This window comes from Thamnophis elegans, chromosome Z, assembly GCF_009769535.1.
Source record: "Thamnophis elegans isolate rThaEle1 chromosome Z, rThaEle1.pri, whole genome shotgun sequence".
Taxonomy (NCBI): Eukaryota; Metazoa; Chordata; class Lepidosauria; order Squamata; family Colubridae; genus Thamnophis; species Thamnophis elegans.
In genome coordinates, this window is record NC_045558.1 from 22,082,453 (window position 1) to 22,226,631 (window position 144,179).

At 40.2% G+C, this 144,179-nt stretch overlaps 1 protein-coding gene across 1 annotated transcript; it reads left to right on the plus strand.

The window, feature by feature from the left end:
* The first annotated feature begins 4,767 nt into the window (after nucleotides 1–4,767).
* Nucleotides 4,768–59,123, plus strand: MKX (mohawk homeobox). The gene is made up of 6 exons (XM_032234506.1): nucleotides 4,768–4,952; nucleotides 12,411–12,570; nucleotides 21,502–21,655; nucleotides 22,918–23,241; nucleotides 57,067–57,100; nucleotides 58,934–59,123. Exons 1-6 carry the CDS (start codon nucleotides 4,768–4,770, stop codon nucleotides 59,121–59,123), a joined length of 1,047 nt encoding a protein of 348 aa, XP_032090397.1.
* The last annotated feature ends 85,056 nt before the right edge of the window (nucleotides 59,124–144,179 follow it).

Genomic DNA, 144,179 nt, shown 5'->3' on the forward strand with positions numbered 1-144,179 from the left:
AGGCGAGTTTGGGACGCGCAGATCCCCAGGAGAGTCACCCGAAGCGCAGCATCCTCTGTTCTCCAGAGTTGCGCATCCGCATTTCTGCGAAAGTTGACGGGGCCTGGGCGAAGAAGCGGTTTGCGAGCAGCGGGTTGATGGTATTCGCGGCAACCTTTTGCGGAAACGGGGTCTCGCTGAGGGAAACGGCGGCCGCCTTCTCCTGCGTGCTATTCTCTCACTACTTTGCCAATGGTCCGTGCCTTTTAAGTGCCGCTCTGTATTGTGCCTTAAACAAGGAACTTGAGAGGTCTAGATGCGGTCTAGAAGCGACCCTCGCAAGCTAAATGTTCTCTGGATATTTGAAATTCATGTGCTGTAAATTTTGAAATAGGCGTGTTTCGACTTAATTAATTATTCGAAACTATTTATATTTCGGCAGTGGCTTTGGGTCCCTGGTTACAAATTGCAATCGGATTATTATGGCCCCTTTCTCCCTCCCAAGGGATGGGCTTGTTTCTTACTTCTTCTGATTCTGCCGGAAGGGGACCTCTCTGGTTAACCTGGAGAGCGCATGGGAACGCCTTTGTCGGGAAGAGTCCGGCGAACGTGAGCCAGACCGAGGCCTTCGAGTGGTGGCGGCTTCAGAGGAGGAAAGGAAGGTTCTTGGGGAGCCCCGAGAGGGTTGCAACCCAAGATGCTACCCTTTAACTTTAGGGAAAGTACCGCCGGTTCAGCTGAGGCCGTCTTGATGGGGTAATTTGATGGTGCCCGGAGGCTTTTCTTCCTTTTATCTTTTTGTAAAAAGTCGCATCCTTGAGGCGTCCCCATCAGCGGAAGTCCTGTGTGATGCTTAAATGCGGCGATGTCTTTGCGGTGTCAGATTCGATCTTGGGAAAAGTCCTGAGGACTGGGCTGCAGGTACCTGGGCTAGGGCTGGGGACCGGAGGGGACTGTGGGACGCACGAGAGTTGTTTTCTGGGCCCAGGTACGCCAGGCAGGTTCCTGTCCTCTTTTGGTCCAGTAGCGCTTGCCGCCTTGCCTTGGAGGCTCCAGACCCGCGCAGACCCGCAGAGCGGTCTGCCAGGCTGACGCGCGTCCACGGCGTGTTTTTTCCCCCCTGCGGACTAGTCCGAAAGAAGTCTGAACAACATCCTCGCAAATATTGACAATGGCTATTCCAAACGTTTTTGGAGCGGGGAGAAGGGGACGCGATTCTTGGCTTAGTTTGGGATGAGAAAGTTTGGGATGGAGAAGCTGGATGGCACCGGGATGAGTGGGTGGGGGTGCTGTTGGCGCGGATCTCTTGAGTGACTTTGGTCAGCAGAGAGGCCAAAGGGACCTCCGGCCGGGAAAAGCTGCCTGAGTACGTCCTGACGAAGCGAAGGCGAGCGAAGGTAGCAAAACCTGCCAGATTAAAGGTTGGGCTGTAGTTATGGGGTGGGGGCGCAGCACAGGAGAAGGCGAGATGAATCAGAACAAGGCAGGCGACGCCACCCGGGACTCTGCTTTCATCTGTCCACTCCCCGCGCCATGCAGAAACATGTAGATGTGAATCTGAACGCGCTTATTGCTTGAGCTACGCTTCGTTTTCTTGTTCATGTACTCAAGCGGGGCAAGTTGACAAACTTATCTCGCCTCTCAAACGGGGCCCCTTCGAGTCTCTCAAACAACGCACACGTGTTTCAGAAACGAGTTTTCCAAGTTTGTTTGGCTGCATCTCTTTCTGCGCATCTTTTGCAGACTTCGCCCCTATTCCCCTTCCTGTCCTGACATCTCTCTGACTGAGTTCGGCCAACAAGCTAACCAGGATGCTACTGGAGGGTGGAATAGTGTGTGGTTAAAGTTTCAGCTGCATATGCAAACCATGTCTTGTTGAACCACGTTTTACTAACAACTATCGTTGGTTTGTTTCACAAGGACCTTGAATATACCGATAGTTATTAGTTAAGACACAGTTAAATAACCCATGGTTTGTGTCTGCAGCTGAAGCTGTAATTAGCCTTATCTCTAGGAATGAGCACCCATAGGGACAGGCAGCATCACGTGTCTTTCTTTTTCTGATTGGGAGGAACTCACCTCCGCCCGCGACTCCAGTTTCTTCCTCTAAAGTAGTTTCCGCCGTAGTCGCTCTAGATCGTCTCTTTTCTATCTAATTGCCCAATTCCTCTGTCAGACTGATCTTCAAAACTCAGAGGTATGTGATATTTGATCACACACTTTTTTATCCGTATTAGTCAATTATAAGATGTGAACGCTTATGGGCATTTCCCGGACCTGGTCCGGATGGATCCGAGGAGCTTGAACCAATGGCCCTCTCTGCGGGATGCCAGAAAATTACCAGTCTTTTTATTTGTTTGATATAACCTGTTTTCCATAAACTTGCACGCGTTAACTTGCAGTATGTGAATTGTAAAAAGGGGAGGGGGAAGTTGTGTGTGTGTGTGGGGGGTAGAACCTACCAATGTATCCAATGCGGGTTTCGTTTTAAATTGAAATAGCATTTGGCTGAAATCCAAAAGGCAGTTGCTTGGGACTAAATTCCACTGAATTCAGTGAGTCTTGCTTTCTGCTAAACTTGCAGAGGTTGACCTTGTTTGAAGAATTTCCCATCACAAAGTGAGATCTGTTTCCAGTGGCTTGTAGGCACCTCCATGGAATGTTCTTGGGAGAAGTGCAGTAGTTTGTCTTCCCTTTCCCCTCCCCCCCTTATTTCTCAGGCTGCAGTCCTGGGATTTCCCCGTAGTCTCCTATCCAAGTACTAACAAGGTCTGATCCGGCTTAAGTTCGAATGTATACCAAGTCAAATCGTAAACATGTCGCATACCTTTCTGTAGTTATTCGCATTTACAGACAAGAAAAGCTGATTTAAACCTAGTTGTTCAATTGAATAACTGTATATTCAACTCCCACTCCCCCTTTCAATCTGCACCGAGAGCGCAGCAGAATATTTTCGGCTTGGGAGATGTATTAGCTTGGTATACAGAATCCTCGAGTGGTTTAAAGCACACAGGAGAAAAAGTCCCACGTATTCATAAATCCCGCGCATTCACATGAAGTTTAATGCATGTGCATTCTCAAATGTAAGGGGGAGGGGGGCAAAAACATTCTGGTTTAGAGGATGCTCAGGATTGCCTTTGTTTTTCTAAACCTCCATCACAGGAGTGGGAGAGTCAATGTTTCTGTTTTTGTCCTTGAAGCAACAGTTTAGGTCCTAGGTGTGTTGGTGGTCTTGCAAGAAAAAATAATGCAAATTTCGGCAGAAACTTCCCCAACCATTTGTACTTATAAGAATTTGTTCATTTCTTAGAATGGCCTCCCCTCCTTTTCTTGGCAAACAGCGCTCAAGGCTATTAAAATACAGTAATAAAATACAGATCGTTGTCCCATTTTAATAGTAGATTATTTTGGTGCGGGGAGCTAATAGAATGAATACATAGCAACAAATAAATGTGTAAGTTAGGCAAAACAAGTTCCCAGCCTTACATTAGCAAAGCGGACACATCCATTGCAACACCTGTCTGCTTCTCGGGCAAAGAAAGAAAGAAACACAAAAGATTATTAAATTTACATCAGATGTAATACTTGGATGAGAAAACACCAAGAAATCTGTGCTGTAGATTGGGAAATCAACCAACCCCTCCTCTCCAAAAAATGTTCTAGAAAAAAAACAGTGACAAACTATTTTTGAACAACATGGAGACGTCGCAATCGTGGTGGAAAAGAGCTGTTTGTCCCCCTTTTCTTAGCCCCATTTCCTTCTCTCTCTCTCTCTCTCTCTCTCTCTCTCTCTCTCTCTCTCTCTCTCTCTCTCTCTCTCTCTCTCTCTCTCTCTCTCTCTCTGTGTGTGTGTGTGTGTGTGTGAGTGTGTTGTATTTGAGAGGAACAGTCCAATTATTGCGAAAACTCTCTCTGGCGAAAGTCCCACGTTCGCTGGAAGAATTGGTCCTGTCACTAGGGGGCGTGCAGACAGGTGTAAAGGAGGCGGGGAACGGGACCGGCCGTGCGCGAGCCGTGAAGGGGAGCCCCGAGACACCACATCAGCTACGCCCTTCTGCCCAAGCCGCCTGCCCTCCAGACGGAACTTCCGCCTCTCATTCGCGGATAGGGAGGCAAATTAAGCAGGTGATGCTGGGTTTTCGTCTCCGATTCGGTGGCTGAGAGTGATGCTCACAAGGGATGGAAACAGCCCGGTAAAAGGAAGCCTTTAAAAACCTCATAAACGCGCATCGAAGATTAGAATCGCGCAGTAGTTCAGCAGAGCGTTTGGTTTGGTTTGGAGCGCGCCGCGTTTCCACCTCTCTCCGACCGGTAAGCTTTGCTTGAAGAGGCACAACTTTGCGCCTAGGTTCGCTTTTCGCTCTGATCAAACCGACCACGAGATGGCTTGGCGGAATGTGGGATGGGGGGTTGAGTTTAGCGGGGGCGTTTCGAAAAGCGACTGGTGGTCCGCTCTTCAACATTGGCGACTTTTCGATCGCCCTTCTCTCCCGCCCTGTTACGGGGGGGGGATGGGGAGGGAGTCAAGGGGCGCGCGCTCCTTCGGTAGCCCCTGACGTCTAATGCAGCTGCTCCTGGAGGCTCTCCCTTCGCGGGAAAGTCCTCGTCCTTGATCTTGTTCGCCCCCTTTCCTTCCCACCCCTCCTCGCGATGCGTCGGGTGATGTCCGGAACCCCGAATAACCCGAAGTTTCTCCTTGGCAGCGCGCGCCTGTCCCCGCTGACCGGGACTGCCTGCCCGCACTCAGCCGTCCTGCTCTCGCCTGAAGGACGTTGCCATCCTCCAGCCATGAACACCATCGTCTTCAACAAGCTCAGCGGCCAAGTGCTCTTCGAAGAAACCGCCAAGGAGCACGACAGAAACAGCAGCCGTCCTTACGGGCCGCTCTTGGAGGTCACCCCTCGTCCGGAGGTCCTCTTTCCCGACCGCCCTCCCAATAAAGACAACCTCACCGTTCGCCATAAGAAGACCGGGTAAGCGCCCGCAGGCTGCTGGGTCAGGGCTTGGAGAGCAGGTGGGAGGAAGGGAGGGCTGTCTGGGCAGGAGAAGTGAGAGGCTGGAGCACAGGTTGAATTACATTCTGGAGTCGCTGTCCATCTCCACCTGCCCTAGCCTTTCCTATCAGGGGATTTGCTTCAATGATCCAACCAACCCAACACTTATGCCCTTTTGCCAAGACCTCAACTTCCAAACCTTCCTTGTTAAGCTCAACTCGGCATCCCATTACTCACAATTATGTTCCATTAAATTATTTCCACACACTTTCAAAAGAAAGTGGCATGTTTGGAAGATGAAAATCCCACTGATAGGCTGGGCAGCTGGCATTGTAGAAACTGTGAATACAGCTGGCATGAAATGGAAAGCAGCAGCTACCTAAGTATTGTGAGAATAGAAAAAAAATGTTCAAGGATAATGACTGGAAATTAAAGTGGATGAACATTTACCTAGGAGAAAGAGAGACTTAACTGGGATTTACATCTGAGCAAACTGATGTTGCTGAAAATAATAACAACAATTACAACAATTACAGCAGCAGCAGCAGCAGCAGCAACAATAATAATTTGAAAAATAAGGAAACTAGCAGTATCTATTAAACAATATTACATTTGACAGACAGCTAGAGACAATAATCAATATGGTGTCAATTAATTAATCCAGAATTCCTTTGGTTGTGGCTATTTCAACCATGCAAAGCAAACTTACTGCTGTTTATGATTGCTTTTCAGGTGATGGATAATATGTGCTTATGGGCCTTGCAAATTTACTCAACTTTGGTTTTTAAGGAATGATTTGCACAATTATTTTGTGGTTGACTGCCCCAATGGTTATTGTGTTCACATGTATAACTTAATATTTCTCTTGTGCCTACATTAGGAGTCCAAAGGAATCAACATTTGCCCCCTTTGTTCAGAAAGAGGCATAAAATGGGTGGGTGGGTAAGTTGATGGTTTCTGCATGGACATCCAATAGAGATCATCAATACCTTCATGAACAGAATGCGACAAGTCTAGGAGAAATGCACATAGATCAGAACGCTCATTTGTGAGAAAAATTTAAGGGATGTCAAAAGTGGAAAGGGAGAGGAGATTCTTTTTCCCTGAAATGAAAAGTTAAAAATCACATCAAGTTTATACTTACAAAATATTTAAGGTTACCAAAAGAATGGTTGTGCTGTGCTGAGATGCTACTACGAACTGATTCATGCAGAATTACATTTCAACAATAATAGTAACAAGTAAAAAAAGTCCCAAAAACAAATTTTAAGAAGGGGGAGAGGCATTCATGAGCGGGCAGGGAACAAGCACCGTTTAGAAGCAGCATCTTTAGAGGAAAATAGCATTACAGGATCAAACTCCAGAATCTTAACCAGAAACTGGCACCAGTTTGGAAAGGCAGGTTCTGATATTTGGTGGGGGTGTGTGTGGAAAGACCAAGTCTAGTTGTTTCATTTGTGTACTTGCATCCCGTCTTCTCCCTGGGGATACCAAATGTCCTGGACTGGTTTTGAGGGGAGAGCAAACCTGCCCCTGATTATAATCTGTTTCTCTCAATGATTCTCCTTTGTGTTCTGATTTTGGATACGGTGGATCCAAACTTATGTAAACTTGCCTCTGTGTAAATTCCATGGAACTTTATTCAGTAAAGCTTCTTTCCATGAAGGGGGACTGCATATGGTTAGGCTTTACATTAATTAAACAGGACATGCCTAAAAAAACAGCACATGCCTGAGAGATGAGACGAAGTTGTTCATGTCTTCCATTGGATGAACTTCTGTTGGGATAGGAATGTACAAGCATCCCATCAGGCAAACATTTGTCTTTGCCTAGACAAAAATCTAGAGTGCAATATTATCTCTCCACCAGTCATTATGTATATCTAGAATACTAATTGCTTATCAATACTGGGTTGTCTGCAAAAGTCACATTTTTTTTTTCATTTAAGATTGGTCAAGTGCAGAAATGGCTGACCCTTGCTCCCCTTAATAATTAGTCATAAACAGATGTAAGACTTTGGAAGTGGGAAGGAAGTTATTATCTAAATATCTTGAATAGCCAGATGTGTAAAAATTGCTTGATCTGAAAACAAGGTCACATTAGCCACACTTATCGGTTCAACCAAATTCCTCACTTTGGGGAAGTGGCTGCCCCATTTTGGAATTGTGAGAACATGCTAGGAATGGTTTTCACAAAATAATTCTGAAGGGGAGGCTTGCTCCGAGATAAACAATATGCAAAATGTTTGTGTTGTGTTATCAGAAAGCAAGGTTGCTTCCCATCACAATCCTCTTGCCCTGCAAATTGATCTCAGCTTCTCAGTTCATTCTTGGGGCTCATAGCCAAGCTGACACTTGGCTTTGCAACAATTTCTCCCAGGTCCCGAACTCTTCGTGCCCCTTTGATTATATATATATTTATCAGTTGGCTTCGGAAGTTTTTATCTGAGGTCAGTTGTCTTCATTTAAAATGCAAATAGAAGCACCTGAAGTAAGGGTGGGTGGGTGAAATTTAATTCTTTATCTCCTGCTCCAAACTAGGGAAATTTTTTTCCTATGAAGACATTGTTGATCTTGGGAGGATATCCCCTATTGTTGCCTACCATAATAAAAGCCATCTACTGTCCTCAGCTTGGCTCACAGCGTGTTCAACAAGCATAGTGTACAGCTGTGAAAATGAAGACTGTGGAAACCACTAAAACCTTGGGTACAGCCCCAGGTTCTCTCCAAGTATTAATACTAAATATTAACTCTAATGCAAAGGAGAGGAGAATGTATTATGTACAGAACAGTGATATTGATTGTGTTTAATTAAATTTAACTCTAGTTAAACTAATTCGTATTTTTCTCTGGTCCAGGATGGTTTAGCTACTCGTATTCCTGCTCCCACCTTGGTTACCAGCGCATGACTCAAAAGACAACGTGGCTGCTTTGCTGCCCTGCCTGCCTACCAGATTGTGAACTCTAAAGCAACAGTAGAATAAAGCCTGAAAATAAAATAGGTTTCTTTACAAAAACTCATTCAGAGAAAGCATTCATTCTAGATTTGGCAGATTTTTAACCTTGCTTTTCTTGTACCAGGCTTTATTTTAGTTAAGCACAGGTTAATTTAGGTCCAGTTTGCTTTAAGCAGGATAAGATCCATGATGTAACTTTCCCAAAATGATGTGCCTGGAAATTTACGTGTTGTCTCCCATTGAGACAGATTTGCCTACTTTCAAATATACATGAAAATGTTCAATTGCTTAAGGAAACTGGAGAAGGTTAAACTGTCCCTCTATATCTCAATTTAATTGAAGGCCACATCAGGGTTATGTTTGACCTCAGAGGGGCAGAGTGGATGAGGCCAGGATGGTGTGGCCAACTTGACATCACTCGTATCAGAGGCATCTGTGGTAGCCCAAGTGCTCTGCCAGCGAAAACTGGATCCCGAGCTCCGTTTTTGCCTACCACAGCCTCCTGCATCCCTCTGCCACTGAAAACTGAGCTCCATTTTACTGGCAGAGGGTTGCAGGAGGCTGTGGCAGTGAAAAGGGAGCTCGGGAACCCATTTTCGCTGGTAGAAGCACTGTGGGCCAGTCCTTCCCTATTTCCAGGGGACCAGATCAGGGGTGGGTACTGCCAGTATGCTCAGGCCTGCGCGCGCATGCGCAGTGCAATAAAAATTGCTCTGCTTCTGGGAGAACCGATTTGGGAGTGTGGCAGGCAGGCCTGGGTCACTGCCAGTTCCAGTGACCCAGATCACCAAACCACTACCAGTTTGGCCAAATAGGCCCAAACCGGTAGGAATCAACCACTGGGCCATATGTAACTATTCTGCGGGCCAGATCCGACCTCTGGGCCTTGGGTTTGACACCTTTGCTCTATACCAATGTTTCTGAAGGTCAGAAACTTTACAATGTATGACTTCCACTCTCAGAATTCCACAGCATGCTACCTAGGGAATTCTGGGAATTGAAGTTCACACATCTTTAAACTGATGAGATTGTGAAATACTATCCTACATTATGGAGGAAATTATTAGTAAGCCCAGTCACCTCCCATTGATTGTACGGGTTTGGGAGTAAGGTCCACTTACTGTTATTACAGTAGTGTGGTCTGTTGGACTGATACTAATTCACAGGAAATTCTTTGTGTTTTTGTGCTCCTCTCTTGCTACTTCCAAGGGGATTACATCCTAATAGTATCTTTATTGCTAGATGCTGTGTAGTAGATCCCTTGTTTAAAGGTAGAATTGAAAGAATGGTGCAGGGAAAAAGTGTGTTGATTAAGCCAGCCCTTCACACCTTAATGCTCTGGAAATAATGGGATGGCAACTTCTGACATTTTCTCCAGCAGACTGAAAAGGTCTACATTGGAGAAGATTGCTGAACTTGCTTGCTTTGGCTGCATCTCTATCCCAGTGGAGAGAAAAGCTAAAGGCTCGTGTCAAATACCAAATGTTTTCTGTTAGCAAACACTGTTTTGTCTGCATTTTCTTTTCTTCTCAAATCCTTCTTCCAAGGTCAGACAGTATTTTAACAGCTTCCTTTCTTGAGAAAGATCTTTTATCTTCATAAGAAGTTGAGATAGTATGCAGGCCAGAACTGGACGATGCTATTTAAATCATCAAAGCATCCAGTTTGGCAACTCCTTTTTTCTCCATCCCTTGGGGCTGAATTTTGCCTTTGGTTTGCATTCTTATATATTGGCTTTCTGCAATGTTATTTTGATTTTATGAATATAAGAGCTATCAAAACTGTTATAGCAAGTAGGGATGGTTTTTTTGAAAAATACAGTTAGCGAGGTAAACATGTTAAGGAATAAACAAGTTCCTCTCTGCTTATTCTTCCATAAAACCTGAATAAATGATTATGCATAGTTTGTAAATCCACACTCCCTCATATGTCTGTACTTGTGGGCTGTTCTGAATGCCTTTAGATCTTTGTTTAAAGAACTGTGGCCTTCATGCTTCAGTTGACCCATATGTCTGAGAGATCCTTCTGGGAAATATTTGGAATCAATTGACCTTTAGTTTAACCAGCAGGGCTCTCCTTTATGTTGCTTGTAATTACCATTGATCATGTACAATGACAAGAATATGTTAGGAAAGGCTCCAGAGTATGTCCCTATTTATCATTGTGACTTCTAGGATGATACTGATAATCCAGCTGAAGTTGGAATTGTTGTAATCACATGCCTGTGAAAAGACAGCTGCTTGATAGCAATAAGACATTCCAAATCTAAGAAGCCAAAAGAGACAAAGCCAATGGAGCTGAAATTTGGGGTGGCTGTATCCATATTCTGCTGTATCAGGGGTGGGTTCTGGCCGTGCAATAAAAATTGTTTTCCACATGCGCAGAAGCAAAAAACAAGATGGCGGTGCCTACGGTGCTGCCTGAAAAACCAGTTCAGGGGCGTGGCAGGCCTGGGTCGCTGCCAGTTCCAGCAACTCAGACCGTCAAACCACTACCAGTTTGGCTGAACCGGTCCGAACGGGTAGGAACTCACCACTGTGCTTTATTCATATTCAGCCCCTAGCAAACGTGGAGAAGGGAAAACTTGGAGGGAGGGTAGAAGCGAAGCTCCTATTCACAAAAATAATGATGCAGTACAGGTAGGCAAGAAGTCCTCGACTTACATCAGTCCACCTAGTGGCCATTCAAAATTACATCACTGAAAAAAGTGACTTATGACCACTTTTCACACTTACAACCATTTTAGCATCCCCATGGCCACATGATTTACATCTGACTGACATGTATGACATTTGCAGTGTCCAGGAGTCATGTAGTCACCTCCTGACAAGCAAAGTCAATGGAGAAACCAGATTCACTTAACAACCATTTTACTAACTTAACAGCTGCAGGGATTCACTTAACGAATGTGGCAAGAAAAGTCATCAAATGGGGGAAAACTCACTTAACAAATTTCTCACTTATCAACATACATTTTGGGCTCAATTGTGGTTGTAAGTTGAGGACTACAGCTGTGACCAGAATTTCCATTGCTTAGTAAGGCGGTTGAAGAGTGAGCTTTGCCCCATTTTATGACTTTTCTTGCCATATTTGTTAAGTGAACCACTGCAGTTGTTCAATGAATCATACAGCCATTAGTATAAATCCAGCCTCCCCCATTGACTTTGTTGGAAGCTGTCTGGGGAGGTTGCAAATTGATCACATGACTCCAGGACACTGCAATCATTGTAAATATTGCCAGTTGCCAAGTGCCTGAATTTTAATGACGGGACTATGGAGAGGGTGCAATAGTTCTTAAGTGGGAAAACTGGTCATGTGACATAATAGTTTTGAATGGTCACTAAATGGATGATTATAAATTAAGAACTATTTGTAGTTAGAAAACATTACAATTATTTGTGTTATGGAGGGCATCTCTGGTTGTGTTAGCACTAACAGGCCCTCTAATGGGAATCTGTATATGGGAAACCGTAATGTAGCTTATTTGATTCTGGCATAGGCTATTGCTTGAGCAATAGCCATTATGTCATTATGATTTATGGCTGAATTTTTTTCTGCTAATCCTGAACAAGTCATGGGTAATGTTGCCATGGCTTAAAGTGTGGTGTGAAACTAGCCAATATATTGAAAGTTAAATAGTCCTAAATTGTTTTGAACCACTTTTATAAAAGATAGGAATATAAGATAGTTTATCACACACTTAATTTGGACTATAGCCTTCATGATTATGTTTGTTTAGTATAATTGCCTTTGGATGGATTGAATATTAAATCTGTTATTTGAGCATTAAAATTGTTGATTTAATACAGTATTTTAAAATATAATTGTATTCATTTATTTATTTAATTTATATAGCTACCATCTCATAAAAATAATTCTGCATGGTGTAGAACAAAATATTTTATGTGCCAAGGATATTCCATTTGAGGTGTGTTGATGTCACAAATAATGGAAAATCATCACAATAGGTACCATAACCTCTACAAATTCACATGCATGTATTCAAAGCCATAAATCAATATATCCCAACCTAACCTCCACCATGTTTAGAAGGGGTTGTAATCCAGCCCCTCTCCTTCATTGGAAGGATAAACTAGTTGGGAAAGGCTGAATTACAGCTTTAACATTTACACGGAGTAAATAAAAGTAACTCCATCCACATTGATTAGAGTCTATATCTGCTATTCTGACTTTGGGGGATGGGAGAAGCTATAGATCAGTCTTCCACAAATGGAAGCCTAGAGGTCATTTTTGCAGAACATTTTATCAGTTCCATTCTCAACCCTGGATTGGAGTAGCACATTAGGGAAACCTGATGCATACAGTCATGACAAATAGTTCCCTTTCGTGATTCACTGATGCTCTTCTACTTCTCCACCCCATGAGTTGTCATATGAATGGATAGCACTCATAGAACTCCCCTTTCCTCCTGAAATATCAATATACCTCTTTCTCTCCCCTCTCTCTTACCTCATTCACAGCGCCCGGCAGAACAGTGGGAAGGTGAGACACAAGCGCCAGGCCCTGCAGGATATGGCACGACCACTGAAGCAGTGGTTGTATAAGCACCGGGATAACCCCTACCCAACGAAGACAGAGAAGATCTTGCTGGCTTTGGGCTCCCAGATGACTCTGGTCCAGGTAAGAAGAAAATACTCTGTAGACTTTGATTTAAAAAAATCTGACTGGTTACCATCAGATGTACCAACAAGTTATAAATGTAATAGAAGGAGGAGAAAAAATAGAGAAGAGTAAAAATTTGTTTACGTGGGAGTGGCATTCCAGAATGTTCCATTTCCCTTCAGATAATCTCATTCAGGAGGTTTGTTGATTTCTGGAAGTAAATTCTTGAAACCAGACTTGGAGGATTTACTTTCAAAAACTGCCAAACTCCGGTAAGACAGGAAAAGTTTTGGCATGTTTCAGAAGAATATTTGGGAGCTCTCTTGAACATTCTGTTCCTAGAGTGACAAATCTTGCATGGCTGTAATGATTAGAGAATAATATTAACCATGTTTAATTTTAGTACTATTGAGAGTATAACCCAGGTTGACATTCAAAGGCCAAGTATGATTTTCAATCTGGAAAGATGTCCTATAATCGTTTCCCTCAATCTTGTGTCTTCCAATGGTATTGAACAAACAAGTAGAGTTCCCGGTTCAGCTGGAGTGTACTTCAGCTGCTCTTTCATGTACATGTAGATTTATTTTTCTGTTCAATTAAATGGAAACCGAATACCAGCTATTTCATTTCAAAAAAGAAGCAGCCACAAACTTTTATCTGAATATTAATTTGATTTTATTGTTTTGCTCTGTTCCAGAAATAAGTATCTATCTACCTCTGCCTTAACACTATTGATACTAGAAGAAAGTTGGGAATTAAACTATGGCAAGAAACCATTATTGTATGGGTACATTAAATAATTCCTCTAGAAACTAGGATGGCTTGATTTAGGCTTCCAGTTGACATCAACATGACTGTCTATACTTGGGGACTGTAGCATCCATAATTGTGGTTTGGTTGGATGGAGATCACTTGAACAGGGTGGAGGAAATCAGTTGGGGAATACTGCGGTAAAAGTAAATCAAATATTTGATTTCAATGTTTTGGCTTTAATTGTGATTTCTTAGTACTAACAATAGCACTTAGACTTATATACAGTTCCATAGTGCTTCACAGCCCCCTCTAAGCAGTTTACAGAGTCAGCATCTTGCCCCCAACAATCCTTAATAAAAATTAGGCAGGTTTGGAGATATGTGTTCATTCTAAATCACACCACTAACCTTATCATTTGATTTCTTTAACTATTTAGGAATAAGTTGGATACTCCCATTAATTTTTTCCCCTTTTTGAATGACTTTTATTAAATGTAGTCCTTTGCCTTCTTAACTTTTCATGGCAATATGTTCCACAGAAATTAAATGGCTTGTTTGGTTAAGAAGAAAAATGCTTCATTTTATTGTCAATCTATCTTATTTGACAAAAGCACATGGTCTGAAAACAAACAAACAAAAGAACTATAATAAAACATTCCAGATGCTTCTTCTATACTTGGTCCAGCAATCCTGTCATAACTGCATGAAGGGAAAGAAAAGGAGAGAATGAATTGTGGTTGAGATCTGATTATTGATTATAAGAAGCCCAGCTCATCAAGAATAACAAAGGCAGAGTATAATTTCAAGTCATACCTGAATGTAGAATAATTTCTCTGCAACCACAACTCAAACCAACATTATTTTATCTTGAGAACTGGGTTGAGTTTTAATATACATTTGAAAAATAGTTCTCATTCCTTGAAGCTGTGAATTCCAGATAATCAAATAGTGTTGGATGACTGACTTTAATCTAGGATTGTTAAGTGCCAGGACACTTCTGGAGTTGACCAAAAAAAAGCATTCTCATGATCTGTATTTCCTTGTCATGCATTCCATGTAATAAGGTTGACCTTTTCCTTCGCATCATTCTGTCAAATTCCATAACACGTTGCTATGTTAGTTTTATTTGGTTAAGTTGATATAGCGTTAGAGCTATGGTTTTATTTCAGTTTCAGTCAAATCTTTCTTATGATGGGATTGGTGCCAAATTGGGAGGAAAAAAAATCCTCGTAATCCACCACAGTTGATTATTTTTATTAATTGTAGCCCATTTAAATTGCAATATGAAGCCGATCAGCGTTGTCCTAAAACCCACTGAACTTAGTGGAATTCGGTGCTGGGTAAATATGAGTAAGATTGCATAATTGCATTTCAGACAAATGGCATAGGGTTTCTTGCCTGAGCATGGGGTTGGACTAGAAGACTCTAGAAGATTTATTTAAGAAGAAATCTCTTCTTAATAACTTCCAGTGTTGGAGTATTCACAACTTCTGGAGGCAAGTTGTTCCTCTGATTAATTGTTTTAACTATCAGAAAACTACTTCTTATTCTAGGTTACTTCTCTCCTTGATTAGTTTCCATCCATTGCTTCTTTTCCTGCATTCAAGTGCTTTGGAGAATAGGTTAGGTTAGGTTATAGGTTTATTAAACTTGTATGCCGCCCTATTCCCGGAGGGACTCAGGGCGGCTAACAAACCAGAAGGGAATGGGAACAATACAGAAAAAAACAAAAAGACAGAGAGCAAAATACAGAAGACAATTTAAAACTCTCAACAGCCACAACAATTTGAGTGGGGATGGGAACTCATCAGCCCAGGCCTGCCAGAACAGCCAGGTCTTGACGGCTTTGTGGAAAACTTGAAGGGTGGTGAGGGTCCAAATCTCCATGGGGAGATCGTTCCAGAGGGCCGGAGCAGCCACAGAGAAGGCCCTCCTCCGGGTGGTCAACAGTCGACACTGGCCGGCGGATGGAATTCAGAGGAGGCCTAGTCTCTGGGATCTAATAGGTCTTTGGGAGGTGATTGGCAGGAGTCGGTCTCTCAAGTACCCAGGTCCAATACCATGTAGGGCTTTATAAGTAACGACTAGCACCTTGAAGCGTGTCCGGAGACCAATAGGCAGCCAGTGCAGCTCGCGGAGGATAGGTGTAACATGGGTGTACCGAGGTGCACCCACAATCGCTTGCGCGGCTGCATTCTGGACAAACTGAAGTCTCCGAATGCTCTTCAAGGGCTGCCCCATGTAGAGCGCATTACAGTAGTCCAGTCTTGAGGTCACAAGGGTGTGAGTGACTGTTGTGAGAGTCTCCCGGTTCAGGTAGGGACGTAATTGGTGCACCAGGCGAACGTGGGCAAATGCCCCCCTGGTCACAGCCGACAAATGATATTCTAAAGTCAGCTGTGGATCCAGGAGGACTCCCAAATTGCGAACCCTGTCTGAGGGGTGTATAATTTCACCCCCCAGCCTGAGAGTTGGAATACATGGCTAATTATTGGGAGGGAAAAACACAAGCCACTCGGTCTTGTCAGGATTGAGTGCAAGTTTGTTTACCTCCATCCAGACCCTAACAGCCTCCAGGCACTGACACATCACGTCAACCGCTTCACTGAGTTGGCACGGGGCAGACAGATACAACTGTGTATCGTCCGCGTACTGGTGATATTTTATCCTGTGCCGCCGAATGATCTCACCCAGCGGCTTCATGTAGTTGTTAAACAGGAGGGGGGACAGGACCAAGTATGCGGCACCCCATACTTAAGGGGCCTAGGGGTCGACCTCTGCCCTCCAACCAACACCGACTGCGACCTGTCCGAGAGGTAGGAGGAGAACCACCGAAGAACGGTGCCTCCCACTCCCACCTCTCGCAACCGTTGCAGAAGGATACCATGGTCAATGGTATCAAAGGCTGCTGAGAGGTCAAGGAGCACTAGGACAGAGGCATGACCCCCATCCCTGGCTCTCCAGAGATCATCGGTCAGTGCGACCAAAGCAGTTTCAGTGCTGTAGCCAGGCCTGAATCCAGACTGAAAGGAGTCTAGATAATCGGTTTCATCCAAGGACCGCCGGAGCTGAGAGGCCACCACTTTCTCAACAACCTTCCCAACAAAGGGGAGGTTGGAGACTGGACAATAGTTATTTAGGATGGCTGGATCCAAAGACGGCTTCTTCAGGAAGGGTCTCACCACCGCCACCTTTAGGGCGGGGGGAAAGAACGCCTCCCTTCGGGAGGCGGTAACTATTGCCTGGATCCAGCCCCATGTCACCTCCCTTCTGTTCGCTACCAGCCAGGAGGGGCACGGGTCCAACACACACGTGGAGGCATTCACTGCTCCCATGGCCTTGTCCACTTCCTCAGGAGTAACAAGTTGAAAATCAATCCATAGATGCCGCCCAAGACCCTCCCCCGGTACCTTGGCTGGCTCTGAGCAATTGGAGTCCAGGTCTGTCTGAAGCCGAGCAACTTTATCCGCGAGAAATTGGACAAACTCCTCAGCTCTATCTTGTAAAGGGTTGCCCACATCCCTCCCTTTCAGGAGGGAGGTTCATCCCCTCTTCTTTATGGCAATCCCTTAGATATTGGAACACTGCTATCATATAACCCCTAGACCTTCTTTTCATTAAACTAGACATAACAATTCCAGCAACCATTCTTTATAAGTTTTAGCATTCTTTATATGCTTAGCCATTCTTTATAAGCCTTTATGTTTTAGGCTGATCATCTTCGTTGCTCTTCTCTGAACTCTTCCTAGAGTTTCAATATCTTTTTTTAAATCATGGCGACCAAAACTGGATGCAATATTCCAAGTGTGGCTTTAACCAAGGCATTATAGTATTAACACTAGTTACTGCATTCATTATGTGTATTATATATATTTGAATGTTTAATAGAAGGGTGAAAAGCCTTTTTAATCATGTCAATTGTGCAGTCTTAATAGGAAGAAATTCAGAAAACGTACCCTGTAAATATTTTCTTATTAGCAATACTTGTGGTTGCCTCCCTTTCTGATTGTTTATTATTTTGGTTTCTTTTATCAGAAGAAAATTGTATTTATGATTTCCTATGCAACCAAAAGAATGCTAAATTGTAAGCAAATGATAAGTTTTCTGAATCCAGCTGGGGAGTCCTAAGATGTCTTACTAGCATTTTTCTTTAGCCAACAATTTTCTAGTTACAGATGGTTTTCCTTTAATCCCCCCAATCATACACCAACATATTAAGTACAATGAGACACCACTGACCATGTACTAGCTTGGGGCATTTAATTATATGGAAATCCTAATGAAGTAAAAGTAAAAGTAGACGTTGTAGAGTGACAGAGAAAGCAAAGCTTTTGTACATCCTCTCAATTTTATTCACTATAAGTAAGTAAATAAGTGGGTAAGTACCCGTAAATAAGGAAGGAAGGAAGGTACCACAAGCAATGCAAGCAAGCTGGAAAAATTAACATTGAGTTTCTGGTGGAAACAGAATCTACTGTTTCCCCAAGAATCTATTTCCCAACGTTGGGGTTTTAATGATGAGTGTATTTCAATCCTAGAATTTTCAGCAATGGCTAGGCTGGCTGTGTAATTCTGGAAGTTAAAGTCCATATACCAGCACCTGAAAATTGCCAAGGTTGGGAAACTCTAATTTAAGATGACTAAAAGTAATAAGCTAGGACTTGGAGATCCAACTTCAACTCAGCGGTGGAAGTTCACTGAGGGGACTTGGGACCATTCCTTCAATCAATCCTGCCCCACAGGGGATTTGTAGTGTGTGTGTGAGTGTGAAAGAGAGAGAGAAAGAGAGCGGGAGGGAGAGAGAGAAAGAGAGAGGGAGGGAGGGAGAAAGAGAGAGGGAGAGAGAAAGAGAGAGGGAGGGAGAGAGAGAAAGAGAGAGGGAGAGAGGAAGAGAGAAAGAGGGAGAGAGGGAGAGAGAGGGAGAGAAAAAGAGAGGGAGGAAGAGAGAGAGGGAGAGAGAAAGAGAGAGGAAGGGAGAGAGAGAGAAAGAGAGGGAGAGAGAGAGAGAGAAAAAGATAGAGAGAGAGGGGAGGGAGGGAGAGAATGATGCAATTTGCTTGTCTGAGTTCCTGGCAAAATATTAACCAACAAACAAAGCAAATCGTCCCTGTATTAGATAATTTTGTCTTAAGGAAAGGAAGAAGGTTTCTAAAAGAAGATTTGGGGAAAACATCTGTATAGCTGAAGCTCAGTGAATACGGTGCCTAATTCATGCAACTTCTAGACTCCCTCTTCTCCCATTTGCTTTAGAGCCAGAAACATTATACTCCGAAACTACAGAACTAGAGCAGGAAGCCATATTCGACTAAAAGCCGCAGCCTATATTTATCTCGCCAATTAGCCCTCAATTTGGAGGCTAGCAATTTGTCCTGCTAATTTGCAATGAATGCTGTATGTCATGTTTTCATTTGCACTATTCCCGTAGGGGTGGATTTATTTTATTTTAAATTTGGTTTTAGCCATTCCTAGGAATTAAAAAAAAAGCTGAACATTCTTTCCAGAAGGGGAAATATGAATGGCTTTATTGTTGAATATGATTTGCCACAGTATGACTAATGGCTTGCTTTTGAGCTTCTGAGACTCTGGCAATATTCAGCTATGCAAAAGTATATACTGCATAGGATATAATTTACTCAGGAAGAGAAAATCACTTAGGTGAGCCATCTTCTCCCTTTCAATCATTTCCAATCTTCAGATGTCTTGAACTTCAACTCTCAAAACTTTCAGCTAGTTCATGGGTCAGCAACCCATGGCTCTGCAGCCGCATGTGGCTCTTTTATCGCTCTGCTGCGGCTCCCTGTTGCTGGTCAGCTCCACAATTGATAGGTAGAGGAAAAAGGATGCCATGCTAGGAGGAGACTCTATGGTGGGAGAACTAGACTTCTGGATGATTCCAGAATTGAACCAGGCGGAAGGCTTCTAGTTAGAACCTTTGTGACTCTTTCAGGGTTTAAGGTTGCCGACCCCAGAGCTAGCTTCAACCTATTATTGACCCACACATCTGGAGAACACAGTTTGGATAAATTGTTCCTTTAGATGTTTATCCTTGAGCAATATGATCTGCAATATCCTAGTAATCTTTTCCCTTCAAAGGAGATAAAGATAGGAACGTACTTTATGATTTATATTTTAAGTATGATGTTTATTTAATGCATTGGAAAATGGGAGACCTGCCCTAAAACCACCTGAAAAATACATTTGCTGAGTAGAAACAGTTTATCATAATAGTAAATAAGAAAAAAGAAGCAAAACAGAATGAAGGGCATGTAAAAAGGTTAATCCACACTTTCTCCAGCTTCAGAGCCTCCAGTTTTGTGAGAGCACAGTGCATTTGGCCCTGTTGCTGAGAAATTATGGGAATTGTGGCCCACTGCATCTAACATCATTCCAAATCTGAACAGCTACAATTTTCCTAGTCCAGCTAAGAACTATGCATCCTTCTAATTTTATTTGCTTGGTTATGGCATTTTATAACCTCCCTTTTGTTCCAAGATGGTAGCCCATGTAGGATTCCTAAAATTTACTTCATCTAGGTATTCATGAAATGCAAAAAAAATGCTGCAGTACACACTTGCAGGCGGTATCATGGAGACGGTAAATTATTTGATAACACAGAAAGAGAGGGGGGTAGTGGGGAGAGGGGGAGGGAGGGAAGGAGGGAGAGGTCAGCTATGTATTTGCAGTCCAGGACTTCAAGCTGCTGTTTGGTGTTTGGGTCCAGGACCATCAGGGGAAACTACAAAGTCTAACCATGTGCTTCTACTGGGACCTTTTGAAGCTTTGATGGACGCCCTAGTTAATAATCTGGTGGTGACTGTGGATTTGGAACTATATGCAATTGTTTTATTTCAGGCTTTACATGCTTCTGGAATAGGACCAATTCATATGAACAGAAATGTAGCATTTTAAAGAAAGGTAGAAGCCAAACAGAGATGGTAATGACAGTTCTGAGAAGCCAATGACTAATGCAGTATTTATCAACTCTAAACTGACTGTATTGCTGTAGCGAAATGTCATACTAAAAATTGCTCCTTGACCAACTATTGCCTCAAATACAGCTTTTTAAACTTTCTATTTTTTATTTTTTGAAATATCGTGATAGCTACAGTGCTTGGAGTGACTATTTCTTTTCTCCTTTTCCAGACAGTATGAATTGTGAGTTTGTTTCCTTTATTTCCTAAATGGTCAAAAATGACAATTTCATAATTGTTTTGATGAGGAAAAGACAACATCCAAAATTCAAGTATTTGGGGGCTCCAGATACTTTTTCTTGAGATAACCCTGTTTCATGCTGGACTTTACTGCCTGCTGGAACACTTTGAAACAGGGAGCTGTTCATATTCATGTGAATAATGCTTGCTATTGACATGGAAATCTTGAGTGCACAAGGCTTCATTTTGGCTTTTTCCATGAAATGGAGGTGTAAGCATATAAATCACGGTAGTTTTATATTGCCTGTATCAAGAGCTACATGGATAAATCTCTACCACTTCATATGACAGAAGATGCTTATGCAGCTATTAAGCCAACAAATCTTTCTCTCTCTGTCTTTACCCCTCCCCAACAAATAAATGGTACAATCATTAACACAGACTATTCAACAAAGAATTCAGAAAGTATATGCAGTCCAAACATTGGCTCATCTAAATTTGTGTTGCTGTATAATACGTGGTCCTGGGCTGATCCCATGGTGCTCTCTGGCATACGGAATGTCCATTAGTGTGTCGTGATCAGCACAAATGGGAAGATGATCTGGGTTACAGGGACCAGGACAACTGACCTAGCACTCTGAAAGCCTGAAAAATTGCATCTGTCTCTTGCATTCAATAGCCTAGTTATATAGCCGCCCACTTCCTATTAGCATCTGGGATTCTGCAATTTACAGTTCTGCTGTTGGTTATTTTGCAGAAGTAGGTAGCAGGTGGCTCCCAGATATTTTTGAGCCAATTCACATCTTTTTCCCCAGTATACTCTGTATTAAGCAGAATTCAGGAGCACAGATTGACCTTTTATTCAATAATTGATAGACATAGAACTTGATATGATGTTTTTCCAGTGCCCATATAATTGTTGTTAAAGTAGAACTATGAATCATTTGTCTACTTTTTATACTTCTTTCATCGCATTTACAGAGGAGAAATTCAGTTCTCAATGTTCTGGGTCAAAGACAAATTTGATGCATTTGTCTTTTATTTAGGTGTCAAATTGGTTTGCCAATGCAAGGCGGCGTCTTAAAAATACTGTCCGCCAACCGGATCTCAGCTGGGCTTTACGAATAAAACTATACAATAAGTATGTTCAAGGAAATGCTGAGCGGCTTAGCGTAAGCAGTGATGATTCATGTTCTGAAGGTTTGTTTTTGATACTTTCAAGTTGTCTCTATAAAAAGTCTGTAAAATTGAAAATAGTTATTATTTTTCAAGAAAGCAATAGTCTTGCATGCTGTTTTTGCCTTGACTTGTGCTCCTCAACTATGTCCAATAATCAGCATCTTCCTGGACTCTGAAGAAGAATGAATGTCTAAAAAAATCACTTCACAGATTAAAAGCCTATATATGTCCAGATGGACTATATTGTTTGCTTAAGGTGCAATGATGGTTTTGTAAAAAAAAAAAAAAAATTACAAAGAAGGAAGAAATGTTATGCTACAAGAACTTCTTTTCTAAAGTTAAGTTTGGCAGGAGAATGTCAATTCTTTCTGAATTATTTGAACTAATCTTTCTTAAAGCCCAGTTACAAATGTATTAAGAGATAAGAGGGAGTTCACTGTATATCTACACAAAAATATTTGTCTTCTATAGCAATTGCAGCAGTCCCACTACTTCAAAGATAAATTATGTATGAAGTGAACTCTGTCTTGTTTCTTTGGGGAACTGCCAAAAATATGGTACCATAGTAGATAAACCATGTAATAATTTGTTTCTTTGGGGGGATTTTGTTTCATTGCTTTTAAGGGGTGAATCTCATATATATAATGCTATCTGATAACCCGGCATTGCCCGGGTATTTATTTATCCTAATCCATACATTTCTCCTCAAAAATAATCTCAGACTAAACGTAATTTCTAATGTTGGATTTTCCTCCTTACCAGAAGGAGCCCCCTTGTGGAGTACTGTGAAGCCGTTACCATGGCGACTCCACTGCACTGTACAGTAGAAGCCATTTTACAGCAATATGGTAGAAGCCATTTTAAGGCACAACAGGCTGTATCTTAACAGAACACACATCCCAAGGGGTGTTAGGACTGTCTTACCCCCACAATATTTGTTTCCAGACAGTAAGTCCTCTGTGTACCAAGTTTGGTTGAAATTGTTCGAGGTGTTCCAGACTTATGCTGGAATAAACACACACACACACACACACACACACACACACATTTATATATGTATATATAGATAAGATACAAATAACCTTCGGTGGGAAGCACACTTCACACTATGTGGCTGGGAACTGAGAATGGAGGATGGGGCAGATTAGAGAAGTCTATGTAAATGGATTTTAGAAAAGACTGTCATGATAATGCCATCTGATCTCCGTTTTCCACCAAACACTTCTTTAAGAGTATAAAGATACATAAGAAAAGTTTCTGCTTGATCATTCTTCTCTTTGCAGATGAAAACCCTCCCAGAAATGAAGGAGAATACAACACCCAGGTTCATCATGCTGTGGTTAAAACAGAAAGTTCTGTCATAAAATCTGGAGTAAAACCAGAAGGAAGTGCCAGTGAGGATTATGTAGCCCCTCCTAAATACAAAAGCAGCTTATTGAATCGCTACCTGAATGATTCGGTGACACATGTCATGACCACAGATGCAGACCTGATGGAAAAAACAAGACAAAGGAATCATTCTGGATCATTCAGCTCTAATGAGTTTGAAGAAGAACTGGTGTCGCCATCCTCCTCCGAGACTGATGGAAATTTTGTCTACCGGACAGGTATGTGCCTTTCCCCAAAGACCCTTCTTCTTTTCTGGTTCCTTCATAATTATTCCAATTTTTACAAGAAGGTTGTTTTAGGGTGAATGTGCTTGTAATATCTCAGAGTTTAGAAGGTAAAGGTAAGAATTTTCCCCTTTCCAGTCATGTTCAACTCTAGGGGACAGTGCTCAACTCTGTTTCTTAGCTGAGGGAACCAGCATTGTCTGAAGACATTTCCTTGGTCATGTGGCCAGCATAACTATACACACCAAGGTGCACAAAACACTGTTATTTTCTCATCAAAGTGGTACCTGTTTATCTACTTGCATTTGCATGCTTTGAAAATGCTAGGTAGGCAGGAGCTGGGTCAAGTAATGGGAGCTCATCCCATTGTTCAACCCTTGGGTCTCGAACCTGATCTGTGTCTTTAATCACTGAACCACTGCGCCCGAAAGCTGATGCTAATATCTCAGGGTTTAGAAGGCTATGCTGTAATTAATATTGTAATTCACTACTTTTAGCTGTAAAAAAAACCCTAGGTTTCACTGGATGCCTGAGGTTAGAAAGCCAACATTAAAAGAATATGTTCCACCATAGAAAAAGAAACCTCAGTTCCAACTGGTGTCCTTGCCAATATAATAAGTCTTGTTAACAGGATTCCTGGGATAAATTAATGGGGCTTTAGGGCTTTCTTAAAATGAGACATAGATGGGGTCTGATACATTTGAAATGGCAAAGCACGCTACTTGATATGAAGCTCCACAGGAAAGACTGCCTTTTTTCTATTTTGGATGAACTTTGTAGCACTGAGGGAAAGTTAAGAGGGAAAGGTCTGGAATCTGGGCAGATTGTCATAAGAGAAGAAACTTTTTCAATTTTTGATCCCCACTCAAGATAGGTTAGCTCCATCCTGCTACTGCTTAGTCTATTTACACCATTCTGCTATTTGGTTAATTGTTCTGAAGGCCTTGGAGTTTGGCCCAGATCTTCAGTGCCAACAGCTCAAGTGATTTGGACTAGTGGTTTGGCTGAAAGTCAAACAGTTCCATATGAGAAATCCTCTTCTTGCCTGCTTTATTAATAAATATGGATCCTATATTTTTCATCTGTTGCATCATGACAAAACTATGTTCCTCTAAGCTGCTCTGGCCTATTAATTTTGGCCTGTTTAGACCCACTATGAATTGCATTCGTATGCACTTCTGAATGAAACTTGAACATCTGAATGATTCCATGGATGAAACTTCATAATAAAGTCCATGTTTTTACACTCATATATGGGATCATTCTTCACATTGTAGTCTTTGTCATTTCTTTCACGGTCTTTTCCTCAAACTCTTGCAATCTTTTCACAATTTTTATTGCAACTTCCAGGATTTTGCTTTAAAGTAAATCCCAAGTTAAAGCTTTCTATCCTCAAGGACAGAAAATAAGTTTGCTTTTCTTTGAAAAAAGCTTTAATTTTTTCATTTTCTTGTGTCCATACTAATGTATATGTCAACCAAAAGACATGCCTCTTAATTATCATCTAGCTTCTTCTAACCTTCTAATCCCCTGATTTTTTAATTTTCCAAATATATCAGGTATATTGAAATATATCAAGTTTACATTTAAAACAGGACAAGATTCCTAGAAAGTTAAATGAAATACTGTAAAAATATCACAAGATGTTTTGGAAAGGATTATGAAAAGTTGGTAATAGAAGACTGAACAACAGACCATAGTATGGTCTGTTGTCCAGTATAGTGGAATATGAAGGGATCTTTTTTATGGTGTGGTGAAATAAAAGGGAACTTTTTTAGTTCAATATATATATGGGTGAATGGTGGGAATGGGCAGGTTAACAGTAAGAAAATTCAGAAGTGATATTAACTGCGAAGAGATAATTCAAAGTGTCTGTGGGATCAAATTGGAGAATGCTATTATAGATCATCTATATCTTGATTCCTATATTTTCAGAGAAGCTTTCAAAAATGTATTCCTTCTTTTATTGTTTAGATAAAAATAATAACTCATCCCTTTTATCTCTTCCCCTGAGTTTCAGTCTTATGTAGATCTTCCATTTAAGTTAAAATTATTGTGCTTTCCTTCCAAGTCTTGGGTTGAGCAATGGACTTTCCTTGAAGTGTATTCATAATTCTAAAAGGTTTTGTGTAAAATAGGAGCTGTGGTTGTCTAGTTCAAGTGTTTTCCAAGTGAAATCTCTTGGTTTTTGAATGCTGTTTTTCAGCATTCCAAGTGCATTTGGTCTACATTACGGGATAATCCCGTGCCAAATTTTAGTTTAAAACGATTGTTGCTCAAATGAGAACACAGTGACTTAAGATATGTGAACTTCTGGTTTTTGATACTTATACAATTGGAATTTAAAAATGGGCATACTCTTGAGTAATAGAATTGTTACTGGACTTGGCCTGTTTTCTGCCAGCTTTTTAGCTTTGACTTAGAGCTGGAGAAATTTCCTGAAATGGCTGAGGCATCCGTATACTAACCACTACATCAGGAACAAGTGGAACATTTGGAAAAACAAGCTATAAAGTGTTACACAATCATGCTAATGTCTCTCTATGTGTGCAGAATTAGTGCTATGTAGAGACTTTTTCCTTTGAATGTACTCTTGAAAAGCATAAAGCAACATGTTTAAATGGATAAATTTAACATTCATAGGGATATTTCTTTTTACTGGACAAATTTAATTTGCAAGACAAAAAACATTACAGTTACTTTTAAAGCACCACAGTTGCTTTTAAAGCAGGAACATGCTTTGAAGAAGGAAAAGGTAAGACCCTAAGTAGCCATCCTGGAAGCCATCTGGATGAAAAATGTTCACGTTAAAAGAGATCAAAGAAATGGGTGAGGCCAGGGCAAAACTTAATTTAATCAATGAGATTACTCTTCCTGTTTATTTAACATTTTCTCCTTTAAAATTAGCATTTGGTAGCAGTATTTTAAATAATTTTGTGAACTCACTCAAGTTATTAAGGGGGTATAGTGCAAGTGGTTCTAGGGCCCTAAATTGTACAACCCTAGAAGCTAAAAGTCCCATGCATCCAATTTCTAAATATGTTTTATAATTCCACTAGCTCTCCTACAAATGCTGGGCCAATAATTAAAATTTTCTGAATATGTCTTAGAGCAGCATTTTCTTGACATGTTATGATTTCCTGGCATCTTTAATAACTCTGAATATGAGAACACTGTTAGAAATGTAAAGGATCAAGAATACAAGAAGTTCTAACATACTTCTGTTTAAGTAATTCAAATTATATAACAAAACGTATAGTGCTGATGCAAATATTTAATTTATGTACACCGTCAAGTTATGTGGGGTTCTGTCAGCTGCACTAAGCAGGCCAGAATTCAGGAATTCGGTGTCTTTAGAAGATCTACCTTGGCTACATTAACAAAATCTTGCAGGTCTGGCTTGACTCCATCTCCATGCAAACACCCCTGACATTCATCCCTTCAATTTCCCAGTGAATCAGGGAGGTGTCTTTCCGAGCTGTTTCTAAATATTATATTGTTTGTAAGGACTTAAAAAAGAACGTTTCGGTTCCCTTTGGCTAATTAATGGTCTTGCATTTTTCCAACAAGGTCATATTCCTCATTCTTTGCAGACTTCAAAGGACCGAGTAAATATTTTCATACACTGATACTCCAGGTTCACCCCTCCTTCACTCGGGACCTCCAGATATACTCAATTTTAATTCCTATTGTCCTTCAGACAGACGTCTATGTTGCCCTAGTGTGTTCCAAGTGTATTGTTCTAATTAGTCTGTAATGCAGAACAGAAAATGTGGACTCCACTATAAGGCGAACAGACCCATATTTTCAGGAATATGCAAATTGACTTTTAACCAATCAAAGTTTTAACCACATGCCAATCAGAATGGGGCACTGCCAGCTCACTTAAAAAGGAGGAATCAGTTATTCCAGAATGTGTTTCTCTGAGATGTCTTTTCCTAACTAAAAATGGTTTATGCACATGCATGTTTTCTTTTCTTTTTTCTGTTCATTTCTATATGCAATTTTCCTCAGTGTGAAGAAATATTGACAGCATATGCCATATTCAAATTACATGAATGTGATAAGATTTGAGGTGTGCCTACAGATTCCTCCTTTGGCAACCATCAAGTTCCTTGCCGTATCTCCCTTTTAAAAAATATTATTTTTAAATAGGAAACCGGAGTGCAAAGCACTAGAGGTTTTCTAATTTGGTAACCATTTGAAATTAATAAATAAGCAAAACATTTCCAATGCTGTTTCTGGGCTATGCAGAAGCCATATTGGAATTCCTGAAGAACGAAGTAGTAATATCAAAATATACTCTCCTATCCGGAAAAAAAAGAGAAGCGGTAAACCAGGATGCTAAGAAGCATCATGAAGAGCTAGGTGGAGTGGCAAGAAATGACATCACTGTTTGCTTTTAGTAAATAGTAATTTGTAACTGACAAATTACTGGTACCATGCACCATGACAGTCCTTTTATGAGGAAGCTACAAACGTTCTCCAAAGCATTGACTACTTCATATTTGCATCACTTCCCCAAGCAAATTAATCCCAGATTTGTTTGACCTTCATATTACAGATTCCTATCTCAGTCAACTTACCCTACCAATTATGCTTTGCATGCATTATAAGCTATATTTTAACTACAGAGCTTTTTTTGAACTTACATTGTTTTTTCTCCTAGACTGGAATAATGTATGCATGTAAGAAAGAAGCAGAGATAGAGACTATATCAGTTTCCATGGCACTTCCAGGCACTTGCTCAGAAATTAAACATACTATGTTTGGTTCACATGAAATACTTGACCATGTATCCCATTGGAAACTAAATAGCTTCAGTATCTCATAACAGAGTTTTAAGAATCCCTTTTTTGAGAGAGGATGAGCAGGACAGCGACAGAAGCAAAGTCTTTGGCATATTTGTATTTGTGGTATTTAAGGAGTTCAGGAATGATGACATCTGGAAAAAAAACTGCCCTCAGAACTGATCAGTATTCAGAATTTGAAAGTGGTGGTTTTCTTTTAGGTGTTTATGTGGAGTAGAATTTTGTGGGCTTCTGGAATTGTTTTTCTTACTTACTCCTCAACTCCTCTTTCACTCTATATTTTGCTCTTAAGGTTATGATGTTGAATCTTTAGCATCTTCCATTGCAGGAGATTGAAAAACCACAATCCCCAACAGCCATTCTTAAAGGTTAGATTACTTTATGTCTAACTGTTAGACTTTATATTATATATCAGATGTATAGATATTTTATCTTGTTTAGCTTGCCAATGTGTTTTTTCCCCTTTCCAGTTAATATTTGTGAAATGAAGCATCCACTTTAAAAAAAAACGTGGCTGTAAAGTGTATTCTTCTTTCACAACTGTTTAAGAGTTGACAAAAATCTTCATATGATCCACTTTTGAACATCTGCACTGTATTTTTGTGGAATATGTTGCAGATTAGTCTATGAAAAGCAGGAATGAAGATAAATGCCTACTACTGCAAAATAAAAAACACTAAAGCAAGATAAGCATTTGAACATCAAGTACAGCAAAATTCACATTCCTAATAGGTACAGTACCTATCTAAAATAGTACAGAATCAATTGGTTAAAAGATGTGGCTGTTTGTGCCATACAGGTTTTTAAATGATCTCTTTAATGGCACTTAGGATTATCATGATCACTGATCAGTTTTAAGAGATACATATACCCTCAGAGGAAAAAAAAAACACTTTTCATAGCATTGATGATGGAGCCATGTTTAAATGTATATTTCTATTGCCTTCCGTTTTGGTTTGGCCCAACTAAGCTGCTTCCTTGGGACTTAGTCATGCTTTATTGCTTCTGAACTGGAGCCAAGAAATATTCTTGTAATGTATATCAGGGCAAGGAAGCCAGTGATCCAGACAATAAAGCACGATATTCTAAAATTTCTTATGTTCCTACTGCGATGCTGGCCTATATGAAATTTTCCAGAACTTAAGACTATTTTTAGGCCAGCGGCCAATAAAATTAATAAAAAGAGATCAGCAACATAAAAAATAGGATATTTTAAAAGTGTGAAAAATGGAAAAGAAAATGAAATCTTTTATAAACAATAAAGTAGCTGATTTAAATTTAAACCTGCCTTATAGATGACTAGGGCAACAGATCTGACTTGTGCCAGTGGCAAGACATTCGTTCTCTATGCTGTCAGTCAAATTTCTTTTCAGATCTAGTTTAACACATGTCCATCAGATTTTGCGGAAATTTTGAGTAGTTCAGAGAACCGGTAAATACCACCTCTGACTGGCCCTGCCACCATCTATTCTCTGCCTCCCAAGTCCCAGGTGATCAGGAAGAAATGGGGATTTTGCAGTAACCTTCCCCTGGAGTGGGGAGGGAATAGAGATTTTACAGTATCCTTCCCCTGCCACGCTTACCAAACCACACCCACCAAGCCATGCCATGGCCACCAAGCCACATCCACAGAACCGGTAGTAAAAAAAAATTGAATCCCACCACTGGTTTGTACCAAGCATAGTTCTGATGAAAATTTACCTCATTCACTTGCTATTACACCTGGAAGAAAGTTCTCTGCTACCAACAAAATTTCCTTTGCTTTGCTCTGCTTTGCTTTGCTCTGCTCTTTCCCTTCCCTTTCTTTCCTTTCCTTCATTTCTTTCCCTTCCCTTTCTCTCTTTCCCCTTTCCCCTTTTCTTCTCTTCAAGATTTTTTTTCCCTGCATGATTTGAAACCAAACTGAAAATAACTGTATTCTTTCTTTCTTTCTTTCTTTCTTTCTTTCTTTCTTTCTTTCTTTCTTTCTTTCATACTTTGAAACTGATTATTCTCCTCCACTATGATTGGTTTGAGTATTTCAGTTTAGTCTTTCAGATGAGGTTTAATACAGTGTTTTTCAACCTTGGCAGCTTGAAGATGTATATAGAATTCCCAGAATTCCCTAGCCATGTATCTTCAAATTACCAAGACTGAGAAACACTGGTTTAACACATATTTTTTCAGCACTGTACTCCCAGTCTCAATGGCTAATGTCCCACCATCCCCTAAATCTCTTTTATCAAAGGCTTTTCTGCAAGGGAATGTTGACACTCATTCAAGTGTGAACCATTCTTTGCAAACCATAGAGATAATCTCATGCTCAGGAGAATTAAAGTGAACCAAAAACATATACTAGAACATTTTTGCCAAATCTTATTTCTTCCAAGGAGTTTGGAATGTCAGTTCTCAGAATTTTGCCTGGAAGTTCTGGAAGCTGTAGTCTTAATGTATTAAGAGGGCACCAGGTTGAGAAAAGCTGGTTTGGAAGCAAGGCGTATCATTAAAGTAATGCCCAAAAATATAAATCCCATGAAAGAGGATTGGTCTGGAACAAGGGATCTTGTATTTCTTGGCAGAATACCTAAGAAAAGGAAAGGGAGGTGGGGGCATAAAAACTTTATTTATTTCTGGAAAAATGTGTTACTTCAAACCTAATATCTGGAATGGCATTCCTTGTGTTCCAGGTTGTTTCAATTTCTTAATGTAAATAAAACTTTTGTATCTCCCAATCTGGTAAATTCTGTCCGTACCACTGTCTGCTGGATCAGTCCATACCTCTAGTGTAATATTAGCCCATCACAGAGCTGTTCATGTGTGTTTAAAGTTGTATCAATATTTCCATAAAAAAGTCTCTCTAAAACATACACAGCCAAGCTTCTCTGATCCAGCTGTAAAAATTCAGTCAGGCTTGAACTTGGCAAAGCAGGAGACACATTCTCCAATTTACATGAAATGGATTTACACAGGTATGTCTCTGATACCAGCATTTGCATTAATGGAGGCAATTTAAAGAGAGAAAGGAGAAAAAAAAACCCTCCTCTCTCTTGCAGATCTGATTATAATTGGTGCTATCTATTTCCATGAAAGTGGTCTTCGTTTGCATTTCATTATAGTTTCCTTTTCTGTCACTTCTGTTGAGTATATAATTTTTCTTCTTCTGTCGAATGACCCTTATTTCGGTTTTTGTAATCCTCCTGTATTAACTCACCTATGTATTTATAGAGATCTGTTTTGGTGAGGTGATTAAAGCACTGGACAAGAAAGCAGGAGACTGTGAGTTCTAGACCCATCTCAGATATAAAGCCAGCTGGGTGGGCTTGGGTGAATCATTCCAGATCAGCACTAGGAAAGAGGCAACAACAAATCACCTCAGGAAAACTTCGCCAAGAAAACAGCAGGAACTAATTGATGCAATCATTAGAGGTCCAAAAATGACTTGAGGGTATCCGTGTGTGTGTGTGTGTGTGTGTGTGTGTGTGTGTGTGTGTGTGAGAATTGAATAATTGTAAAATTATTCTGACTATGAACGTCCTAGATCAGTGGTTAAATTCATTTTTTTTTACTACCAGTTCTGTTGGGGTGGCTTGGTGGGGGTGGCAGGGGAAGGATACTGCAAAATCTCCATTCCCATCCCACTCTGGGACCAGCCACAGGTGGCATTTGCTGGTTCTCCGAACTACTCAAAATTTCCACTACCGGTTCTCCAGAACCTGTGAGAACCTGCTGGATTTCACCCCTGCTCTAGACCAGGAATTTATTTTCTCAAATTTCTTCTGAAGCCTTAAACTTCACCCCAGTAGGGATTCTTATGATCAATTTCAAAAAGTACCAGAAATGACCCATAGCTAACTATAAGTGTAAACGTACCTGGCATAAGTTAATCAGATACATTTGTATTTAACAACACTTAGGTTTTTTTTTTTAAAGAGCATTATTCCAATTTAAATTGTTCTTATTGGTTGTATAACCTTTTTCCATAAAATATATTTTTCTGGGGTTAGAAAGGGTACTCAAAAATGTATTTTTAAAGTTTTAAAAATATTCTTTCAAGTAAGAGAAATATGCATTTTTTTCATTTCTTATTTGTATGTTTTGCTGCCACACAATGGTTATTAAAATCCAGAGGCAATAAAAAAATATGGTATTGTTTGTGCAAATCCCGATTCCCCTTATGGATTTGTGATTTGTATTTTATTTCTCATTATTGGGGGGAAATTAAGTATTTCCTTTAAATTGGCCATTTGTCCATAATCATCTGCAGAGAGGCTCCATGATGGAAGCATGTAACTAAAACTAGAATTCTTGCGCATATCCACGTCCCTTCACACTGATTTATGGTAAATTCTAAAGAGGATTTATGAATGACTCCTGATTGCAACAGAAGCTTCTGACCAATATTAATACATCTTGACTGAACCACAAAATTAAAATGGGGCGGGGCTATTTACCTTCTGCTTTGTGTTCTAATTGGCAGTATAGCAAAACCATAAAATAATATGCATCATCTAAAATTACTATATTTTTATAGGAAATTGCTTAGAACTGAAAAATAATTAACTCTCACACAGATGCATAGATAGATGAATGATGATAGATAGATGAATGATGATAGATAGATGGTAGGTAGGTAGGTAGGTAGGTAGGTAGGTAGGTAGGTAGGTAGGTAGATAGATAGATAGATAGATAGATAGATAGATAGATAGATAGATAGATAGATAGAAAATGAGTACATTCAACTCTGCTTTACATGTTCTCCCTATCCATTGATGATGTAGGTCTTCATAAATTCCCAAGAGTGATTCAGAAATTTATCAGTCTAAAAGTCTGAAATACTCTGGGACACACAGACAGGGAAATGTAAGCAGACTTCTAGTAGCAGCAAACTCAAGGTAGCAATTCCCATTTTTATCCTCCAAAGCAAATTGAGCTGTACTTCGGTCAAACAGAACATGAAAGTACAGCTCATTGGCAGAGTTTCCTTAGTTACCATTGTTGAGATTAATGGAATTCACATATTATTTCTTTTCATTGAACATGGTTCTTTTAATCTGCATTCAAACATAAATTGGTCCACTAAGTGGACCGTTCTATATATCATATTTTTATTTGTCAAGAAATATGTATCAGGTGACTTTTTAACATATCATTTATCATTTAATGTCATCTAAATGCATAATTGAAGAATATTTTCTTATTTAACAGTTCTGAAAATTAGTGATGATCCGGGCTTTTCATGGAATGGCTCTCAATTACCAAATAAATGGCTAATTTTTACACTGAATTTATAAACTTATCATTATAGTAATTATGTAGCTGTTATAAAGTCTGTTGAGACTTAAGTATTGTTCAAACGAGCTTGGTAAAGGATTTTTTTTTTCTGGGATAATATATAGTTTTTCTGTGTTAAAAATTAGGAATACTAAATGAGTAAATAAAAACAGTAAAATAAGCAGAAACTAATAGCTAATGCCAACCAATAAAAAATCAGAAATATGTTTATGTAGTTAAATTTTTATTTTATACTTTGCTTTTCTACTCATAGTAAGTCAAGAAAGATTTAGAGAGATAAACTTAGCAATAATTTTAGTTAGTAAAACCAGCTAAAATTACTACTAATTTCAAAAAAATGGAAGAAAGTATCTTCTAATGAGAGAGAACATTGAGATGTTATTCGTAGTTTGATTAAATCATTTGCCTGTGATTTTTTTTTCAGAAATCTGATTTTCCTGTAAGCTTTATTAGAGATTTTGATGCATAGAATGTTTCAATTAGTTGAATATTTACTATGATGACTTTAGTGGACCTGTCAATTGTATTCTACAAACGGCTTACTGAAGTCAAAGAAAAGACAGCATCATATGATAGAATTTCAATATGCAATACATTATTGTTATAACAATCTAAACAAAAAAAGATATTTATTTTAAAAGATATGCCTTAAGTCAGGAATAATAATAATCTCACTCACAATAGAAATTTTCACACGAATAGTAAATCTTAAGCTATTTTGAAATTGTACATTTTCATGCTTCCTTGAGTATGATAGATCTAGATTTTCCCTTTGCCTTTTCCCTTAAAGCAAAAATATTTTATATCTATGCCATTCTTAAAATTTGAACCAACATACCATTTAACTCAAAGCAAAATTACAAAGGTACATATTTTTTTCTTACCTACTTTTTATAAACATGTCCCTATCTGTCCAGTAATTGAGTCTTAAAAATCTTTACCAAAAATGAAGCAAGAATTGTATGCAGTAAGACAATGGCATTTTCCTTTGGACATTGCAAATGTAGCTCATGTAAGCAGCAAGAAGAGAGGAGAATTCTGAATACTTAATTTTCCTCTTGAGCAGTTTAAGCAACTATACTTCTTCTCCTCCTCCTCCTATCAGCTACTGTTGCTTTCATCCTTTGAATTCCTCGCTAGCTCCCTCCCTCCCTTGTACCTGATCGGATGATTTTGCCAGCCGTAAAACTCAAAGCTTCCTTGGCCGTACTTTTGGCTCGCTCTAGCAAAGCAGTGATCTAACGGCGAGAATACTTTTTTCAAGTTTTTCCTTTTCTCCCTTGAGGACAATACTTCAAGGCAACCTGCTTGTCCAGCAAATGAACATGTGGAAAATCCACTTGAACGCAGTAATGGTTTTCAGATGGCCCATTGTTCCCCAAAATTGTCTTCCAGCAGCTGCTGTTTCAACCCATCTTGCCAAAGTGAGACTTTGTAGCAAGCCCTCTATTTTCATTTGCATCGTGGTGAAAAGTGCTACGTTGCACATACCTGACATCAAATAATTTAATCCCAGCAAATGAGTAAATTTTTCAGCAAGTGTTAGTGCTTAATATGTACTAAGGATAACCCACCTTTTCATTTCTGCTTTTCTGCCGAAAATCTGGAAAAAGTCTGGTTGGGCCAAATATTCACAACTGCAGTGGCAATAGCATCAAAAATATTGTTCCATAAATGAATGATTTTCACATATTTTGCTTTAAAGCCCAAAGAGACAAGGAGTGAAAGAAGAGAGAGAAAGTTTCTCCTCCTAGTCTGGCAAAAGGAAAATGTATTTTATATTTCAAAAAGTTTTCACTGTTTTCAAATACATTTTCCCCCTTCAAAGTAGAAGCACATTTTTTATAAAGAACTTTCTCTACTGAGTCTTTAATTAAAGACAACATTTTCTTTTAATTTTAAAAGGCTTGACTTGGATTAAAGTAACAAGAAGTATTGCAAAAAAAAAAAAATGTCAGATGCAAGCTGAAACCATGGAGCCTGTAGTTAAATGCCTCACTTCGTTAGACAGACGGCAGATTGTTTTTGTGGTCAATAGCGACTGAGTTTCTGAATGCCAATCAACCAACAAGCTAAGTTGCTTCTGTGGAGTTATTCCTCTCCAGAGCTTTTATTCTTGAATGGTTTAAGCCTTGTTGTCTAATTGAATATCTTGCCAACAACATAATTATGCAGAGATTTTCTCTTTCCCATGTCCACTGAAGAGCAATGGATAGTAGGAATCATAAGAGTTACAGAGTTGGGAAAAGGGTGGAAGAAGCAATGAATGAGGCCAAGATTTCTAAAAAGAACTGTGCAATTTGCAATAAGTGGGGTTTACATTACTGCAACAGTTCTTAAGAAAATGGAGTGGAAATTGAATTTTTTTTTTTTTTTTTGCAGATGGCGCAACACAAAAGGCTTTTATGAGATTTTGGTGTACTGGTCATCTTTAATTGTCTTAACTTTTGTCACCTGTCCTTCTTGTATTATAATGAATCGTATGTTTGATGATAATTCATTCTTCAAGTGGAAAGGCAGAGGAATCGGTTTTGAATTTTCCCAGATTTCTAGCTTGTCAAATGGGATTTTGGTTGTCCCCCCTCCCCCTCTCTCAAACACAGCATCTTGTATTCTGTAAATAACATGTATTTGTTTCATAAGACATAAAATTAGCAGATCATACTGGTTTAAAAAGAGAGAAACTAATAGGGAAAATAATAAGCTGCATAAATTTCTTTTGCACAAGAGTTTTGTAGATTTTAGCTCTGCGTTTAACACAATACTTCCACATAGACTAGTGTCTAGACTTCTGGATCTTGGACTTTCTTATTCAATCTGCCTTTGGATTATGGATTTCCTGTCTGGCCACTTTTAGAGGGTCAAATTAGATAATCATATCTCTTCAGCCCTTATTCTTAACACTGTACACCACAGAGTTCTGTGTTGAATCCCTTATTCTATATTCTTTATGTCCATGACTGCATTCCTACTCCCACTAGTAATATATTAATAAATTTGCAGATGAGACAACAGTGTTGGGACTCATCTCCGTGGGGGATGAGTCTGCCTGTCGAGATGAGATGGACCGATTTTTTCATGGTGTGGTCACAATAATTTGATCCTTAGCACCAATAAGACCAAGGAGCTTATAGTGGACTATAGAAGGAATAGATCAGACATCCAGCCCTTGTATATGGTTTGCCAATTGCACAGTGGCAGATAGGACAGCGCTCCAGAGGGCTAACGTCATTGCCCAGAGGATCATTGACTGACTTCTCCCCTCTTTGGAAGAGCTTTATAGCTTCCGTTGCCTCAAGAAAATCCTAAACATTCATAAAGACCCATCTCATCCTGGGGCACCCTTTTTTGAACTATTACCATCTGGCAAATGGTACAGGATAATAAAAACAAAGACAAATAGGCTGAAAAACAACTTCTATCCAGGGAAGTAACCATATTGAATTCTTCTGTATAATGCAATACTAATGCAATATCAGGTTTTTAATTCAATTGTATAGAATGGGAAGTATATGTGTTTGTGTTTTATTTTTATAGTTATAATGTTCACTGAAGATGGCATTTAATTTTGTTGTATGAGGTACAATGACAATAAAGTAAAGTAAACTAAACTAAACTAAAGAGGAAATTCTTTTTACAAATTCCCCTTGAAAAATGATAAAGATTATTTTCACAGGTTCTATAAGTAGAACCAATATAAATAATTGTACTCATCTTTGTACTGCTCTGGATTAAAAGTACTGGTTTTAAAAATACTCAAGTAAAATGGAGGAATAAATTAAGGTTAATCATACTAAGAAATTAGTCGACTGGAGAACTACTGAGAAGTGAAGGATAGATCTGTTGTTTGGTGTGGGTTGGTATGTTTCTATGAGTTCCAGAATAAATGAGAATATTGTGTACAGTTGCTTTTCCCTATTTCTGATTATGTACAAAATTACGGTTGTTTTACTGTTTATAAGCTCAGCCAGCATAATTGATTCTTATGCTTTTATTAAGTTTGCAATTTATGCCCAGGCTATTTAGTAAGCAAATTGTGCCTAATTTCAGGTAGATCTTTTGAGGATGAGTCAGTTTTTCCAAGGCTATGATAACTTTGAACCACCATTAAATGAATGGTCATAGGTTGAGGACCATCTGTGGTAGTAGTTTTACCATATTATAATAATAATATTATTATTCAGTTGTCTTTTATAGAATCAATTTCATTTTTTTTACATATTGCCTATCCTGAAGACCCAGATTTAGACAAAGGATTTATTTTGCCATTTTCTCATTTACATAAATCAACGTATTTGAATTTATCCCAACCAGTAAATTCTGTCAGCTTTTTGTCTCAGCATGCCTCAAATCAGGATGTGTGCTTAGCATGATGAGAAACCTATACTTGACTTATATCGCAAAGACATGCAAGAAAGGCATGCATTAGGCATGCTAATTTTTTTCAATGTATAAATATTTTCTAGCAGAGTAAACAACTATGTAATTCTTAGACTTTTACTCTATATTTTTGCCTTTGCATAATTATACATTATGATCTGGCTCATGGATAATAAACGGGAAATTCCTTTTAATTATTATAGTCTAAATTTAAACATAAAAATCAGCCCTTCTTCCTGATCATTCTACACAACATGGATTATACTTCTTAATCAACATGGTTATTCAACTGCTAGTGGTCTGATTTAACAGTTCCCTCAATTGTCTGTGGAGATTCTCAGTGATCCAGGTCATAGTTGTCCCAAAGGTGCTTTTTCAAGAGACAACTGGACTTTATGATTTTTATTTGAAGACATTTTGGTTTCCGTCCAAGGAGCTTCTTCTGCTCTTCTCCTTCCATTCCCCACCATCCAGTCAGAGCTGAAGAAGCTTCTTGAATGAGATGCAAAATGTCTTCAAAGAGAAACCAGAAAGTCCAGTTGCCTCTTGAAAAAACACCTTTGCACTCTCAATTGTTTCAAATATGAGGATGAGCTATTAACTCAAACTAAATTCAAGACACAATTAATGTTTTAAGCCTGTTGCATGACCGAGCTTCACTACCTTTCCCCCCACCCCCACTGTATAAATATCTTCCAACAAAATAAATAGGGTCCTGGTTAAGAGAGATGTATTGAATTCTCAAAGCACATATAAGCTATTTTTATTCCACTTCCAGTGGTAATCAATAACATAGGTTTTCAACCCGGATTCTTTTCTTAAGTGGTGGCTGGGTAATTTATCTTTACAGAGAGCTTTCTATGATTCACCCACTTTGTTTTGAAAAGAAGTGAAAGTAGTCATTCTTGGGACATTGTGCTTCTCTTGTTGTGCCATTATTTTTGAAGTGGAGCTTTTGAAAGTTACTGGGAGGAAGCTATTAGTATTTGTTAGTTTGTGGCCCCAATTCTCCGGTTATTCTCCAGCGATCCATGATACAATATCACTAAGCATAGAAATGTTTAGTATGAATAAGGCATGGAGGTCAGAGAGACTAATCTCTTGTTCAGTAAAAATATTTATGTGCAACTCCCCAAAATGCTATGAATCATTTTTGGTGTTTTAAAGTCAGGATGTAGAGTAAATTATTCCAAAAGTTCTAGTAGCCAAATACTCTTCCCTCCAAAGGTTTGTGTAATATCTGTTTATCTGTGGTCAGATGACTGCCATATATAATTAGAGGCAGACTTTCTCAAGATACAGTTGTGTCAACTTAGCTGAACATAAGCATGTTGAAGATTCTGATGTATTTCTTTTTATTCGCTACCAAAATGCCAAGAGCATTTACGAAGGTTCCTTCAACTGATTCAGAGCCAAATCCTGCCAGATCTTTTGGCTTTGAGGTTAATATTTCACAGCTTAAGACCTGCAGAGGTGTTGGACTTCAGTTCTCCTAATTCCCTAATTGAAATGATTTGAAAAGGCTAAATTATGGGCCAACGCCCCCCCCTCCCCCAAGGACCAAGAACAAAAGAGATGGGCAAATCTGTAAATTGAAGTGTTTCTTAAAATGGGGATGACATTTAAAAAAACCTGCTTTGTTGTTTCCTAACACTGAAACAATTAACTTAAAAAACAATAATGTTGTCCCTCTGTTTTCCTTTTCTTGGGGGTCCCTCTGCTGCTGTTACTGAGGACAGTAGATTGTTTTGAAAATCTGGGGTTGGCAGGAGGGAAAATGATTCCTGCCCATGGTCTCTGTGCCCCCTAACCCATTGAGCTGTATGAATGGCAGCAGTATGAGAACAGGAAGATTTAAACCAAATAATTTTTGTAGGCTGTCTAGAGGGACTGGAACTCTCCATCTCTCCCTCCCTTCCCCTCTCTCTCTCACACAGTCACACACACACTCATATATGTATATGAAAAAATTAGGAACCAGAGGTTTCAGGCAGTTGCCAGCATTCAAAGGTAAAGGTGAAGATTTCTCGCGTCCAGCCATTTCCAACTCTAGATGGAGGTACTCATCTTGGATTCTTAACAGAGGGAGCCAGCAAGAAGATACTTATGTGGTTATGTGGCCAGCATGAATATACCCCAAGGTGTACAGAACTCTGTTATTTTCCCTCTGAAGCAGTACCTATTTATCTACTCCCATCTGCATGCTTTCAAGCTGCTAGGTTAATAGGAGATGGGGCAAATAATGGGAGCTCACTCCATCATATGGCATTAGGGTCTCAAACCCGGGCTGTCAGTTTTCCAGCTGACAAGCTCAAGGCACTGAGACATTGCGCTCCTTCTCAGCATTCAAAACCATATGCAATTTTTCTTGGCTTTCCCCCTACTAAATTAATGGTTTAATTGCCTCTTAATACCCTTTAAAATACCCTGAAATGGCCTAAAATTGCCATTTGGGAAGATGATGGACCCCCTTCTTGCTTTTTTTTAGAAGGAATTATATGTGGGAATGTGAAGAAGTTGGCAGCTTCTGGAAAGTCAAATGGTTCATGACTTACCATAATAAAAGAATAACAGAGTTGGCAGGGACCTTGGAGGTCTTTTAATCCAGCCCCCTGATCAGGCAGCAAGCCCTATACCATTTCAGACAAATGATTGCCCAATCCTAAAAACCTCCAGTGTTGGAGCACCAACAACTTCTGAAGGCAACTATTCCATTGATTAATTGTTTTAATTGTTAGAAAAATTATCTTTAGTTCTAAGTTGCTTCTCCTTGATTAGTTTCCACCTATTGGTTCTTGTCCTGCCTTCAGGTGCTTTGGAGAATAGATTGACCCCTTCTTCTCTATGGCAGCCCTTTAGATATTGAAACACTGCTACCATATCATTCCTCATCCTTCTTTTCGTTAAGCTAGCCATACTTTGTTCCTTCAACTGTTCTTTATATATATTTATCCTCTATTTCCCTAATCATCTTTGTTGCTCTCTTCTGCACTCTTTTTTAGAGTTTCCACATCTTTTTTACATCATGGTGACCAAAACTGGATGCAGTATTCCAAGTGTGGTTTTACTAAGGCTTTGTAAAGCAGTACTAGAACTTCATGTGATCTTGATTCTATCCCTCTGTTAATGCAGCCTGGGGTTGCATTGGCTTTTTTGGCAGCTGCAGCACATTGCTGGCTCATTTTCCCCTTCACCCTTTCCCCACAAAGAGGAGATTTTATGGCTGATACCAACGTTGTTCAAGAGAGATTGAAGAGCCAACCAACATCTGTAAAAGTTGTATTCACATCAGGAAAATCAACATTAAAAGCTACAGTTCAAATTCATTTTCCTGGTTCTGACAAGGAATTGGGCACAAGGATTTTTCTATTGTTCTTTTTTGCTATTTGCATCACACCAGTTCTGGTTGACACATACCTTGTTTGCTGTCATTCCAGAGGGTTACGCAACCAACATGGTAGGCTTTTTCAGTGCGAAACATCTCAAAACTGTGTCTGGTGCGAATAAATATGTCTCCTCAGTCATTCTGTCAGCTGAGGTGTTCAATTAGTCAATGTCAGCGTAGAAATTCATTAAAGATATTTACAGCTAATGTTCTACAAAGAAGGCTGTCTAGACGGTAAAATTTGGCAGGAATAAAAACAAAGTAAAGAAGATGACTTGTAGCAATCAGGCCCTAAAGTGACATTTTGGCCCCGTGGAAGAAAACGCGTAATGGATACTATTTCCTCTTCTCTGCCCGCTTCTGACCTTGACTTCATTCCAGAAGAGACCCATCTGTAATTATCATTATGTCTTAGTACTGTTTTTAATACAGCACTTTGTACTTTGCAAATCATATTTCATTCTTTTCCCTCTCTCCTGGATTTTGCATCTAGGGTGCAGTTTAATGTAAAGCTAAACATGCACCAGCTAATTCATTTTGCTAGGCTTGTGCTTCGGGCCTAGAACAACAGCCATCATGGGGAGATCTCAAGGCAAAAAAGTTTAAACTCTAGAATCTGGACCATAACTTGACACAAATACAGAGGGCCAAAGTAGTACCTAAGATTCTACTCTTGGACTCTTCAGACTTAACAAGCTAATTCAATTTATTAGCTAACTGAGATGAATAGAATCAAGGCTCTGGTCTTTGTCATACATAGTAAGCTTTAAAAACATGTTTTTTTTTTTTTGTGGGTTGAGCCAACAGGGAAGAGTAGAAAAACAATTATTTCGGTGTGTGTGTGTGTGTGTGTGTGGTGTGTGTGTGTAAATTAGGAATAACATTTTCTGAATGTCTGCAAGTTTTAAAAATAGTGGATTCTGCCATGGTGACCTATGAAATCTATAACTGCATATTAAAAAAAATAAGGTAGCAGAGAGACTCATTTATGCTATCTTAAACGGCTGTTGTGGGTAGGAGGTTGGATATAGAAATTGATACCAGATAAATTTGTAGATTCTCTTGGAGTGTTATTGCCTTTTTTTGAAGATAAAAGTAAGTGAGAGCAGGAAACCTAAGTAGAAATGTAAAGAAATGCAACTGATTAAAGATTGAGGGGGAAAATGTTACCTGCAAGAATATTGTATGTACTTCAGTTTTTCCTTTCTTTTGAATGAGATTTTTTTTCTTCCGAGAGCAGACTTAGTTGTGAAACAACACAAAACATCGATGCTCAGAAATGGCACACTTGTTTCATGAAGATACGCCTTGTGGGTAGCCTACAGAGCACAGCCTCAATCAAATGGCATTATATAATTAATATATAAAACTAATATAAATGCTTTTTTTATATTATTACATTTATATCCCGCATTTTTTTCATAATAGCAGTTCAGGCAGCAAATAAACATTATATCAGCCTGTTGACTAATCAGGTGAACTAAATCTAGAATTATTATTTTTTTAATTTCACATTTCAAATGTAAATTCAAATGTTATATAAGTTTACTTTTCTTCAGTCCAATATTTTTCTAGGACTTGAATAAGTTTCTGATACTAGAACATTAGAGATTTTAGCCATATATAAAAAGTCCCCAGATTTTCACCCTGAAAAATTAGGAATGTATATATATTTGGTAGACCTGCTGTTTAAGATTTAGTTTTATTAAAAAATAGTAAAGCTGTTCTTTGATGCCATCAGGAATTTTTTTTAATTAAATATATAATCATATACAAACTCTTCAATTTTAAGAACAGTCAATTCCAAGAGCGCCGGTACAATGTAAAATTAACTACCAAAAATGGACTTTATTAATCAATGTTCAACAGGGTAAAAGTTAAGATACAAAGTGCTCCACCACTACAAAAGGCTTTTCCTGCAGAATCCATTTTTTGCAGACAAAGGAAAGATTTGTGGCTCAGTTATGGGATTTCTTCTTTGCATGCAGTGCGGTTTCAGATTTAGTTCTTGGTGCTCTAGGTAAGGTTGAGAAAGACTTCTGAAATCTAGAACACTGCTACCTAGTGGTGTGGATGATCATTGCCAGATGAACAAGGGTGTCGTTCAGTATAAAGCATTTCCCCATGTTCCTATACACAGGACATGAGATCCTATTTCTGACAAATCATGTGGAATTGTTAATTTTTTTGCCACAAAAAATATATATAATCCAGTACCTTATTAGAAAAATGGGCATGGATGTTGTGCATATGCTATATGTACAAATTAAACCACGTCCTTCCTTGCAGCTTTCTTCTCCCTCACCTGAAAAAAAATCCTGTAGATAGCTTTGGGCTTGGCTTCCTCACTGAAATTGGTTGGTAAGACTTGGTTGAGGTTGAGGCTGGTAAGACTTGGCTCAGAGATGCTTCCAATAGGTGTAAGAAACTTTGGATATATAGTATAAGACATTCAGATGTCTAAGATGGGGCTACAAGCCATGTGATATACTTGCATGGAAGTTGGCTGAGACACCATTCATGATGGCAGAATGAGGGCATCTCTTCTTCCAAATAAGCAAAAACAATTGCTTGCCCAAGTTTTAATTCATATCCAGATTTTAATTCATTAAAAGTAAGTACACACACACACACACACAAACAAACAAACACACACACAGAGTCAGAGTGACTCAAATTCTGTTTTTAATAAAAATGTTATGAAGTTTCAGCAAAAAAATAAAATATAAGAAAACAGAAAAATAAAAAATGGAAAAAAGGAAGTAAGGGAAAAAAGATTAGGAGTGCAAGTAAAAAGCGGGGAGAGGGGGGAAGGGGAGAAAAATAAAAGGAGCAACTTCCATCTTTCATACAGATACAAATATAAAATATAGTAGTGTTTTGACAATACTAACAATAGTTCTCAGTATTTCTAGAGTCATAAACATAAAAATTAAAATATCATTTCCTTTAGTTTCAAGCAAAAAACTAAAAGTAAAAAGTGATTTCCAGGTAGAAGCAAAACTACATAAAGATTTTTCTCTAATCAGAATAGTCAATTTTGCCATTTCTGCCAATTCCATTTGCTTTACCATCCATTCTTCCATTGTGGGAATCCACAAGCCCTCAAATGCCCCTTTTTTTGGATGAATTGCCAGATTTCAAGTGCACATGTTCTAAAAACGAGGCAGCCTAAAATTGGAACGTAACAAAACAAATAAAGAATTTTTTTATCATTAACATGCTGTTGATTTTAGACTTGTTATCATGTTGGTTAAGTTCCATTGAGACTTTATTTTTCTAATCTGCAGACACTTTTTCCCTTGAACATTCATGTGAGTTCCGTCCAACATAATGTAATTACATGAACTGCTGGTTAACTTAGATTGCCCTGCAAAAGTATAGTGCATGCTTCGTGCCTGCCTGAAAACTGTGGTTTGGGAGAACTGTAGGTAACCTACTAAATCACTTTGAATCAGCCATGTCCTCTTAGTTTCTTCTCCCCTTTCTTCCTTCCATTAGATTATTTGGAAAATCTGGGTCAATACAGTCATTTCCAACAGTAATACAAAACCAATTCACACAAGATGAGTTGAATGTGCTCATGCCAGATTTGATAATAAAAATTTGAAGTGCTAATAAACTGCCAAAAATTTCAGGTGCATGTTTTACTTACTCTTCCTTCTTTGCCATTTCTTAGCTCCAGAGATAGCCAGTGTGAAGGGTGCTAGAGTTGTTAGTCAAGACAGACCTTAGAAACTGATCTATCATATGTTTTAATGTCTTAATAGCTGTGAAAATAATAAAAATAGCCCGGTTTACGTATATTTTCGATTTAAAAGGGTTCCCATGAAAAGCCTGCTCACCTGGAACTGTCCATAGGACATATAGAGGAAAAAAATGAATTTAAACTAGGGAAGAAGATACTTAGTTTGAACTTTTAGGAGGGAAAGCATGTTGCAACGTTTTGTTGAATTGACCCATTTCCTCTGTTCTTCTGTTCTCTGAACATGCGAAGGCTTTGCAGTTCTTTTTCAGTAGTGGAAATGAGTCATGCCTTCTTATGATCAGCAGCCATTTCAGGATATTTCCATATGTTTGCTAAATGTCTTCGGAGATTTTCAGTCCTCCAGGTCATGGTTGTCCCAAAGGTGCTTTTTCAAAAGGCAACTGGATTTAGTTTTTAGCTTAAAAACGTTTTGCTTCTCATCCAAGAAGCTTCTTCAGTTCTTCAGAACTGAAGAAGCTTCTTTTATGAGAAGTGAAACGTCTTCAAGCAAAAAACAAAGTCCAGTTGCCTTTTGAAAAAAGGACTTTTGAAACATATGCTAGATATGAAGACAGTGCCTCTGCTGGGGTGAGAGGACAGCAAAGACAACAAGATGACAGGTGGAATATCACAGTTGCAAACCCCACATTTTTAAGGCCATGCATCACTACACTATGTTTGCCATCTTAATGATGTTGATCTCACATCACCCAGAGGTCATTGTATGAAGACATTATATAGGAAACAGAGCCAGAGTTACAGGTGATTACTTGAATATGTGGCAACCTGTGCGTTTCAGAACGCATTGTAAAAAAAAATGGCCCTATAAAGAAACTAATATTGCTGTGAGGTCTCAGGAAATTTAAAGGTTAAACAAAAATGGAAGCCCACCAACTCCCTCAGGAATGCTGTGCAGTGAATACAGTAAGTCCAACCCTTCCTGCATTCTTACAAGTTTTTTTTAATATGCGGTGGGATTGAATACTAGCCAGACTTCGCTTATGGCTAGCATTCAAGCCTTTTGTGGATCCTGAATTCTCTGTGTAGTGAAAATGTTACAATTTGACTTTCAGCATTTTCAAAAACTACAAAAACACTCAGTGAATGTTGAAACAGTTCTTAAGCATAACAGACATGTAAGTAAACTGCAGTGACAGTAGATAGAGAGCGTATAATAAAACAAACCAAGAAAAAGAAATTGCCTCCATCTGATCTGCAAGATTAGCATCATACTGGTTTTTCTGAATGGCATCTAAAAGACCACCATAGAAAAGGCCCCTACAGAGGAAAAAGGCATAGTGTCTCTCTAAAGAGAAAACAGGTATAAATGGACGTTTTCATGTTTGTTTGTTTTAAATAACATGGCATCTAGCTGAAACAGAGGTGGGCTTCTGCCGGTTTGCCCCAGATCAGGCAAGCTGGTAGTGGCAGCAGTGGGAGGTTCCGCCCACCTGCCCGGATGCTTTGGTGCATGTGCAGAAGTGCCATGCAAGTAAGCACGAGCAAACCGGTAGTAAACTAAATTGAAACCCACCACTGAGCTGAAGAGTGTCTTATCTATCACCTTGGTCATGCCTGGAAAACTGAGAAGATTGTTTTTAAAAAGTACAGGAGAGGGATATTCTGCTGATCTGAAATTGAGACAACTCAGGAAATGATATTCTGTTCTGTGAAAGTAGATTGTCCTTGACAGGAAAAGCAGGCACATCTGGCATCTAATGTACACCCAAAGATGTATAATTTTTTGGATGAGTGACTTATTTAACACTTGCATGATTTGACCCAGCTGTGGCATAATTCAGTGCAGCATTATTCCATTGTTTAATTTTTTTGCAAAATTCCTGATTCTTTGTACCCAATTAATGTTTTTGGAGTGGTATGCAATGCCTAAACTCTCGAAATAAGCTTTGCACTTGATTCCCAGGAGGCTTTGTGAGTGATAAGTCTTGGCTTTCCTGTTTACTAAAGGAAATATAGTGGAAAGTCATCAGAAAATGAGTTCCCTTTTGCTCTCTCCCCCCCTCTCTTTTCTTAGCTTTCCCTTTTACACATAACAGACTCTTTGTATGTAGAGTCGCTTCCTCATCCTTCTGTGCAGCTGAGCTGTTCGTTTCCCTCCCTTTTGAAGCATCTTTCACACAATGAGTAGGAAGTAAGGAAATGAAGCATAGCACTGTAATTCATGAAAATTGTCCAAAAAGATGTTCATCTGGGAGTAAGATACAAGGCTACTAATTAAGCAAAATGCTGTCCAAATCCAGAATACTCCAGATTTCATTGGCAATTTCTGAGTTTCTCTTTTCTAGAAGTAGTGACTGACTGACTTATCAAAGGATTTACGGGAGCTAAAAGACTCAAATAAGAAGCATTTTAAGAGGAATGTTGAAGTCCTAACCATAAATAGCAAAGTGGTTCCTGAATATGATGTTCACCTCTATTTTAGTTCTTCGTGTTAGTGGATTTATTTACATTCATTTGGAGGCTGCCTCGGGGTTTTAAAGTTTTAAAAACCTGGGACTGTGTTTTTAAAACTTAAAAATACAGTCCCAGCAAGCTACATCACTATGGAATTCTAATTAAAGCTTTTTTCTCTAAGAGCCTTGTAAAATAATGAGACTTCTCTTTCTTCAAAATTAATCTGGATTTACTAACAGAAATCTAGAAACAGCATGGGAATTTCTAAATTGGATCTAGGTAAAGGTTCCCCTCACACCTCTGTGCTAGTTGTTCCCAACTCTAGGGGGCTGTGCTCATCTTTGTTTCAAAGCTGAAGAGACGCCTCCATGGTCATGTGGCCAGCATGATTAAACACTGAAGGCGCACAGAACGCTGTTACCTTCCCACCAAAGGTGGTTCCTATTTTTCTACTTGCATTTTTACGTGCTTTTGACAATTAACAGGAGCTCTCTCCGTTATGCGGCACTAAGGATTTGAACCACCAAACTGCTGACCTTTCCGATCAACAAGCTCAGCATCTTAGCCACTGAGCCACTGTATCCCATAAATTGGATATAACATAATGCCTAATCAATTAATCAGGTAGAGAGACAATTTGGTATCTTGGTTAAGACACCAGGCTATAAACCAGCAGAGTTCCACTTTAGGCACAAAACCAGATGGGCAATCTTGGACTACTCATGTTCTCTCAGCCCTAAGAATTATAAAGACACTTCTGAAATCTCACCAAGAAAATTTCAGACTAGTCCAGGCAGCCACCAGTCACTGCTGACTTGAAGCACTCAAATATACAAACAAAATCCAAGTAAATTTCCCCTATAGTGCTTTGAATTGTTTTCCCCACTTTTTAAAACTTCTTCTCAAAACAGTTCTAAAATAATTCTACAGCAGGGGTTTTGTTAGTTTTTCTTTAAATTCCTGAAGATTTTGTGAAAGGGGCAAAATTCTATACACAGTAGTATCTGGCTGCAATCTGACTGTTTGTCATGCACTGTAGTTCTATTGAGCATGATGTGGTGACTAAAAGAATTATATGGAGACATTGTGACATTATTCCAGACTATTAGGTATGCTAGCTTGAGTTCCTGAATAAAAGGTAGGTTATAAATCAAATATTTATTTTATTTTATTTTAATTTGAGATTGTCCTTGACTGGAACTAGAATAATAAGGAAAATACTGCTGTAACACTGGTTACAGCTAAAAATGACTTCAACCTTTTGCATTCATGAGTTGAGGATAACATGAACACAACACTATAAGGATACAATTAAAAAAATATTATGGAAGATCTTTGTAACATGGTTAGATGCAACTGAGAGCATAGTTCAGTAGTTATCTTTTTCGAGGTGTGATGGCCAGATATCACAATCTTCTGTCACCAATAAAGTAAAGATCTCAGAAATGTTAAGAAGATGCTACATCCAGAGAGATTTTAACATGAAACATTAGAGTATCTTTCATCCTCAAGATCTCTAGGAAAGAATCGTTTTCTTCATCAAACATGAGTGGCATCTAGTTTCAAAAATAACTTTCAAAGAGGCTGTCTTCCGGAATATGCTGAAATCAATCTAATAAAAAGTCCTCTAACTTTTAAGAAATTGAATGCATCAAACTGTCTTCATGATAGGTTTCATGGTATTAGTAATGAGTAGTACATTCTGAGGAGACTACGCAATCATTTCTACATCCTTTACTGGCTCTAGAAAATATTTTTGGCATTATAACCTTTAATTTGATTTCACATTTTTCCACTTTCCATTTTTTTACAACTCTGTCACTTATTGGCATTCACTTGATACAGATAAAACTGTTCTTTGGTCTTGAAATAAAAGAATGCAATTTTCAGTTACAGGCAGACTAAAAGCTTTCTGGTATGTTTGTCACACAGAAGATGCTAATCATAGTTGCTACATTGTTGTTGGGGGTTCTAAATAGGTTCCTAGGCATTTTTAGAAAAAAAAATGGAGAGTGGCTGGAAATAAGCAACTAACTCAAGGGTCAGCAACTTATGGAGCTGCATGTGGCTCTTTCATCCCTCTGCTGTGGCTCCCTGTTGCTGGTTGGCTCCGCAATTAACAGGACTTTCAGTTAGGACAGCTAAAGGGAAAAAGGATGCTGCGCTGGAAGGAGACATTATGGTGTGGGAACTGGATTTCCAGTTGCCTCCAGAATTTAATGGGGGGCTTCCGGTTAAAACCTTTGTGGCTCTTTGAGTGTTTAAGGTTGCCCTGAACTATCTCAATAAAAGTATAAAGATAACCAGAACAAGGGGAAATTTCACCAGTTGTTCATCCAGCAAGTGGGTGTTTTATAATTGCAGGGATCAGTTATGAACATAACTCAAGAATTGCCAGTATATATAATCCATAGCACTCTTGTAGGCAATAAACATTATTTAATAGATTAAGTGGTTAATTGATAAACGATGCATATCTTATGAGTATGCATCTAAAAAAAATCCCTTCCACTGTATTGGAAAACAATGAGATGGAAAAGTATGTTATTCAAAAAATTCAAAAACAAGATATTCTCAGGTGTATAGCAAAGATCTCATTTTGAATGGTACTTTTCAAACTTTTCTGACAGATTCTACTAAATGGAACAATATATTTAGCAAGCAGAGAAGCAAGAGAATAATCTCCCCATGTAGCTTGCTAAATAACCACTTCTGCATTCTTTATATTGAACAACAATTCAACTATGCAAAAAGGAGGCAATATATAACACCATCCAGCAACCCCAGCCAGTCTCTCTAATGATGAGAGACGCTAGAAATTACAGTTCAATAACATTCAGAGGTCCACAAGTTGATCACTATGGCTAGGCAGATCAACAGCAAAGTTCCTGTGGTTTGTACCAAGCATCATGCTTCACCTGGCAAAATTAATATAGCCCCAGCTAGAATCACAGTTTTCAAATGATGGTTTCATATATAATTATTTGAACCGAAGTGGGACAACCGGTTCTATATGAAACCATCATTTGAAAACTGTGATGGGCTGCCACCAGTTCCGACCCATTCAGGTGAACTGGTAGTTCTGGTGAGCAGTTGGCCCCACCCACCCACCCCTGCCCTATCCTGTCCTATATTTCCATGTTTTTCAGTTCAGCTGATTCGCGCAGCACAGGCGCTGCAGTAGAAGGTAAGTTTTAGAGCTTAAAATGGATGTTTTTTGAATGCTGCGTGTGACCGGTTGTCAAACCATTTGCAGCCCACCCCTGCTTGAAAAAGGTGTTCAGATTTAGCTTTGATGAAGCAAAATATTCTTTTGAAATTCCCCACAGTTTCAATAGCTATCGCATACTGAACTTACTTACCTATAAGTAAGTGGTTCTCAACCTTCCCAATGCCGCGACCCTTTAATACAGTTCCTCATGTTGTAGTGACCCCCAACCATCAAATTGGTGTCTCGGTTCCTAAGATCATCGAAAATATGTGTTTTCCGATGGTCTTAGGTGACCCCTGTGAAAGGGTCGTTCGACCCCCAAAGGGGTCCCGACCCACAGGTTGAGAACTGCTGCTATAAATGGAGTACATTTAACAATTAATATCATTTCTTTAATGTCTCTCCTGCTCAGCTAATATAGGATATTACAAAGGTCTTGCTTCCTGGAACATTCATATCTGATAATGGGTCTGCTGTAAATCTTTGATTTAACAGACCAACTTGGATTAAAATTGTCCACTAAATTATACGTATCAATAAATGTAATTGATATTTATGTCATTAAGATGTTATTTTTAGGTCATCACTTTACATAATTATGCAAGTAGTATAACTTGATGGAAACCGTAAAAATGTCAATTACATAATTATGCAAATGACACAGAGTATAACAATTTTCTGGACTGCTGCAGAAATGATGAGTCTCGTGTGCTGTTTGGAGTGAAATTGAAAGGGGAAAAAAATTGTCCCAGGCATCCAAACTGCACTGAATGAAACTAGAAAATCATTTAGGTTGTTTTGCATTAATTTCTCAGGCCATACTGTACTGTTGCAAGCCTGTTGGTAGCTTTATTTTGTTTGATTTGTGTCACTTTTAGATGCCTTTAATCTGGGTTGTCTATGTGTTGGCATGTTTTATCTGGTTTTATGGGAGAGGGGGGGGGTTTGGTTTTGTACACTGTCCAGAGTCCATTGCAGCTGCTGGGAGGTTATAATACATTTAAATAAATAAATAATTTTAACTAGAAAATGAGCAGAAGAAGTGGAATTGAAACAAGGAATTCTCAACTGTTAAGAGAAATGTGCCTCTGGTGGTCCGTGATATGTGACATGCGATTCAATACCCATGCTGTGTTTGTTTTTGTTTTTCATGGATCTCCTTTTAAGTTCAGCAGACCTTCCAGTTTTGAAATATTTGTCCTAAGTAGAATAAGAAAGTTTCTTAATACTGTATAGATTAGTTGGAACTGAGCAAAATGACGGAGTTTGCCCACAAACAAATTAGGCAATGGCTCACCTATCACAAGCATCCATCAGATGACATACACACTGATGCTGATGGAAAAAATAAATACTGGTGCCACCCAGGATAAAGGAATACATCGGCCCTGAACACTTTTCAAATTATGACGTATGTGGTAAAGCTCTTATGAAAATAAATAATGGGTGATATTAATAATCTTTTACTTGTACCTAGCAAACAGCCATGTAAAAATAAGTAAAAAGAAGCAATGGGTGGAAACTAATCAAGGATAGAAGCAACTTAGCACTAAGGACACATTTCCTGACAGAACAATTAATCAGTGGAACAGCTTGCCTCCAGAAGTTGTGAATGCCACAACACTGGAAGTCTTTAAGAAGATATTGCATAACCATTTATCTGAAGTGGTGTAGGGTTTCTTGCCTAAGCAAGGGGTTGGACTAGAAGACCTCCAAAGTCCCTCCCAACTCTGTTATTCTACTCCACAATTCTCAATATGACCACTTGCTCTTTTCATGGACATGATTTTGCAGTATCCACAGTATCACTTAGAGGCAAATAAGGTATACCTGTTATTCCTCATAGAGTAGTGCCTAGCTTACTACACTGAGCTTCTGGAGAAAATACAAGGTAATAATATAGCAAATGAGCAAAGTAGCGAAAGATAATAATAATAATAATAATAATAATAATAATAATAATAATAATAATAATAATAATAAAAATCAGATCCGGCGAAACAATTGGCCGCTGTGATACAATTGTATAATAATAATAATAATAATAATAATAATAATAATAATAATAATAATAATAATAATAATGTTGGGGTCAGGTTGGCATCTGGTCCCGTAAAAAAAAACCGCCAACCCATACAATATGGTGAAAAAAACAAATAAGAATTCCATACCGCATCGGTCGTCGCGCGGGTTAACAAGGGCCGCGGCGGATGTTGGGGTCTCTGGACATCCGCCGACAAGTGGGCTACAAGTGGACCAGCCAACAAAACGACAAAAATATAGTGCAGATGAAAACCGTGCCATAATGGCCTGTTACTACAACTCAGAGCCAGAAAAAAGAGGCTATTTAAAGCGAATGTATGAATTATGGAAACAACAATATCCAGATTCAAATGTTAGTGAACAACGACTAGCAGATCAAAGGCGATTTATTATACGGAATAAAGTGTTTAGTGAAGTTGAACATGAGGAAATTCAGGCAAATTGCAAAACCCAAAAAACAATATCACAAGCGGAAATAACTGATATTCAAGACACAACTAAAGACATTATAGCAGAACTCCCAGAAGAAGCTCTCGGGGAGGAAATAACATCACCACCACTAGAACCAGTTATCACTGAACCAACTGATGAACTAACTCAAAAACAAAAAGAATTGAAGGATAAGATCATGGAGCATTTTCTGCTTAATGAGGAAAGGCAACGTTTACCATCACTAAAAACTGTGCCTAAGAAAATTTTGGCCCCTATCATGAAAATGGTTAATGCAGTGTTTTCAACAATTGAACTGGGATCCATCTTGGAAACAAACCAGTTAATGTACAGCGCAGCTGTAATAGTAACTAATGAACTAAAGTACCTAGTCACACAACAGAAAAAGCATCAAAGCCAAAGTGGAAAATCCGTTTAGAACAAAAAATCAAAAAATTAAGGGCAGATGCTAGTAACTTAAAGAACATGCATGAGCAACGGCTTAAAAACAACAAAATCATAGATCGGCTAATCAGGAGATATAGATTGGATACAAGAAACATCAATGAAGCTGTAGAGATTGTAAAACAGCAGATAACAGCAACAGCTAGAAAAATTGAAAGATATGAGGCACGAATCATCCAATATAAACAAAATCAGCAATTTCGATCAGACCAACGGCGTTTTTATCAAAGTCTTAATGTAAATGGTGACACCAAAAGTGAAAAACCAGAAAAACAGGCCACAGTTGAATTCTGGAAAGAATTGTGGGAAAATGCAAAGGACTACAACAAGGAAGCAAAGTGGATACATGACTTTGAGAAAAGCATTGGCAACAAACAAATGCAAGTATTAGAAATAACAACTGAGATGGTCAAAAATCGAGTTAAAAAGGTAAAGAATTGGACATCACCTGGAAAGGACCAATTACATGCAATATTGGCCAGGAAACTCTATGGAAAGTCAGAAATAGAAATCCAATCATTGACAAACACAGTCCGAGTATTCAGCACCGATATTTCAATGCAGTTTGGCATGGAAAAATGCGCCACTGTATCCATAAAAAGGGGCAAAATCACTGCATGTGAGGGAATTGAACTGCCCAATGGCCAATTAATTAAATGCAAAGAAAATGAAGCCTACAAATACTTAGGCATTCTGCAGTTGGATAACATCAAGCATGGAGAAGTAAAAACTATTGTCAGGCGAGAGTACACCAACAGAGTTAGGAAAATTTTAAAATCTAAATTGAATGGTGGAAATACAATCAAGGCCATAAATACCTGGGCAATACCAGTTATAAGATACACAGCTGGTATAGTTAACTGGACACAAGCTGATTTGGACCTTTTGGACCGAAAAACCAGGAAACTAATGACAATGCACTACAGTTTACATCCACGTGGTGATACTGATAGACTTTACCTGCCCCGAAAATCAGGTGGCAGAGGATTATTACAAGTGAAGCAAACAGTTGAAGAAGAAAAACATGCACTGGCTGATTATTTAAAAGAAAGTCAAGAACATCTATTAATCGAAGTAAAGAACAAAAATCTACTGAAGGCCCAACAGACGAAACAAGAATACAGAAAAGATGTGATAAAATCAAGAATGGAGAGTTGGCAGAACAAAGCACTGCATGGCCAATTTCTGGAAAAAATAAAAGATAAAGTGGACAGTGAACAAACTTGGTTATGGTTAACAACAGGTACATTAAAGAAAGAAACAGAGTCACTAATCCTGGCTGCGCAAGAACAAGCTATCCGCACAAATGCCATTAAGGCCAAAATCGAAAAATCCTCTGATGATGCCAAATGCAGACTTTGCAAAGAAGCTGATGAAACTGTTGATCACATACTCAGCTGCTGTAAAAAAATCGCGCAGATTGATTATAAATTGCGGCACAATTCAGTAGCACAAATGATCCATTGGAATTTGTGCAAAAATTATAATATTAAAACAGCAACAAACTGGTGGGAACATCAGCCTGAAAAAGTCACCGAAAATCAGATGGTCAAGATCTTGTGGGATTTCCATATACAAACGGACAAAATACTGGCGCATAATTCACCAGACATCACACTGGTTGAGAAAAATAAGGTCACAATCATATGCCAATGCCAAATCCGGCGAAACAACTGGCCGCTGTGATACAATTGTATAATAATAATAATAATAATAATAATAATAATAATAATAATAATAATAATAATAATAATACGAAAATACGTTACGATGTCCTAGGCCCCTGGGTGGGGCCCAACTAGTAACCAATGCCAAATCCGGCGAAACAACTGGCCGCTGTGATACAATTGTATAATAATAATAATAATAATAATAATAATAATAATAATAATAATAAGCAAAAATACGTTACGACGTCCTAGGCCCCTGGGTGGGGCCCGACTAGTAACCAATGCCAAATCCAGCGAAACAACTGGCCGCTGTGATACAATTGTATAATAATAATAATAATAATAATAATAATAATAATAATACGAAAATACGTTACGACGTCCTAGGCCCCTGGGTGGGGCCCGACTAGTAACCAATGCCAAATCCGGCGAAACAACTGGCCGCTGTGATACAATTGTATAATAATAATAATAATTAATAATAATAATAATAATAATAATAATACGTTATGACGTCCTAGGCCCCTGGGTGGGGCCCAACTAGTAATCAATGCCAAATCCGGCGAAACAACTGGCCGCTGTGATACAATTCTGTTGTTGCGAATAATAATAATAATAATAATAATCATAATCATAATCATAATCATAATCATAATCATAATACCAATAATAATATTGTACCTTTCCATGCTTCTCTACTGCTTCTTTTCACCCCAGCCCATTTCTATTACAGTTCCACAAATCTTTATTTGGCCAAAGTAGCGAGAATGATACAGTAATGAAATCTGAGTGGTTCCTGGTTTCTTCATCCTACCCAGCTGTGTGGGGCTTTTTACAAGACATTCTTTAAATGAACTTTCTGAAGTGGTACCAAAGGGTTCTGTGGCACAACTTCTAAACATCTACACTCCACCCCCATGACCTGTCCAAATCCAATTCTGTCGCTTTGCATGCACACTGAGAGCTTCTATACCAGAGACAAATTCCTTGGGCGTTTAATCATACTAGGACAAATAAAGTATGCAATCCAATCCAATATAAACCAATATTTCCACCCAAGATTTGGAATAGGGAAGTGAACTAGTAGCAAAATAATTTTGAGAATATGTTTTCGTATTAGCAGAACCATGTTTCTGTAGCTCAAAAGATGACAAGGATAGCAAAAAAAAAAAAAAAACCTCAGGGACATCTGTGTTATTTTCTTCAATTTTGATATGAGGTTTATCGTGTGTAAAGTTGCATCGTGTGCATTAGTCTGACAATATTATGATTGTACACATTTATCAAATATATTAGAATGGAATGGAATAGAACAGAATTTAACTTTATTGTCACTTTGAATACACTAATTTGCATACATTAAAATTCTCAAAGGGTCACTACCTCCAATATACACTGCATAAAAATGACACAATAAGTAGATAAATAAATAAATAAATGCAAAATTATGTATATACCCATATATATTATATGACACAGAAAAGCAACCTGGTCTAGTTCAAATATATACATGTACATGATGAGAAAACCTATTCTTGTGAGTTTACCAGGCAGATGGCATAGGGAGCAAAACTGTTACAGAATCTGGTAGTCCTGCTAGAAATACTTAAAAACCTCTTCCCAGAGGGGAGCAACAGAAACAGACTATAAAGCGGATGTTTGGGGTTTTTAACAATGCTTTGAGCTCTAAGCACATAGTGCTTATAAGCAGTATCCTGAATAACAGAAGCAATATTTCTGCAATCTTCTCAGCTGTCCTCACCACTCTCTGTATGGACTTTCTATCTGAGACACTGCTGCAAATGAAATCATTGGATTGGATTCAGACCCACGTGAATTACTGTAAATTTGGAATCAGTCCATAACATTAAACCAGGAACTCTAATAAGCCTACTAAAATCACTTTAAACATCTGTTGCTTAAAAAAAAATACTAATGCTAAAATGTTATAAAAATAGAAATTAAAAAAAATATTCTCTATTTTTTTTCAGAAACTCTGGAGAATGGACCTAACAAGCGTGAAAGGTGAGTAAAATTTTCCTTTGCTTATTGAATAGTTCAAAAGCAAATATAAGTAGAGATTGTTGGAAGCAGAAGTCATGGACATCATCCTGTTTCCATCAGAAGGATAACAAGCTCAGAAGACATGGAAAACTTTGATGGCAGCAATTCCCTCACTTCGTAAGCTAAAATTAGGAAGAGGAAAAAAGGCAAACTTGTCAAAGTGGTGGATAAGCAAGAGAGAAAGTGATTGACCATACATGGACTCCAGCAGAAAAAAAAATATTGGCATCCCTACCCTGTGAAGAGCCTTTAGGGCAGTGATTCTCAATCTTGGGAACTTTAAGATGTCTGGATTTTAATTCCTAGAATTCCCCAGCCAGCATGAGGTCCAGACATCTTAAAGATGCCAAGGTTGAGAAACATTGCATGCCTCTGCTGTCCACATGGTGTTCTCCTCTGTTTAGCAATTGACTCATTACAATACAATACAACAGCCGAGTTGGAAGGGACCTTGGAGTTCTTCTAGGCAAGAAACCCTATACCATTTCAGACAAATGGCTATCCAACATCTTCTTAAAGACTTCCAGTGTTGGAGCATTCACAACTTCTGGAGGCAAGCTGTTCCACTGATTAATTGTTCTACTGATCACTATTATTTTCTAACAAAGTGTTGAAGAGCTGTGTTGAGGAATCAAGACGGAAGGTGGCGCTTGGCAGTATTTCAAATAAACAAGCAAAATATTTTTAAAGTTACGTGAAACTTAACAGAGCTATTCAAGAATTCTACTCTCCAGTCCTACCCTTATTTATTCAATTCAGTAAAAATGTCTCCGTCAGTTTGAATGAAGAGGCTGCTTTAGAGAGCCACTCGTACAGAAAGGACAATGGGAGAAGGCTGTTGACCCAGATGCAGATATTGAAAGGCCATTGGATCTCATGGGATGACAGAGGATGGTGCCAGTTTTGTGATGGGGAAGTCAGGCTAAGAGACCTAGTTGTTCTGGTGGTGAAGGCACTAAGCTAGAAACAAGGACATTGCAAATTTTGGTCCTGCCTTACACAGGAAAGCCAACTGGGTGATTTTGGGCCAGTCCCTCTCTCTCAGCCCAATCCATCTCATACAGTCCTTGGGGAAAAATAGGAAAAGAAAGGAAACACATTTCTGTCTTGAGTTATTTATAAAAATAATAAAAATGGGAGAGAGCGCCTTTGAGAGGCACATCATAACCATTCTTATTTTTAAATCCCATCATCCCTGAGAAACAGCGGTTTTCAGGCTATATGTTGGAAAATCAAAGGTTCTTTGGTTCAGTCAATTTTTGAGGTGCTGAGAAGCCTCAGATGGAGCGCCGCATTCCCCAAATTGTGGGTCCTCTTTTTTTTGTTTGGTGTGTTGTATTAGCCCAAACAATTGTAGCTAATCCAATAAACCGAGTAAAATTGTGCCTTGTGAGAACCAGGTTAATGTGCAGAAATGGGAGAGGGAATTATGTCTGGATGCCTGTATTGACTTGACAGGAACAAGTCAATGGAAAGGTTAAGGATGAGTGAGGATGTCATACTGTCAGAGGGGAAATTTCAATAGATTAGGAGAAAGTCTTAATTGGAAGAATGTTCCCTTCTAATCCTATTGCCCCACTCAGGTTCAGTCCTATCAAGAGGACAGATACCGTCTCTGTACCGGGAGACACAGGCAAGATTTCCCCCCTTGTACTGTACATTCTGCAGGAGATTCTTTTTTAAACAAACAGATTTTTATATGCCTAATGGAGAAAAGTATTATTTCACTGTTTGAGTGCATGAGTATCATAATAATTAACAAACATGGAAACATTTCTTGATGTTTGTTTCCAGTGCAGTGAACAGGAAAAGATCAAGCAAAGACGAGACATATTGGAAGGAGATCAATGCAGCGATGGCCTTAACCAATCTTGCCCAGGGAAAGGACAAACTGCAGGGTACCACCAGCTGCATCATTCAGAAATCTTCACACATATCAGAAGTGAAGACAGTGAAAGTTCCACTGGTGCCAATGCCATTTTAAGAGAAAAAGTGATTTACTTATCTTTCTCTCTGTGGATTTTTTTTTCATGCTGTTCGTTTTCTTGTAAGATCACAAAAGATCTAAAATAGGGATTGAAGCTCCTATTGTAGTCAGTGACAGTCAGGATGGATAAGAATAAGTGTAGCTCATCGGAAAGATCTCACCAGCAAGCACCAGCAAAATGATCCTGAGGAGGTTTGTGTGTGGTTGTCGTTCATTTTCTTGTTTGTGATGTAAAAGCTATTTCCAATGAATTGTGTTCTGTTATGGTACAGTAATCAAGAAATATTCTCTCAGGCTAAATAGTTTGTTTCTTAAATAACATGTCCATTATGGAGGGGGGGGGGACGTTCCCTGCTTTTTTCTTTTTAAGTCAAAATTATTAACTTATTTTATTGTATTAATCAAGCTGCACATTAACCATCTGCATTGCTATAACAATAAGTGCCTTGCTTTCTTACAGTAAGCTACAACGTGGGCATAGCTTTAGTAGACATCTGTGCCTCAATTTGTCAATCACCCAACTCTTAACCTTGCACGTAGTTCTAAGTTCATCTTGACCGTTCGAAGCTGACGTCAGAAAGGATATTATTACTGTTTTAAAAGCCCTAAAGCCCTTTTGATTTATCTGAATTGGAGACCCAGTAATATCTAAAATGAAATTGCTGTATTTTACCATGAAAGAAAAATTGATTGTTACCAAGCAATACTCTGCTTTGCTCAAGTGAAATCAAATTGCTATGTTTTGTTACCCATAGAATTATTTTGATAAGTGCAGTATTATGGCTCCAAGAGCTTGAGATCCAGGTTTTAAAAAGAAATAAGCCTCATTCATTTTAAGAAGAATTCGAACAGCAAGGACATTTATATGAGATGTGAAGCATCCTTCCTTTCAGGTGCTTTGCAGTCTGGATGTGGTTGTTTCTCAATATGATTTAAAAATACAGTGCCTCTCCTCCGCCTGACTGCTGTTTTGGCTCTTATTATTGTTGAGCATGAGAGCAAGATAGCAGCTCACAGAGAAATTAAATCTCACCTATGAAAATGTTCCTCTTAGCTTTATATAGTGCTTAATTTTTTTTTACATGAAAACGTATCCTGTGACAGCTTAAGTTGTTCTTGTTGCAGTAAAGCTATCAATAAATCCAGTGTAGATTCCTTCCTTTTAAAGTCCCCTTTAGATTTATTGAAACTGTTATGTAAGTAAACAAAGCAGCTCACTTTTTTTGGTACCAAGTCAATCTATGCTTCAGTTTATTATTTACATTGGAGCTCTGTAACTTTCCACGACGGAAACCGTTATTGCCTTAATGCATCCAAAATGTTTTTTATTTTGGTATGGAATGTATCAAATGAAGGCAATCCCCATTTCAATGAAGGAAAAGGGGGCATAATGAAATCTATATATTATATAAAGTGAAAAGCCTGAATTAAAAACATGTGGGGTACACAACAGACAAACAATTGTGGCACTGACTCAATTTAAAGTTAAAATAGATGCTAAATTAGGCATTAAAAACAACATTTTAAACCTCTAGATTTGACTGCCATTGAGTCAAGTGAATTGTATAAAATAGTTTTTATAGAGGTATATCAAATTTTTCTTCAATCATCCAAAAATGTTCTAATCAGGCTCCCTCCCTTATTTAAACAACAGTAAAGGCCCAAATAGTTTATATTGAGTGGTAAAAGAAAATTAGAGAAAAAAGTTGATTGCTAGAGTTTAGTTTAGCAAAGTTGAAACCAAGCTTATTTTCCTTTAATTGTTTGAATGTTACATTTGAATAACAATATCCAGACTAAATTGTAAACCTAGTTTTGAGAAAAAATCATTTAAACTCCAATATTGTTTTTATTGTTTATAAAAGGGGAGAGGGGAAAGGAAAAATCAGTATATGTTAGTTGAGATGGACAAGGCAGATTCACTGTTTAATTCCTCATGTCTCACCTGATAGCAATAGCACTTAGCAATAGCATTAGACTTATATACCGCTTTATAGTGCATTACAGCCCTCTCCGAGCGGTTTACAGAGTCAGCATATTGCCCCCCAACAATCTGCGTCCTGGAACGGAATTCTCTCTTTACAAGCAGTGGGTGACATGTACCCCATGCAGTCTTTAAATCTTTTTGGGCAGTACTTAAATCCCATTTGACCATAATTCCCCAAAATGCAAAGCATTCTTCCCACCACTTCAAAATATAAAAAAGCATGAAAATAGTAATATAATTCCTAATATAGAAATATCCCAGTGAAAAGAACAAGAGAACAGCCATTCCCATATTCTGCCCTGACTATTTGATTATCAGGGCATGGCTCCATCATATGGCAGTCATGTTGTGATCCTATCAACACTGAGAGCCTCCCTAAAATGTTCAATATCCACCAGAATGTTGCCTACTTTTACTTGATACTGTCAGGTTTATACATCCACGAGGTGTTCTTTGGGTAGAGAACTCCCAGCAGAAGAGTAGATAAGACTGGATTAAGACTTTTGCATATAGCTTTGCACAGAATTCTTTTAAGACTGTATTGCTAGTTTTCTAAACTCTTTGTAGTAAAATGAATCAAAGTAAGATAGATTTCTGTATTAAGTCTAAAGTGGATTGCAAAAGCAACCAGGGTTTGGCCTTCAATGTAAACTCCATTGGGAAGGTAGGTAACCTTGTGGCTAATTCAAACCTTTCTGTTTTAAACAAAAAGCTATCGCATCTCTAAATCGGCTATTTCTAATTTCCTGAGCATGGAAGGCATTGTATAGGGTTCCTTACACGAGGGAGATTAAGAAGGGATTAAATTGTGCAAAATTTCCAAAAGAAGCTTTCTAAAGCATATAGCCATCCTGTACATGTGGAAGCAGTGGGTATAGGCTGCAGAAGATTTACACCCGTTATGCTCCCTCTACGTCAAGGGAAATCCTAGAAATTCAAGAGAGGCAGGGGGACAAACCCTTGATGGAGCTAACTTTCAGGTATGCAGATTGATCTTCAAGTGTAGCCAGTTCCAATTGCACTAATATAAACTAGCAGGTATCTGCCTTGATGTAACTTTTAGAATGCATCTTGATGTTTCATAGCATTTTGCGATGATGGTTATTTCTAAACTGTATAGTTAAAGTGATTTGATATGAAAAATATATATATTTTGTACACACACACACACACACACACACACACACACACACACACACTCTTTTTAGGGAGTGTTTTCATTGACGTGAAAAAAAGCAGGAAATATACTGTATGTTATGACTGTATGAACAGCTGAAGTTTACTTTTGAATGATTTACATCATTATGCAAAAGAGATATCCCCCACACTTTATGGCTTTGACAACCATTCTACTGGATTTTCTCATAACAATGTGAGTTTTTAAAATAAAAACAAAGAGTAAGCGCTTCGCTTTAGTTCATACTATTGTAAATTATTCTGCTATTAACTATTTTGTGAAAATAAAATGTGTTGCCAAACTTTTCTGTAAGATGTTTTCAGGTTTGTTTTGTTTTAAAAAATTCAAGTGGATAACAGTATCAACAAAATTACTAATATGTGGAAGGAACAACCCAAAGAATAAATGTTACTATACAAAATAAGGCTGGTGTGGATCACGTGATTCCTTTTTGAAGCGAGGGGATTAAAAAAAATACTCGGGTATATAGACTCTTGATTTCAGGAGCAAATGTGAACTATAGTCAGTAAGATCAGGCCATTCTAATCCCTAGAAGAGCAATATTCCATTGATAAAGATAGAGACTAAGGTAGAAAAGGCGTAATTTCTGGGGGCCTCTCAGATAGAATGGGACTTGGAGAATGTGCACCCGGATCAGTTGAATGGCAGAATAACCAGGTGGAGATGGTCCTTCGAAGTATAAGATACAGGGAAATAATTGATGTTGTGTTGTTTCATTCTTTTCCCTGCTTGAAGACAACTATGTCTGGGAATTTCTGAAGTTCCACTTAGATGAACAGATTGGATACTGCCAAATGATTTCTAGGCAATGAAAAGTAAATCTAAACATTTGTGTGAGTTTTTTTTTAAATTTTCCTTGAGTTTAATCCTTCTATTGCCCCAAATTTAGGCACCAGAAGTCTGAGAACCGAGACCAGAACTGAGTCTTGGTTATTTATCAGCAAACTTGCTGGTCTTTGCTTTAACTGGCATAACCATTTTAAGAACATAAGAAACTTTTAAAAATCCCTTCATGCCAGTTTAGAAACAAATTTTGATTCCAAAAGTTGTTGGTTTCAAATGCATGTTCTGCTCAGCTTGTTTCTCAATATTGGAGATACAATCAAACAGCAACCAAATTAAGCATGCAGAGGACTGCTGATTTCATAGGATTTAAGCACACTTAATTAGGTTTGGGCTGATAGCCCAGGCATTTATAAAAAAAGGTGTTTAGGGAATTAATGTTAGCAGGTTATAGAAATGTCCTTGCTTATAGCAACAAGTGCTTTCTATAATTTCTACCCAGAGATTCTTTATATTTCCAAAACACTAAGACATGTGGAGTAAAATTATTTCAGAACTGGGCTCAAGTGTTTAAAAGATAAGCAGAGCCGATGTTACGATACAGGAATATTGTGCCAAACCTTTGGGCTGCTTTAAAAGCATTGAAAGCACATGTGCGTCATATTCTGATCTTTCATGTTTTTGGGCCTGGCTCAACAACACCTGGATTGCTTTCAGAGGTTCACTGCCAGTTCAGTTTCATCATCCACTGTTCAAAAAAGCTATTACTGAACTGTATTGACCCAACTGGACCCCAAATTACTTTTTTGCAGGAGAGAGATGGCAAGTTTAGAACGATAATGGTTCAAGAACACTGTGTGGCTTATCTAGCTTATCTCAATAACTTCCATGAGGTTGAGGTTTCAACCTCATGGAAGGCAAAGAATCTTAAAGTTCTGTCTTCATTTCCACCTCCTTTGTCTCTTTCTGACTTAGGATATAGGGCTACTGTTCCTTTTGTTGTTGTTGGAGGGATCCATTATAGATGTCACAAAATATTTGTAATGGAAAAACCAGAGATATGTCTATATTTATTGAAAGTGTTCTATGGTCACTCACTTTTCTAAAGGGAGGCTAATTTCCTGAAAGGTCCACCATGCATGTTCCAGAAAGCCTACTTGATAGAGAAACCAAAGCATCTACAGAAAAAAATGCTATGTTTGCATTCAGTTAATTGTCATTGATAGCAGTGCTTTGGGTGTCAATTAAATCAAGACAAGATGTCAGGAGACATCTCCGGCAACAGTCATCATTCTCATAAAATCATTCAGGTGAAAGAATTTTAGCAAATCAGTAATGATTTTACTCAATATAATTTGAGACAGATGAAATCTGGGATAAAGGGAGAGCTGACGTTTCCCGATTCTATTATCAATCACTAATCGATAGTGATTAGAATTAAGGAAGTGGGGGAGGGGGAAAGGCCATGGATACACAAACTTGATACATTTTCCACATCTCAATTTTTAGTCTCCCCTCCTCAAATTCTGTCATATCAGCTTGATCAATTGGCAATGGATGAAGTTATTGGCAATAGATGCCAGGCGTAGCTCAATACAGCTACAAATCACTGCACCTGAATTTTTAAGCTATTGAGGTCTGGTTCCATAATGGATGAGCTCATTCATTTGTCTTGTTGGATCTTTTTTCAGATCATTTTATTTTCCATCCTGTTTTTTGGATAGGATCCCAACACCTTGGGGCTTTTTTTTTCTCTGCCATTTCTTGGACATCTGCTAATGTTGCAGAGGTTCTTTTAAGCTGGATATCAATCTTCTGCAAAGTTTTATTTATAACTACCTAAATAGTTGTTATCAGTGCTCTTTGTTGATAGACTGTCGTCTTTCCAGAGAACATCATTTAAATAGCAGACTTCGTCTGCAACAACAAAAACCCTCCTCTGTATGTTCAGTGCAATAAGATTGTTATCCCAGCAGATGCTCAGAAGATATATGCCTGCAAGTGTTTTATGTGATCAGAAATAACTCAAGAGACTTTACTCAACATGTCATTGTCTAAAGAGTTCACATCTTTTAGCCATTCTGGCTGGGAACAGGAATTTCAGTCCCAACACATCTATAAGTCTTATTTATGGTCTTGTACATCGATTTTCAAACTTGGCAAGGAGAATTCTGGAACTTGAAGTCCACATCTTAAAGTTGCCTAGTTTGAAAAACATAGCTTTAGTATATGATATTAATAATATACCTCCTCATGATCAGCAAGTTATTTTTACAACTCCTTTGAAATCAAGCTGATGATGATGAATGAAGAAATACTATACGTACAGCTAAGAAATATAAATATTTCTTTAAAGGAAGGAGGTCTCGTGAAATTTGACAGTGCACAAAACCCTGACTGGCAACTGACGTGTAGCGAGCCAGGGAAAATCTTACAGTGACTACTGTTCAGATCTATTCATGTAGAGCACTCATGTAGATAAAATCGAGCCTCTTATGCCACTGAAAGTTCATTTTATAGCCCAGCAGAGCCCTCCTTCTCTTTCTCCTGTCATGTCTTGGCAACAGAAGATTTGGATGTGTCAAAGAGCCATGTTTATTCATCCCAGTCCTGAGTCAAGTTCTTTCTTGCGAATCTTAGCCAACCAATTCTCAAGGTGCTAAGATGTCAAGTGTCCACCAATGCAAAATTGACTCACCCAACTTTTGCCCTCATCTATCACTCTGTACTTAGCCATTAGTCCTTGTGGCTAACTTAACTCCCTAAAGTGTCATTCTAACCATAACTACCTAAAACCTGCCAAGTGCTGTTTTATGAGCTGCTGCCGAGAGTTTTAAGGTTGATTTTTCAACAATTTTCACTGGCATTTGATGGTACATGCTTGATTTACAATGCTGTAAATAAATAACCACAAATAAGAGGCATTCTTTTCTTTTAGGATAATGCAATATGGCATTCTTTTGAGAGAGAGGAAAAGACAGATTTCTAAAGAGTTTCTGAAGTTTAATTCTGAGCCTGTCACGAACCTGTAGCCGAGCTATAAAAAAGGGAAAACGCTTTATGTAAAAACAAAAAAACAGAAGCTTTGAGATATCATGGAAATCAAAGAGCTCTTTAAGATAAGGAAGCACCTGCTAATGATAAGAGGGCAAAATATGGCAGCTGAGAGATATGAATTGGTGGCCACCTCTGCTGAGACAAGCTTCATCTGTGTAGCTGGATAAGAATTTCTGGCCAAGTTTCTGTATTTGCTGGTCCACAGACTGTATAAAAGACACTGAATCTCTAGGAAAGCAATCAGCAATTTCTTCATGACCAACATGACATCTAAAAAGAGTTCATCTGAAAAACAGAAGGGGGGAGAGGGCACATTAGAATAGCTCATTTATACACAGCCTGCGATTCATGTAAAACGAATGAAGAGACACAATGCTGGTTATGCCAATTGTCCACTGATGAACTTAAGGAGAACAAATTTAAGCACTGTTTGAGAAGGCTATTTTGGAAATATTTTGTTTTAGCAACTAGCGTAAGCAACTGACTCTCACACACATACCGTACATTAGAACCCACATGTATAACACATTATGCTAAACCATCATGAGGTAGGTTTGCAATTTACTGATAGTGTTGTGACAATCATGGAATTGTTATTGGTAAGTCAATGTTCATAGCTTGTGTGTTAATGAAGACAATTGTGTCTTACGCAATAGACTATACTAAACTAAATTAAAATATAATTCATCCTCAAATTGAGCTTGATTTCTGAAGACTTCATGGACCTGTCAATATTGTTGTCTTTACCACAATATATCAATGGCTTGCCTTTTGGGGGTGGGGAAAGTGCCAGGTTGAAACAGTCTTTCATTTACTACTAGTTTCCATCCAGGTATTAACTAGGTCCAAACCTGCTTAATTTTTTGTATACACACACACACACACACACACACACACACACACACACGGGGTGGATTCACATATTTCACTAAGTCATCATTTGTTTAATTATAGTCTATTGCGTAAGACACAATTGTCTGCATTAACACACAAGCTATAAACATTGACTTACCAATAGCAATTCCATGATTGACACAACACTGTAAGTAAATTGCAAACCTACCTCATGGTGGTTTAGCATAATGTGTCATCTAATGCTACATGAGCCATCACAGGATCAGCCTATTGGGCTATCTATTTACACATTATCTGCACTAAGAAGCAAAATTTATCCAGAAACTTTTTTTTTACCCTTTCTGAAACTGTCAAGAAATGAACCCAGAGTTTGCCTTTCCATGGAGTGTATGACCTGTTTTTCTGAACATTTCTTGTGAAGCAAAAACTAATGGTGTAAAGCAGCTTGTAGGATTTAGCAGTGCTCAAGTTTAATAAAAAATTCCACGACTGTCATGAGCCACTGCCCGCTCAGAAAAAATTCCCTTTCCCATCTCAGGTTTGCAATCTAGTAATCCCAAATAAATTTGCAAGTCTCCCTTGCAAATCCACATTATCCTGGAATGTGATGGTTGAGGTGTAGGTTTCTTTTGTATTTTGGTGATGGATATATATTGCCCATGTACATTCTTGAGGATAAATTGTCCCATTGTGTTTGCTCCATAGCAAAGAACCTGATCAGTTTGGAATGCCTGCGGCTTTGTATCCAAAGCAGGAATGCTTGGCCCTTGCTTTAATTAATCATTGCAGGTTTTTGTTGTTATGGTTCTAACAAAACCATCAGAAATATTCTTGGATGGGTCTGAGAAAAAGTTATTATAAGGCAGGGCAAGTTGTATAACTGGGCATTGCATTGTTCTTCACAAAATATAATAGGGGTGGGGAGAGAACTAACATAGGTGACAGAAAAAGGTAAAAGAAAGCTGCAGATATCGTGACAGCATTGTACTACTTATCCATGACTCTTATATGCTACCTTTTTCTTAAAGTTCATGCTGGCTGGGGTTTTTTCCATGCTCCAACCTTTTGAGATGAATTGGCTGAGAGTAAGACTGGCCAAATTCTCCTTTCCTCAAGACAGTGTGGATCTGAACCAGGCTTCTTTTTCCTGGTTGAAGTCCAACAATGTAATGATGTTATTACTTGGACTCTCAATTAAGAATAGAACTCAGTTTTCTGGGTGTTTACTCAGAACTAAGTTTAGAATGAGCTAAAATCTAAAAAGAACTTATAGGAATATACACAAATCCCTCATTTCTAGAGCAGCAGTCAATTACCTACTAAGACTGTATTACTATTATTATTATTCTCTTCCTTCCTAGTAACTATCTCTTTCCACTTATGACTATAACCATGTTGCTTGTATCTTTAAATTTTATATTGTTTTATTTGTTCCTAGTGTAATTTGATTGCTTATTAGTAACCTATGACTATCACAAAGTGTTGTATCTTAGGATTCTTGATGAATGCATTCTATTTTATTTTTCTTTATGTACCCTGAGAGCATATGCAACAAAGAGAAATTCCTTGTGTGTCCAATCACACTTGGCCAATAAAGAATTCTATTCTATTCTATTCTATTCTATTCTATTCTATTCTATTCTATTCTAATGAGATCCACCAACACTCCACAGACAGTGGCACTAAACGGAGACTATTAGTTCCACTCTTCCATCTTGTTCCACTCTAAAAAAAAACCAAGCAAATCACAAGCAATGCATGTGCACAAAAATGTATATTTGTTTGTGAATGACATCTTGACAAATGTTTATAAGCCTTTAATGTAGTTCCTTAAAAAATAATGATTTACATCAGAGGAAACACATAGTTTCCATTAAAAACCGATTTAATTTGTTTTACAAATGGTCTCAAGAAATCTGTGTTAAAGATACTTATGCTAAGGGCAATTTCAAACAAAACTGTTTTCAGATTTTCTACAAATGTAAAAAAAAGAACATTATAAAAATGATACTGTACTTTCGTGTCGGACACACCAAAGCGCTTCCATGGTGAAAGGATCAGGCCAGTGACATTACCACTGCGTGAGGACACCCAGTCAAGTGTTTCTTTCATGTCCCCATAAGTGAGCCCACTAAAGTGGTACCTATTTATCTACTTGCAATTGCGTGCTTTCAAACAGCTAATTCGGGAAGTGCTTGAGCAAATGAAGGTACTCAACCCATTACACAGCAGCACTTGGACTTCAAACATGGACTTGCATATTGTCAATCCAGCATCCTAACAATTAAACTACCATGTTCCAGTAAAAATAATGAACTATAATTATACCATGCTAAAAACATAAGTCTAAGAGATACCCAATTTATGTTGCTCTGCACAATTCTTACCCACTTACTAGGGATTCTCGTGTATAAGGGCCATTATGTTTGCCTAAGAAAAGAATGGCAATGGTTATAAAACCTTTTTCTGTAAAAGCCATTATAGGTGAACCTTTTTCGTAATTCTGCTCTACTGAAATTCTCTTCACTTATCTCTTCCTTGAAAAGTCTGACATATTATGCAGTAATAGCCTATGTACTTAATGCAAAAAATATTATTGAAAATGTTTTTAAAACCTTTAAAAAAACCATCATAGTATCAGTTTTGGGGGGTGGGGAAAACAATTTTGTCTATCAATGCTCTTTTAACACCTTTCAACTAAAATTAAAGATTTGTCTCTCAGAAATCAAACTTAATATTAAAATTAGTTGGAGGGGGAGACCTTTGGGGGAAAAAAACAGGAAACATAGCAGTGCCTTAAAATAAATCCTTACAAGGAACGGATATGGAAATTGTATCTCCAGGTTTTGCAGTGAAATATGCCTCAATACCTGTTTCACTGTCACACACACGCTTGAAAATAGCAATTTTTTTAAAAAAAAATTCAATTCTTTGTGATCACAGATAAACAAATGGATTACCAAACAAATTAACCAAGAGTTCTTCTAAGTCAAGGCTCGATGACCAGGTTCAATTTATCCTACTTCAGACACATTATACAAAAACCCAACTCTCTGGAGAAAGTTTTAATGCAATCAACCAATGGAACAGAAGTTTCCTTCGGAAGTTGTGGGAGCTTCATCACTGGAGGCTTTCAAGAAGAGACTGGACTACCATCTGCCAGAATGGGTCCCCAGTTTGGATGTGGGGGTTGGACAAGGTCCCTTCCAACTCTGTTAAGCTGATCAATCTGGGGAAGCTGAAAGGAAAGAGAAGAAAAGGATGGTCATTATCCCTCATTTACAGGGATAACAGTGCACCACTGGAACATTTAAAGGACCACTTTAGGGACAGATTATTATGGAGAAAATCAATCTATATAATTGCAAAGAGTCAACAACAATTTGGTGGTGACATAGTCAATCAGATGATCAAATCAGTTTTAAACAGGTATTTTGTATTTAAAAATGTATTTTGTGGGGTGAGGATTTATTGTAGACAATAAACATTGAGAATGAAACCAGTTTGTACTTTGCTACCATTCATGTGGAACTTTCAAATTAGCCAGAACAAAGTTATTTATTTAAAAATAACTTTCACCTTCCTACCTATGTTTTTATCAAAGTATAGCAGTCAGTGACATGGAAGGATGTTGTTGATGAATTAGGAATGGGAACCCAAAGATGAGGCCATCTTTATAATGGAAGCTGATGTTGGTCTAGCTGTTATCATCTACCTTATGGGTTGCTTGATGAGAGGATAACACTAGAAAAAGGACCCTGGGAAGGAAAGATCCATATAAATCTTTCAAAGTCTCTGAAAGGGGGCTTTGGGGAAACAAAACAGCCCAGCTGAAAACTGCACCTGTTCTGTTTCGTGAAATTCACCACAAATCACCAATGTCCTAGTTCAGTTAGAAGACAACAATTTTCAGTCTACCCTGAATTGCACAAGAATGTAGGACTGTGTATAAAACACCGTCTAGAATGATCAATGTGAGAAAAGATGCCACAGCAGCTCTGCCACCATAAGTTTTAACAGGAACGAAATTCAAAGGCAATTGCACAGATTTTCCCTTCAGCCAAAGCATCTAGGGGAGTTTAAGTGAAACAGAAAGATTTACTTAAATAGATAGTATATGTTTGCTTTAACATTTTGCATCAAGTTAGTTTCAAAGTCAATGTTCATACCTAGTTTCTTTTTTACTGGACATCCACATGAAAGCAACAAATGAATCATGAATTCAAAGCCTATTTTCCCTTCTTTTTGGACCAACTGGGAATAGCCTAGAACAGTGGGTCTCAATCTTCTTAATCCCATGGTTCCTCATGTTGTGGTGACTCCCAACCATAAAATTATTATATGTTTTCTGTATTTTTTCAAAAATATGTGTTTTCCGATGGTCTTGTGTGACCCCTGCGAAAGGGTTGTTCGACCCCCAAAGGGGTCCTGACCCACTGGCCTAGAAAGACTCAGGTCATTACCAGAATGTTCATTTCTGATCAGCATTGCGTATTTAGCTCTAACCTGAAACGATAATCAATAATACAATTCCATTGCACCTTTCCAACTTTGTCTCCAAAGCTGCTGAAAAGACACAAACAAGCATTTTTCCAAAGAACAAAAGTCAACGTGATGGGAAAGTTACCAGAACTACTCTTTCCACTCACACACTTTCAGTGATCCAAGAAACCCAATTATTGCTATTTGAGTTGCTTTGTTCCTTAATCAAATTATTTTGGAATGGTCAGAGGACTAGTCTTTTGGAGGAGAATCTGCACGCTGAAGTAATTAGGAAGACCTTTGATTACAGTGCAACAAGTTTAAATGTTCTTTGGAAAACTGTGCACAAGAAAAACACATGTTGCATGGAATCCTGTAGCTGGCCACTTAGATTAGAGATGCTGATGAACAGTGTGGCAATAGTTATGCATTTGAAGCATAACATTGGCAGTATATCAGACCTAGACATAGCATTTGAACATAGCAGATCTTCCCATCTCTTTTAAGATATTAAGAACACAACATGTGCCAGGATATATTTGTTTAAATATTTCAGTTTGCCATTTGTTATTTTAAAAAAATACAAAGAGAAAAATAGATAGCAATAATAGAACACATACACCCTAGAATTCTGAAAAAGGAAACAATACAATGTATTGTTACACAAAATACACAAAATGATAGAGCATAGCTACATTTTGGTTCTTACGAGTAAAATGATGTCTTTTTAAAAAATATCATTTGAAGTTTAGCCAAAAACTGCAGGTGGATTTTATGGTCAGCCTGCAGAGATAATCTAGAAAAAAAATGATAATATTTTTCCATTCAATGCAAGCAGTATAAATGTTGAATTACATTCATGCAATGCCTGGACAATGTACATCAAGATAGTATGAAATAAGATTTAGCCAAGGCTTACAAGCTATTTTGCTTGTGCATTTCATATTGCTAATTATTTCATATAATAGATGTATGAGCTCTTGACAATTTTCAGTTCTTCAGATGATTACAACTATTATTATCTCTGACCTTCTGGATAGATTGACTTGCAGGTAATCTTATCTGACCTTCGAAACTAAATAAAATCAGGTTGGATTCGACTTCAATTGGAGAAGAATAGGTAATACTGTATTTTCCAGAGTATAGGACGCACCTTTTCCCCTCAAAAAAGGGGGTGAAAATCTGGGTGGGTCTTATACACTGAATACAGCATTTTTGGCCTCCAAAAACCTTGCCCCCTTCATCAAAATGGCTGTGCATAGACTTTAGGAGGCTTCCAGAGTACTCCTGGGGGCTGGGGAGGGCCGTTTTTTGCTCATTTTTGGCCCCCCGGCCCCCAGGAACATTCTGAAAGCCTCCTAAAGCTTATGCATACCCTTTTTGTTGAAAAAATAGCCCATTTTTTGCTTGTTTTTGCCCCCCCACACACACACACACCAAGGAGCACTCTACAAACCTCTTAAAGGCTATGCATGCCCTTTTTTGGACAAAAAATGGACCAGTTTTTATGAAAAATGGGCCGTTTTTGGGAGGTCTGCAGAGTGCAAAAACTTTTTTTAAAAAATTTGCCTCTTCAAAATCTTGGTGCATCTTATACTCTGATGCGTCTTATACTCTGAAAAATACAGTACCAAGCTTGAAGGCTAGAATGGGAAGTTGAAATTATTCCAGAAGGTAACAGTGGCAAAGCATTTCAGTTATATTTTCAAGCAAACTGGCTGTATCTATTGTCACTTGGTGCTGAGTTCAACTTGAAGGAGTCTTAATCTTCCCTGAGCTCCATGTCTGAAGATACAACCCAAGAAAAGCTGGGATTCTAGTTCTGCCCACATCATCATCAAGAATTATATCATTAGCTACAATGCTCATTTTGCTTCTATTGTGGCTGCCAGCCCTTTCATGCATGCAGGTGACCTAAGAGTGCAAGTACAAAAGAGGTGGGTCCTAAGTCATGATGATTCAACTCTACTTTCATCCTTCTCCACTCAGGGATAGTCATAGGATACTAAATAATCAATCAACATAAATCCTAATAGGATACTAAATAAAAGCAATCAACAGAAATCATGAGATAGAAACAAAAAAAAAGTTACAGTCATAAGAAACTGAGGAAATACTGTAGGTAATAGAATAACAGAGTTGGAAGGGAACTTGGAGGTCATCTAGTCTAGGGGTCTCCAACCTTGGCAACTTTAAAACTTGTGCACTTCAACTCCCAGAATTTCTTTAGCCAGCTTTGGTGGCTGAGGAATTCTGGAAGTTGAAGTCCACAAGTCTTAAAGTTGCCAAGGTTGGAGACCCCTGATTCTAGTCCAACCGCCTGCTTATGCAGGAAACCCTATATCATTTCAAACAAATGGTTGTCCAATCTCTTCTTCTTCTTTTTTTTTTTAACAATTTAAGAGCACATCCACACATCCCAGCTCCAGGCATTCTTTTTTCCCCCCTGTAAATGTGTTTTTTATTTTTCATTTTCGTACAGTCACATATATACTGTGCATAACCGGAGCCATATAACATTAAACAATAAACACAGCCATTCCTCTTGTCAACAAAACCCCCCAAAATAAAGACCCAATGTACGTCTTTGACCCTCCATACACCCTTTCTTTCGCCCCCCCTCCAACTTTCCATCTTCCCTCCATCCTTCCCCTCTATCCTACTTCCCCTCCCCCTCTACGACTCCCCTCTCCCGGTACACTCCCTCCCTTCCTTCTTACCCTCCCTCCAGTCCTCTCTCTCACCCTCTCTACCCCTCTTTCTTCTATCCCTCTACTCCTCCCTTTGGTGTATTTCTACTATCTATTAATATATTCAACTTATCCTATTTTTACAGTGGAATTATAGAGCAACAGTATACAAGTGCAGTCACGTTATTTTAAAATCTAACACATACTATATATCCCCTCCCCCCTAACATCCCATATCCCTTCCTCCCACCCCGACTTCCCAGAGCCTGTACACGGTATAGATTTTTAACAAACACAGTCTAAAATATATTAAGACAAAGGAAATTTAAAAAAAAGGAAATTAATAACATCTCTGCATTGAACTCAGCTTCTTCCTGTTACACTAACTTTGAGCAGTTTAGATTGTTCCTAATCTTAAGCATAGGCTATCTGTAATTTCTTAGTCCCATATTTGTTTTGTATATAGTCAATCCATTTTTTCCAATCTCTTCTTAAAAACTTCCAGTGTTGGAGCATCCACAACTTCTGGAGGCAAGTTGTTCTACTGATTAATTGTTCTAACTGTCAGAAAATTTATCCTCAGTTCTAAGTTGCGTCGATCCTTAATTAGTTTCTAACCATTGCTTCTTGTTCTACCCTCAGGTGCCTTGGAGAATAGTTTGACTCCCTCTTCTTTGTGGCAACCCCTGAGATATTGGAACACTGCTATCATGTCTCCCCTAGTCCTTCTTTTCATTAAACTAGCCATTTCAACAACCGTTCTTCATATGCTTTAGCCTCCAGTCCCCTAATCCTCTTTGTTGCTGTTCTCTGCACTTTTTCTAGAAGGTCGGCTTGCATTCATATTCCAGCCTACAGAAGACATACAGGTAGTTCTCAACTTACAACTGTAATTGAGCACAAAATTTATGTTGCTAAGTGAGAAATGTGTTGAGTGAGCTTTGCCCCATTTTATAACTTCACTTGCCACAGGTGTTAAGTGAATCACTGCATCTCAACTCATAAAGCATTGGCATGTCTGTTATATTAATCAGGGAATTTTTCGGAAACCTGACGCTGCAATTGTGAAACTAGTAAGGCAACTGTTAACTGTATCTGGTTTCCCCATTGTCTTTGCTTGTCGGAAGGCTGCACAAGGTGATCACATGATCCCAGGACACTGCAATCATTATAAATGTGAGCCAGTGGTCAAGCATATGAATGTAAATCACATGACCATGGGGATATATACAATGGTTATAAGTGTGGGGAAATGGTCATAAGTCACTTTTTCCAATGCTGTTGTAACTTCGAATGGTCACTAAGTGAACTGCTGTAAGTCAAGGACTACCTGTAACTTACTTAGTGGCTCCAGAGTGACTTTGATTTGATTTGATTTATTGCATTTCTATGCCGCCCTATTCCCAGAGGGACTCAGAGCGGCTCACAAACCAAAGTAAGGGGGGGTGGGATACAAACAGGAGGAAAACAATGGACAAACAACTACAACAATTTAAAAACAGTCAACAACCACACAATTTGAGCGGGGACGGGGAACTTGTCAGCCCCAGGCCTGTCGGAACAGCCAGGTTTTAAGGGCTTTGCGGAAAGCCTGAAGGGTGGTGAGGGTCCAAATCTCCACGGGGAGCTCGTTCCAGAGGGCCGGAGCAGCCATAGAGAAGGCCCTCCTCTGGGTGGTAGCCAATCAGCATTGGCCGGTGGATGGAATTCGGAGGAGGCCTAATCTGTGGGATCTAATAGGTCTGTTGGAGGTAATTGGCAGCAGGCGGTCTCTCAAGTACCCAGGTCCAATACCATGAAGGGCTTTATAAGTGACGACTAGCACCTTGAAGCGTATCCGAAGACCAATAGGCAGCCAGTGCAGCTCGTGTGACGTGGGTGTCCCGGGATGCACCCACAATCGCTCGCGCAGCTGCATTCTGGACAAGCTGAAGTCTCCGAATGTTCTTCAAGGGCTGCCCCATGTAGAGCGCATGCTCTGCATGGGTGGTATCTAGCTAGTTCTTCACTCTTCTAATCTTATTACCAGAACAAAACCCACCACATCTGCTGGCATCTGCAAGGTCCCTATTTGCTTTTCAGAGCCCTTGTTAAAGCCAGAAAGATGATGCATCATCTCAGTTCAGCTCCGCAGCAATTCAGTCTCTTTTTCTTGAATATTTCTTTGAAAACATTCCTTTTTCTTGAATGTTTCCACAACTGTTAGCAATCCATTAACAGGATTTTTAGAAACATGTAAGGAAGCCAGTGCTGTAACCACCAAAGTCTTCCCTTCTACCAGGAATGGATCCTTTTTTCCCTCTGTACGAGGCCAGCCTTGGCTTGCAGTTCAGTCAGGCAGTCCTCAATTTATGACCACAATTGGGTCCAGAATTTCTGTTGCTAAGCAAGGCAGTATTTAAATGAGTCACACCCAATCTTTGTCACAGTTCTAAACATTAACAGAGGGATACAATCAAGATCAAGTGAAGTACTAATACAACTCTATAAAGTCTTGGTAAGAAAACACCTAGAATACTGCATCCAGTTTTGGTCACATGTTGAGACTCTAGAAAGAGTGCAAAGAAGAGCAATCAAGATGATTAGGGGACTGAAGGCTAAAACATAGGATGAACTGGGCATGGCTAGTCTAATGAAGAGAAGAACCAGCAGAGACATGATAGCAGTGTGCCAATATTTATGGGGCTGCCACAGAAAGGAAGGGTTCAAGCTATTTTCTAAGGCACCTGAAGGCCAAACAAGGAATAATGGATGGAAGCTGAACAAGGAGAGATTCAACCTGGAAATAAGGAGAAATTTTCTGACAGTGAGAACAATCAACCAAGGGAACAGAAGTTGCCTTCAGAAGTTGTGGGAGTTCATCACTGGAACTCTTTCAAAAAGAGACTCGGCTGCCATCTGTCAGAAATGGTGTAGGGTCTGCTTGGGTTGGGGGGTTGGACTAGGTGACCTACAAGGTCCCTTCCATGTCTGTTAATGTGTAATTCTAAAAAAAATCACTACAGTTGTTAAATGAATCATGCAGCATTAAGCAAATCTGGCTCCCCTCCCCCCCATTGACTTGCTTGTTGAAAGTGGGCTGTGAAAGTCACAAATGGCAATTCTTAGGATGCTGCACATGTCATCAATGCATGTTGGTTGCCATTCACCTTTTGATTATCATACGACTGTGAGGATGCTGTGACAGTTGTAAATTCGACAATTTGTTGCAAGTCATTTTTTTCCAGTGCCATTGTAACCGCCAATGGTTGCTAAACAAATGCTTCTAAGTCAAGATCCTTGTGTGAATACATCAAGAGTATGAAATTCAAGGCCCGGGGATTAAAGAGTGACGCGAGGGGTGCTTAGATCAAGCCATGGGACCGCCCTGGAAACAGCAAAGGACAGGGCCACAGTGCCTCTACCAGAGAAAACACTGACAGAGGGTTGCAGGATGCCATCACAGCTGAAAACAGAGCTGGGAACCTCTTGTCAGCCTCTGTTTTGCTGCTTGATTTCGGCTGCCATTGAAATGGGGGGACATGGTATTTGGGTGGGGGAGTATTCAGTGCAGGAGTGACTGAAAAAAGGGAGTTGTTCTCACCATCTACTGCGCATGTTGCAGATAGAGGATTTGCCGCCAAGGCCAACTGTCCAGCATACCAACCTGATGATGATTTTTGAAGATGTCTCCCACATGACATCTGTGCGGTGTACGGATTGGACTATGGGCTGGGGTTACCAAGGGGAGGGAGTTGGGTCACATTGATATCTATGATTACGCGTGCTTTTGTCTCAGATCTTGCTTTGCCTAGCCGCTGTCTACTCATGACCAGTAAAAGAACTCTTAATTCTGCAAAATGGAGTTGAGTAGTTTCTTTCTTGGTTACTGAGGGAGGCCGCCATGACAGAGTGCTCAGGCCACCACAGGCGTCCCCAACACGAGTGATGTCGAGCTGGCCATGTCCACCGTGGCTCCCTAAGGTCAAGCACAACTCTGATGCGGCCCTCAATGAAATTGAGCTTGACACACCTGTTCTATATCCTCTTATCTTCTCTGAAGGTGGGAAATGTTTCTGGGCAGAATCATTTTACCCTAAGGTAGAAAATGGAGTGTAACAGCTAAATAGTCACAGCAGGCTGGTTAGAAAGGAAGCATGGAATGAGAATTCCACCAAAGTCAAAATTAAAGGCATGCCGTAACTTTCACTTTATGATAAAAAGTAAGCAGCTGTTATCAACATTTTAAATCAGCCTTTCAATTATTATGTTTCACTTACAGAGTTAATAAACATCATAAAATCAAGCAGAATGATTGTAAAGTCTAATAATGAAAATGTAAACTATCAGAATGTAGTCTTTAAAATGATGAGCAGAAGTGAAATATTCTGCAATTGCCATATTGAACCAGTAGTCCTTGATTTATGACTGCAGGGGGAACCAGAATGTCTGTTGTTAAGCAAGGCAGTGGATGTGAGTCACCCCAATTTTATGATCTTTTCACCAGGGTCGTTAAGCAAATCACTTCAGTTAAGTGATCTTTAAGTGAATCCTGCTTTTCCTATTGACTTGCTTGTCAGGATCTGATTTGGAAGGCCACAAAGGGCAATCACATCATTACAGGATGCTACATCATGGTAAATCCATGTCAGCCCAAATTTTGATCACGTGATCAGGAGGATGCTGAGATGGTTGTAACTGTGAGGACTAGTCATAAGTCACTTTTTCCAGTGCCGTTGTAGCTTTGAATGTCACTAAATTAATAGTTGTAAGCTAAGGAATACTGCATTTACATCCTGTGAACAAGTTACATCTACAAGAGTTGGCAAATACTTTTTGATCAGCGATTAGATTTGTGTGTGCAAGCATGTGGACTTGTACTGATAGTTGTAGATAGTAGATTACTAGTGATAGTAGTCATTTTACTTGCTTTAATTATGCTATTAAAACAAGCAAACAAGTGGACAAAACTACAAAGGATGCATTTATATCTATTTTAAAAAATCAAAGAAAGTCGTAAATAAGGCAAAGAATCAGAAAATTTCCCAAGCCAACATATAAAATGTAAAGCTGTGTTAGCTGGCACACTTTGAGCAGTTGCCTGAATAATATATGCAGAGATTATCAAATTTTAAGCATTCCCATCAAGAAGGAAAGCAAAGGAATAGGATATATATTCTGATCTTGACAATTACAACAATTAATCAGACTGACTTAGCAATAGCAATAGCAATTAGACTTAGCAGACTTAGCAATAGCAATAGCAGTTAGACTTATATACCGCTTCATAGGGCTTTCAGCCCTCTCTAAGCGGTTTACAGAGTCAGCATATCACCCCCATAGTCTGGGTCCTCATTTCACCTACCTCGGAAGGATGGAAGGCTGAGTTAACTTTGAGCCGGTGAGATTAGAACCGCTGAACTGCAGATAACAGTCAGCTGTAGTGGCCTTCAGTACTGCACCCTAACCACTGCGCCACCTCGGCTGCTTTTCAATACATTCAGCTCTTCTTTTGCTAACAAAAATAAGCATTTTTTTCTAATCTGTATTGTTCTTTTCAATCGCTTCCTCTGGTTTATTACTACAAATCACTTTCTGGATATCTAGCAAGACAGAGTGTGACCCAACAGTCCATAGTGTACTCTGTAAAGTTTGCACTCGTAATCTCCATCAAAATGCATTAAAACAGGCTGACTTGCAAATGTGCTACAGATTTTATGGATGGAAGACTTTCTGTAAATAATTCTGGAGAAAGCCTTACCATCCTTTCTAAGGCTGATTATGATTTTAGCTTTCAGCCCTCTCTAAGCGGTTTACAGAGTCAGCATATTGCCCCCACAGTCTGGGTCCTCATTTCACCCACCTCGGAAGGATGGAAGGCTGAGTCAACCTTGAGCCAGTGAGATTAGAACCAGTCAACCTTGAGCCAGTGAGATTAGAACCGCTGAACTGCAGATAACATTCAGCTGAAGTGGCCTGCAGTACTGCACCCTAACCACTGCGCCACCTCGGCTCTTGCTTCCAGAACTCATGGGATTTTAAAGAACAGATTGGACAACATTTGTCTGAAATGGTATAGGGTTAGGGTTGGACTAGAAGATCTCTAAAGTTTCTTCCAACTCTGTTATTCTATTTATTTTGATCTCTTTTCCCTGCCATGTAGCTGCAGATTTGATGCTTTTGTTTCAACAAATATTTAAAACATCAATTCTGTTTTGCCATTCAGGAGCATAAAGGTAAACCACTCCTAAGATCTTTGCTAGAACAAAGACAAGAGGTTCATATTTTAAAACCAGTTGCAGTTCCTTCATAATTGCTATCAGGGGCATCCACTACACAGTCAAAATAATGAAGATGGGTGATGCAACAGTGAATCCAAGCTCTGTCTGGTTTCTGTGTGTGTGTGTGTGCTTGTGTGTTACCATCTGGGACCACTATCTTGTCTTTTTTTTAACCAGACCAAACCTTCATTTCTATACAAGTTATTTAAAGGCAACATACAAGAGAACCATTGGGGGGGGGGGATAGTGGTTGAATGTTAGACTTGAAGTTGCAGATTTAAATCTAACCTGACCAAACATTTATGGGTTGGTTTTGGTCTAATTGTTTTTTTGCAACCTAGCCTCACTCATCAAATTGTTTCAATTGTGCCAGTCCAAATCTAATTGCCTTCAGGTTTGTAAGAAAAAGAAATGAATGCTGTTATAACCATACATTTTTATGTACAATCACACACACGTGCAAACACACACTCTTTATGCACACAGTCCAAAAAATATACATTTGATGTATGCTATTCTGTATTCAGATTTATTGTATAAACTTTTGGTTCGTTTGCAACCAAGAAGCAGAATTGAAGTGCTTGTGGGTCGGCCCAGTTGGTTCTACTTCATTTTAGCATCAACACAGGTTTTTTTTTTAAATAAAAAACCAACCTAAGAGCATGCAATAAAATTTCAGGGCCCTAGCAGGTATTTGAAATCAAGTTCCCCACAACACCTGCTTACCCATTTTCACCTCATTTTTATGTCCCACGAGTTTAACAGTTGCCTATTAAAACACTGCTGTGTTGTGGTTGAAAGAAGGAAACCAATGCACACTGTTATTCTGTCATGAATAAGCTGGAAAGAGTGCTGACAAAGCTTTGCTCAACAGCGATAGTTTTTTTCAAAAGTTTATGAGTTACAGTGGTCCAAAAGTCTTACTAACACACAGCACCCCCTAGCACATGCAGCAAACATAACCAGGTGACAAAGTTAGCTTAATTTCATTTACTAAAGCATGAAGTTTAGTCCTATCAAGGCTCCCTAAATTATGCCAAAAGGGAATTTACATTGATCTCAAAACTTTTTCAAGAATGTCACCTCAACTATGGTTACACTTGCCTAAATTTATTTGAAGGGACATATACTATGTGAAAAAGTAACTAAGAGTAGGTCATATTCAATCTCTGCCATTAAAAAATGTTGCTTAATGCCAGCTCTAGCTAGCAATCACACTTGTGCACATTTTTAACTAGGGCAGTCCCACCAAGCTTATATGGACCTTTTGAACAAGTATTTATTCTTTCCTTGGCTTGGAACTGTATAAATTGTTCATAGAAAAATCTGTAAAATCTTGCAAAGGCTGGGAAAAGTAGTTAAGCCAGCTAAAGTCTTGGCTTTTGGTCAGTGTAACTTTAATGCCAGGTTTTGGGCTGCTCAAGAAATAATACGAGCCATTATCTTCTAATTATGAAAAGTCAGTAACACTTGAAGGTCACAAAGAAAGAAACAAGACTGGTTTTACTTTTCATGTGTATCTAAAAGTAGGACAGGAAAAAAATCCTTATGCAATGAAATGATGATAGCTTCGAGACAGGAAAATCCAGGCTGTTTATCTCGGGTTAAGCTGCCACTGTCATGCTATCGTGGCTTAGCTAGGACTTGGAACTGATCAGATATTAAAAATAATTCAAGACTGGTCCAAGTTTGGTTTCACAGGATTTGGAGAGGGCTTATTAAATTTATCTGCATGTAGTATATGAGTTGTACATAATGCTGCAGAGATGATAGAAACTTGTGGAACCATTTATAAAATGACTACAGATAGAAAGAATGCCCAGATTCATTCTTATATCCAAAGGCTGGAATGTTTTGGAAACTACCTCCTCCTCCTCCTCCTCCTTCCTCATTCCTCAATTGCATTTGACATATGTCAGACAGCCATTAGCAGCACGTAGGATAAAGCTTTACATTGGCTTCCTCACTTCATTAAGGCAGGCTGGATACGACCCAAGGTGTATGATTACCAAGTGATGGAGATTGAGAAAAAGTTTGCCTCCATTTCAGGCTGCTTTATTTGGCTAAGGTTTTCCTTATCCTGACATTTCTCTTCTCTACCTCCTTTCCATCTCTTCTCCTCTCCTTTCCTGTCCCCTCCCTCCTCTCCTTCCTCCCCTCTCCTCCATCCTCTCCTCTCCCTTCTCCCCTCTCCTTTCCTCTCCATCCTCTCTTCTCCTTCCTCCTCTCTCATCTCCTTTCCTCTCCATCATTTCCTTTCCTCTCCATCTTCTCCTTCCTCTCCTTTATTTATTTATTAGCTTAATTTGTATGCCGCCCACTCTCAAAGAGACTCAGGGCGGCTTACAAGTAAAAAAGGGAAAGGGAAGGACATACAAAAACAAGACAACATTAAAAGATCCACAACATTCACAACTTAGGATGGGGCTGGACAAGGTCAACAGCCCCAGGCCTGATGGAACAGCCAGGTCTTGGTCGCTTTGCGGAAGGCCGGAAGGGTCGTAAGGGTCCGGATCTTCATGGGGAGATCATTCCATAGGGCCGGAGCAGCAACAGAGAAGGCCCTCCCCCGGGGAGTCGCCAGCTGACATTTCCTCTCCATTCTCCTTTCCTCTCCTCCTCTCCTCCTCTCCTCTCTTTTCCTCTCCTCTCCCTCCTCTCTTCAACTCTTCTTCCTTCCCTTTCCTCTGCTTTCCTCTCCATCCTCTCTTCTCCTTTCCTCTCTTTTCCTCTCCTCTCCTTCCTCTCCTTTCCTCCCCATCTTCTCTCTTTTCCCCTCCTCTCCCTCCTCTCCCTCCTCCCCTCTCCTTGTCTTTCCTCTCCATCCTCTCCTCTCCCTCCTCTCCTTCCTCTCCCTCGTCTCTTCTCCTTTCTCCCTTCTCCTCTCTCCCCTTTCCTCGTTTCAAACATAGAAGCATAGAAAACTGATGTCAGAAAAAAGCACACTGGTCCATTGAGTCTGTTTTTTTAGGGTCTTTGTTTTTTTTATTTCCTTTTTAATTTATTTATTATCTGTATTTTATTTTATTAATTTATGTCAGATGAGGAACATTTATTTATTTATTTCCTCCCCCTTTCTTTTCCAGGATGCTGGATTCTTTTCTACCTCAACATATGGGTCTGTATGTGCCTTCGTTTCCCCTCTGTGCCTTTTGCATCATAAGCTACATTCTACTTCCTTTCCTCTTTTAAAGAGAAAGACAAGAAAACAAGCAGGGAAATTTAATTGATGTCTTAATGACAGGTGTGAGTCAACACAAAATTCATCTAATCATTCTTCTTTCTTTTGACTGTGTGCAAAGTTATGGATGGGTGAATTTTCCCCTTCTTTAAAAGAAATCCACACATCTGGTTCTGCATTTCCTTATCTCTTGCACTTTTGCTTCCCATCCATAAGTCTACACAATAAACAGCAAATTTGAGAAATGTAGCATTTGATAGATGTCACCAAGGTGATGGAGGGAGCAGAAGAATGGAGAAAAGTAATAGTCATGCCAGCTACTGAACCTCTCTGGTGGATGAAATGTTTCTTCCCCACACCCCATCTGATTGGTAAGCTTGACTTCATCAAGCGGATCAGCCTCCAAAACAGACATTCACTAGGTGTTGGAAAGGTTGCCCAATCCTCCACTAATGTTGTTCCTGTGCCATTAACAGCCTGAAATAAAACTGCTTAATCCATTTTTCTGTTCAAAGGTGCGGAGTGGAAGCTGTAAAAGTGGCACGTAGGACACACATCTCCTCAATTCTGCATTTCCAGTTTACTTCTTCCTGCCTCCAAGTTCTAACTGTCTTGCTTCATCCACATTATGATGGTATGTATAATATGTTGATGCAATGCACTTATTACACCAAGTGAATCTTTAGTATGCAAGGCGCAGTGGCTCAGGGGCTAAGAGGCTGAGTTTGTCGATCAGAAGGTCTGCAGTCCAGCAGTGCAAATCCCTAGTGCTGCGCAATGGAGTGAACTCCCATTAACTTGTCCCAGCTTCTGCCAACCAAGCAGTTCGAAAGCATGTAAAAATGCAAGTAGAAAAATAGGAACTACCTTTAGTGGGAAGGTAACAGCATTCAATGTGCCTTCGTTGTTTAGTCATGTCAGCCACATGACCATGGAGATGTCTTCGGACAGTGCTGGATCTCTGGCTTTGAAATGGAGATGAGCACGGTTCCACCACAAAACCGTGTTCGACTAAAGGGCGCTCGACGAAATTGCGTAGCTGACGTCATCACAGCGCGACAACAGCGTGGAGAAAAAAGCATGCTGTAAACGCTAAACCTAAAATTAACACCTAAACCTAAACCTAACCCCCCTAAACCTAATCCTAAACCTAACCCTAAACCTAACCCTTAACCTAACCCTAAACTTAACCCTAAACCTAACCCTTAACCTAACGCTAAACCTAATCCTAACCCTTAACCTAACCCTAACCCTAACCCTAACCCTTAACCTAACCCTAAACCTAACCCTAACCCTAAACCTAACCCTAAACCTAACCCTAAACCTAACCCTTACCTTAACTTGAATCAGCTTGCTTTCAAAGCGCTATTTAAAGCGCCCTTCTTTCTCCGTGCTCGCTGTTGTCGCCCTGCTGATGACGTCAGCGACGCGGTTTAATCGGGCGCGCTTTAGTCGAGCGCGGTTTTGTCGCGCCACGGATGAGCACTGCCCCCTAGAGTCGGGTATGACTAGCACATATGTGCAAGGGAAACCTTAACCTTTACCTAAATGATTATAAATCTAGATTAGAGAAGAGTAGAGTAGACTGGGGTAGAGGGGAGGGAAGAGGAGAGGGGAGGACATAGTCAAGTTAAGTTTGTAACTTATAATGCAAAGCAGATTGGATCCTTATGGGCTCAAAGGCATAATTGTCCATAAAAACACTAGAGCCTAGTGCCTTGTTTTGCCAATTTCTCCTTTGTGTTTCTTAATCAACTGAATAAAGAAAATAATTTGAAGAATCAAAGAGAACTTGCTTCTGATCAGAGCAGAATAACAGAGTTGGAAGGGACCTTGTAGGTCATCTAGTCCAACCCGCTGCCCAAGCAGGACACCCCACATCATTTCTGACAGATGGCAGTCCAGTCTCTTCTTGAAAGCTTCCGGTGATGAAGCTTTCACACTTTCTGCAGGCAAGTTGTTCCATTGGGTGATTATTCTCATACAGTATGATACTTCTAATACAAGTCAGTTCAATCTGTTAAGATTTGACATTTGTCATCCACCCCAGCCACATTGGTTGCAAGACATTTGGGAGGGTGTCTAATGTAAATGGCTTGTGTTGCTTTTGAAAATTCTGAATAATTTAAATTGCTTAGCTGGAAGAAAGTTAAGCTGCGGTGGACGACAGTGAGAGCTATTATTGGCAGTGGTCTCTCCATTTATGTGGCTCTGTTCCAACAAAGCTTCAACACTTCCCCTCCATCAATGTTTTTTTCCTTAAGCAGGCTGAAACCTTTGAAACCTTATGGATTGGTGACTGCCTAATCAATAAATCAGCTAAAAAAACACAACAATTCTTGGTTCCTTGTTGATTTATATGTTATGGAAATATAAATAAATATTTTATTTTGTAAAAACAATTCTGAGATTGGACTTAAAACTAACAAATGTACTCTTGATCGAGGAATAGAAGGGAATCCTATGAAAGTTAATTATAAGCAGGTGAATAGGCACATATTGCTCCAGCTTTAACCTGATCCAGGGATAGAGAAAATGGGGAAAAAGGGATTAACCTTTTCCCTATTTTTCCCAACAAATTCCCCTTCAAATCCAGAGATCCTCTAGAACAGGGGTCTCCAACCTTGGCCACTTTAAGACTTGCAGACTTCAATTTCCAGAGTTGAAGTCTACAAGTCTTAAAGTGGTCAAGATTGGAGACCCCTGCTATAGAGGACTGCAGGTGCAAAACATTTTCCTGGCATCTGATGTGTGTCTTGAATTTTGCAGTTCAGGTGCCAGAATCCTGACTCCTCTTTGATGGAATTTGATCTAAGTGGAAAGTGGAATCCTTGACTTACAACCATTCACTTTGTGACCATTCAAAGTAACAAAGGCACTGAAAGAAGTGACTTATCACTGGCCCTTGCACTTATGACCAACACAGCATTCCCACAGTAAAAGAATCAAAACTTGGGTTCTTGGTAACTGTCGGGTATTTATGACAGTTACAGCATCCCTGGGGTGATGTGATTATGATTTATGATCTTTCCAAATGTCTTTTCCCAAAAGTGCTTTTTCAGGAGGCAACTGGACTTTCTTGGTTTTTCTTTTGAAGACATTTCACTTCTCATCCAAGAAGCTTCTTCAGCTCATGGAGAAGCTTCTTCAGCGCTGAAGAAGCTTCTTGGATAAGAAGCGAAACATCTTCAAAAGAAAAAAAACAGGAAAGTCCAGTTGCTCTTGAAAAAGCACCTTTGGGACAACCATGACCTGGATGACTGAGAATCTCTCGGGTGGCTTCCCACAAGAGACTCAATGGGGAAAGCTGGATTCACTTAATGACCACTTTATTCACTTAGCAATCATAGTGATTCACTTAACACAGGGCAAAAAGGGAGTAAAATTGAGATGACTCACTTAATGAAAATTCTGGTCCCAATTGCAGTTATAAATTGATTACCTGTAACATGCCCTGATTGTTTTAAACTTTTAACCACATGCTCCACTTTACATCTATTTTGAGCCTGATGTGCCTCTTTATTGAAATCCAGCAGAACTGAAGATCACTATATTGGAGAAGACAGACCACTTTCTAAACCAAACTTGCAGAAGTAAGAAACCATGTGATTTCTCTGGCCCCTTCCGAAATTGCTGCCATATTAAGTACAAAGTATATGTTTTCTCCTCTGAGTCAGTGTTGACTCCTGGCAATTGCCTGAATAAAGTCCCTGCAGTTTTCTTAGCAAAGTTTTCGGAAGTGGTTTGCCGCTGTCTTAGGGTTGAGAGACAGAGAAACTAACCCAAGGTCACCCAGTTGACTTCCAGCATTTAAATGCATCTCTGTTTTTTGTGGTGGCTTTTAGGCAGGAGCTGATTTTCCAAGGCTATGTTTGCACCTACAGTAGGTGGGGCACAAACGAGGCTGGCTGCCTTCTTTTCCTATTGGCCCACCCAAGACCACCTCCATCTCATCCTAGCCCATGTACAAGGCAGGGAAATCGCCCTTAGTTATGCTAACATGACAGCAACATTGTCTCCTTAGTCCATTCCCATCCAAGAGCAGCCATAAAGTGTATCAACTCTGACTTGCTTTATCTCCCAACACCTTGGAAGGAAGTCAGGTGGTGGAGGAATCTAGCTGATAGAAGTAAGAGCGGCAATGAGACCAGCAATGGGGCAGCAAATTCCATGTTTATGGCTTAGATGGGTGGAAATATTGTTTGCTAGACCTACATCTGGCTGTTCCTCCAGAGGTACATTTCACTTCTCATCCAAGAAGCTTCTTCAACTCATAAAGAAGCTTCTACAGAGCTGAAGAAGCTTCTTGGATAAGAAGTGAAACATCTTCAAAAGACAAAAAACCACATCTTTCTGCTATTTCCCTGCGAAGACCATCCTGTAGGGTAGGCTGGAGTGCAAGAGAACAACTGGACTCAGGTCACCCATTTTGCTTCTGTGACTAAGGCTGGGCTTTAATCCTTCTGTGAGGGAACAACAGGGATCAAAGTGATGAAAACAGCATCAGGATGTCACAAGGCAAGTCACATCACTTTCATACCTGCATCGCAACACTGTGCACAGACCCCAAGGATATAATAGAATATAACAGAATAACAGAGTTGGGAGGGGCCTTGGAGGTCTTCTAATACAACTCCATACTCAAGCAGGAAACCCTATGTCATTTCAAACAAATGATTGTCCAGTCTTTTTTTAAAAACCTCCAATGTTGGAGCACTCACAACTTTTGGAGACAAGCATTCCACTGATTAATTGTTCTACCAAGCAAGACATTTCTCCTTAGTTCTAGGTTGCTTTTCACCTTGATTTTAGTTTCCATCCATTGCCAAGCCCTTGGGTGCTTTGGAGAATGGGTTGATCCCCGCCCTCTTCTTTATGACAGCTCTTCAGATATTGGAACACTGCTATGATATCACCCCTAGTCCTTCTTTTCATTAAGCAATCCCTGCAACCCTTCTTCATATGTTTCAGCCCTCAATCCCCTAATCATCTTTCTTGCTCTTCTCTGCACTCTTTCTAGAGTCTCAACATCTTTTTTATATCGTGGCGACCAAAACTGATGCAGTATTCCAAGTATGGTCTTACCAAGGTATGGCTTATGACTCTATAAGTAAGGCTCCTTTTGCTATATCTGACAAAAATAAAGAGCACCTACAGAGTCCCTGCATCCACAAAGCCTATTTTAACTATTGTACCATGTTGGTAATGAGGAAAAGCCCAAAATAAGACCAACCTGGAATGTTAAAAGGGCTGCCTCGAGTGGAGGGATTCAAATAACAACCTGTTCTCTGCCCTAATGATTTCTTTTAACAACCGTTTCACCAAACTGCTCAGAAAGTTAACAACCAGTTCTCCCGAAGTGGTGCAAACCGGCTGAATCCCACCACTGGCTGCCTCCTTGCTGCACAACATAGGCTGTGTGTGCGTGCTTATTTCCAGGCTAAGATAACTAAAAACCTACCCCAATAAATAGGTTTAATGGAGGTTAGTAAGCTTCTGGGTAGACTTCAAGGGGTTTGTTCTTTCCTATAAGTTCACTTTGGCTAAAACAAGTTCCTGGCTACAATACCGATATGAAGTTTTATTCATTTCTGAATAATCCATTTTTGCTGTCACAATCCATAGAGCAGCTTTGTATTTCCTGGGGCTTGTGAGTGGAAATGACAGCACACCAGGAAATGTTTTAAAAAGTCTGAAATATGTGAGATTTGCTCATTGGATGACACAAGTGTCTGCACAGCGTGGATTAATAAAACGTTTTGCCCTGTAAATGACTGGGGAGAAATCCAGAATATCTTTTCTGTTTGTGAAATAAAGCAGCCTACTTTTTAGACAGTCAGAAATGCAGTTTATTCATTTATCAAGTCTAGCAACACATGCAACCTTTTTATGAAGGAATCTGATGGGGAGAAACGTATGTCTTGGCTCTGAAAACTACTCATTCATCCAAAAGAATGAAGGCTCGCAACCTCAAATCCAAGGCAGTAGCAGAATGCCCTGTTTTGAGACAGAACCATCAATGGAGACATAATCTATGATCATTTAAAAATTAAGCAAAAAAACCAAAACCCTCTGTAAATTTAAATGATTTACATACCCCTCCCAAATGCATGCTCTACTTTTTGGCACTGGCTATATATGTACAAGGCAATTGACAATCATGCTTCCATAAAACAAATTCAGCTTAAGTAGAACAGCCAGACCCAGCTAAGAAATTGTTCATGGAACATGGGACACAACAACAGAAAGAGTAGGACAAAAAAAAATTATCTGGGCCCTTGTAAATGCTCATAGTTGTCTCAGCTGACTGACTTACCATTGATGAACAGAAAGCAAAATAAAAATTGATTGACCAGGTATCTTTGTTCTACTACCATTGATATTGGGAGCTAGGCTTCCTCAAATGCAGAGGTAACTGTTGTGGCCCGCCAGTAGCCAGTGGAGCTGGCAGCAGATTCAGATAGTGAGGTTGGGGAGGAACACGGGCCAGTCCTTGGATCTGGGGATGGCTCTGATGAGGGCTTTGTGTTGGAGGCAGAGAGAGGCCCAGAGCCATATGCCAATTATCAGCTGTCTTTGGAGTCAGACGTGAGGCAGACAAACAGCTGGAGCCTGTTCCCAGTGTGCACATGCGCAGAGTTGCCAGATGAAGGGAACAACTAAGGAACAAGTGTCTATTTGGGAGTAAGGACACGGTAAATGGCCTCTCCCATAGGGAATAAAAGAGGAGTGAAAGGGGAGGGGTGTTTGCAGGAGACAGTTCATTCCTGCATTCTTGCCCAAGTATTGCGGTGTCTGAAAGATATCAGCCTGGCCACTATCCAAATCTGATAAAGATCGGTAATTGTGAACTATTTTGAAAGACTGTGGGCCGGGACTTTGTTGGAGAGGAATTCACTGTAAATTAATTAAAAGGGGTTTATCAGGATGAGGACTCACCTTCGTGCTGCTGGGGAAACCTAGGTCAGAACAGTAACATCCATACTTAAAAATAAATAGCCACAATGAACCTATCTTCCATGAATTAATTCATTCTCCTTTTGAAGATTGGTAGTGTGTTCCACAGGTTAATTATGAGTTGTCATTTGATTGTCCTCTGGCCTAGAGAGATGAGACAAAATCTTCCTATCTATTTTTTTTTATTCCATGCTCCTTTCCTCATGCCAGTTCTATGTGCCTCTCTGAAGTCTTTTTGCAACCTCTCCTCCTTAATTTCTCAGGTGACCTCACACCAGAATGTTCTCGTAAGATATGTCTGGGTTAATCACTGCGGTGCATGTTAAAGTCACCTCCCAGTTAAAGTGCTCCAATGCTTTCTGCCTATTGATTGATGGATTGATTGGTTATGTGCCATCAAGTTGCTTTTAACTCCCGGCGACCAACAATACATTTTCTCCAGGACGATTTGTTCCTGACTCATTCTTTCAAGTCCCTCAACAAAAAGCACTCATCATCTTTGCAGTCGAAGCCATGGAAACAGGGAAGATTTCTTCCCACTGAGTTTGTCTCAGTCACATGACTTTATTTTTACATGCAACCCAAATCAAATCCAAACCTTAGAAAGGTCGTAGACCAGCATAAGAAGGGTGAATTATGAACATCTAATCACCAAAAATATATATAAAATACACAAAAGTTTAAAACATTCACAATTGAACACACACATACACACAAAACTAAACAAAAAGTGTTAAAAGGGATTAAAGACATGAAATGAATATAAAAAGCACAAAAGAATAATATACAGCCAAAGCTATCATGATACAAAACACTTTTCACTAACAGATCAAAATACTCACTAAGCCAGGTTTGAGGCAAAGGTCATCCTCTGATGCATTTTAATTGCTGCTCTGCAGAACCTGGCAACACTGAATATTGGAACAGGATTAGTATCTGGAAGCAGCAGGGAGATTTAAAATTGTCCTGTCTACAGTGGTTATATTTATACAGTATTGGTGAGATGAGGCTGAAACAAATATCTTTCTAGTATATGCACTGGAAAAGCACATGTTTCTATATCACAGGGGCATTGCCTCTCTGAATAGGATTTTTCCTGTATTGGCCTTCAAGGAGAGCATGAGTGGAGGTGGATAAGTACTTCAAGGAACATGGACCTCAGAGAGTCAATTCTCCCAATAAATCACTTCTCTCCTTGGTATTTACCTGCTTCTGCTCATTTGCTGCATCTAATCTATTTTCTGGCTAATCTCTTCAAAAACCCTACCAGTTAAGTTTCATAAACAATGAATGCTTTGTTCCTTCCACTGCACATTTATAGCAAGGGATCATCAGATTTCTCCCCCTGTGTATTGTCTCCTTTATCACATCTTTTGAAAGCATGTTGGTTAAGTCTCATAAAAAGCCACTTGAATTGCAGCATTCAAGTTTCAGTTTCTTCCTTCCCGAGAGTAGCCACCGAGGAGACCTCTCTCTTTCTTTCACTGCAGATTTACAGGAGTAAGTGTCAAATATGGCCTTCCTGTTTTATTCTTCACACACACACACACACACACACACACCTCTGTGTGTCTGTGTGTGTGTGTGTGTGTGTTTTCCCAGTGGTGGGTTCCTACTGATTCAGACTGATCCAGTCAAACTGGTACTGGTTTGGTGGCCCGGGTCACAGGAACCGGCAGCAACCCAGGCCTGCCACGCCCACAAACTGGTCATCCAGGCAGCGCCGTAGGTATCGCCATCTTGCTTTTTGTTTCTGTGCATGCACAGGACAATTTATATTGCACTATGTGTGCGCAAACATCAAGCGTGCACACAAAGTGCGCCCACGAGTGAACTGGCAGTAGTACCTTCTGGAACCCACCCCTGCTGTGTTCTAGTATAACTCTGGAACGCCTTGAGCAATTTCAACCAAACTTTGTACACAGATGACTTACCCTCTGGAAACAAATACTGTGGGGGTAAGACACTCCTAACACCCCGCGGGGGTGGTGGTGTTCTGTTAAGATACTGCATGTTGTGCCTTAAAATGGCTTCTAAGCTACTTCCGTAAAATGGCTTCTACTGTACAGCACAGTGGAGTTGCCATGGTAATGGCTTCCCAGTTCTCCACAAGGGGCTCTCTCTAGTAAAGGGGAAAATCCAACATTAGCAATTACATTTGGTCCGGACATTTTCTCCCTATAAATAAATACATGGGCAATGCCAGGTTATTGGCTAGTGGATTATATTGAATGAAATAGATTTTCAGTAATACAGATACCACACAAGTGCAGTGTCACTGCAAAATCTAATTTGGTATAGATCCTGAAAATAAAAAATAAAAAACTACCTTCCCTTAAAGGAAAAAATTGAACTGATTCAGGAAGAAGTCAGCAATCACAACTGTATGAAGCACATAAAATGCCTTCCATGCGGTTGTCATAGCTGTCATCTTGACTTTTTGATACCCCTCTACAGATGCCTTTTGCCCAGTACACACATTTACAACAATCACAGCATCTCCACTGTCACATGATCAAAATGTGGGCACTTGTGAAAGAACTAGCATGTATTTACAAGAGTTGTAGCATCCTGGGGTCATGTAATTAATAGTTGCTACCTTCCCAACCAATTTCTGCTAAGGCACTTTAATGGGGAAAGCTGAATTCCTTTAACAACTGCTTGATTCACTTGTTAAGCAGTGATCTGCTTAACAACCATGGCAAAAAAAAAAGACTTTGCTTGTCGGAAGCCAGATAGAAAGTTTATAAATAGTGATGACATGACCTTGGGATGTGCAACCGTCATAAATACATGCCAGTTGCCAAGTGCCTGAATTTTAATCATGTGGCCACGGGGATACTGCAATGTAGTATGTGTGAAAAGCAGTCATTTAATCACTTTTTTTCAATGCTGTCATTAACTACACACAGTCACTTAAACAAATGTTTGTAAGTTGAGGACCATCTGTAGTTTTTCAGAAAACCCACAAAATGTAGATCTTTTTTGTCAGGTCTGTGAATCCACTGGAGAAGCTGCTAGATGATTCTACTGTGCTTGGAAGGCTGTTATTTTCCTGCAATCTTGCTTTTTTTCTATTTTTATCATGTTTACTGTTTTAAGTGTTTTGTTGGTTGCAAATTTGTTTTAATTATTATTGCATGCTGTCCAGGGTAACATTCAGTGAAGTGGGCAACCATATAAATTTGCTAAATAAATAAAGCAATTACTCATCCTCTTGCCTCAGTTATTCGGCTCTTCCAATTAACACACCAGTGCTCTATTTTGTTTTATTTATTTATTTATTTTGCCAGAGTGCCTTGCTTCACTCTCTAGCAAGGCCTCGTGACGTGTTTGACTCCATCCTCTGTTGAGGGGCTGAAAAAGCAAAGCCAGATTTATAACAATGGTTGCTCAAGTCCAGGCCAGCTCCTTTGGCAAGGGGGGAAAACAACAGCCAAGTTTTTCAGAGCTGTTTTAGGACATTCTGTTGTGAGTGCAAAGTGTCCACAAATTACAGTTTTGGAATGACCAGATGTTTCTGCTGTGAAAGAAATAGGCAGAAGTGAAAAGATCAGTCCTGCAATGAGGTATGTTTAAAACTGTCAGCTGTGCAGTTAATGGATGACATCCTATAGTGTTAAAATGACTAACATTAAGTGATGAATGCATGGATTTCGCACTTGCGAGATATTTACAACTTTCTAGCATCAGGGCGTTGCTATTTGCACAACACCACTGTGAAAGGTAAAACTGAGAAAAAAAAGATCAATCTGTCATCTTCGTATCATAGAGCAGCTGTGGAAAAGCTTTCTTGAGCCCAGACCTTTTCACATGAAATGGACTATTGATTTCGTATGTTTCATTGGCAGCTTGACCTGTGTTATTAAAAACAAAAAGAAGTGGTCCATTTCTCTTTCATGTCTTTCTGTTGTCAGAGAGAATTGAGGCTCAGTGGTTGCTGAAGTGATTCTGAATTTTTACAATGATCAAGCTGGGCAAAATAACAAGAGAAAATGTCCCAACACTGATAGGTAGCTACAAAGGAAATCACTTTGCAGTCACCCACAGTGATTCAATTGGAATTTTTTGAAGCCTGGTGTATTAAACTACACATCAAACATTAAATACAGAGCCTAAATTCCAAGCCAACTTGTCCAGAATTAGAAATCCTGGAAGGTGTAATACAGCCCATCAGAAAGGCATCCAGCAGGTGAATGCTGCTTTAATAATTTTCCATTATATGAAAAAAAAAAAAAACTAGTGGCTTTGCATCTCCTAATCACTGAGGCTGATAGTGGTAACTTAAAAGTGAGAAGCTAAATTTAAACTGCAAACTGAACTTAAATTCCTTCATCCCTCACTTAGAATCCCATTCCTTCCTCTTCTCCAAAAGATAGGGTCACCCCAATTTCCAATTATCAAGTATGACTACAGCAGGTTAACTTTATTCTTTACTGTCTATAATAATAACAAGCAGATTTAAAGAAGAGGAGGAGGAGGGAAGGGAAGGAGGGAAGAAGGTGTCAGTCCCCCTCTCCTCACCATGTCAACTTTATGAGTTGAAGGAAGGAAGGAAGGAAGGAAGGAAGGAAGGAAGGAAGGAAGGAAGGAAGGAAGGGAGGAAGAAGTGTCTGTGATGCTGATGGATCATAGCACTCAAGAGAAAGAAAGATTGGCAGTCTAGGGCCTTAGGCAGAAAAAGGATGGATGGTAAATGAATCATATATTTTTCTAGATGTTCAGTTTTCTCTTTCTAGTGATGAATGCCATTAAAGTTACAATAAAAAGTGATGATATAATGTTTGATGCTTTTGTGGCAGTGCTTAAATATTTAAAATAGCAGTTTTCTCTGTGGGCAGAAAGGCATCTTGGACTACTATTGACCAGACAAATAGGTAGAAGGAAAAAGAGTTGATGACATACAGATGTTGTTAAACAGCCTTCATCTACATTACTCTTGTCCCCCAAATTCAGCCACCAACATGTGCTTGTTTTGTTTAAAAGGGTAGCCAAACTGGCTGCTTTGCTTACGAAGATTTGAGCAAGAACTAGAATAAAATTTGGATTGCAAAGCAGCATATAATGATGGGCAATCTGACCCCATTATGGCGCAATATGATCCACGAGTTCAAGTTTTTGGATCCAGGGATCCCATTTTTCACTAGTTTCTCATTTCTTTGGAGACAACTCTCAGAAGAATTATGTGAAGCTGTAGCATATCCCTTAAAATAAGCACATCACAATTAGAAGTCCAGCAACCCAGACAATTTCACAAGCAATGTGACCCTATTTACTTAGTAGTTCTTTACCACTCATTCCCAGGTTAAGTCTGAGGTTGGCTCACCGGATACCCTTCCGTAATACTGAGAAAGTCCAAGATGATGTTTCTATGGAAGAATGAAGGCAAACACATTGAGGAATTTATTGACATTATTTATCAACAATCTATTTATTAACAATTACAGATGTCTTGCATATGGTGGCATAGTCATTTAGATAAATACAGTAAGCTTAATGATGTGGCAAAGTCCAGTTCCCTGTCTCTCGAGTTGCCAGACTTCAAATTCATTGCCACCCAAAACCAGACAATTACACTCAATGTTGGGGCGAAGAACACATGTGTTGTTTATTAAATTTTCCTCTCCTTGGACAACTTAACAGTGCATCTCCCCCGATGGGTCCATGTTGCATCAGAGCAAGAAAATGGCTGCTTTTTGCTTCTGAGTAAAATTCTGGTCAGCTTGGCTTACTTCTCTTCCAAAAGAGCAGCAAAAATGTTATTTAAAATCTGGTTAAGATTATGTGTTTTCTGCTTTAGGGGGTTGCGTAGCTCCTTATAAAAGCCGAATTAAATTCCACAGTACATTTAACATTTTTATTGTTATGGTCTTCTATGCTTGGATGAGTTAATAGAAAATGACTTAGGCCACTGCTGGTCCAAGTGGAATAAAGCATAAGAATCCTATGAGCGTGAACATCAGCGCAGGACTGTGACTACCAATTTGGCTACCCGATTGCTCAGCTTAGCCCAAGAAAAGATTTAAAAGATTTCACTGTCCAAATTATTTACCATTATATCGAGCTGGGCAGAAAATCATTTTGTTATGTATTTGAAGCAAGAGCAGTGCCAAAAAAATGTCTTCTGCGTTTTATTTCCAGTTTTCAACTTGATGGAACAGGAATTGTTTTCATTTGTTTTCCAAAGAGAAGAAATGCCAATGAAATTCATATAAATGTAAGACCAGGCCTGTCTACTGGGATAGTGGGGGGGGGGGGGGGAGAGAAAAAAGTCAAAATGGTGATCAAATGAAACATGGATGGGCTTTGACTGTGCAGGCGCAGCTGCCATCTTGATTTTATGACATGGACATTTTGCAAGCTGTCAAATTAGGTTGCTTCCGTCGTATTTTGCTTTCTGTAGGCATTTGCAAACTGAAACTTAGGTAATTTGATTTAGTTATCTGCCATCATGTTGGTGTTGACTTTTCACACCCGCATAGGTTTTCTTCATCATCATCAATCGTCCCTAAATTAGTGTTTCACTACATCCAATGGTGCTCACACTGCTATTGTACAGTAAATGACCCTAGCCATCTTGTTGCTAGTTATCCTGTTCTTCTTTTTCCTTCCACCTTTCCTGGCATTAGAGCTTTTTCCAGAGAGCTGAGATTTTGCATGAAGTGCTCAAGATAGGATAATTTGAACCTGATTGTGTTTGCTTTGAATGAGAACTCCGGGTTGATTTGTTCAATGATCCAATGGTTTGTTTTCTTGGTCATGGAATTCTTAAGAATCTTCTCCTACCCTTAATTTGGGCCAGTGGCACAATTCAATTTTTTTTTACTACCAGTTCTGTGGGCGTGGCTTGGTGGGCGTGGCAGGGAAAGGATACTGCAAAATCCCCATTCCCATCCCATTCTGGGGCCAGCCAGAAGTGGTTTTTGCCGGTTCTCAGAACTACTCAAAACTTCCGCTACCGGTTCTCCAGAACCTGTCAGAACCTGCTGAATTTCACCCCTGGTTTGGGTGTCGCCAACCCAAGGCTCCAGAGGCTCTTTCATCCCCTTGTTGCGGCTCCCTGTCACCCTGTCACGGCATTGCTGCTGTAGCCCTCCATGGCCTGCCTGCTGCTCTCGCAGCGCCTTGTGCAGCACAGTGACATTTAGTGTGCTTTACAATGGAGGAGACTGGTCCCCCTCCTCTTGGAGACCATTATGATGCAGAGCCATAATGTGACCCTGCTCCACCCGCCCCTGGCAACAGCAATGGCAGTGACGGCTAGGTCTCACCTCCCAGAAGTCAGTTGCTTTTCCTGCAGAGCTGCCAGTGTTGTGATTCTCCACCTCTCCGTCAACCAGCTGACCATCGGCACACTGCTCCTGGGATCATTGGCCTCCGGATGTCAGATTCTCACCACCCAGCACCAGTTCAGGGGTGTGGGAGAGAGGAAGAGGGGGGGGAGAGAGATGTCGTGTATTTTAAGGGTGAAATGTGTCCATGAAAGTCCTGAAAGCAGTTTTGCCATTTTGCTCATCAACTAATTGAAAGACACACAGAGAGAAATAAAGAGAAAGAGTGTGGGGGAATGGAGGGGAAAAAGAGAGGGGGGTGAACAACATTTTTACAGCACTATAAATATGTTGAGGCCTTTGAGGCAAGTGGTCAAGGGGCGAGGCCGAGTGTGACAAAAGGTGGCTGGGAGGTGAGGAGAGGGGTTAGGCAGGGAGGGGCATTGCAAACAATTTAACAACCAGTTCTCTGCCCTAATGACTAGCTGGATAGGCATGGCTGGGGGTCATGTGACTGGATGGGAGTGAGTGATGTCAAGTTGGCCATGCCCACCCAGGTTTTGTGGCCCCCAGTGTTTTCTTTTCTGTGGGAAACAGGTCCAAGTGGCTCTTTTGGAGTGTTGAAGATTGCAGACCCTTGCCCTAGTTCAAGGGTGCTGATACTCCTTTTATCCTGTTTCTTCAAAATCTAAAAACGTAGTTACCCAGTCTAAGATTACCTATTCAATTTCCCTCACTTTCTTTTTCTGTCCAATAATTTTTTTATCTTTGGCCTCTAAAAACCCTTCAGATATTTTCATCTTTTTCCTCACTTTATTAATTGGCCTGTAGCATTACAAACACATTTCTGCTTATTTAAAAAGATGCTGGGGAAAAAGACACGTGAAATAACAATGACTTTAGACCTTGAAACCATGAATTTTGCCAAGGATGTGTATAGAGAAAGGAGGATCATCCAAAAATCTCAATGACTCTACAGAATATTTAACCCCTTTGAACAATTCCTCATTCATATTTACAGTGACAGCATTCCCATTAAAAAATGGTGCAAATAAGCTCTAAAATAAGATATCCTCTATACAATAATACAATAGCAGAGTTGGAAGGGACCTTTGAGGTCTTCTAGTACAACCCCCAGTCTAGGCAGGAAACCCTATACTGTTTCAGACAAATGGCTATCCAACATCATCTTAAATACTTTCAATGTTGGGGCATTCACAATTTCTGGAGGCAAGTTGTTCCACTGATTAATTGTGCTAACAGTCAGGAAATTTCTCCTCAGTTCTAAGTTGCTTCTCTCCTTGATTAGTTTCCACCCATTGCTTCTTGTCTGTCCCTCAGGTGCTTTGGAGAATAGTTTGACTCCCTCTTCTTTGTGGCAACCCCTGAGATATTGGAACACTGCTATCATGTCTCCCCTAGTCCTTCTTTTCATTAAAGTAGACATACCCAGTTCCTGCAACCGTTCTTCATATGTTTTAGTCAGTGACGTGCGGTGAGGGTTACCATTGGTGAGGCAAGACCGCAGCAGCAGCGAGAAGCAACATCCCCGCCGCTGTGTCCGACAGGCGTCTCGCGTTTATGGCGGACATAAACGTGAGACGCCTGTCGGACACAGTGGCGGGGGTGTTGCTTCTTGCCGCCGTCGCGCTCCACTGCCTTGCCCCCCCACCTCCTCCAATGAACAATCCTGCTGCCCCGGCCTGCGGCCAGCCCACCCACCCCTGCCCGATCTGTTCCCTGCCTGGCCAGCCAGCCGGCTCAAGGACTCACCGCTCTTCTCCTCCTCCTCCTCCTCCTCCTCCTCACCGCTCAGTGCGGGGCAGCAGGATTGTACATCGGAGGAGGTGGAGGGGACAAGGCAGTGGAGCACGACGGCAGCAAGAAGCATCTCAGATGGAGCCGGGACACCTGGAAGGCAAGCTGGCACTTTAAAGGCATGCCAGCACTTTAGAGCTCGGCCGCCATTCAGCGAAACATGTTTCGCTGAATGGCGGCCGAGCTCTAAAGTGTCGGCATGCCTTTAAGTGCCGGCTTGCCTTCCGCGCCGGCCGGCCCAGAAGGCAAGCCAGCACTTAAAGGCATGGGCTCGGCCGCCATTCAGCAAAACATGTTTCACTGAATGGCGACTGACCCCTGCCTGCCAGCACTCTAAAGTTAGTTAAGGCAGGCAAGAGAAACCTGTTGAGATCCGGACCCTTACTACCCTCCCGGCCTTCCGCAAAGCCACCAAGTCCTGGCTGTTCCAGCAGGCTGGGGGGGGGTGGTGGCTGAGAAGCATTTACCTCCACGGAAATTGTGAATGTTGGTTTTGTTTTTAATATGTTGTCTTTGTCTCGTTTTCCCCCTTTCCCTTGTCTTTTGTGAGCCGCCCGGAGTCCTCCGGGAGTGGGTGGCATACAAGACAAATAAATAAATAAATAAATAAATAAATAAATAAATAAATAAATAAATAAATAAATAAATAAATAAATAAATAAATAAGCAAACAAACAAGCAAACAAACAAGCAAACAAACAAACAAACAAACCGCGAACCGAAAAGAAGTCTTGCTGGGAAGATGCGGCAGCAGGGCTTTAAAGGGCTCCCCCCTCCCCAGCCAGCCAGCCCACCCAGCCCATTCCTCCCCCTGCCACCACTGTGTCCAACAGGTTAGGTGTCTCACGTTTATGGCGGACATAAACACGAGATGCCTGGCCTGTTGGGACACTGCGGTGAGAATGTCCCTGCCGCCTCCGCGCTCCGCTGCCTCGCCCCCCCCCAGCCTCCTCCGACCCCACCGGACCGCTGTGAAGAAAGAAAAACACACACACACACACACACACACACACACACACACACACACACACACTCCACAATAAAAAAATTACACATTTAATTACAATAAATTTAAATCTCCCCCTCCCTCCATTTGATCCACATACCTTTTCCAGCTGTGGAAACTCTCTCAACTCTCCTCTTGTTCGCCCAACGTAAGCGTGCTCAATGTAAGCGTGCTCATAAGGCATGATTTGCTGCTCCCCGATCAGGAGCCGCGAGAATCAGTGCCTCCTTTGCATATGGAATTTTTTGCTTTTTAACTCTTTCTTAACTTTTAAAAGGCGAAAAATTCCTTATGCAAAGGAGGCCCTGAGTTCTCTGGCCTCCTCCTAGTTAATACTGAGAGCAGACACCAAGCCACTGTGACTTGAAATCTGGTAGCAACTACCCTGGCTTTAATTATTTTTTAAAAATTATTTAAAATTCTTTCCTTTCCCTGAGGAGACTGGTGAGGCCCCACCTCCCTTGCCTCTAGTGACTGCACGTCCCTGGTTTTAGTGTCCAGTCCCCTAATCATCTTTGTTGCTCTTCTCTGCACTCTTTCTAGAGTCTCCACATCTTTTTTACTTTGTGGTGACCAAAACTGAATGCAGTATTCAAGTATGGCCTTACCAAGGCATTATAAAGTACTATTAACACTTCATGTGATCTTGATTCTATCCCTCTGTTTATGCAGCCTAGAACGGTGTTGGCTTTCTTGGTAGCTGCTGTACACTGCTGGCTCACATTTAAATGGTTGTCCACTAGGATTCCAACATCCCTCTCACAATTACTACTATTGAGCAAGTTACCATCTATAATGTACCTGTGCATATTGTTTTTCTTGCCTAAATGTAGAACCTTACTCTTTTCACCATTGAATTTCATGTTGTTAGATAGTGCCAATGTTCAAATTTGTCAAGATCCTTCTGTATCTTAAGTCTGTCTTCTGGAGTGTTGGCTATTCCTGCCAGCTTGGTGTCATCTGCAAATTTGATGAGTTCCCATTTCCTCCTTTATCTTTACCCTGTCTAGCATCTCACTGGTTTTTGATCTTCTGAGTTGTTATGAAATCTGCCATTTGTAAAGCCTCTGACATGCTAATAAAAATATCACTGTGTCTTATCTTTTCCATATATTATTATATGCTTTTTAATGTCACTCACAGAATTGCTGTCCTTTTCTGAGTGATCCAGAAACGTTTCTATATTACAGAGACTAATTATGCAGTTCAGCTATCTTGGTGGGCAGTGAAGGGGGGGAGCACTTCATTACAGGACTGGAAAATAAATTACTTTTTTCTTTCTACTCATGTAGCTTTGCTTTTATAAAGAGTTGCTAGGGCGAGGTCAATCCCTAACTCTGTGTTTCACAACCTTGACAACTTTAAGATGTGTGGACTTCAACTGCCAAAATTCTCCAGCCAAAATGCTGGCTGGGGAACTCTGGGAGTTGAAGTCCATAAATCTCAAGGTTGACAAGTTGAGAAACATCATCCTGGCCTCTGCACTTTGTAGCATTACAGCATTGATACAGAGCTGGGTGTCAGCACTGGAAATGTGAATGCTCATGCACACTTGCTTTGCTTGTATGTGCGCCATCCATGTATGTGTGCAGCCTTCCGTGTATGCACATAGCTCCAAAAAACACAGCGATATATGGCCAAAATAGCACTGAGGCCGTTCGGAACTACCGGTTCACTCGAACTGGTCCAAACCAGAAGGAGTCCACCACTGGACACCGATTTCCGGATGCGCTTCAAGGTGCTATTAGTCACCCATAAAGCCCTGCATGGTAGTGGATCTGGATACTTGAGAGACCGCCTTCTGCCAATTACCTCCCTGCGACCAATTAGATCACACAGATTGGGCCTCCTCCGTATCCCATCGGCCAGCCAGTGTCGGCTGGCAACCACAAGGAGGAGGGCCTTCTCAGTTGTAGCCCCAACCCTTTGGAACGAACTCCCCGTGGAGATTCGTACCCTCACCACCGTCCAGGCCTTCCGCACAGCCTTGAAGAACTGGCTAGCCCGTCAGGCCTGGGGACAGAGATAGTTGCCCCTCCCGAATGATGAATGCATGTTGCCTATTGTTTTTATTACATGTGTCTATGTCATTGTTTGCATTTCCCCCTCCCTGATTTTATGTGAGCCGCCCTGAGTCCCCTCAGGGAAAAGGGCGGCCTACAAATGTCAATAAAATCAAAATCAAATCAAATCAATCAAATCACTGCGTTGATAACTCCATGCCCTTCTAAACATGGGAGAAAGTATTGAACTATCATATTTTTCGGAGTACAAGATGCATCTTTTTCTCTCAAAGGAGAGGCTGAAAATCTGGATGTGCCTTATAAACTGAATACAGCATTTTTTGCCTCCTGAAACTCCACCCATTTCACCAAAATAGCTGTGCATAGCCTTTAGGAGGCTTTCAGAGAACTCCTGGGGGCTGAAGAGGGCAGAAATGAGCAAAAAATGGCCTGTTTCCCCCCCCCCCCCCCCCCAGCTTCCAGCAGCACTCTATAAGCTTCCTAAAGGCTATCCATGCCCTGTTTTTGACAAAAAAGGGGCCTGTTTTTGCAAAAAAGGGCCATTTTTGCTCATTTTCGCCCCACCCCCATTCCCCAGGAGCACTCTACAAATCTCCTAAGGGCTATTCATGCCCTTTTTTTAAAAAATGGTCCCATTTTCATGAAAAATGGGCCACTTTTGGGAGGTTTGCAGAGTACAAAGCCTTTATTTTTTAATTTTCCTCTTCAAAACCTTGCTGAGTCTTATACTTCATTGTGTCTTATGCTCAGAAAAATACGGTAAGTTTTTCATGATTGAAACTCAGAGGCTGATTAGATCCTGCTTTTTCTTTTTGTTCATTTCTTGTCACCTAATTTCTGATTGTCCTACAAACAGAAGCTCCTTAGTTTTCTTTACCTTTTCTTTTTCTTTTCTTTTTTCTTTTTAGTTTTCCCCTCTTCCTGCCCTTTTTTTTTTCCTGCTAAGCAGCCTTTGGACCGATACACAAAATATGGGGGCTAAACGTTCTGCAGTTAGAATAGAGTAGAATAACAGAGTTGGAAGGGACCTTGAAGGTCTTTTAGTCCAACCCCTTGCTTAGGCAGGAAACCCTATACCACTTCAGATCTTTGTTCCCAGGCTGGGGGGAAACCCACTGTAAGAGGTAATTTATATGTACAATTATGCAGAGACATTTGGGAAAAGAGTCCGAGGTTTAATTTCTGATCAGGTAATTCATGTTTGTCAACTTGATGTCCTCCAAGCTTTCTGGAGTTCAATTTTTTGAAGTCCAAGTCAGCTTCACTCATGCAAAGGATTTTGCAAGCTAAACATTTGACTGGACTGCACCAGTCTACCCTTCCAAGATGCAAATCACTATTCCAGTTTTTAAAAGGAATGGTGATGTGGACAGCTTTCTGTGGTAATTCTTTGCAGCTCTCTGAATAATTTCCATCAGAGGATTCAGGCCAACATTTTTTGAACAATAATGTCCAGATTGCCTTAATCAGGTAAACAACCTCCATAGATTTCTTAGATGACATTATTTAGAATTTGTCCTGATTCAATACCAAGGAAGACCATTGTAGGTTCCATTTCATATCATATGTACTCATCACATGTGCAATGAATTAGCTGCAACAGTAATTGCACAGTGAAAGGTCCAAGCAATTGCTTTACAGAAATATGAACATGATGTGTCTCTTTCCTGATCACCATTGTGACATGTAATTGCCACATGGCACAGATCTGCCTTGAAAAGTGATTCTGCGTTTGGCCAATCTGGTGTTGATTTTGACCTTGTGAATGTAATTTTTGTCTGTAATGTAATAACTACGATTGTATTGTTTTAAGCAACGGGACTGTATTGCTTAAACTGATCATTTCAAAGCACAAAACCTGATTGTTTCCTTGCACATTTTCTCAAAAAAAATAGAATATCCGTTATTATACATAAGCTCTTTATTAATGTTGGAAAATAGTTTTCTGGCCTTGGATACTTTTCAGAGAAACACTGAATGACCATGAAAAACAAAGACAACACTAGTGATTGATAAATTATGAGAACTGCGTCTAGTCCTTTCCCCACTCTAGATATGGGCTTTGCAGCTCCTTCTGCACACAAGGGAGGCGCTGATACAAGATCAGTGCCATACGCCAGAGGTCTCATGACACCAGGGAGCTTGCAGAGGTCTATTAGCACAACTCGGTTACTGTTCCAAAGGAAATGCTGCAGAAATAATTTTGAGCACTTCTTCTAGGCCTGTGAGCTGGTCATGTTGTCTCAACAAAATGCAGTACTTATGACAAAGATGGGGAATCTAGATGAAACCTTTGGGCAAGGCAATACTCTACAGCAGGGGTGTCAAACTTGATTTCATTGAGGGCCTCATCAGGGTTGTGTTTGACCTTCAGGGGCTGAGGTAGGTGTGGCCAGGGTGGGCATGGCCAGTTTGATGTCACTCGTGTCGGGGGCACTTGTGGTGGCCAAGTGCTAAGGCAGAACTTCCCCCAGACCCTCTCTCCTTTCCTCCTTACCTGCTTCTGTCCTTCACAACCCACCCACCCCCGAACTCCGTTTTTGCTGGCAGAGGTCTGCAGGAGGCCATTGTGGCTGAAAACAGGGCACAGGAGGCATGCATGGCCCTCTCAAGTCCATTTTCGCTGACAGAGACATCGTGGGACAGTCCTTTGCCATTTTCAGAGCGGCCCATGAGCCAGATCTAAGCACCTTGTGGGCCGGATGCAGCCCACAGGCCTTGAGTTTAACACCCCTGCTCTGCAGAGTTCTCTTAGTATCTTACACCATAAAAAAACTCACAACACTAGCCCAGCTGCCTTCCCCATACTTCTCTAGCACTCTTCTAGTTTTTTCTTCGCCCCATCGCATAAGTCTGCCCCAGTCAATCAGCTAGGGAAGGCATGCTACACACCCTGTCAGTCAAAGAATTTGACTGGTCCATCAGCAATCACATCCAGAAAGCACACACAGGTAACTGATTCAGCAGGATTCATTAGCTTCTCTTTATATATAATATAAGATGACCAGATTTTTAAATTGGTAAAGCGGGACACCATTGACTGGGTGGGGGCGGTGTGCTCTTGATTAAAAATTTTGCCGCCCGGCGCTGCGGCTGAGGTGAAGCCACCGCCCCCGCCCATGGCAGCAGCGGTGCCACCTCCCCCTCCACTCGGAGCACCTGAGCTGGGCACTGCATTACCCCTGATGCCACCTCCTCCTCCTCCGCCACCGTACTTTGAGAAGCCATAGGGCCTTTTTTTCCTGCTCCGTCCCCCTCCACCACCTTCCTACTGGCTCCCGCGGCCTCATGGCTCCTCAAAAGCACAGCAGAGGAGGAGGGGGCAGGAGTAATGCAGTGCCCAGCTCAGGTGCTCCAAGCGGAGGGGGAGGCACCGCTGCCATGGGCAGGGGCACCGGTGGGAGCTTGGTGGCTTCACCTTTCAATGTTTTTATTGCAGAGATCCTCGGAAATCCTCTGTATTGTTTAAAACTCCTCTAGGGCTTATGACCTGGTCTCCTAGCATGTAAACAAGGGCACCTTTAAACATCTGCAAAATTGCATTTCTCTCACTGCAGCCTATCTCCATCATCTCTAGATAATAAAGGAGATGCTCAGTGTGTAACTTCTAGAGCAGAGGTCCCCAAACTTGACAACTTTAAAACTTGTGGACTTCAATTCCCAGAATTCTCCAGCCAGGCTGGAGAATTCTGGGAGTTGAAGTCCACAAGTCTTAAAGTTGCCAAGGTTGAAGACCTCTGTTCCAGAGCTATGTTAGCTTTTGAAACAGGCTTTCCCATCCTCAGTTTCTGTGGAGACTCCAATCCCTAACAGCAAAGCCTCCTGCCTTTCTCCCACCGCTCCTCTGCAAGCCAGAGACACTTACAGAGTGTGCCCGCAAACGTTGACCATCAGCTTGAGGGAAGGGTTCCTGTATTTGGTGGTCTTGCACCAGGGGCAACCTTGGTCATCCATGGTGAGAATCTTCCTACTAGATTTGCCGTCAGAGCCGCCACCACCCTCACTCCAGAAACATGGCATCCGCCCTTTAAAAGCGTCCATCTGGCTCTCCGGCGAGGTTAAGGATCGTTCCGCTGTGCAACAGGGAAAAACATCCTGCGCCCTATGTGTGCTTTGAAAAGAGGAGAGCAGGTGAAAACAGGGTGGGTGTGTGGCGGGGCGAATTGAAGCAAATTTCTTCAGGAGATATTTGATGTGAAACACAGTTATCCGTGCTTACTCGGAAATAAGTTCTATTCACTGGGTTCATTTCCTTAAAATAAAATTTAAAAAGCTTCAACGCTTACAATTAGAGTAACATCGGTTCAGATGAGACAATTCCTTTCCCGTGGGGCTTGCAGGAACTACTAGAGACAGCACTGCAACAGCAATAGGAAAGCCATAAAATAACAGTGCAATGTGCTCCCCAATTCGGTATATAATAGAGGACCTCCCCGGGCTTGCTTTGCTGAACACGGAGCGACTGATGATAGTTTGAGCGGGCGCAGCCAGCACAAACTACTGTCAGTCGCCCCATGCTCATCAAAACAAGTCCGGGGAGATCCTTTGCGGGCGGCCAGTTCTAGCTGCCTGCAAAGGACCTCCCCAGCTTCCGGAGCCTCTGACAGTAGAAATCACTGCACAGCAGTTGCAAACTGCCGCACGGTGTTTTCTTGCCGACGTGCGTGGCTGTGCAAAAAATTGGGACTTTTTTGAAACGCTGCGGGATGCAGGACAAATTATTAATAATCGGGACTGTTCCACCAAAAGCGGGACGTCTGGTCACCTTAATATAATATAACACATGAAGTAAACATACAATACCAAAAACAGGTTTTTCCAGCGTGATAGCAAAGAGGAGAGAAGTTTCAGTTTTAATTCAGAGCAGCAGACTAGTTTAGAGGTCAGCACAGAGCTGTGTGTTGAAGTCCATAGGACCTAAAGTCGCCAAAGTCGCGATGACTTTGCTGCTATCCTGAAAATAAGCAGACATATATAAGTTAAAGAATAGAACCAAACCCTTCTTTCAAAGTTCCAGTGCTGAAGTTACTGAGCCTGGTAATGAAACATTCAGGAGCTAACTGTCAAGCTCAGAGAGCAAACCAGGAGTTCCAGGCAGTTCAAATGGGCACAAAATTGATTGTAAACTTGAGTGCTTTACAAGAATCTGAACTACTAACAGCCAAGGGAAATTAGCAGGAGATAAGAGTAGAAGGAATTCAAGTGGGCTGAACTTATATCTCTTATGGGCACACAGGGATTTATAACTAATAATATGTTTGGCCATCCTTTGGACTCAGCCTGGTCATCTACAATTGTTAGGTGTATCATGGAGAGCAGAGAACCAGACAAGCCATGCAGGCATTCATATCACAGTGAGGAGATGCTTCTAGAAGATTAGGAATGAAAACCAATGATTGTGGAAGGACCCTAAATCATGACATCCCAATTACAATATGATAATGCTGGAGAGACATAGAAAAAACTAGTTTTCAAAGAGTATTTCTAACCTCTTATGCACTGAGGCCTATTTATTTAGGGACCAATGTCTGAATTTGTCTTTTGAATGTGTCTTTGGATTTACTGCCAAAATTTATCCCCAGTCTGGAGGTTCTCAGATATATGGAATATATATCTGAATATAAGCTTACAAGCAGTTTCTTGATTCAGAGAATAACCATTTTTATCAAAGCATAAAAATTGAAGTTCAGCTCCTTATCCTATCCTATATAGGATATTTTCTACTTATCAAATGAAGAACCAGTACTTCAATTTATAGCCATTTTGTTTTAAGCTGCTTCTATCCACTGACTAATTGAGATTGTTTTTTAAAAAGCATAAAATACAACTTTAAAGTGGCACTCATACTGGTACTAATGCTGGTGTAGTAATGGACATATTAAATTTATGGATGTTAAGACTAGCAAGAACTCAACTGAAAAGTCTGTTTGAGTGTGGAGAGTATTGTGACCGTTTTATCACTATCTAAATCTTATCTTTTCTATTGTTGCTGCCATTACTAGTTCATTGCTATAAAAGTAAATGAAACCCTTTGTCTAATGAGGAACAGTTGCCTGATATAATTAGTCCTGGAAGTTTCTCTCATTGATTCAGAATGTAGTCAAAGTCAATTAAGTATATACCATAATCCTATATTATGAAACCATTCACCAGATGACCTCTGGTGGAGCATGAAGAAAAGAGCTCTCACCAGGAAAAATGGCCCTGAAATATAAGTATACAGTAGCTGGAAGAAGAAAGACCTGGGAGTCAACAGGTAAATATTCAAATTAATTTCAATTAAAACTGGAGGCCAAAACATATGAAGAACGGTTGCAGAAACTGGGTATGTCTAGTTTAATGAAAAGAAGGGCTACGGGAGACATGATAGCAGTGTTCAAATATCTCAGGGGCTGCCACAAAGAAGGAGTCAAGCTATTCTTCAAAGCACCCAAGGGCAGGACAAGAAGCAATGGGTGGAAACTAATCAAGGAGAGAAACGACTGAGAACTGAGGAGAAAGTTAGACAGTTTCTCTGACAGTTAGAACAATTAATCAGTGGAACAACTTGCTTCCAGAAGTTGTGAATGCTCCAACATTGGAAGTTATTAAGAAGAGGTTGAATAACCATTTATCTGAAGTGATGTAGAGTTTCCTGCCTGAGCAGGGGGTTGGACTAGAAGACCTCCAAGGTACCTTCCAATTCTGTTACTTTGTTCTCTTCTGTTCTATTTTATTTTATTTTATTTTATTCTATTCTACATGGGCCTGGGGAGTTTTATTTGAACTCATTGAAAGCACCGCTCTGTTCTGAAAAAAGAGATACTTTTAGCTCTTATCACAGATCACAATCCAGCCCAGCTAAACTTAGACTAGAATTTGTTAAGTCTTCAAGAACATAAAGAGTTTCACATTTATTTAAAAACAATTTAGGAAGCTGTCCCATTTCCACTGCAGTCCCAGTTTTGCGCATAGGAAATTTTAGAATCATCCTTGAACCAGCTGTGATTAGGGCTACCAAGCATCCATCAAAAAGCAGACATGTTCTCCTTCTGTTCTCATGACTTCTAGTGGGTATCTCCTTAAAGTCAGCTACACATCGAAGGCTTTTGCCTCCTAATCAACCTTGGCATATTCCTGTGATTGAAAAACCAGCCTTTCTGGTGCTGGAAAAAGTAATTTCATATATATGTCAGCCTAAGTATATATAATTTTTTTGCAGTTTTCCATTGTAGTTTTTGTCACGGATGCCAAGAAAGTCAAACAGTTAATGTGTCGTCCTTCCCCTCATTTGTTCTCCTTTCCAATTGTCCTTGTTCTCCTCTGACTGTTCGTATATATGGCAACCGTAGTTTTTGATTGGCCATACAAATTGTGGTGGGATATAATGAAGGAGAACAGATAAATCTGACAAGAGGTTTTCAGCATAGCTGATCTTAAATCTTTGCATAGTACATTCAAATGATTTAATAACTTGAAGCTGTAAAAGAAATCATCAACTTTACAATCAGTGGTTAGGTATGATTTATTAATTGGAATACAAAGACTGTGAAAACTGCCTGCTGAGGTAGGTTTTTTTTAAAAAAATATTATTCTGTCTGTGATCAGGCTTATAGTAAATTTCTTATGTGTTAATTGCCAAATGTTTACCTGAAAAAAAATGTTCAGATGATAATGCATTCCCCCCCCTTTTTTTAAAGGGTGGTAGTAGTATGTAAAGAAAGATGTATGGGATAAAAAGAATATGGATGGATTTCTAATTATTTGTTTATTTTAAGGATTTCCAATCCTCTCTCACTTAAAAATCAGAATTTGAACAGTTCCCAGGCTGAAACTAAACATGCTTACATAATATGTGATTTTATTGTTTCTGCACATCTGCAACTATTCATGTAGCAATGCTGTTGGGTCATGCAAACTGATATGAAGCGAGAACTTTATTAGGACAATCCAATTGTCATATCCATATTCTGGACAGATATTCACATGTAAATAGATCTACTATGTTAATAAATCTAAATAATGTGCCGCAGTGTACATTTTCTATTCTTTGGAATAATTCATCTGAAAATAGTCATTAAACTTGATCTCAGCCTGGAAAAAAAAGGGGGTGGAGGGAGCTGTTTGCATAGCCAGTTTTCACAATTTTTCCACAGTGCTACAAGTAATAGCTAACACCTGACATTTGGGATCAAGTTCCATAAACCAGGATTTTGCAGTAACATTAAGCAGATTGTGTTATACTGGAGTAGAAAGTGTGTGCAGTTATCAAAATAAATAAATAAACCTGAAGGCCAAACGGATTCCAATAGAAGCATCTTCAAGAGTAACCAAAAGTCAAGATGGTGGATATGATTGCATGATCAAACACATCAGTGATGGGTTTCGGCTCCCGTTGCAACCTGATACGCTGCAACAGGAGCCAAGTGTGCACCACGGGCACGCGCACTGCACACATGCACATTCACTGCCTGCCATGCTTCAGCTGCTCAGCGGAGCATCACTCAGGCACCATACGTGGTGCGCGTGTGCCCATTTCCTTCAATTATAGGTAAGGAACGAGGACGGGCAGGCCCTCCAAACCGGTGGCTGCTGCTTCCAGCAGGCACCAGTACATGCGTATGGGGAGTACCGCCTGCCACCCACCACTGAAGCATCTGATCATGTAATCTCAACATGAGGCTTTGGTTACAAAGCCATAGCCACTGCCTTCTCTTCTTGAATCCTGTCCTGGACAGTGCCAGACTCCTGGTAAGCACATCAAAGACTCTGATATAATTTCTATTTGTGATGGTCCTTGGCCTATATAACAATTTTAGACCATTTGAGACAATGAAATCTAGGTTTCTTGAGCTGTTTTTGCACACCTAAATGTGTCACTGAGACTGTCCTTAGATTAGAGACGAGCTTGCCAGAATAGTAAGTAGAGTGTGAGTAGCAGCAATGAATTACTGGCATATGTTTAATACAGTGCAGTGGTGGGATACAACCGGTATGCCCCGGTACAGGCGTACCAGTGCCTGCTGGAAGCAGCAAGTACCATTCCAGTACAATGCTCCATAGGACCCGCCCGCGTTCCATACCTGTATTTGAGCCAATCAGGGCTTTTGTGCACAGAGTGTACGGCGCTTGCACGACGCTCCGCCAAGCAGCTGAAGTGTCATGGGTGGTAAGTAGGCATGCGCACGCTGCGCACTTACTGCACGTGTGCACATGGTGGACACAGGCCCCCGTTGCAGCGTACTAGTTGCAATCGGATCCAGAACCCACCCCTGGTTCAGTGGTGGATTTCTACCGGTTTTACTACTAGTTCGCTCTCACACACGTGTGACGTTTCTGCACATGCGCCAAAGCATCTGGGGGGGCGGAGCCTCCCACTGCTTCCACTACTGGTTCAGCCAAACCAGTACGAACCGGGTGCAAGCCACCTCTGGTTTAATGGATTCTGTTGTGTTTGACCCAGCTCATTTTAAGTTTTTAATGCAATTGGAAGAAGGCCCTAATACAGGAAATACACTCCCAGCCAATTAGTGTATATTGAAAACAGACCACGTTAATAAAGGGAGTATACAATAGCTCCTGGATCCTGAACTATAATTTAATCTGATTCATTTTTCCAACTTTTGCAGGACCCTAACTTTACTTGATGGGAGACTCAAAGCATTTTCTCTCTCCCTCCTTTTTAAGGTTAGATTGTTATAAATCTTAATACATTACAATATATTGTTTCAATACAATGATGTTTCTATAGCACTGCTTGAATATTATTGGGTTTACATTAAATGCAATTCTCCCTTTTCTATACAGACAGTTATATAAAGATTCCATGGCTTTTCTACTAATTAACAAAAACTTTCGGATCACCTATAATCTCACCAGATTTTACTGCTTAGCTTTGAGGATGTGTCTTCCTAAAGATCAGGTTCCATCAGGTTCGATTTTTATATTTGTATGTTTGTTTGTTCTGGCCATAATAAAGTTTATCCGCCTACTACTTAATACATTTTTCTCATGTCAATAAATCAATTATTTTTCAGTAACTGAGTGTAATGTCCAACTAGAGCACATGTTTGTTGAAGAAACCACAGCTGGTTGGGTTTGGTCAACATGCTAAATCATAAACTATAGTTCATAAATTAATGTCTGGGCTAGTACAGTACAACATATTACAAAAATGCTACACTGTGGCTTGATGCAATATGTGTTAAGTTCTGCTTATATATGGTGCTTAGCATGTAGAGTACTTTTTAAAATCTCTTTAGTGCTATATATCTGTCAACTGGATTTTTCCAAACAAGATAGGGTAACCCTTCTCTTAAAAACCAATTGTCTTCAACAAAATCCATTCGTAGTCCTCAGCTTACTACCACAGTTGAGTGAAAATGTCCATCACAAGCCAGTTGTTAAGTGAGTCATGCCCAATTTTATGACCTTTTTGCCACAGTTGTTAAGCAAATCACTGCAACTTTTAAGCAAATCTTGTAAGTGTTAAGCGAATCTGCTTCCCACATTGATCTTGTTCATTGAACACCAGTTCGTCAATCATGTGCAACCTGGATGCAATCATTGTAAATACACGCCAGTTGTCAAGCATCCAGATCTTAATCACCTGACTTTGGGGATGCTGAACTTTTGTAAGGATCCTTCATAATTCCCTTTTTTAGTACCATTGTAATTTTGAATGATTGCTAAAGGATTGTTTGTAAATTGAGGATTATCTGTATTTGTTTCATGGGCATGTGCAGCTCAGTTTCATAATAAAGAAGAAATGCTATCCTTAATGCATTCAGAGAGTATACCACTCAGCACATCATATCTGATTAACATAAAAATTTCAGAAATAGACAGAATATAGGACAGTGATGGTGAACCTTTTCAGCCGAAAGTGCCGAAAAGGACATGCGTAGCACCAAGTGCTGAAAAGGGAGCACTTTGCACATATGTGCACGCTTTGTGCATGCACACTCATCTGGGCCATGACCAGGAGGAGGAGTTGCCCAGGTGGCATGCCACACTGGAAAATGTGCTTCTGGTTTCTACTGTGCGGATGTGCGCCAGCCGGCAGGACTTCTGGTTACTGCTGCACATGTACACGCGTTGATCAGCTTGCTGGCGCACATGCTCATGCCATAGATTCGCCATCACAGATATAGGAGAATCTTCTGTTCTCGCTGCTCTCAACGTGTTCTTCTGTTTAAACAGAAAGAGAGAGGCTAGATCTTTCTATTCTATGAAAGTAGAGATGTCTTTAGGGTAGTCAACACTTCAATTGCATATTTGCAGTTGCCATCTTGATTTTTCTTTTAACTGCTCCCTGAGGGCAGTCCTGGTAAGAGCAGAATCAAACTGCAAAGAGCCAATTCTTGCCTAAAGTATTTAAAACATTAAGAATTGTGAAATTATGAAAGAATTCTTCCCTGAAGAACTCAGAGATCCTCTTGGATTTCATTCCACACCATTCTGAAGCAAAGTCCAGTGGACTCCGCTGCAAAGTGATCAAAATTCTTTAAATACGAGTAAAATGAGAATTTTTAGCAATAGCAATAGCAGTTAGACTTATATACCGCTTCATAGGGCTTTCAGCCCTCTCTAAGCGTTTTACAGAGTCAGCATATTGCCCCCACAGTCTGGGTCCTCATTTCACCTACCTCGGAAGGATAGAAGGCTGAGTTAACCTTGAGCCGGTGAGATTACAACCGCTGAACTGCAGATAACAGTCAGCTGTAGTGGCCTTCAGTACTGCACACTAACCACTGCGCCACCTCGGCTGCTTTTCAATACATTCAACTCTTCTTTTGCTAACAAAAATAAGCATTTTTTTCTGATCTGTTTTGTTCTTTTCAATCGCTTCCTCTGGTTTATTACTACAAATCACTTTCTGGATATCTAGCAAGACAGAGTGTGACCCAACAGTCCATAGTGTACTCTGTAAAGTTTGTTTTTTTACAGAAAGCAAAGTTGCACTCGTAATCTCCCTCAAAATGCATTAAAACAGGCTGACTTGCAAATGTGCTACAGATTTTATGGATGGAAGACTTTCTGTAAACAATTCTGGAGAAAGCCTTACCATCCTTTCTAAGGCTGATTATGATTTTAGAATATTCTAACACAATATTCTAAAATCTTGTTGTTTTATACCTCTTCTTTTGCAAACAGCCTTGATTTTCATAGCTGCTGCCATACAAAACTGGATCCAGAGAACAAATGTGAGTGAACGTGTGAATCTTTTGTGTGAATGTGCTGCAAACTATGGTACACGTACTTGGCAGATATTTTCTCTCCAACATAGTTACAAGTGAGTCAGTCATCCCTCATTTGCATTTAGCAAAAGGTCATTGCAATAAACATATATAAAACAAACAATTATTTTTTTTCAATGAACCCTATTTAGATTAGATTTAAAAAAATCAGCTATGACATTTGTGGACTGAACAAATAAGTCAGCCATATAAATAGCATATGAGCAAGTACCTCTAATAAGCTTCTTGAAATAGTTATTACATTCTTGTCATAAAGCAATACAAATTTTCTTTTTTACAACCAGCAGCTTCTTTTGCTCATTTATCCAAAAAGCAGAATTATGCTTTCAGAGAAATCATAAATGCCTTCTTTAAAATGTAAGTTCAGAGAAAGCTCTGAAAATCCAGGGAAAAGATAAAACTCAAAATATGTTATTCATTCATCATAACTGACAGAACACATGTAATCCTCTTGCCTCAAAGGAAGCTCTAAACAAGCAACTAACCTCCACCCATAAAGGTACCTAGACAATTAAATGATGTCGCTTAGAAGGAGAAGTGAAGTGGGAACACATTCACTTTCAGGCTCCTGATACCAATATTGTGGATATGTGTTGAGAGCCAGTGGTGAACTTACAAACCAGTAGACCAGGGCTGTCAAACTCAAGGCCCGCGGGCCACATCTGGCCCATGGGGTGCTTAGATCTCGCTCATGGGGCTGCCCTGGAAAAGGCAAAGGGACTGGCCCTTGGTGACTCTGTCAGCAAAAATGGAGGTCATGCACGCACCCCCCTCTCAAGTGCCGTTTTCGCTGGCAGAGCGTTGCAGGAGGCCATCCCAGCCAAAAACGGAGCTCGGGAGCCCATTTTCGGTGGCAGAGTGCTCGGACCACCAGAGGTGCCCCCAACACAAATGAAATCAAGCTGGCCCTGTCCATCCTGGCCATGCCCCCATGCCCCCCCCCAAGTCAAACACAACCCTGATGCGGCCCTCAATGAAATCCCTGCAGTAGACTGTGAGTTCTAGTACTGCCTTAGGCCTGAAAGGCAACTTGGTAACATTGGATTAAGCATTCTTTGTCAATTCAGCCCACTTTACAGGGTTGTTGTGGGGAAAATATTAGAGGGAGGAGCATTAAGTATGTTCACCACCTTGAGTTATGTATTAACTAAAGCAGGAGATAAATGGTTAAATAAGTAATAAAATCTGTCTTTTTCCTTAGGCAAATGATACTATTATGATACATAATACCAGTTCTCATTCCTCAAAATAAGAAATGACTTTTAAAGGGGAATATTTGTACCTCAGAATATTTGTACCTTTGACATGAGAGGTCCTTGATGCTCCCCAAGCTTGGCTGCATTCTTCAGACATTTCATTACCCAAGTTATGTAACACTATCGATGCTATTGGACGCAGTGGCTCAGTGACTCAGTGGCTCAGTGGCTAAGACTTGTCAATTGAAAGATCGGCAGTTCGACAGTTCAAATCCCTAATGCCATGTAACTGGGTAAGTTCCCATTACTTGTCCCAGCTTCTGCCAACCTAGCAGTTTGAAAGCACGTAAAAATGCAAACAGAAAAATAGAGACCGTCTTTGGTGTGAAGTTAACAGTATTCTGGGCCCCTTTGGCATTTATTCATGCTGGCCACATGACCATGGAGACGTCTTTGGACAGCGCTGGCTCTTCGACTTTGAAACGGAGATAAGCACTGCCAGGGGTGGATTACACCTGCTGCTACTGCCAGTTCTCTCAGGGATGCACTGCACACGCACACACTTGATGTGTGCTATGCACACATGCGCAGTACTAAAAATGCTTCTGCACATGTGTAGAAGCCCAAATCAAAATGGCAGCACCTATGGCGGCTCCAAGAGAACCGGTTCTGGGATGTGGCAGGCCTGGGTCGCTGCCTGTTCCAGCACCCAGGCTGCTAAGTTACTATCTATTCGGCCAAACCGGGCCGAACCGGGCCGAATTGGTAGGAAGTCTCCTATGAGCACTGCCCCCTAGTGTCGGGAACGACTAGCACATATGTGCGAGGGGAAACTTTACCTTTACCTTATTGGTGCTTAGTGCTGAAACATATGCAAGAAAACAGCCAAGTTCAGAGAGCACCAAGAACCCCACACAAATGACCTTGTTGAGCTCAACTATGTTGGTGACATCCCAAAGGTTATGTGAAACAGAAATTATAGAAAAACAATAGAAATGCATGGAAGATATTTTCAAATGTCCTAAAGGTTCATGTGCACTGACTAGGATTATACACTGCTTTGAAGGGGCCCTCTGCTATATCCCAGCTTTGAACAAAAAACTCCTCCAGAGCAAAGTATCACTCCTTTGCTAAATATTGAAAGACAGAATTGTGACTCTTTCAGACATATGATTTTGTGCCTGTGCAAACCATGGCATGGGAATCTGTTATTGAAGCAAAGGGACTGATTAAATTCCCAATGTCAGATTCTTGAATACTACCAAGTAAGAATCCAGAGTTGCTTTGGATAATGAGATGGGTAACATAAATTTATTGAGTAAATATTGAATTTTACAGAGTTTCCTTTATCCAGAATCTCACAGAGTTCTGTTTATCTGAGAAAGCAATGTGGTTTCAAGAACTCCAGCAGCTAAGCTATTTTCTTTTTAGAACAATTACTTTTCTGTTTAGTTGCCATTTTGTAATCAGTCAATGACATGGGTCTCTTAGTGATAATGAGGAAGTCTGCAGCTTGCATGTTTTCATAATGATCTTTGCTATCAATCTGAAAGTTAATTTTTTAAATTATGCCTCAGTTCTGTGTGGAGAAATCCTGAACGAAAAAGAACACCCCCCGCACCTTCATAGCGTGCAACAGCATGGCCAATCTGCACAAGGTTAAGAGTTACCTCTGTTCCGAGAAAATATTCATGCATATGCCCGAATGAAATCAAGATGATGGTTTTAATTAGTTGGGATCCCATTGCAAACATCTGAGGGATAATGGAAAAGGCAAAAGAGTTCCAAAAAGACATTTATTTTTACTTTATTGATTATACTAAGCCTTTTGACTGCATAGACCACAACAAATTATGAACAGCTCTTTAAAACATGGGTGCATTGGACCACCTCAACTGAAGAATTTATAAGCTGACCAGGAAACCACAATATGAACAGAGTATGAAACAACTAATTGGTTCAAAATTTAGAAAGGAGTATGCCAAGATTGTTACATATTGTCTCCTTATCTATTTAATTTATAAGCAGAAATGAGAAGCCCTGCATTAGAAAAAGCAGAAACTGGAATTAACATTGTTGGAAGAAATATTAACAACCTCAGTTATGTTAATGGTATTGTTTTCCTGGTAGAATCCGAGGAAGACTTAAGTGACTGTTTATTGAAGGTGAAGGAAAGGAGAGCAAAAGATGATTCGCCACTAATATTAAACAAACTAAAATTTATCAATTGCCACTGCCAATTAATGTAAGCAAGTGAAGAAGAAATGGAAGCAGTGACTGATTTTATTGTCCTGGGCTCAGAAAAGGTGATGGTAATTATGAAATAAAAATATAATCTTTTTGATTATATTTTTTATCTGCTAAAATATTAAAGCACACTACCAGGAAAAGTAGGCATTATCAATGCCTACATCCAAGATGTGATATATAAGTATGAAAGCTGTAATATCAGAAAGGCTGAAGATCTTGAAAAACAAATCAGTTTCCTCAGCAAGAAAAAGAAATGTATACTAGATAAACTAAAATAAAATGCTTCAATTTATTCATTACTAATTCTACATACAATTTGGAACAGTTTATTGAGAAGATCCTAATACTTGAAAAAAAAATCAAATCCAATACAAAAAGAGGCCAGCAGAAGGCAAGAGCTATTTCTTATCATGAGCATGAGCTTACAAAAATTCAAAGAAATATTCCTGACTACTATCCTATTGAACTATATCCATCATAACATAAAGAGTTACAAGCAACAGAACAAGCGATCAACAAAAAACTGTCCTATTGTTTCCAAGATAAGCCAGATCTGAGTTGGAGAATTCTGAACAAGCGTGAGATGGGAGCCTAGAAACACTAACTTTTTGCTTCCATTTATTGGTTTATCTAGGGTTTTGCAAGCTAGATTTAGTTATTCTATTTATGTTTGAATAGCAAAATTAAAATATAAGTACATTTAGAAATGCACAATTTATGAGAAAGTGCAAAATACTTTCACAATACAAAAACAATGCCATAAAAATAAAAATACAAAATGAAATACCACAACAATACACGAGCACATAATAGATACAAACGTAAGGTAAACCATACCAAACTGGATTGCAGAAAATACAACTTAAACAACAAAGTGGTCAATGCCTGCAATGTACTACCTGACTCAGTGGTTTCTTCCCCAAACTCCCACAACTTTAACCTTAGACTGCCTGCTGTTGACCTCACCCCATTCCTAAGAGGCCTGTAAGGGGCATGCATAAGTGCACCAATGTGCCTACCATCCCTGTCCTAACAACCCTATTTATTTATATCCATTTCACGTATTCATAATCTTGTATATACTTATATCTATTATCTTATACATGCTTGACAAAATAAATAAATAAAATAACTATATTAAAAAGCAAAAACAAAGCAAAGCAAAGAGTTAGACTTATATACCGCTTCATAGGGCTTTCAGCCCTCTCTAAGCGTTTTACAGAGTCAGCATATTGCCCCCACAGTCTGGGTCCTCATTTCACCCACCTCGGAAGGATGGAAGGCTGAGTCAACCTTGAGCCGGTGAGATTAGAACCGCTGAACTGCAGATAACAGTCAGCTGAAGTGGCCTGCAGTACAGCACCCTAACCACCGCGCCACCTCAGCTCTAAACTGGATATACTTTAAGTATATACTTTGTGTTTAAATATTACACAATGAATTTAGAGACAAGTTTTTTTTAAAAAGTGAAGATTGTAGGAGCAAGACAGAGTTGATTAATGAAAACACTCATGTAAAATTGACACTAAAATCGGTTCACTGAGTCAGCAATGTTTTTATTTATAGTTCGTCACACTATCAGCCAGATGTTCAGATTAGATTTGGAAGTTTTGTCTACCTGTCACATCTTTTTCAAGGATTTAGGTTAGGCAGATGTGGATGTTTGATGGTGATACAGATATATTATTATTCTACAATTGTATCACAGCGGCCAGTTGTTTCGCCGGATTTGGCATTGGCTACTAGTCGGGCCTCACCTAGGGGCCTAGGACGTCGTAACGTATTTTCATAATATGCGTGCAGATCCAAGCAGTGCGGCTTTTTGCATTTGACTGATGGTGATTTTGTCAATTTTTAACTGTTTTAAATGTAATTTAAATGTAGTGCTTTTGGAATAGCACCCAGTGTGCCAATTACCACTGGAAATACCACTGCTGGTTTGTGCCATAGTCGTTGAATTTCAATTTTTAAGTCCTGGTATTTTGCAATTTTTTCATGTTCCTTCTCGGCGACCCTGCTATCACCTGGTATTGCGATGTCTATGATTGTGACCTTATTTTTCTCAACCAGTGTGATGTCTGGTGTATTATGCGCTGATATTTTGTCCATTTGTATACGGAAATCCCACAAGATCTTGACCATCTGATTTTCGGTGACTTTTTCAGGCTCAGGTTCCCACCAGTTTGTTGCTGTTTTAATATTATAATTTTTGCACAAATTCCAATAGATCATTTGTGCTACTGAATTGTGCCGCAATTTATAATCAGTCTGCGCGATTTTTTTTACAGCAGCTGAGTATATGATCAACAGTTTCATCAGCTTCTTTGCAAAGTCTGCATTTGGCAACATCAGAGGATTTTTCGATTTTGGCCTTAATGGCATTTGTGTGGATAGCTTGTTCTTGCGCAGCCAGGATTAGTGATTCTGTTTCTTTCTTTAATGTACCTGTTGTTAACCATAACCAAGTTTGTTCACTGTCCACTTTATCTTTTATTTTTTTCAGAAATTGGCCATGCAGTGCTTTGTTCTGCCAACTCTCCATTCTTGATTTTAGCACATCTTTTCTGTATTCTTGTTTCATCTGTTGGGCCTTCGGTAGATTTTTGTTCTTTACTTCGATTAATAGATGTTCTTGACTTTCTTTTAAATAATCAGCCAGTGCATATTTTTCTTCTTCAACTGTTTGCTTCACTTGTAATAATCCTCTGCCACCTGATTTTCGGGGCAGATATAGTCTATCAGTATCACCACGTGGATGTAAACTATAGTGCATTGTCATTAGTTTCCGGGTTTTTCGGTCCAAAATGTCCAAATCAGCTTGTGTCCAGTTAACTATACCAGCTGTGCATCTTATAACTGGTATTGCCCAGGTATTTATGGCCTTGACTGTATTTCCACCATTCAATTTAGATTTCAAAATTTTCCTAACTCTGTTGGTGTACTCTCGCCTGACAATAGTTTTTACTTCTCCATGCTTGATATTATCCAACTCCAGAATGCCTAAGTATTTGTAGGCTTCATTTTTGTTGCATTTAATTAGTTAGCCATTGGGCATTTCAATTCCCTCACATGCAGTGATTTTGCCTCTTTTTATGGATACAGTGGCACATTTTTCTATGCCAAACTGCATTGAAATATCGGTGCTGAATACTCAGACTGTGTTTGTCAATGATTGGATTTCTATTTCTGACTTTCCATAGAGTTTCAAATCATCCATATATAGTAAATGCGAAATTTTTTCAGCTTCTTTGGCTGTTTGGTAGTCTAATTTCATTTTTTTAAAGATTACTGATAGTGGGATCTTTGCGATGATGAAGAGAAGAGGTGAAAGTGAATCACCCTGGAAAATTCCTCGCTTGATATTAACCATTCCATAGATCTCATTCCCTACTGCCAACTCAGTTCTCCATTGTTTCATTGCCTTTTCAGTAAAGGATGTAATATTTTTGCTAATGCCAGTTGTTTCTAAGCATTTTATGATCCAACTATGTGGCAGTGAGTCAAATGCCTTTTTTAAATCAATCTAGACCATATTCAAGTTCGTTTTTCTGTTCTTACAATTTTCTAATATCATTTTATCAATTAGGAGCTGATCTTTTGTGCTCCTGCTCCTTCTTTTGTTGCCTTTTTGCTCTACTGGCAAGATGTTGTTTGTTTCCAAATAATCCATCATGTTATCTGCAACAATGCCTGTGAGTAATTTGAAGATTGTTGGCAAGCATGTTATTGGTCTGTAGTTTTCAGGTGTTGTTCCTTTAGATGCATCTTTCTGAATCAAGTATGTTTTTCCAGTTGTCAACCATTCATCAATTTGGCCCTTTTGTAAAATTTCATTCAGTTGCCTGGCCAATATTGCATGTAAACTGGTCAGATATTTGAGCCAGAAGCCATGTAATTGGTCTTTTCCAGGTGATGTCCAATTCTTTACCATTTTACTCGATTTTTGACCATCTCAGTTGTTATTTCTAATACTTGCATTTGTTTGTTGCCAATGCTTTTCTCAAAGTCATGTATCCACTTTGCTTCCTTATTGTAGTCCTTTGCATTTTCCCACAAATCTTTCCAGAATTCAACTGTGGCCTGCTTTTCTGGTTTTTCACTTTTGGTGTCACCATTCACATTAAGACTTTGATAAAAATGCCATTGGTCTGATCGAAATTGCTGATTTTGTTTATATTGGATGATTCGTGCCTCATATCTTTCAATTTTTCTAGCTGTTGCTGTTACCCGCTGTTTTACAATCTCTACAGCTTCATTGATGTTTCTTGTATCCAATCTATATCTTCTGATTAGCCGATCTATGGTGTTTTTTTTTTTAAGCCATTGCTCATGCATGTTCTTTAAATTACTAGCATCTGCCCTTAATTTTTTGACTTTTTGTTCTAATCGGATTTTCCACTTTGGCTTTGATGCTTTTTCTGTTGTGTGACTAGGTACTTTAATTTTAATGCCTAGTTCATTAGTGACTATTACAGCTGTGCTGTACATTAACTGGTTCGTTTCCAAGATGGATCCCGATTCAATTGTTGAAAACACTGCATTAACCATTTTCATGATAGGGGCCAAATTTTTCTTAGGCACAGTTTTTAGTGATGGTAAACGTTGCTTTTCCTCATTAAGCAGAAAATGCTCCATGATCTTATCCTTCAATTCTTTTTGTTTTTGAGTTAGTTTATCAGTTGGTTCAGTGATAACTGGTTCTAGTGGTGGTGGTGTTATTTCCTCCCCAAGAGCTTCTTCTGGGAGTTCTACTATAATGTCTTTAGTTGTGTCTTGAATATCAGTTATTTCTGCTTGTGATATTGTTTTTTTGGTTTTGCAATTTGCCTAAATTTCCTCAAATTCAACTTCACTAAACACTTTATTCCGTATTATTATTATTATTATTATTATTATTATTATTATTATTATTATTATCATCATCATCATCATCATCATCATTATATCATTCAGAAATTGAATGTAGTTGTCCTTGGAATTTGTAACTCTTTATTTCCTTTGACTGCTATCATTGCTGAAAAATAATAAATATTAAAATAAATGGGTTCCAAAAATGTTTATTATTCTATAATAATACTATGAATAAAATCTCATTTAAAAACAAAAACTAACCTGAAGAAAATCAGGGAGCATGGTGGGGTGTTGTGTATCTTCTTTTTCAAAATAAATGTTTGTGATTATTATTCTCCAGTCTGAAAATCTGGTATGCCTAGAAACTAACTTTTTCTGGATATGCATCCAGCTATGTGGTTAGTAGCTAATGACACATTTAGAGCACACCCTTCCTAATAAATATTCAAGCCATGTCAACAAAATAACATAAATCATAACCGCAATTAGCCAATGCAAAAAATATTTGTGTAAATAAAAACAGATTTGAAAAGAAAAGCACCATTTCTGCTGTTCGTCTGAAACAAGCATTTATCCCTTTAACATTTACAGACTGACAGAATAGGAAATGACTTGTTAATTAATGTGTTGTTGAATTGCATTCAAAAGTTTGGAATTTGTCTCTTTCTGAGAGCTTTCTGAGAGGACTGTTGTGAAAAAGTTGCTTAAGAATTCCTGGAAGGATATTTGTGTTCCTGACACTAAAGGTTGAATTGGTGAAATTTGTCAGTTCCCAGACTATGAACTGAGTTTGGAGCCACAGATCATACATAACAATTCTGTTAATAATTTCTATAAATAGGATATCATTTTTTGATCTTTAGAAAAGTAATGAAATTCTGAAATGGTCATGGTATGTACATACAGTTTTTCCGTCTCTCTTTAATTAATGTTTTCTTTCACCACGTATTACACAGTGAAAGAGTTCTCAGAGTTCTCTTTCGATAATCATAATATTAAACGACCCAAATTTTCTAAATTTTAAGTTCTGAATTTTATCACTTGCATTGTTTTAAAAAACTCAGCTAAAATAATCACTTTTAAAAATATGAAATAACATAGTATAAATGCAGTAGCAACATCTGATAGTTGATAAGTGGATGATTATCCAGAGTCTCTAGAACAGCGGTTCTCAACCTGTGGGTCATGACTCCTTTGGGGGTCAAACAACCCTTTCACAGGGGTCGCCTAAGACCATTGGAAAAAACATATTTTTGATGGTCTTAGGAACCGAGACAACTGTGTGCCAGTGTTTAGAGCCAGGGAAGTGGCAGTGGCGGGCACTGCCTTGCAAAAGGGTGGGGCTATTTGACAAGAGCGGCGGCCCGAGGACAACCGGCGCCCAGCCAATTGCGACACAAGAGGCACCGGTGGGCAGATCAGATGGCTGCGCTTCACGAGGGGAGGGGGGAGAATGGAGCGCCTGAGTGCCGGCGAGGCAGCACCCTGAGAGGTGGCCAGGCTTAGTTCGGTCTCCCAGCAGGGAGGGGAGGGGGTACCGGGAAGAAAGAGCTGAGAACTGTTGAATACTAGCGCGAGAAATGAGGCCTCTCTCTGGCTGGTTGGTTCTTGGGCGGAGCCGGTTCAATCCTCGTCTGATTGGTCGAGTTACTCGACGCCCCATTGGCTCCTTGCTTAAACTCGGAGGTATAAATGTTTGGCGCGAACCACGCCACGTTGAATCGTAGTTACTTTGTTGAATAAAGGTTGCTGCTTAGTTTATCCTCTTGTCGCGTCCTTCCTCCTCGCTCCAAGATGCAAAACTGGCGACGAGGGTGGGATTAGATCCCCGCGACTACGGAGAAGAATAAGCCAGCTTGCCACCGCGTCTGAACCAGCACGGATAGCTCTTCAGGCTGAGAACCCCGGCAGCGAATGTAAAATTTTTCCGCCTGTTCCGTACCACAATGGCATCAGCGCTCCCTCCTTTTGCGCCGTTCGGATCTGCCGGAGAATCATGGGATGGCTTCATGGAGCGTTTCGAGTGCTATTTAATTGCATCGAAGAACCGGGCACAGACCGATGAAGAGAAGTGCAGTTTCTTCTTGTCTTGTTGTGAGCCTTCCATGTTCGCCTCTGCGAGAGCTCTGGCCGCCCCGAGGCCAGCTTACAAACTTGGGTGGGATGAGCTAATGTCCAGGTTGAGGGATCACTACGCTCCCTCACCTTCTCTGATCGCACGTCGTTTCACCTTCCGCCGCCGAGTGCAAAAGCCCAACGAATCCATCAGCCAGTTCCTAGAGGCCTTGCGCACAGTGGCCGCCCAGTGCGACTTTGCAGACCTGGAGGAGAACCTCGTGGAGCAGTTTGTATGCGGGGTCCGTGACGTGCAATTGCGCAGCCGTATGCTCCGGAATCATAAAATTACTTTGGTGCAAGCCGTGGAGACCGCACGAGCAGCAGAGCTCTCCGAACAATCCACGGCCGACATCGAGCGCCTCCAGCTGAAACCCCCCGCGCAAACTGCTGCGGGGCCTTCCACCCAGACGAACCTCGTCGACGACCTCCCTCCTACGGAAGATGAGGAGGAGGAAACCGTCGGGCAAATGAGGACGCAGTCGAAGCGGAGACCACACCAGCAACCACCGACGTCCGCTCAGCCAGTCTCAAACGCACCTTGCCGCGGATGCGGCGGCCGCCACAGCCGCGCATCCTGCCCGTTCCGTTCCGCTGTTTGCCGTCGCTGCCGAGGAGAAGGACACCTCGCCAGGGTCTGCCGGGCTCTTGTGCCAGCTCCATCATTTATGCAGCCCAGCGACCAACGCCAGGCACCGCAACGCCGCCAACAACCACGTCCTGCGAGGCGAGCTGAGGACTGCCATTCTACCTACCAGCTCTCTAGCGCTGACTGCGTGGTTTACCAGGCTACCCACGTCCCCGCCGGCGATCGCAAAATTAGCACCGCCGTCCGACTTGAAGGTCAGCTTTGCCGAATGGAGGTGGACTCTGGGTCTTCCCGTTCCCTTTTATCTTGGGCCCTGTTTTCCCGCCTTTGCCCTAGGGTTCCCCAGAGTAAATTGCGCCCCGTTGGGGTCTCCCTCTTAGACTACCAGGGAAATGGGATTCCCACGGCAGGAATATTCCACATTCGGGTGGAATACGGAGATTTTAAGGGGAAACTTCCAGTTTTAATTGTCAGGAATGACCTGCCCCCTCTCCTTGGGTTGGATTGGTTTCCTGCCTTGGGCCTCACTATAGAGGGGGTGCACAGGGTAGTTCCCTGCACCGTAGACAGCGTTTTAGATGAGTTCGCAGATGTGTTCGATGGGAAATTGGGCTGTTATAAGGGTACCCCTATTTCCCTTTGCCTCGATCCCCAGGTCGTGCCCATCAGGCTGAAGGCACGTAGGGTCCCTTTCGCATTGAGAGCAAAGGTAGACGCGGAACTTGATAAGCTTATAGAGCAGGGGGTAATTGAGCCTGTGGATCATGCCTGTTGGGAAACCCCCATAGTTCTCCCGGTCAAACCCGATGGATCGGTGAGAATATGTGCCGACTATAAGTCGACCATCAATTTGGCCCTGCAGGCAAATCCTTATCCTGTTCCCGTAGTACAACACCTACTCCACTCCTTAGGGCAAGGCCGTATTTTCGCCAAGTTAGATATGGCACAGGCCTACCAGCAGCTCCCCGTAGATGATGATGCGGCTACAGCCCAGACCATCGTCACTCACTGCGGGGCCTTCCGTTGCCGCCGTCTTCAATTCGGCGTTTCGGTTGCCCCGGGGATTTTTCAGAGCCTCATGGAGCGGTTGCTCCATGGGCTCCCAGGCGTCGTTCCTTATTTTGACGACGTCCTGGTCGCAGCCCCCAGCCACTCGGAACTCCTAAAAATACTGCGGGAGGTCCTCACACGTTTTAGGGAGGCAGGATTGAAACTAAAGCGCAGCAAATGCGAAATCGCTGTCCCCAAGGTAGAATTTTTGGGATTTCTCATCGATGCACAAGGCATCCACCCCACTCCTTCCAAAGTTGCCGCCATCAAAAACGCACCGGCACCCACCTCTAGGGCGGAATTGCAGGCGTTCCTGGGGCTTTTAAATTTCTATGCCCCTTTTATCCCCCACAAGGCGTCGTTAGCTGAGCCGCTACACCGACTGCTTGATCGGTCAGCGGCCTGGAAATGGGGTAGCCGTGAAACGCACGCGTTCGCGGCTATAAAAGATATTTTAACCTCGTCGGCAGTCCTAATTCAATATAGCGATAGGATGCCTCTAGTCTTGACGTGCGACGCCTCCCCCTATGGCATAGGGGCGGTTCTGAGCCATGCTCTCCCAAACGGCTCAGAGGCTCCTATAGCTTTCTACTCCCGGACACTCTCCTCTACGGAGCGGAACTACAGCCAAATTGATAAAGAAGCTCTGGCTGCAGTGTCCGGCGTTAAGCGATTCCATGATTACCTCTATGGCAGGAATTTCACCCTTGTCACGGATCACAAGCCGCTCCTGGGGCTATTGGCAGGCGACAAGCCAACCCCCCCCCCATCTTGTCTCCCCGTATGACACGTTGGACTGAGTTCCTAACAGCGTATTCGTATACGCTGTTATACCGTCCGGGTAAGCAGTTAGGGCACGCAGACGCCCTGAGCCGTTGCCCCTTGCCACAGACGGATACAGCCCACATGCCCGCTCTTTCTATCTTGTCCATTGCCGAATCCGACCTCCCCGTCTCTGCTGCGGACGTTGCAGCTTGTACAAAGGCCGACCCCGTCTTATCCCAAGTAGCTTCATGGGTTTTGAGGGGCTGGCCCGCGGAAAAGGTAGCGGAAGGATTCCGACCATTTAAAGCGCGACAAGCCGAACTTGCTCTTCACGGGGGTTGTCTTGTTTGGGGGGATAGGGTAGTGATTCCCACAGCCCTACGGGCACGAATCCTGCCCGCACTCCACAAAAACCATCCAGGCATAGCGAGAATGAAAGCCTTAGCCCGCAGTTATGTGTGGTGGCCCTTGCTAGATTCGGAAATTGCAGATTACGTAGGCCGATGCAAGATATGCCAAAATTCTAGGCCGAATCCCCCCACAGCCGCTCCTCGTGAGTGGGAAATTCCTAGAGGCCCATGGTCCCGTCTACACATTGACTTTGCCGGCCCCTTCCGTGGCCGAAACTTCATGATAGTAGTCGATGCTTACTCTAAGTGGGTGGAGCTGGTAATCATGACTTCCACTACAGCAGAGAGCACAGTGAGGGCCCTCCGTAAGATGTTTGCCACACATGGGTTACCGGATGTGATAGTCTCAGATAATGGGCCCCAGTTTACTTCCACCACATTCCAAGAATTCCTGGCCAAACAAGGAATCAGACACGCAGCCACAGCCCCTTATCATCCAGCGAGTAACGGCCGGGCGGAGCGCGCAGTTCGCTCAGCCAAAGAAGCCTTGGGCCGCATGGATCAGGGCGATTGGCAAGAAAGAGTGGCGGCTTACCTTTTCAGCCAACACTCCACACCCTGTCCAACGACTAATAAAAGTCCGGCGGAGCTCTTGATGGGTAGGAGATTGCGAACCCCCCTAGACAGACTCCATCCACTTTACGCAGGGGATTTGCCGGGCAGCCTGGGGGCCCTTCCTTCCCACGCGTTTAAGTTAGGGGATCCCGTATGGGCCCGTTCCTTTTCTGGGGATCCACGGTGGGTTCCCGCAACCATCACAGCCCTGACTGGCCCCTGTTCCTTCAGGGCCGGCCTGGCCGACGGAACACAATGGAGGCGCCACCTGGACCAGTTAAGGCGACGCCTCCCCGCGGAAGCAGACGGCCCGAGCCTCACAGACATTCGTTCTCAGCATGAGCTACCCTCGATGACCTTTTCCCCAATGGACTGCCTCCACGCGGGGAACGGAGGACAAGCCGATGCGAGCATTTCGGACAGATGTGCTTCATCCGGCTATCTTTCTCCTCGAAGCCCTTACCGAGACTCTGAACCTACATCTCAACCGGATGGTATGGGGCCATTGTCGGACACCCTTGTTGCCACGGAGACGCCATCGCGGACAAACGGACATCAGGCACGGGGCCCGGGGCCAGCGCCATCTCTCGGGGCCGCGTCGCCGACTCACCGCCCCGCCAGGGACACGTTTCCGCCGGCAATTTCCCCCCCGACGACAACTGCCGGGGAGTTACGAAGGTCGGGACGAGAGCGTCACCGTCCCACCTACTTACAAGACTATGTTTGCCCCATCTAAGGGTATCTCCACTAGGGGGGGGAGGGGTGTTGAATACTAGCGCGAGAAATGAGGCCTCTCTCTGGCTGGTTGGTTCTTGGGCGGAGCCGGTTCAATCCTCGTCTGATTGGTCGAGTTACTCGACGCCCCATTGGCTCCTTGCTTAAACTCGGAGGTATAAATGTTTGGCGCGAACCATGCCACGTTGAATCGTAGTTACTTTGTTGAATAAAGGTTGCTGCTTAGTTTATCCTCTTGTCGCGTCCTTCCTCCTCGCTCCAAGATGCAAAAAGAACCAAGGCAGGAAGGAGGCAATGATGTCCCTTCCACCTCCTCGGAGACTCGGAAGTTCACACGGGTGCTCTGCAGCAGCTGGCTCCAGACGTTCGGGTTTTCCCTTTTCTGTAAAAACTTCTGCCCATTCACAAGGAGACCCGCCTTCATTTCCTTCCCACGATATCTATGAATGAATGAGTGGTTGGAAAACTTAGGAGCGAGAGGATTCCAGGAGTTTAGGAGTGGAGGAAGAAAAAGGTAGCCATCACAAAACATCTTCCGCAGCCACTTTGAAAAAAAATAAAGCACTAAATCTTTTTGTTTTAAGTTTTAAGCTTCCATGCTTAGAATAGAATGGAATGGAATAGGAAAATGGAATGGAATGGAATGAGAATGGGAATAGGAAAATGGAATGGGAATGGGAATAGGAATAGGAATAGGAATAGGATAGGATAGAATGAAATAGAAATAGAGTGAAATAGAAATGTTTATTGGTGAAGTGTGATAAGACACACAAGGAATTTGTCTCCAGTGCACCAAATCACAGTGTACATATAAACAGCAAGTAATAGGTCATAGGTCATAATAATAGTTATAATCATTAGTTACAAACAACAAAGAACCAGTATGACAAGATGAAAAATAGGAGGGGATATTCAACCTAGTACTGAATTTCTCTTTAACCCATTTTTTTTTACTGTCTTTCTTCTCTGTTTTATTTTTATTTTGTTACCAACTGAAATGTTTCATGGACTTTTTGTAACAAGGTTAGAGGTTATTATATTATATTATATTAATTATATTATATTAATTATATTAATTATATTATATTAATTATATTGTATTATATTATATTATATTATATTATATTATATTATATTACATTACATTACATTACATTACATTACATTACATTACATTACATTATATTATATTATATTATATTATATATATATTATTTTCATTAGCAAACCATTTCACAATATATAATTACATATTCTTTATGTGATTAATCACTATGCTTTAATTATGTTCAATTTGTAATAATGAAAATATATCCTGCATATCAGATATTTACATTATGATTCATAACAGCAGCAAAATTACGGTTTTGAAGTAGCAACAAAAATAATTTTATGGTTGGGGGTCACCACAATATGAGGAACTGTACTAAAGGGTCGCGGCATTGGGAAGGTTGAGAACCACTGTTCTATAACAAACCAGTAGAAATGAATCATGAGTTGCCATGTCCTCCATTGTATACCAAGGTTTGGTTGGATATCTCAGGTCTAAACCATTTGCCTGTAGCTCTCACTTGCTATCAAGCAAGCAAATTGGACTGGGATGGGTTTTTTTTTTCTTTTCTTTTCTTTCTTTTTTTTTTTTTGTATTGCAAGTTTGTACCATCCCAGTGGAATGTCCTCAGCCGAGCTACAGGAAGTGCAGCTAGTCTGATCCATCTGCGTGATAAATGGCACATTTGTCCAGGAACTGACCTGGGAGTTGTCTGTTATTTTAAGTCAATGTCAGGATATAATTTATTGGATTTTTTGAATGTATCCATCAATTATATTCCTTGACTATTTGCATCATGTGCTCAAATTTTCTTTTTAGGAAATTAAAAAGGTTATATTGGTTAGGTTCCTTGAATATTTATTGCTGTGATGTTTGGTTAAATGCAAATAGAGTATGATTGGCCAACGAGCCCAGCTAGTATTAGTCCAGAGAAAGTTATTAAAGCTACCATTCCAATGAAATAAGATAGTTGTAATTAATATAGTTCATTTTAAACTAACTTTCCATAGTTTGGTGTTCTGACCCCCCCTCGTTCCACACCAAAGCACACTCCGAGCCAAAGATAAGTTACAGCATTTAATTAACAGACAGACAGGTCCTTGGCAGCAAACCGGCACAGACAAGCTTGGGCAGCAATAAACACAGATAAGGTTTGGCAGCAATCCAGCCTGCCAAGCTCATAACAATGTTCTCCGACATTCGTTCCTACGTTGACTTCTGCAAGAAGGGCGTGTGCACAAGTAGTCTTTTTATAGTCTGGAGAGGAGCCTAATGACCACCAGCTGAATGCAATTACCTCCTATAACTGCGCAACTGTTCCTGACGCCTATTAGCTCTTCGGTGCCGTGCATCCAGGAACATCTCACTACTGGCATCCAGCTCACTCTCCCTTGTCTCCTCCCCACTGGTCCAAGGCTCAGGCACCTCTTGGTGGCCAACCAGCCTCTCTGCACCCTGCTTGGAGTCAGAACCCTGTCCAGGGTCCTCCATATCCTCCAGAGCAGACTGATCGGGCCTCTCGCTGTCAGAGTCTGGTGGCAGCTCCAATGGCTCCTGCTGGGCCACAACACTTTGGTATATGGAGAAAATGAGCTGAAGAACAGGAAAGAGCCAGGTGATTGAAAAGGCAGGTGTTGAAGATAATGAAGATCTAATTTCTGATTTGCGTCTCTGTGTTTGATCTCAATTCAGTCTCCACCTGATGGCTGGGGAATTCTGAGAATTGAAGTCCACACATTTTCAAACTGCCAATGTTGAGAAGCACTGGTCTTGTTTATAGTCCTGGAACATTCTGAAAGTTTCCTATAAATACAAACCAAGCATGACCCTACTTAGCTTCCTAACCTAGACTCAATCAGCCAATTAATACCATGTTTTAAGGCTCTTAGCTAGGGTTTAAGTTCAATCATTTGGGGGAAAAAATAATTCCCCCTCCCCCAATTTTTGCTAGAAATTCATTTTATCAAATGTTAATTTTCTTCATGTCTTCACCATTTGCAAACTCAGTAGACTCAGGGTACGAACATAAAATATGCATTTTCAGACCCAGTCCTTATATATTATCCACACTCCTTTGTCTATTTTATGAATAAATTAATGCATATATTTTCCATAGCAAATCTCATTACATTATTTTGAAAAAATGCAACATTTCAGCATATGTATATGTGAGCAGTTTCCTACATTATTATATCTTTAATGTCACATAAACTTTTTGGCGAGTTAATTTGCAATTTGCAATTTGCAATTCACAATTTAATGGGTTTATATGCCGCCCAATCCTGGGGGACTCCGGGCAGCTTACAAATACGAAATGAAATAAAATAACACACAGGGGGGGAGAATACAAACAATACAAACAATTTAAAAAACACAACATACATTCGGTTTAATTGGGGGTTGAACCTGGTTTGAAAGTCAGCAACCCCAGGCCTGTCGGAACAGCCAAGTTTTGGTGGCTTTTTGGAAGGCCACGAGGGTGGGAAGGGTCCGGATCTCTGCTGGTAGCTCATTCCACAGAGCAGGAGCAGCTACAGAAAAGGCTCTCCCCCGAGTGGTCGCCAGTCGGTATTGTCCGGTCAATGGCACCCGGAAGAGGCCTAGCCTGTGGGTTCTTATCAGACGTTGGGAGGTGTGTAGCAGGAGACTGTCTCTCAGATATCCAGGTCCAATGCCATGTAGGACTTTAAAGGTAATCACCAGCACTTTGTAACGCGTCCAGAGACTAATGGGGAGCCAGTGCAGCTCGCGGAGGATAGGTGTGACATGGGTGTACCGAGGTACACCCGATATCGCTCGCGCGGCTGCATTCTGGACCAACTGCAGTCTCTGAACACTCTTCAAGGGCAGCCCCATGTAGAGTGTGTTGCAGTAGTCAAGCCTTGAGGTGACGAGGGTATGAGTGACCATTTGAAGTGCCTCCTGGTCCAGATAGGGTCGCAACTGGTGCACCAGGCGAACCTGGGCAAAAGGCCCCCTGGTCACAGCCGACAAATGATGTTCTAAAGTCAGCTGCGGATCCAGGGGGACACCCAAGTTGCGCACCCTCTCTTGAGAGGTGTAAGCTTTCACCCCCCAGGCTAATAGATGGAAAATCCAGACTATCCTTGGGAGGAAATATCAAAAGCCACTCGGTCTTGTCTGGATTGAGTGCCAACTTGTTTACTCCCATCCAGACCCTAACAGCCTCCATCCAGACCCTAACAGCCTCCACTGGCACATCACTTCCACTGCTTCGCTGAGTTGGCACGGGGTGGACAGATACAATTGAGTATCATCTGCATATTGGTGGTACTTGATCCCGTGCCGGCGAATGATCTCACCCAGCGGCTTCAATTTGTGCTTCATCCCTAGTCTATAAAGGAAAAAAAATCTCATCATGGAGCAGAAAATAAAGTAGATGCCATACTGGAAACACTCATTCTCTATTTCACATTACTTTGTCTCCCAGGTGCAATTTGGATACCCAAAGCAACTGTCTTCAATTATAAGTTAGTTGAAGAGATGACCAACTATATGGAGAGGGAGCATAAACTATTAATACAAAAATGAATTTTAAAAAAAAAATTAAAAATAAAAATAAGTCGTTGAGTATAGCATCGTACGTTCTGCATTAAGAACTATACAAAGGGGTTGGAGGAGCCAACATCACAACAATACATTGTTTGGATTTGGCTGTCCGAAACCGCCGATGACACTTTTGCCCCTGGATGGTCCTAAACCATTCCGAAGAGACGGTGACTGGGAAGACAAGACGTTGCTGGTCGCAGGGATATCGCAAAGTCCCTGATCGACCCAAGGGGAGTGCTTCCAACCGGTGGCAAACAGGCAGTCCACCCCCCTGGCTGACATAGTTGGAGATGGCTCCAGAAAGAAAAAGAAGTGAAAGTGTTTCTACCTGGTGAAGGGTTTTTTTCTTTTCTTTTAGAAGATTGCCCTAAGAAACTCTTTTCTTAAGCTTAATTAGTCCATTAAGCAAGAACAAAGCAGCGTACTTAATCCCCATTGGACTGCCTTAGAAAGTTTTGTGCTCTTGCTTATAATCTTTTGTGGATTGAGTGATTGCAACGCTCCTGTTTTTTCCGCTTGAGGTGAAGGGATCTCTTTTTTCCTTATTTTCCTTTACTACTTTAACTTTTTTGGCTTAAATTAAAACTCTTTTTACTTCAATAAATTTCTTCTTCTAATTGTTGCAATATTATATTGGAGATACTTAAGGAAAGAGGTTTTAAAAAGAATCAAATCTGCCACTTGAAAGCCCAAATCTGAAGCTTTTTTTCTTTTGCTGCTGTAACAACTGTTTTCTTTGTTCACTCTTATCTGACTATAATGACTATACTGGAACGTCTCTTTAAAACCTGATAAAGACTCAAGGTCACAAATAGTGGTGTGTGGAAAATACTTTGACAAGAATTGGAAAAGGAAAGAAAAACTTTAGAACCCTTCTTCTTTGAAAACCATAAAAGAACATTCGTCTAAAATAAAAATAGATATATTCTTCAAAATCTGTGATAGGCTAGAGTGGCAGATTGTACCAAATTCCTCTTCTTGCTCTTTCCCTATATTATTCCTTATTCTAAAAAATGGAGCAATACTCAGATGAAGAAAACTTGTTAATTCAAAACATTTTGGCTGGACTTCAAAACATCTCAGAAGGGTTTGAGAGATTCTGCAAGAAATGGGACAGACTATGGGATATTACAGAAAAAGATGATGGGATTATAGCCCCAGAAATTAAGGGAGTGAATGGAAATACAGAAAACAAAGATAAGAACTTAGATGAACTTATAAATGGAGTAAACGTGTGTGAAAGTGGAAAGAAGGGAAGCTGGAAAAGTGGCTTTGATAATTTGGTGTCCCACCCCAATCTTCAAGATATAGGAGAAAAAGAAAGAGCAGGAGGTCACCTGCACATTGTTCACCCCTTGCATGGAGCAGCTTGAAGAGTGGCAATGACAGTCATTGCATTAGGTGATCTGAGCTTTGCCACCCATTCCCGCCTTTGTCAAAGTGTGGTCTTGGGGGTGAGTATATGCAGCACCAGTAGGCGTTATTAGTTTGGGCCTCCACAAGAGTCCCAGATCCTCATGTATAGATATAGATACAGAATTCTTTATTGGCCAAGTGTTATTGGACACACAAGGAATTTGTCTTTGGTGCATATGCTCCCAGTTTACATAAAAAGAAGATACATTTGTCAATAATTATAAGGTCCAACACTTAATGATAGTCATAGGGTACAAATAATCAATATAAATATAAATCGTAAGGATACAAGCAACAAAGTTACAGTCATAAGTAGGAAGAAATGGGTGATAGGAACAATGAGAAGACTAATACTAATGCATCCTTAATGGAAAGTTTGACAGTGGTGAGGGAATTATTTGTATATTAGAGTAATGGCATTTGGGGAAAAACTGTTCTTGTGTCTTGTTGTCTTGGTGTGTAGTGCTCTACAGAGTCGTTTTGAGAGTAGAAGTTGAAATAATTTATGTCCAGAATGCAAGGGGACTGTAAATATCTTCATTGCCCTCTTTTTGACTCATGCAGTGTATTCAATGGAAGGCAGGTTGGTAGTAATTGTTTTATCTGTAGTTCTAAATATCCTCTGAAGTCTTTGCCTGTCTTGTTGGTCTGCAGAGGTGCAGATGACGGAGTCAATAATTCCTCTGGAGAACAGAATCAGCAGCTCCTGGGGCAGTTTGAGCTTCCTGAGTTGACACAGAAAGAACATTCTTTGTTGTGCTTTTTTGATGACTTTTTGATATTAGGTGTCCATTTTATTGAATTGAATTGAATTGAATTTATTGCAATTATATGCCGCCCTTTTCCCTGAAGGGGACTCAGGGCGGCTCACAATCCAAGTCAGGGAAGGGGATACAGATAAGGGATAAAAAAGACGAACAAAACAATACACAATTTAAAAGCACACAACAACCATACCATTCGAGAGGGGGGGGCAAAAGCTCTTTAGCCCCAGGCCTGTCGGAACAGCCAGGTTTTAAGGGCTTTGCGGAAGGCCTGGAGGGTGGTGAGGGTTCGAATCTCCACGGGGAGCTCATTCCAGAGGGTCGGAGCAGCCACAGAGAAGGCTCTCCTCCGGGTAGTCGCCAGCCGGCATTGGCCAGCGGATGGAATTCGGAGGAGGCCTAATCTGTGGGATCTAATTGGTCTATTGGAGGTAATTGGCAGCAGGCGGTCTCTCATGTCTTGAGATTTGATAGAACCTAGAAATTTGAAGGTCTCTACTGTTGATGTGGCCCCCTGGGAAAATTAATCGCCCACCCTTGCTCAAGACACTTTCTTTCAAACCTCCTCCAAGCATAGTTGCCAAAAATCACTGGGTATGATTTCATATGATTGTAAAAATGGGAGCCACATAAAACTTGCAGTCCTGGGATACTTATTTCCTTTGACAACCGCATAAATAAAAGACTTGACACTGCAATCTTGATTTTTTTCATTCCTTTAGAAACACCATCAAAGACATTCACACTTCTGAATAAGCTCATTGAGTACCAGAGAGAAAGTAGTTCCTTTATACTCCTAACCACAAGATCCAGGGTAGAGTTGTATTTCGAGACACATACATTGTCAAAGAGCATTTTCATCTACCTAATATCTATTTATTTTACATAATCCACAACAGCTGACCAGTTTTTTTTTTAATTCCATCAAAGAACACCGTGGAATTAAAATACAAAATCGTGCTCTGAAACTAAAGAGATGCTGGCTACAATAACCATTTGCTAAATGTAAATGTTGTGTGATGGATGGAGAGAGCTTTGGTGGTTTTACTTTCAGCCGTAGCCTGAAGAAACAAAAAAAAATCGAATATAGAATATATTTTTTCAACATTTACATATCCAAATGTCTTTCTTTTTTCAGCTCTTAACTTTAGCATGTTGTTTGTATCAGTTACTTAGGCAAAAGGTGATTTATGTAATTGATGCGTTATCTGCTTAGATCAAGGGACTAGACACATATTCATTCTCATATTTTTTCTAAAATGTGTAAAGAGAAACAAAATGGGATTTACAGTTCGGTGGTTACTGGAAACCTGTAGCAAGGCCATGTCATCATGCACTTTGACAGTCATCTGCACTTCTATTATCTGATAAGGTTGAACTGGAAAGAGTAGGAAGCAGACACACTGAGTTATAACAGCTGGGTTTTAATGCGTTCCCACTTTTAGAATATTATGTGGAGAATCTATCTGTGTGTGTGTGTGTGTGTGTGTGTGTGTGTGTGTGTGTGTGTGTGTCCCAGCATAACTCTGGAACACCTCGAGCAACTGGAAACAAATAGTGTGCAGGTAAGATACTCCTAAAACCCCTTGGTGTGTGTGTTCTGTTTAGATACAGCCTGTTGTGCCTTAAAATGGCTTCTACTGTAGTGCCATAAAATGGCTTCCACTGTACAGCGCAGTGGAGTTGCCATGGTAACAGCTTTACTGTACTCCACAAGGGGATTTCCTCTGGTAAGGGGGAAAATCCAACATTAGAAATTACATTTGGTCCGGACATTTCGCCCCTATAAATAAATACCCAGGAAATGCCGGGTTATCAGCTAGTTCTAAATAAAGCATAGCAGTGACATTTAATGCCACATGTGACGGGCTATTATGAAACCTGACTGGTTTCATAAAAGTGACCTAATTATTTTTTCAAATAGTGAATTTGAAAGTGACCCTCCCCCTTCTAGAAAATAACTGTCTCCAACAACCATTACGTTCAAATTTCTAAACAAGTCTACATGTTAAAAGATGTTGCAGCAACTACATTTTCAAGAATGTTCAGCTTTCATGGATAGTGTAAAAGATGGGATGTTTCATCACACTATATGGTTGAGATGTGACTTATTTTGTGGGGGGAGAGGCGAACAGCCCATTTATCAAAGGTATAGATTGGTGTGAAAGATAAATCTGGCAATATAGAAAATGGGAAAGTTCAGAGAAGACACTTTGAAAGTGCAACCAACAAAGTAGTATGGGATATGACAGGTGGCAATTTTTATTAGAAAAGAAGAACCCTAGAAACTTTGGGATACATGTGTATGCACGCAAACACACATACACAGAATTTGATGGTCACCTTTAGTGGTGGGCTGCTGCTGGTTTGGACAGGTTCGCCTGAACCAATAGTTGCGACCTGCAGGACCTGCAAGTGCCCCCCCTGCCCCCCACTCCCACCCCAGGACTATGCTGTCCTATTTTGCCTTATTTTTGATGGCGCACACATACGTGCAAAACACGGGAGCTAGTGAAGGGTATGCGCGGAAGGCCGCACACATGCACGGATGCCGCGTGCTCACAGCCAGCGAGCCGATTGTTAAGGTAAGTGCAGCCCACCTCTGGTCACCTTCTATCTTCATTGTAAATAAGTCTGCTTATATCTGCAATAAAGAATCAAGCTGAATCCATTACTTCCCACAAGAGCACCAAATTCCTAAAAAAAGGATTCTTGGAGAAATCTCTGACAATGGGTTTTTTTTTTAAACTTTGGAGGAGGACTTACTCATGGCAGCACGCAGTAGAGTGGTTTGTTGTCTTTTAAGAAACACAACTATTTTAATGATTTCAAACCCACTGATTTGATACATTAACTAATCAACACTTCCCACTCTGGAGTGTATTCAAAATGAGCCTATGAGTACAACAAAGGATTATTAAGAAAGGAGTTTTGAAGGGATTACGGAAAATGGCAGCCAATATATTGGTGGTTGCCAGCACTGTTCTTCAAAAACATTTCTGGGATGAGATGGAGGTGGCGTGATGACCAATTGGCAAGAATCCATCTGCAGCTGCCAAGAGTTTCATGGTTTCTTACATTGCCATAAGCAATAGGAAATGGTTATTTAAATTAACTGGTAATGGAGGAGAAGGAAGGTTTTAGAAAATTTTGCTGTTCCTGGAAAAAAATTGATTAGCCACTCAGCACACAGGTCTTGCTTTACCCAATGGCACGCTTAATAATTCTGTATACATTTAATTTCTTTATATTACTTCTTTGTATTACTATATAATATGATAAAATACTAATATTCATTTAAAAGTATGTTTTAAAGAAAAAAATGCATTCCTCGGTGATACTAGAACTCAAGCCTTCTGTAATTTAAAGCATTATTCAAGTATTTCAAGAAAAGTTCCATTCAATATCTTGAGTAATTTGGCTTTTCTTTGAATGCATTTTTTTTAAAAATAGATTTTTAAAAAGAACAATCTTAGAGAAGTACACACACCCCACAAATGGGCTGTTTTCAAATATATTTGGATCCAATTACTGTTTTCTTCCTGTCTTCTTGTCAAAAAGTTCCATAAAACTGTCCATGCATCTACCCAAAGAAGGAATGGTCTGCCAAAAAATGCTAAATAACAACTTCTAGCATTCCTCACTATTTGATGGTGTTCCAATTGCTAGAAACTGTGATGTGCAACATCATAAAAAGAACTTTGTTACCCTAAGATAATGAACAATCTTACAATAGCACTGAACAAGTTGTACTCATGAGGGGTTCTTGTAACTGTGGCTATTGCAGCATCTCCAGAGACATGGGGATGTACATATAGTCAAAATAACATTCCTTTCTCCGAGAGTCAAGGACATCTTGCCCTGCATCTGGAAGGATATGACTGGAAGGCATCTCCAGTTGGGATGGCGCTTGATTGGGCCATGTAGTGGACATGTGGGTGTTGGGCAGGGACTTGGACTTTAATTTGGGTGGGGAAAACCTGGAAGCTTTCAGATTCGGGTTTTCCCAGATGTGCCAATATGAAATCTCTAATAAAATGGAACTTTGAGGAACCTCAAGTCTCAGAATCTTCTTTCGTTGGGGATGTTACTTGGAACCGTGACAGTCACATGATTACCATTTGCAACCCTCACTGCTGGTTTCCAACAAGCAAAGTGTCGACCCTGAAGATTACAAATGTGAAGCGACATCTTATTGTAGCCTTCGTCTATTTCTTCTTAACTTTTAGGTTTGCAGGTAAAGGAACTTAACAATATTTCAGGCTTCCTACCCTCTAACTTTTGAAAGCGGGGTTACTTAGATAAAGGAGGGAATGTTATGTCTAGGTAGCATTCTTTCCTGTGGGAACAGAGAAGATGCCTGCAGCTGGAGGAAGGTGGAGTTTGGAGTCACTGGACTGATGGAATGAGAATTGATTGGAGATGGTGACTCAGGGGGAAAGTTTCAAACTTTTGCTTTTTATTGGGTGTAATTCCAGATCCTGGCCAGAGTCGGAAGTACACCAAGTCCTTGCCAATTTGATGTGTTCCTAATAACCAGACTTTGATATAAAATGGATGCTTTGGTCTTTATTTCATGGGACATGTTACTTGGAAGCTTGACACAAAGTCAATGTGATGTCCCACTAAACAACAGAGTGGGATTTTCTTCACGATGGCAACTGGAAATGCCAGAACTTATGTTATTATGCAGTGAGGTCACACAATGTCACACTTTATGGTTACATTGCTTAGTGACAAAAATTCCAGTTCCAATTGCTGGCATTAACCAAGGACTACAGTATATATAAATTCTTCATGGCAAATCCAGAACAATGCTGTTGGGCCAATGACAATGTCTGTTCTACATCTTATTTTAACCTCCACCAGAATTTGTGGCCAGAACAAACACATATTACAGTGGCACAGTTTCATCTTGATGACATTAGTCTTTCCCTTTGTTGACCAACATTGTCTTCATCTTTTCTTCCATCCGTGAGTGAAACCAATTTAAGATGTCATTAGATAAAATATTTCTAAACTGTATTCTCAACATTATCTGACTGGTCTTTCAGTGCATACAGTGTGTAACATTTTGTCATCCATTACCTTGGAAGTACCTTCTCGTATGTTTATTCAATCTTTTTTAAACTGGAGAGATGTTCATAAAGGTTGGGGGATGAGGGGCTGACAAACCAGGGGAAGAAAAAACTCAGATCCCAAGAAAAAACAACCCCGTTCCTCCTGTAGCACAGTGCTTGGATTATTTGGCTAGCAATATGTTGAAAGGAACCAGTCACAACCCCCCCCCAAAAAAGCCCCACTTGGCCAGCCAAAGATCAGCGGCAGGACCACTCTGCAGAGTTTGGGATAGGCAGCACCAGAGCTAGGACAGAGACTGGCAATGGAGCAGAATCAGGGGTGGGCTGCTACGGGTTCAGCCGGGTTCGGGAAAACCCGTAGCTAACATTATGGCTGGTTTGGAGAACCTCCAAATCCCACCCTTGGCTGGCCCCTCCCATCCCCATTATGCCCCTTCCAGGAGTCTCTACGCAGCCCGTTTTGGATCCAAGGTAAGTGCAGGGCGCACACGGAAGCTCGGGGAGGGGGTAAAATGGGCTTCCCAGAAGGAATCCCCCCCCCTTGCTGTTCACTTACCTTTGTAAATGCACGGTAGCAGGCTTCGCCAACCCACCAGGATATCATCACATCCATTTTTGATGATCTGCACATGCGCGGGAGGTCCTGCACATGCATGGAGGTGGCGCATGCGAATGAAACGTGTGCACGTGAGTAAAACAAGTGCATGTGCAAATATGCCCGCACTCACATTGCTACTGAACCGGTAGCAAAGGTAAGTGGATTTCACCCCTGTTTCAACCTGAAATGGAAGATGAAATCGTAGCATACGAATTGCCAGGAATATAGGTAGTCTTTGATTTACAATTGTCATTGAGCCAGTTTTATGTTGTATGGTCATTGCAAATGCTGACCAATTGTCAAGCATCAAAAAATGTAATTATGTGACTATGAAAGGGGGCAGCTAGCGGAATATCAAATTCAGGCTGTAAGTAGCTCTCAGTAAGTGCATCATAACCTCAGACTGCTGCTGTGACTAATCATAAATCAAGGACTACCTCTACAAAGTCCATGAAATGCTAAGTTTAAAGATAGAAATAAATGCCTTGAGCTTTAGATATGATGATGATTACTTCTAGACCTAAAGGAAATGACTAACTATCTCAGAAAGCTAAATGTGTATGATGAGATTTTAAAAAATTTTGAAAATGAAAATAAACCTGTTCCCACCAAATCTCTGGATTTATTTTCATTATCTAATTATCACAGATAATAAGAAGATTGGACATCCTTTGATATAAATCATTTTTGTCTCTTATGTTTTGGCAGATCCATGTTTCACAACTCAGTGCTCGGTGAAAGTACCATTTGTTTAAAAAAATGCAGCACACTTTGAACAATAATTTTCCTTAGCATCATTAGAGAAAAGATCCCTTTGGTGTTAATTGGAAACATGATTTTTCCCCCCTATTACCTGAATCTTTTACTACCTGGTAATTTATTTCAGAAAGTTAGTTTATAGTTTAGTAAAATTCATGTGTGGTCAAATGAAGAACACTTTTTAATATAAAATCCCATTTGAAAAGTATAAACCCAAGATAATAAACTCTCTTTATTTACTTTTAAAAACTTGCTGCACACATGCAAAACATTTAAAGACTCGTTTTAAACTTCTGGACAAGATAAAAATAAAAGATTCAAACATCAGTTTTGCAGATACTTTCAAAATAGCAGCACAGATTTTTAATTAAGAAACAGATTTCTTGCATCCTAGTTTCTTTCTTTTTTTGCCTTCTGTCTGTATTCTCTCCATCTAGAATTAAAAAGAAAGCTATGATGAATAAAAAGTTGTTACAATATTAACTTTTGCACATTTTTGTTCTTACTGACATTTTATTGTACAATAGCATACTATATTTTTCATAGTTGACAAATCACATACTTTTTTTTAAAAAAGTATTAAAAAAATTTGCACTAATATTAACATACAGATTTAAAGAGAAGGAGGAGGGGGAGGGAAGGAGGGAAGGAAGGAAGGAAGAAGGAAGGAAGGAAGGAAAGAAAGAAGGAAAGAAAGAAAGAAAGAAAGAAAGAAAGAAAGAAAGAAAGAAAGAAAGAAAGAAAGAAAGAAAGAAAGAAAAATGGCTTCCAGTCTTCTTTACAGCAGCTACAAATAAGGTAAATCCCATTTTGAAATATATTAATGCTGCTAATTTTAAAAATGTTAAATCTTGCTGAATTATCTGGGTTCAATTGCAGTATTTTTTCCCCCCTAAAATGCTCCTTCACTGTGATGTGGTTAAATCTTGAACAGATATAAAGCATGAGAAATGAAATTCCTATTGGGACAATAGCTTGACCTAAGTTTTGAATATATATCATTCTGAAATATATTATGTCTATTGTATTTGAATATGCTGTTTTAAAAAAAAAAAGAAAATAAATGACCTTGCTTTATCTATATTTAGGAACGGGATTTTTATTGATGTTACTGTTTCCAAAGGAAATGGGTGTTCTGTGGTTCAAATTTACTCCTCTGATCCTCCTAGAGAGAGGTTACCATTAATAAATATGGTTTTAATTTTGCAAAAGCGTGCCATCTGTCTTTATCAAGGATTAATTTATCCTTGAAAGGTGTAGCAGATGCACAGTGTAGCTTAAACTGAATATAAGCAATCTCCCAGCCTCCAGATGGTACTCATAAAGGGGTAGGCAAAACTACATTTCATTTTGCTATCAGAAGAAACAATGATTAAAATTGTGCCAAAACAATTTTTAGACTTATTGCAGGTTTTCCAATTATGTCATACAGTATGTGTATTTGCTTTCGGTACAAAAACTGGATTTTTATTGATTGGTCCCTTAAAGGA

Excerpts from the sequence above, each read along its gene's own strand:
- MKX (XM_032234506.1), top strand. The coding sequence starts at position 4,768 with ATGAACACCATCGTCTTCAACAAGCTCAGCGGCCAAGTGCTCTTCGAA. Across the intron at positions 4,953-12,410 it reads GTTCGCCATAAGAAGACCGG|CGCCCGGCAGAACAGTGGGA; the intron begins GTAAGCGCCCGC and ends CCTCATTCACAG. Across the intron at positions 57,101-58,933 it reads GGACCTAACAAGCGTGAAAG|TGCAGTGAACAGGAAAAGAT; the intron begins GTGAGTAAAATT and ends GTTTGTTTCCAG.